This window comes from Nuphar pumila, chromosome 14, assembly GCF_984573655.1.
Source record: "Nuphar pumila chromosome 14, dmNupPumi1.hap1.1, whole genome shotgun sequence".
NCBI classification, from domain to species: Eukaryota; Viridiplantae; Streptophyta; class Magnoliopsida; order Nymphaeales; family Nymphaeaceae; genus Nuphar; species Nuphar pumila.
In genome coordinates, this window is record NC_143262.1 from 30,819,518 (window position 1) to 30,963,696 (window position 144,179).

Here is a 144,179-nt window from a genome sequence, read left to right on the forward strand (position 1 = left end):
AACCTCTCATATGAGGATTCAATGTTGGTTCTATCATATTTGGCATAGAAACGGTTTTCAAAATAAAAAAAACTGCTTCTAAGACACGATTCTTACTCAAATCGATTTCAAGAATAAAATAGAATTTGGGTTGTATACACATATGTCGTATATACATATCAAATATGATATGTATACACACATATACATGTAAAAAAATTATGATTTGTATACAAGGCTAAAACATAAAATAAGATGAAAAGTTTTATAAATTTTAGCAAAATACGGGCAAATCGGGCTTAGTTGATTAGCCCAAAACCAATGCATGAAGGGGTTCAAACGAAAACCCTTTGTGGATCAGATTGGGTAGTAAAGCAAGGAGGATTGATCAGATTCTATAGTGGGGTCGGATCAGTTCCAAAAAAAAATTGACAATAAATAAAATGATGTGGGTGTTGGTGTAATTGAAAAAAAATGGATTTTGAATTTAGTAGGAGGATGCATTATGAGAAAATAGTTTTCTGGATGATGAATCATTTTTTTGGTTTAATAGCTATCAAAAGATAGTTTATTTGTAAGAAAATAGGTACTGTTAGTGTTTAATTTTTTTTAATGATGTATGACATGTTGTTAGTGAAAAACAATTGAAAAACTCAATCCAGTTTGCATATTTTTGCTCATCCTAATGCACTTTGCCTACTATTGTGCACAACTGGCCTGACACTTGTCTGATAAATCGTTTGTATCTCTCTTATATAGAGTTTTTATGAATCGTTTGCTGTATTGGAAAGTTAAGAAAATGTTAAAAAAAATCTAATTAAATACAATTAAACAATTCATGCATAAAGGGTCGCTAGTTCTACAATGGTAAGTGCATGCATATGTAATTGCTCATGTTTATTTAAGTGTTCACATATATTTAACTCCTTATGTTTGAAAAAAAAAATCAAACAAGAGTTAATTGGGGGGGGGGGGGCGCATGAGTCCCTCCTGAACCTTTTTATAATGTTTTCCCTAATTTAAAGTATCAATCTTGTTCTTATTTTTTTGCAACTCTTTTGTTATTATTTTTTTTTGTCAAATCATTTCTCCTTATTTTCTAAATCTTCTAAATTTTACTCACCATATTATATAGTTATATTTTATACCTTATATGATATAATTTGATTAAATATACCATGAAAATTATATATTCAAGAAAACACATCCCCTTTGTGTTTGCTTTCTTATCAATTTCAAAAAAGATCTAACCTAGGTCCTAACACTAACCTTTCAAGCGGGACCTGTAGATTGAGGTCCAAGCCGCGAGGCCTATTTCCTTGATTCAAAGTTTCGAGTTGGCACGTGTGGCCGAGAAAAAACTGTCCCAAATGAGTTTGCGTTGGCCCAAAAACAGTGGAACATCTAGTTAAAGATTCATGTCCAATGAGGTTGACGATTTGTTACGAACCTGCACGTTACTCCAAGTCTAACCGAGCACGACCCACCCAGCTGGAGTCTCTCCCCAGTTGAAACTGCGTAGAAAGTCTTTCTTTTCTCCCAGTACTCCCTTAAAAAACCCACCCAACATGGAGCCCTTTCCAAGTTGGGACTATGGTGAGACGGCCCAGTCTTGGAGAGGTCGTCAAAACCTATGTCAGTTCTTAGAATTGCCAAAGCCTACCTCTGAAGGTGGGTGTCGAATTTGTGGATCGAAGTGGGTTTTACGCATGCTACGACAAAACATCGCTCCCAAACGGCGGAGTTCATCGTGGATTCTGTACAGCAACGCCATGCACTCCGTCGCAGTGCTCCCAAAACAAGGATAAATGGCATCAGAGGCGCCCCTACGCTAACACGCTAGGGGCGCTTCCCACCTACTCCCCCTGCAGTCTACATAGTGAAGCACGCCAGCTCTTTCTCGGCCAGCTTAATTCCACGTGGCAACAATCTGATGGCATAGTGAAAGCTAGCAACCAATGGGAAGCGAGAGAGGGATCGTATCTCCACTCTCCGCTCCTGTCCACAAGTTTCGCCCAGCGCGACACGTTTTCGCCTCCCCTCTTCGATCCTCCCGACACGTGTCGTTACCTCCCTCTACGCTCCCCCACCCTTATTCTCTCTCTCTCTCTAACCCTGCTCTCTTTCTTTCTCCGTGAGAGAGCCGACAAAAGGAGTGAAGTTTGAAGACCTGGAGAGTTCGAATTTCCGAGTTTTTCCTATTTTCTTAAATTCTTCGGCGTTAAAAGTTATCCATATTTATTCGAGTTTACTCGATAAAAATCAGTTTTGGCTTTCCTAATCCTCTATTTTTCTTTGGCTTCTGTATTTTTTTTCTGTGAAACCCCTTCAGCTTTCGCCTTCCATCGTTAGGGTTTCTGTTTCTTACTTCTTCCTTTCAGTCTTTCTTCTCCGTTCTTCTTTCTTCTTCTTCTTCTTGCTGAGGACTGTAAAAGTGTTTTTGATCTTTCTCCCTTTTCTATTTTTGTTACTTTTTTCTTTTTTTGGCGGAAAGGTTTTGCCGCTACGACAGAGGAGTGACACGATGATTCTGGACTACGGCTAGGGTTTTCTGTGAGCTCTCGTGCTGTGAAGGTTATGATTGTTGATTCTGAGTGCTGTTTTCGCGATTGGGATTTTTGATTGGGACTTGTACAAGGGGATCCTCGTTTGTTGCCTGACTTGGGTTCCTTGGTTGGCGAAGTAGGTTTGAGGGTTTTGGAGGCTGAGAGTCGTCTTTGCTTGTGATATCGGGGTGGATCGATGGTTGGCAAAGGTACTTCATCCGAGTTTCGGGTTCTTTCACGGCGAAGATTGTTGTGCGGTTTTGTTTTTCTTCTGAAGGTTTATAGTTGCCGTTTTCTGTTTAATTTTCTTTCTAAACTGTAGGTTTTTGGGATCGGAGATTGGTAGCTGGATGAGGGATTTGTTACTCCAATAATGCTAGGATATGAGTGGAGCACTTACGAGGTAGCTTTGCTTAATTTCTAAAGGTTTTAGCTTTTCGTAGTAATGCTTCCAATCTTTGGATGAGAAGTGGCTCCTTAGGCATTGTATTCCTTCAGCTTGCTATCCTGCATCTCTTTATGGTCTAAAGATGTTTTTCTTTCTTTGTTCTTCCTCTACCATTAATTCTATGTCTTTGGTTACTGATTTGAAAAATCTCTATGTTATAGTCTAACTAAGATGGAAACATACCACATGAAAGCTTAATTGTAGCAGTTGACAGCGAAGGGAAATAGTACATCTTATCAATGATCAATTAGTATATAAACCCAATACGAACCTCACCATGACCCAAATCATGTATTTTATTGATGAAAAATAGGACTACAATGGATGGTTATTATTGACAATCTTAACACATAGCTACCACCTCTCATACTTAGGTAACAAAAGGAGCAAGGTTGCTATCGAGAAGATAGACCTCTTTTTTTAGATTTATAACCGGAAGAAACCGCACCCAGCATGAAGACCTGGGCGCTCTGGCTCAGCCTGCCGGAAGCGTAAAACTCCGGGGTTAGGACCCCTGCCCCCGGGGCCTATGCTATGCATTGGCTTGTGCAGAGGGGCGACACCCATGGGAATCGAACTTTGACTGCCCGTCTAGCAGTCAAGGCCCCACCCCACTGCACCAACCCCCTTGGGGGCCTGCCTTATTATGTTATTTTCCTAAAACAAGTTGGGGAGCAGAATGATGTGCTAGGTAACAACCTTTGGTTAGAGAACTTTACATACCACGTGCGAATGTTGGGTGTTGTATTGGCCTGATACTCATATTTGGCACTAGATCATGCAAGAATTGCAAGATAGTTTTCCAGTTGCCCCCCATGTAAATCTTCAGTTGCATCTGTCTAATCTTTGGTGTAAGAACCACAAATTTTACACTAAAACTTAAGAATTATGTGGATTTGGGCCTAGGATCCGTTATTGGATCCAAAAGAAAATTGCGTATATTAGTGTATTCTAGTAATATTATATAAATAAATATTTAAGAAAATAGATTTTTCAAATCCACGGTTCGGACCCAAGTGGATCCAACCCCTGGGTCCACTAATGTTCATGCGACCTGGACCCAAATCAAATTGGGTCCAGCCTCACGGGTCGGGGGTCGGACCCGGACCCGACCCACTCCCTGTAATAAACTTTTATTACAGGGAGGAATAAAGAGGGGGGGGGGGGGGCGATAGGAGGGCCGCCCGATAAACATAACCTGAGAGGGGGGAGAACCCTTCCCCCGATATATCGGGTGTTAGGGTTCGGCTGAACCCTAACACGCAAAGGGATGGGGAGTTGGGGGAAAACACCCCGCAGCCGCCGGGAGGGTATACCTCCCTTCCTTTTCGGGAGGCCACCCACCTACAAAGGAGGGACCCCGAACCCTTCCTTCTCCCTCTCTCGCTGTCCCATTCTCTCTCTCACTCTTTTCTACCTTTCTAAACCTCGAAGCTCCCTCCAATCCCAAGCTGCAGCTCGAGGCCTTGCAGTGAGGAGCCAACCTCGCCGGTGGAGGTGCTGTCCAGGCCGACCGACCCCTCTCGTGGATGCCGCAACAACCTCGCCGGATAATGGTAGGTTACTGTTTTTTTTCCTGTAGGTAACTCGCGTGTTGGGGGTGTGAATGAGTGGGAAGGGGGGAATCGAAAATCCCCAAATCACGAGGGGTGTTGTGACAGTTGGGGATTTCGGTAAATCCCACGCCAGAAAACCCCCAAACCCTAACCCTAAAGTCTCAAATCCACATCGATTTGGGTGGGTTCAACTCTTGGTTGTATACTGTAATACATTTTATGAGTTTTAGTTATACGAGTTGCCATTATGATGCACAAGTTGTTAAAATGTGAAATGGTTCCTAAATAATAGAAACTCTTTTATAATAGAAATTTACTTATAACAGGTTAGCCGATCCCTTGAGTCTGGTTCATTTAAGATTACATAACAATGGTTATCAAATCCCTGTGATGCATAACTGAATCTGTGTAAATGAGTAAGGTCTAACCTGTTATCAGATTTCCTTTCCGGTCATTTTCTCTATTAATATACTGTTATTAAATGCTATTAAGACTGAATACCTATGTTTTAACTACCTGTAACCATACTTTATTCATTTTTATCAGAATTGAATTCCTCTGATTACATGTGTACAGTGATGACATTTGTGTATCATTAAAGTAGGTATACTTTAGGAATTTCCTGGTAATCATACATATAGTCAGGGTTTGAACTCTTAGGGTGTTCGATAGAAAATGGATTTGGGTTTTTCCTGAATAAATTGTATTAGGAACTGTGATAAAATCACTGTGGGATGATTCATGTTTCATTCTTGTATATGCATGATTCATGATTATATTGATCGGAATTGGTGACATGTTTAAACAGTAAATTGTGAGTTTGCATGATTGACATATTAAAATAGTAAATCAGGAATGTGTGTTTTGTTAAAATAACAAATCTCTAAGTGTATGACAGTATAGAGATGTTATGCTATTTTGATGGTTGTAATACTAGAGCAATACGTTAATTTGGGGTTTTCTATTAAGTCTGTAGTGTGTGTTTTGTTAAAATAACAAATCCCTAAGTGTATGACAGTATAGAGATGTTATGCTATTTTGATGGTTGTAATACTAGAGCAATACGTTAATTTGGGGTTTTCTATTAAGTCTGTAGTTTTCTATTAGTTTGTTAGATGTGATCAGATCTGAGTACTTGAAACCATGTATAAGAGTGTATAATTGTATGCATGAGGTTGGGTGAAATTCTATATGTTACAGTCTCATAAGTTTTTTTCTCATAGTTAAAGTATGCTGGATGTGATTCGTTTAAGTGGAATTCATTGTTTTCTCAGAATAAATTGGATTAAATCATGTGCTTCTTAGTGATGTTCGAGATACTTTATTTGGTATGTCTTGTTCGGTCGATGTTGCAATATGCTGTTAATATTGTCATTTGATATGCTATAACCAATAAAAGATAGTTTCACTTAGTAGGGTATTACATTGGAAAACTTTGCCTAACGGACAAAATGGGTTGAATACCCGATACGGGTATTGGAACTATTAGCTTGTAGGCTATGACAATGAAACTGATGAAAAAACTTATTATAAATGATTGAATGTCTAACTGGTTTAAAGGCACCGGGCATTGTGCTTGGCTGGTTTAAAGGCACCGAAGCACCTAGGGTGGGTTATGAAATCAATATGGCAAATAAATGGGGACTGTCCTATTTCACCTTAGTAAAATGACTAAGGTTAGGAGTTCTACTGCTGTGGTAGTGGGGGGGAAGTTGGGGAAAATACCCCGTACTTCGGAAAATAAATTAAATGAAAAGATTAACCCACTCAGTTCTTGGGCTTACCTTGGAGAGGGTAGGTGGTACAAAACTCTGGGGACACGTGTTTTGGTTTCGAGCGTAAAGCGACTCGTTGGTCCCAGTCCTCAGAGTTGGGGGACCCAGACTACCAACTTTGTCCTAGGTGGTAGTTCTTTGTTCTTCTGCAGAAGTTAGGGATGCATCTTGTTTTGGTTTTGGCCTTTGGGAGTTTCTCTCGGTCACTGGCCGCTCCCTTGGGATTTCAGTCTCAGTTAGAATGTTCGGGTTAATAAAATACCCTTGAATAATATACTCCCGAACGTTTTCTTCTGAGATGGTTGACTTGGCCCGCGTGTACTCGTGGGAAAAGAAAAGATAAATATCAATTAGAACAGTTAGGTAACACTGTGTTCAAGTCATTAAAGAGACATTTGCATACTCTTCCATCATGCTTTATATTTGGTGCTTATGATGAAAACGACATCCTAAACCGTGCATATATATTAGTTAATTGAATTCATATTATGGATGTTATATAGATGTTATTCATGTTAGTGTAAGTTCTGCTTTAATTGCTTAATACCTTGCTTAATTGTTGTAGTTGCATAAAATGCTTTTTGTGATTAACTATAACTGTTACATAATCTACCTTTTTATTTAGATATATGTCTGTTATTGCTGTTGCATCGACTTCCTTATGTGTTTATATATAGACTGAAAATCACACACGACACCCACATCACACACCTGACACATGATCTACTTGCAAGAATAATTACAGTTTTCCTACTTAGACGTGGTAGTCTAATTCCTATAATTTTTATCATTTTCAGGCACAGAGTAGTCCATGAGCGAAGCAGGATGAGGCGCTGACCAGGACTGGATCTATTTGTTCCCTGGCGATCCTACTTTCTTTCAGATTGGAAATTTAATTTGAGATTCATAATGTGAAAACTCTGATGTTGGATTCTATTATTATTGAAATAAAAATAAATGGTGTGGTTTGCTTTTACCTTCCTGTACCGTTCTGAAATGCTTAACCCGGGAATTATTAGTTGTTTCCGTTAAAAAAAAAAAAGAAATCCTTAAAAATTTGGGTTAAATTTCGGGGCGTTACAGTTATGGTATCAGAGCCTGGGAACAATAAATCAAAGTTCACGGTCATGCCACATCCTGAGATCGCTCTGTGAGTATATTTTAGTTATTTTACTTTAGTATTCATGCTAATTATATTGTTTCTCCTATATAAGTATAAATATATACCTGTAATGATTTTTGAAACACTATAATGCAAAGATAGTAAAACTGTGTGTACTGAAATGGTTATTAGATGTACCGTCAATCCCAAGCTAGTTCGAGCACGGCAAACGAATGGCAGGACCAAAGGGGTTTCGTGATGGAAACTCTCGGTAACTTGGCTCAAACCATGGACACTCAAATGCGCCACCAGGCGGAGTTAGCCGCAACCATAAGCGAAAGGAATAATACGAGCACAATCACGTATGAGAAGTTCTTGAAGTTGAACCCGCCTACCTTCTCAGGCAAGGCCGATCCTGAACTAGCCGAGAGTTGGATTGCAGAGACAGAACGAGCTTTTCGGGTTCTGTCTGTTCTCGAGGATAAGCAAACGGACTTCGGCACTTACCGCTTGACGGAAGATGCACAGAAATGGTGGGACACAACCCGAACCATCCACTTTGCCGGAGTGGATACTATTCCTTGGGAAGATTTCAAGCAGACATTTTTAGAGACATTTCCCCCAGTACGCTCGTGATCAGAAGCATCAGGAGTTCTTGGAGCTTACTCAAGGAAATATGAATTTGGTGGAATACACTACCAAATTTCGGACCTTGAAGCGTTATTGCCCAAATTTGTTCGCGAATGATAAAGCCAGAGCAACTAGGTATGTCTGTGGACTCAAGGACGGATTACGACCACGAGTGATGATAAATCTGCCGTCGACTCTCGCACAAGCCATCGAAGTGGCTACTATGTTGAATGAAGAATGAGAGCGATCAAGGAAGAGTCAAAAGGACACACCGGGGAAGCGGGGAGCAGGTCCACATCAGCACCACGGTGGCAAGAAGTACCAGCCACCTTACAAGAAACAGAAGTACAATGGTGGAAATCGTCCTCCGCAGCAACAGGGACAAAATCGGGTGTGCCAGAAGTGCAATCGGTCCCACTACGGACAACCTTGCCCTAGAGACACCGGAGCGTGTCTCTACTGTGGGAAGATGGGTCATTATGCCCGTCAGTGCCACAAGAAGATGGCGGATATGCAGAAACATAATGCCGGAGGAGGGCAGCAGCATCAACCATCTCAGCCGCAGCAAACACCACAACAAAATGCACAGAAGAGGGTGCCGGGACGAGTATATGCCACCACTGCAGAAGAGTTGGAGAAAGGAAATCTGGTACAAGGTACTGTATTTGTCAATGGCTGTGCTGCACTTGTTCTATTTGACTGTGGTGCTACACATTCGTTCATATCAGTAGAGTTTGCAAAATTACTTGGGGCACATACTGAATCTCTGAAACATGAATTATATGTGTATAATCCGATAGGATATAATTCGATATGTGTAAACTACATCCCTAATGTCGTAATTGTACTGGAAGGGCAGAACTTACCGGCTGACCTAATCCTGCTCGATATGACTGAATATGATGTCATATTGGGGATGAATTGGTTATATGAACATTATGCCAATGTTCTCTGCCGCCAAGGAAAAGTGGTTTTGTCCCAACCAGGATTGCCAAAGGTTGAGTTTCGGCTCTCTAGACCTACAGTGAAGGGTCAAATTGTATCTATATTAAAGGTTCAGAAGTATATGCGACAGGGGTGCCGGGCATTCCTAGTAAATGTATTCTCCTGCGAGTCGAAGGTCACACCATTAGAAGAACTTGAAGTGGTTCGTGAATTTCCAGAAGTGTTTCCGGATGAGTTGCCTGGACTACCTCCACAGCGTGAGGTGGATTTTCATATCGAGTTGGTGCCTGGGACAGCACCAATCTCGAAAGCACCTTATCGTATGGCTCCAGTAGAGTTGGAGGAGCTGAAGAAACAACTCCAAGAGTTGATGGAACAAGGTTTCATTAGACCAAGCGTGTCACCATGGGGAGCACCAGTTCTGTTTGTAAAGAAGAAAGATGGTTCTATGAGGTTGTGTATAGACTATCGGATGTTGAATCAAGCAACAGTAAAAAATAAGTATCCCCTACCTCGCATTGAAGACTTGTTCGACCAATTGCAAAAGGCTAAGGTGTTTTCAAAAATCGATCTTAGATCTGGGTATCACCAACTTCGGATCAAGGATGATGATATTCCCAAGACAGCCTTTAGAACAAGGTACGGTCACTACGAGTTCGTAGTTATGCCATTCAGACTGACAAATGCTCCCGCCGCATTCATGGATTTGATGAATCGGGTATTCAGAGCGTACTTGGATACTTTTGTGATTGTTTTTATTGATGATATACTTATATACTCTGAAAGCATAGAGCAACATCGTGAATATTTGAGGATCGTATTGGGGACTCTCAAGGAACACCAATTGTTCGCCAAATTCTCCAAGTGCGAATTCTGGCTCGAGAAGGTCATGTTCTTGGGTCATGTTATATCGCGAGATGGAGTCGCTGTGGACCCGGCTAAGGTTGAAGCTGTATTAAATTGGGGTCAACCGCAGAATATCAGTGATATCAGGAGTTTTCTGGGATTAGCAGGCTATTATAGAAGATTCATTCAGGACTTTTCACGGATTGCTATGCCCATGACCAAGCTCCTGAGGAAAGGAATCAAGTTCGAATGGACGGATAAGTGCGAGGAGAGTTTCCAAATCTTAAAGAAGAAGCTTACCACCGCACCAGTGTTGGCTTTACCTTCAGGTCATGGTGGTTTTGTGGTCTACTCCGACGCATCAGGTACTGGGTTGGGATGTGTTTTAATGCAAAATGGTAAGGTGATAGCATATGCCTCTCGTCAATTAAAGATTCATGAACGAAACTACCCAACTCATGATCTCGAATTGGCAGCCGTAGTGTTCGCTTTGAAAATGTGGCGACATTACCTGTATGAAGAACAATTCGAGGTATTTACTGATCACAAAAGTCTCAAGTACCTGTTTTCCCAGAAAGAGTTGAACATGCGACAACGACGATGGTTGGAGTTTATAAAGGATTACGATTTTACCATTTCCTATCACCCAGGAAAGGCAAATGTGGTAGCTGACGCTCTCAGTCGCAAAGCTGGCTGCAGTTTGTCCAGTCTATTGACAAAAGGGTGGAATTTGGTGGAGGAATTCATTGATTGGAAACCGTTCGCAGATGTCGGGGGAAGTATCAAGTTATCTAATTTATCTGCTCATCCAGAGATCCTTACAAAGATTATTGAAGGTCAGAAAGAGGATCCCCAATATGAGAAATTGAAGTCACTAGCCCAACAAGAGAAGTCACATTTCTCACTCAAGGAAGATGGCAGTATCTGGATGAAAAAGCGACTTTGGGTCCCTAGTGATCCCAAGTTGAAAGAAGAACTATTGGGAGAAGCACATAGGTCCAAATACACCATACACCCAGGGGGCACAAAAATGTTTAAAGATTTACGAGGGTATTGGTGGAATGGAATGAAGCGTGAGGTCGCAAGTTATGTCTCGAAGTGTTTGACTTGTCAGCAAGTCAAGGTGGAACATCAGAAGCCTGGCGGAATGATGCAGCAAATGGAGATTCCACAGTGGAAATGGGAAGAAATTACCATGGATTTCGTGGTGGGTTTGCTCAAAACACGGAAACAACATGACGCTATATGGGTAATAGTGGATCGATTGACCAAATCGGCTCACTTTCTACCCATACGAATAAATCCACCCCTCGAGAGCTTAGCAGACTTATACATCAAAGAGGTTGTTCGACTGCATGGAGTACCAGTTTCTATTATCTCAGATCGAGATCCTCGATTTACTTCTCGGTTTTGGGGTCAGTTGCAACAGGCCTTGGGTACGAAACTGAAGCTGAGTACTGCTTTTCATCCCCAGACTGACGGACAATCAGAGAGGACTATCCAGACACTAGAAGATATGCTGCGAGCATGTATGCTGGATTGAAAAGGTGAGTGGGACAAGCATGTTGTTTTAGCCGAATATGCCTACAATAATAGTTACCATGCGAGTATCGGCATGGCTCATTTCGAAGCTCTGTACGGAAGACCCTGTAGATCGCCTGTGTATTGGGACGAAATTGGAGAACGGTCGGTAGAATCACCAATCGTGTTACAACATTACACCCAACAGATAAAGATGATAAGAGATAGACTGCTCACAGCCCAGAGTCGACAAAAGAGTTATGCAGATCAAAGGCGCAGGGAGCTCACTTTTGATGTGGGGGATCGAGTCTTTGTGAAGGTATCACCCACCAAAAGTGTGTGTTCGTTTTGGTAAGAAAGGAAAATTGAATCCCAGATATGTCAGACCTTTTGAGATTTTGGAACGGGTTGGGGAAACAGCCTATCGTATAGCCCTACCTCCTCAGTATACTCAGATACATAACGTATTCCATGTATCTATGTTGAGAAAATATCTTCAAGATCCGTCACATGTCATCCAATATGAGGACGTAGATATAAGGGAAGACCTAACAATGGAGGAAAAACCAGTGGAGATATTGGAACGAAGTGAGCGAATCTTGAGATCAAAGACCATTCCTCTCGTCAAGGTGAGATGGCAACACCATGGCATCGATGAAAGCACGTGGGAACCGGAGGCTAATATGCGAGAAAAATACCCCGAGCTGTTCGAGTAAACACCGACAGGTAAATTTCGAGGACGATTTTTTTTTTTAGGAGGAAAGGATGTAAGAACCACAAATTTTACACTAAAACTTAAGAATTATGTGGATTTGGGCCTAGGATCCGTTATTGGATCCAAAAGAAAATTGCGTATATTAGTGTATTCTAGTAATATTATATAAATAAATATTTAAGAAAATAGATTTTTCAAATCCACGGTTCGGACCCAAGTGGATCCAACCCCTGGGTCCACTAATGTTCATGCGACCTGGACCCAAATCAAATTGGGTCCAGCCTCACGGGTCGGGGGTCGGACCCGGACCCGACCCACTCCCTGTAATAAACTTTTATTACAGGGAGGAATAAAGAGGGGGGGGGGGGCGATAGGAGGGCCGCCCGATAAACATAACCTGAGAGGGGGGAGAACCCCTCCCCCGATATATCGGGTGTTAGGGTTCGGCTGAACCCTAACACGCAAAGGGATGGGGAGTTGGGGGAAAACACCCCGCAGCCGCCGGGAGGGTATACCTCCCTTCCTTTTCGGGAGGCCACCCACCTACAAAGGAGGGACCCCGAACCCTTCCTTCTCCCTCTCTCGCTGTCCCATTCTCTCTCTCACTCTTTTCTACCTTTCTAAACCTCGAAGCTCCCTCCAATCCCAAGCCGCAGCTCGAGGCCTCGCAGTGAGGAGCCAACCTCGCTGGTGGAGGTGCTGTCCAGGCCGACCGACCCCTCTCGTGGATGCCGCAACAACCTCGCCGGATAATGGTAGGTTACTGTTTTTTTTCCTGTAGGTAACTCGCGTGTTGGGGGTGTGAATGAGTGGGAAGGGGGGAATCGAAAATCCCCAAATCACGAGGGGTGTTGTGACAGTTGGGGATTTCGGTAAATCCCACGCCAGAAAACCCCCAAACCCTAACCCTAAAGTCTCAAATCCACATCGATTTGGGTGGGTTCAACTCTTGGTTGTATACTGTAATACATTTTATGAGTTTTAGTTATACGAGTTGCCATTATGATGCACAAGTTGTTAAAATGTGAAATGGTTCCTAAATAATAGAAACTCTTTTATAATAGAAATTTACTTATAACAGGTTAGCCGATCCCTTGAGTCTGGTTCATTTAAGATTACATAACAATGGTTATCAAATCCCTGTGATGCATAACTGAATCTGTGTAAATGAGTAAGGTCTAACCTGTTATCAGATTTCCTTTCCGGTCATTTTCTCTATTAATATGCTGTTATTAAATGCTATTAAGACTGAATACCTATGTTTTAACTACCTGTAACCATACTTTATTCATTTTTATCAGAATTGAATTCCTCTGATTACATGTGTACAATGATGACATTTGTGTATCATTAAAGTAGGTATACTTTAGGAATTTCCTGGTAATCATACATATAGTCAGGGTTTGAACTCTTAGGGTGTTCGATAGAAAATGGATTTGGGTTTTTCCTGAATAAATTTTATTAGGAACTGTGATAAAATCACTGTGGGATGATTCATGTTTCATTCTTGTATATGCATGATTCATGATTATATTGATCGGAATTGGTGACATGTTTAAACAGTAAATTGTGAGTTTGCATGATTGACATATTAAAATAGTAAATCAGGAATGTGTGTTTTGTTAAAATAACAAATCTCTAAGTGTATGACAGTATAGAGATGTTATGCTATTTTGATGGTTGTAATACTAGAGCAATACGTTAATTTGGGGTTTTCTATTAAGTCTGTAGTGTGTGTTTTGTTAAAATAACAAATCCCTAAGTGTATGACAGTATAAAGATGTTATGCTATTTTGATGGTTGTAATACTAGAGCAATACGTTAATTTGGGGTTTTCTATTAAGTCTGTAGTTTTCTATTAGTTTGTTAGATGTGATCAGATCTGAGTACTTGAAACCATGTATAAGAGTGTATAATTGTATGCATGAGGTTGGGTGAAATTCTATATGTTACAGTCTCATAAGTTTTTTTCTCATAGTTAAAGTATGCTGGATGTGATTCGTTTAAGTGGAATTCATTGTTTTCTCAGAATAAATTGGATTAAATCATGTGCTTCTTAGTGATGTTCGAGATACTTTATTTGGTATGTCTTGTTCGGTCGATGTTGCAATATGCTGTTAATATTGTCATTTGATATGCTATAACCAATAAAAGATAGTTTCACTTAGTAGGGTATTACATTGGAAAACTTTGCCTAACGGACAAAATGGGTTGAATACCCGATACGGGTATTGGAACTATTAGCTTGTAGGCTATGACAATGAAACTGATGAAAAAACTTATTATAAATGATTGAATGTCTAACTGGTTTAAAGGCACCGGGCATTGTGCTTGGCTGGTTTAAAGGCACCGAAGCACCTAGGGTGGGTTATGAAATCAATATGGCAAATAAATGGGGACTGTCCTATTTCACCTTAGTAAAATGACTAAGGTTAGGAGTTCTACTGCTGTGGTAGTGGGGGGGAAGTTGGGGAAAATACCCCGTACTTCGGAAAATAAATTAAATGAAAAGATTAACCCACTCAGTTCTTGGGCTTACCTTGGAGAGGGTAGGTGGTACAAAACTCTGGGGACACGTGTTTTGGTTTCGAGCGTAAAGCGACTCGTTGGTCCCAGTCCTCAGAGTTGGGGGACCCAGACTACCAACTTTGTCCTAGGTGGTAGTTCTTTGTTCTTCTGCAGAAGTTAGGGATGCATCTTGTTTTGGTTTTGGCCTTTGGGAGTTTCTCTCGGTCACTGGCCGCTCCCTTGGGATTTCAGTCTCAGTTAGAATGTTCGGGTTAATAAAATACCCTTGAATAATATACTCCCGAACGTTTTCTTCTGAGATGGTTGACTTGGCCCGCGTGTACTCGTGGGAAAAGAAAAGATAAATATCAATTAGAACAGTTAGGTAACACTGTGTTCAAGTCATTAAAGAGACATTTGCATACTCTTCCATCATGCTTTATATTTGGTGCTTATGATGAAAACGACATCCTAAACCGTGCATATATATTAGTTAATTGAATTCATATTATGGATGTTATATAGATGTTATTCATGTTAGTGTAAGTTCTGCTTTAATTGCTTAATACCTTGCTTAATTGTTGTAGTTGCATAAAATGCTTTTTGTGATTAACTATAACTGTTACATAATCTACCTTTTTATTTAGATATATGTCTGTTATTGCTGTTGCATCGACTTCCTTATGTGTTTATATATAGACTGAAAATCACACACGACACCCACATCACACACCTGACACATGATCTACTTGCAAGAATAATTACAGTTTTCCTACTTAGACGTGGTAGTCTAATTCCTATAATTTTTATCATTTTCAGGCACAGAGTAGTCCATGAGCGAAGCAGGATGAGGCGCTGATCAGGACTGGATCTATTTGTTCCCTGGCGATCCTACTTTCTTTCAGATTGAAAATTTAATTTGAGATTCATAATGTGAAAACTCTGATGTTGGATTCTATTATTATTGAAATAAAAATAAATGGTGTGGTTTGCTTTTACCTTCCTGTACCGTTCTGAAATGCTTAACCCAGGAATTATTAGTTGTTTCCGTTTAAAAAAAAAAAAAAATCCTTAAAAATTTGGGTTAAATTTCGGGGCGTTACATTTGGTATCAACCTATTCTATTAAAAAATGCAAAAGAAGAGAGTAGAGAAAGATGGAAGTGAAAGAGAAGAAGAAGAAGAAGATGAAGAAGAAGAAGTGATAAGAAAACAAAAAGAGAGATTAGGTACTAAAGCCTCTTTACACCCAAGAGACTAGTTTACCCCCAATATAAAATTGTGTACAAAAGTCCAAAGGTCAACCAGCCACCATCTATATGGGATGCCTATTACCTTGTCTATGACTCTGAGGAGTAACTACTCAAAGTTGACTTAAGAGATGTGCTTAGTTCGTATAATGCTCGATCCTCATGTTCACATCCAAAGATCCTGCCTATTTCGGGCCTTGAAAGACATAATAAGAGAGAGAAAAGGTTACTATGCAATTAAGATTTTTGGTAATGGTGCTTACATTATCAAACATTTACGAGGATTTAGGAGTATGTAGAACAGATTTTAGTGGAAAACACAGAGCAAGTAAAGTTTCTTTTCCAAGAATTGAAAATAGTGATCCATCTGCAATAGCTAAGTTCCTATTAGGCTCAGGAGGACTAAAAGGGATCTCATACCAGCCATATGATCAACAACATATGAATCAATTATCCAAGTGCTGCAACTGTGGCTTGAGCACACCTGGCTAGCAGGAGGTGTTTGAAGACGCTCAGGACGAAGGATACTGGTTCATATCCCATTGCTTCAAGGATGTACCTGTTAAATTGTATCTCTCTTTTGTATATATTTACATATATATATAAAGAGAGATACATATACATATATACATGATGTATATGTATCTATCTTTATATATATATATATATGTAAATATATATGTTTCTCTCTCTTCTTGTAAAACCCGTAAGGGTATTATAGTCATTTCCCTTCTTTTGCGCATATTCATAATTATGAATATGCTGTAATGTTTTTGTACTTTTACTTTTTCTTTTTTTCTTTCTTCTTTTCATTTTATTCTTTCTTTTTTGTTGACTCAAGTCAACTTGGAGGGGGCTCAACACTAGCTGTTGGGCCTCTCCAACGGTTAGAATTCTAACCGTTGGAGGGGCTCCAACAGCTAGTGGAGCCCCTCCAAGGCTTCTTGCTTGCTTATAAATAGGGGAGTTCCCCCTTTGTAAAAACTACTTCTTGGAGGTTTTGTTCTCCATTCCTCTCAATAAAATTCTTTATATTTTGTATGCCTTTGTGCATTTGAGTTTCTTTATTGTACCTTTGTGTACATTTATTCTAAGTGTTCGTGTGCATTTGTGCACATTGGTGGTGTTGTGCTTATCGCACACTTTATCTCCTTTTTGAAATATTTTCACATGGTATCAGAGCTAGGCTCAAAGGAAAAGAAGATCGTGCATTTTTCTCTCTTCGTTGGAGTACCTCGTAAAGCGTGCCATTAAGTTGTGGTGGTTGGAGTGAAGACTCGGTCCTTCATTCTATATTTTAGAAGCTTTCTACATCAAGAAGGAACTCATTTCGCATTGTGGTACGCATTTATTTCTCTTTGTATCCTCTCTAATGGGCGAAAAGGATTCACACTTCTCTCTTGACTTCAAATTAAATGAAACGAATTATCATGTATGAGCCGGGAATATGGAGGCCCATATAAAAGGAAAGGGTCTTTGGGGATATGTTCAAGGAACTATTCCCGAACCCGAACCTAAATTTACTATCTTTGAGAGAGGGGAGATCAAGGTTCTTGAGGGAAAAGAAAGAGAAAAGGCTTTTGAAGATTACAATAAGAAGCATGAAGAGTGGGAAATGAAAAATTACAAAATACTCTAATGGTTCTTCTCTTCGGTTGAGACCAAAATTAATGCCAACATTCTAAAGTTCAAAAAGGCATATCAAGTATGAGAATATCTTGAAAGAATGTATACTTCAAGAGATTTGTCCCATAAATACTATCTCCAAAAGAAGGCTTTAACCCTTCAACATGGAGAAATGTCCGTTAGAGAGTATTTTGCCGAGTTATCCACTATTTGGGATGAGCTTGCTCTCCAAGAACCTAAATGGAGTGGTGAGGCTATTGAATTGAGGGCCAAACAATTAGAAGATGATCATTTCTTTAACTTTTTAAATGGGCTTAGACCCGAGTTTGAACAAACTAGATCCTCCCTCTTGTCTTCTTTCTCTTCTCCTCCATTGGAAGATGTGCTTACCAAATTAAGTGGAGAAGAAACTAGATTGTGAATGAATAAAACCAATCTAAGTGTGTTGGCCATTCCCTCTAAAGATGAGGATGAGGGTGCTTATGCCGTCTCAAGATCGGGGAATAATGTTAAAACCTATAAACCCCCTCATTTTAACAAACATCAAGGAGGAAGAGAAAATGGTGGGCATTATGGAAGAAGAGATTATAGTAAGACCATATGCCACTTTTGCAAAGAACCGGGTCACATTAAATTGGTATGCCCTAAATGGAAGAAGATGGTGACCATGCTACTTTGTCTCTCAATCAAATCATGGAAGCTCTTCAACCACTCCTCAAGGGATCCGTTTCCGGAGCCGCCATGACCACCTTCTCTCCTCTCAGTAAGATTCTTTGGCTCTTAGACTCGGGTGCCTCCTTTGATATGACTCCAAATGTTTTTGCACTTTCTAAATATTCAAAAAATTTGTCACCCTCTTTTGTCTCTACCGCGGATGGGGCTTCTCTTGAAATAAAAGGAATTGGTGATTTTGAAAGACAAGGTTTTTCTGTAAAACCCACGTTTTTCACAAAAAAAAAAATATAAAAAAAAAATAATTTAATCGGAGCCGAGCCGGGTCGGGTTGGGCCCGTTAACGGTAGGGTTTTAAAACCCGACACAGAGGGAAGGGTTGTTTAAAAACAAACCCTCCCCTGTGCGCCGCAACCCCTCACCTGCGCATTCGACTCGATAAGGGAAACCCATCGGGGTTTCCCCTTTTATCGCCCCTCTCCGAGCTCTTTAAGAGCGTTACGGGAGGGGAGGATAGATGGCCCGCCCCCCTTCTCGTTCCTTGCAGGCGACAACCTCGCCGGCAACCCCGACCGACGCCTCCTCCTTCCCTGCGCGCGCCGCCGACCGCCAACCACCTCGCCTCCTCTCCTTCCAGGTACACCACTCTACCTTCTCCTCCTCCCCCTCCCATCTCCCTCTCTGTCACCTCGCCAGGACGCCGGCAGCCGGCGCACAACACCTGTCGTGCCCTCCCTCTTCGCCTCCCTTTTTTTTTCCCTTCTTAGGGGTTCGCAGGGAGGCCGGCAGGCTGCACACGACCCCTGCAGCACCCTGCGTATCCATCTGAGGCCGACAGGGGGCCTACGGGGCCTCTGTCTACTCCTGTGAGAGATCGGGCGACCGACAGGAGGTCGGTCGTCCCCCTGTCTCCCGGCCCCTCTTCTTTTAAAACCCAGCAGGGGCCGATGGCCCCTGCCATTTCTTTTCAAGCCCGACAGGGCTTTGGCCCCTGTCACCCTCCCCTCTGCCATGATCTGCGAAGGGGTCGGCAGGAGGCTGATGGCTCCTGCCGCCCCGATTCCTCTCTCGTCGGCAGGGGCTAGCCCCTGCCCCTTCGGTGCTGACGGCAGGGGCTGCCTCCCCTGCTGTTTTGCTGCCATCGGCAGGGGCTCAACCCCTGCCGAATCGCTGCCGTCGGCAGGGGCTTGAACCCTGCCATTTCGCTACCGATCCGCCGCCGTCGGCAGGGGCTCGACCCCTGCCGAATCGCTGTTGTCGGCAGGGGCTCGACCCCTGTCGATTCGCTGCCGATGGCAGGGGTTATTTTCCCCCTGTCGCTTCGCTGCTGTTGGCAGGGGCTTGCCCCCTGCCGCTTTAGTGCCGTCAGCAGGGGCTCGTCCCCTGCCGCCTCGCTGTCATCAACAATCAGGGTTTTACTCCCTGTCAGTTGTTGTCGGGTAGGGGCCGAGGCCCCTGCCATTTGTTGTTCTGTCGGTAGGAGCCAAGGGCCCCCCTGCCGCCTCGCTATGTTTGGCAATGGCTCTTTCTCTGCCATCTTGCTGTTTTCAGGAGTGGCTCGTCCCTGTCGCCTAAACCTACCCATGTCCTCGTCGCACCATTAATTATATTAGCAAAATTGAATATTTAACACTCTTGCCTATTTACGCAACAGGTCCCGATCGTGCTCCACTGCTCAACCCTCGTATTATCCTCACGCGTAGGCGTACGCAGCTGCACGACATCCCAAGGTAGGGTAAAGTCGCACAAAAGGGCAATTGATGAACGTATTTAAGTTGAAACAATTAAGATGCCCATGCTAGATATGCTTAGATTTATATTGCTTCTGCGTTGCATATTTTCTTGACTACATATTTATGAGTCGATGTATGATTTTACTCTTTGAGTATTAATTTGCATATTTGCTTATGTGGTTGAAGGTGGTTTCGTACTTTTTGCAATACTTATGCCCTTAATTGCTTGCAATATATGCTTGCCTGTTCGTTCCTATGGATCGATGTACAATTTCATTCTTCGATCATTATTTTGCTTGAGGTGTGGTTTCGTACTTCGTGCAATACCTATGCTCTCGTTTGCTTCCCTATATTTTTGCCTGCACGTTTCCTTTGAAAGAGGTACGACTTCGTGTCTCATGTATTACCTATGACCTTATGTGTTTGCCTATCTAAGTGGTCAATGTATGGTTTTGGTATCTCGTGTATTACGTATGTGCTTTTCCCTCGATGTGCGGCATCGCAAGTCAAGAGTTGTTTGTTGACATGTTATAACCTGCATATGCTCACACTCATGGTAAATATGTACTTACATAAATATAGTCTTGTGCCTATCCTGTTATCACTTGTTTTCAAAACACTAGAAGTTGTACTTGTGCGATATAGTTCTTATAAAGAGGATTTCCTTCTGCAAACCCAGGGCTCTTCAAAGTGCACAACTTTTACAAAGTTATGTTTTAAGTCCGGTCGGATTTCGAAGTCACATATAGGCCCTCCCAGGTCCACACACTTGGGAGAAATATTTTATAACCCCGATTCGAGTTGCGACCAAATTCGAATAACCCCGATTAGGGGCATGAGCATATGAATGAGTGGGGTTCTGTTGAAGGACCCATTCTTTATGTATCAATCTAGTGTCACATGTCGATACTAAGATAAATTTTGAATGTAAGATTGATAGTGTTGTGTCTTGTGTGAATGACTTAATGTGGCATTATGGCTTTTAAGGATTAATCGTGCTAAATGAGCACTCCTATATTCTTTGAATGGTTATGAAGTTGGGTGTTGGGTATTCCGTTTGAGAAGCCCACAGACCTCCATTGTTCAATATAGCGTACTTTTAGACATGCACAACATGTTAAGTACTTTGTTGATCGGACGAGAGATCCGAGATGACCTTGCATCATGAAATATGAAAAATGTTGTTGAAGTGAATTCAAAACTTATCTTGTCAGGCTGTGTTGTATTAATTCTTTTGCAGATAATATTTGTTGGGGTTTCTTTTGTGGAACCATATCCCTTTCATCGTAGTCGTACTTATGACATGTACGACCGTACTTTTTGACAAGTACGTCTTCTTACGTTGCGATGATTGGATGAGTAGGTTGTGGCAACCTCGATGAGTGCAAATAACAAAATGTTATGATCACCTAAATAAGTGAGGTTTTCGCCTTCACTGGCAAGATACTCGAGTGGGTCGAAAGACTAGAGTATATAGAATGGGTCTTCAGTTAACTACCCCTGATGTACTCATTCGAATCGCTGACTCCTGTCAGGAGAGAGGACAGGAAGGTACAAAACTTCGATGGACAGGCCATTAATGGCAGTTACGAGCAAAAGACTCAGTTTCCCCAGTCATCGGAGTTAGGGGAATGGGACTACCATAATTATCCTAGGTGGTAGCTCTCCATGTTTGGGATGCATCCATTGTTTATGCTGCTTCGGGGATTTCTCTCTTGGTCACCGACCGTCCCCTTAGGTGCGGACTCAGTCAGCTATCCGGGTTATCATAAAATACATAGCATAATAAACCCCCGGATCAGTCTAGGCTGTTTCTAGAGTCGTGCCTTGTGCGTACCCGCTTGGCCAGTTAATATCGAAACATAATTTAAATCCGATTACACAATGTGTTCAGTTATGCACGTATGAAAGTTATAGGGTACAACAGGTTCAATACTTATGGAATTGTGTGTGCGGTTGATGAAGCATTGTATTTTGCTAGTTAACTTTCTTGTGCAGTGCTTTGCTTGTAATAGTTAGCCTACTTGTGCCAGTGAAATGCTTGTAATAGTTTTAGCATTATGCTCATGATAGTTTGCTCTATGACTCTGCTGCAAGCAAATTGCTATCTAATTGCCTGTCTACTTGACATATTAAATTATTCTGCTTAATTATGTTCAATATTGTCTTGTCTGTGCACCTACCAGTTTTTAGTGAAACTGACCCATTTTATGGGCAGGTTTTGTATAGGTGATGTCTGCGATGGCACGATGGCGTGATGAGTTCAAGATAGAGCTCTTTCCCTGACGTTTCGCTCCTGAGGACATGTTGGTAAATTTGGTATAAAGTGTGTTTCAAAATTTCTCTTTTATTAAACCGTGAGTTAATAAAACTGTTTTAGTAAGCTTCTTCTTGGTTTCAACAAATGAATTCTCAATTATTGAAACTCTGTTTCTAAACCATTTGATTTCAACGGTTGTGCGGGATTTGACAAAAGGAAAGTTTACGCTGTAATGTGCTCAAGATCCATTGACTTGTGGTTTTAAAAATATCATTTTCCGTTGAAGTATTATTTAAACTCTGATTATTGTATGATTTCAAAGCTTTCTAAACTTTTCTAAAAAGTTACAAGTCCTGGATTTTTGGGGCGTTACAACTTGGTATCAGAGCGACAAGGAAAATAGTGATTCTTGACCATCCGACATCTGCATCGCACAGTAAGTACTATTGATTTTGTTGTTTTGTACTTAATTTGATTAAAATATCTTGCTTCGATTTAGATGTCGTATAATGAGATGAGCGAGGCAATAAATGTTTTGACTGGAGCCGTTATGCATCTCCAATCTATGGTTCAGAACCTGAGTCATAGTGTGGCTTGCGAGAACACCTTTTATGGTCCATGCAATAAACAGATGGATAACCATCAGGTTCTCCCGAATCTATTGTACTCCCGAAATTCTATTGTTTGCTCTTTCTGTGGTAAGGTGGACCATTCAGGGAAAGAATGCTGCCATAAGCGAAAGTACGACGGGTGGCAGCTGGCCACACAAGGCTTGGAGCAACGGAAGCAAGTTAAAGATATTCAGAACAATAAGTCAGTTGGTAGTAAGGCAGTTAGCAAATGCCGACTTGCCGAGGATAGAATGCAAGGATCCACATCTAAGAAACAAAAGCAAGGCAAAGGAATCAAGCTACATCGATCGTCTAGTCGTAAATGCTCGAAGTGTAATTATGGTCATCCGGGACAACAATGCCCTCGAGACACGGGAGGTTGTTTCTATTGCTGAAAGATGGGGCATTTCGCCAGAGTTCGTCGCAAGAAGGAAGCAAATCTGAAGAAGCGAACCGCGAAGGAAAGCCAGCAACAACCCAAGCTGTTATTTTCATCATGACAGGTTAGGTAGAGAATTGACGAATAGACACTTTAATAAGTTCGAGTAAGACTTTTTATTTTCCAGTACGGATCTTGTCAAGTAAAAGTTTATTAATGAAATTACGTATGAATTTTGTTCAACCTAGACCCTTATGATTACGATGCTTATGCAGGTAAATGACATGTCACGCCTACAACTGATTAGTTTTTGGGTAGTTAACTTGTTACGCCTACAAATGATTAACTTTTAAGTGGTTGACTTATACGCCTACAAATCATTAGTTAGACTATTTAGAGGAATGACACCTCATGACTACAAACACTTAGTTTTTATGATACATCACGCCTACGTAGCGGTGTTGCAGGGAGTTGCATTATGATTGTTTGTGAGAATATATCATACCTGTATAGCATAATTGATGGATATCATATTGGACTAAAATGTCTTGTAGATCTGTGCGTGTGTTTCACACTGATATGGTCGAATGCGATGTGCTGTGAGGTAAAAATATGTATGCATATGATGGTACCATGATTTGAATGTCTTAGATGCTTACATGATTTGAATCTTGTGTGCATAACTCGACTGCGTAGAGGTTACGTATCTTGAGGTTTAGTGGATTCTTGATATATACATGATCACATTGTATAGAACTCATGCTTTGAGGTTAGATTTGGATAATGCAATACTCCTGGTGGTAATGATATTATGCATAGAATAATATGCTTTTGTATGATATGATTGAAATGCATCTGACCTCAAATTTTGAAAGTATGCGATATATGTTTGAGTGAGCTATGGTTCATGGAACCTTATTGGTGAAATGGGTGATTTCATGAATTGAATACCATATGAGATGAAGTGATGATGCATATTGATGATATATATATACTTTTGCCCATTATTGGTGGCTATCGACCCTGAGAGTCGTCGTTTGTTTTGATGCATGTATAATTGATTTTGGTACCTGTTGAGGACCTTGTTCGCAAAGGATTCTCTGTGAAGGGTATGTATGATCAAGATCAGGTAATCCGACTAGAGTGGTGAATCTCTGTGAGGAAGTACACTGTCCAAGATCGGGTAGCCGCAAAGATGGCAAATTCCTGTGAGGAAGTATATTGTCCAAGACCAGGTAAACCTTCTAGGGCGGTAATTCCTTGTGAGGTCGTACATTTCCCAGACCAGGTGATCCAGCGTGGAACTTGTAGATTTTGATTTCGTAGAGAATTATGGTGTGTTTTGATGCTCTTCTGAGAGCATTTGATATAACCAGTTATGAATATTTAAATTTGGCTTTCTGTTGTAGCATGATTATATATTGGTTTTAGATTAGAAAGTTGGATCCTTGCTGATTCTAGATCTTGATACAAGGATATGTTTTTGTCTTATACTAAAGTTAGGGCCATTCTACGAATGATAACTTAAGCGAAGATAGGATAACTGGCCATGTAAGGCCTTGAAGTATAAGCATTAATTAAGGCTTTTCTGGACATAGAGTCTGTTAGAATTAGTAAGGGTAACGAACGACAACCTGATTATGATATAGGACAGAAACCTCCGTTTAAGGAACGTAAACAACTAGAGCAATGTCTTGTTGTGTCTCTTCATTCGTATCAAATCTAGTAGAAGGTGAAGAATAAACATTCTTACAGTCTTCTGCCAAGCCCTTTTTGTGACTCCGTATAAACTCTTGCGAAGACATAAATTATTAACAATTTAACCACATTTTGTTCGATCGAGTTGTCTCAGGAATTTATTATGTGCTATCCTGATTACTTTAATAGCATACGTGTTTCAGATCACTCACACATATAGTGTATCCTCGTTAACAACGATTATCTAAGAACCAGATTGTCGTAGATAATCTTTTAATAAATATTTCGCGGACGAAATTCTTTTAAGAGGGGTAGGATGTAAAACCCACGTTTTTCACAAAAAAAAAATAAAAAAAAATTATTTAATCGGACCCGAGCCGGGTCGGGTCGGGCCCGTTAACAGTAGGGTTTTAAAACCCGACACAGAGGGAAGGGTTGTTTAAAAACAAACCCTCCCCTGTGCGCCGCAACACCTCACCCGCGCATTCGACTCGATAAGGGAAACCCATCGGGGTTTCCCCTTTTATCGCCCCTCCCCGAGCTCTTTTCTTTCTTTCCATGTTTGATCACCATTGCATTTATTAAAAAATGGAACATTTACCAAATGGATGTTAAAAATGCCTTTCTAAATGGGGACCTTAATGAAGAGGTCTACATGGATGCTCATCCTGGTATGGACGAATGATCAGACAGTCGCAACATTGACTCCCTCATTGAGGCTTTCTTCAAGCCATCGAAAGCATCTTGGCACGCTCCTATCGAGAGCCATACCCGATTCTTCTTTACGAAATCGGTGAGGGGAGCAGCAATGAGAGAATAACCTTCGATGAAACGCCGATAATAGTGTGCCAAACCAAGAAATGCCCGCAATTCTGGCACTTTGCAAGGCGAAACCCATTCCTGGATGACTCTTATCTTTTGCCCATCCATGCGTAACACACCATACTCATAACGTGGCCAAGGAAGCTGATCTTTTCCTGCTCGAAGAGACACTTCTCTCGCTTAACATAGAGGCCATTCTCCTTCAGCACCTGAAACATTGTTCGCAAGTGCCTGACATGTTCCTCCATGTTGCTGCTCTAGATCACGATGTCATCCAAGTAGACTACCATAAACTTGTCTTAGTACGATTAGAAAATCTAATTCATTAGGGTCGTGAACGTAGCTAGAGCATTCATCAACCCGAATGGCATTACTAAGAACTCGTAAGCACCATAGTGAGTAACACAAGTTGTCTTCGGCTCATCGCCATCTGCAATCATCATTTGTCAATAACCCGATCTCAAGTCTAGCTTTGAAAATACTTGAGTACTGCTCAACTAATCGAACAAGTTTGCTATTAAGGGCAATGAGTACTTGTTCAAAGCACAGTAATCTACACATAACTGTTTGGAGTCATCATGTTTTATCTGAAAAAGGACTGAGGTGCCAAATGGGGCTTTCGATGGACGAATAATGCCTGCGTCCAACATCTCGTCTAGCTGCCTGGGCAACTCCTTTAGCTCAGCTGACCCCATACGGTATAGAACCATTGCGGGAGGCTTCGCTCCCGGGGTCAACTCAATCTTGTGGTCGACCTCACATCTTGGCGGAAGACGCTTCGACAATTCTGGAGGCATCACTCCTCAAAACTCTTCCAATAGTGGGGTTAGGGTCGGCGGCACTGCTGCTTCTACCTTCATTTCTTCTGCGCGCACTGCAACTAAGAATGTTTGCTCCCCATGCTTGACACCCTTCTTCAACTGCATTGCCGATATCACTGAAAACTTGCCTTTCTGCGTAAGGCATTGCACTATGTGGGCCAGGTTTGACCCCATGATCATCAACGTGTTAAACTTTGGCAGCATCAGAACATTTTGGCTTTGTAGAAACTCCATACTCAAAATCACCTTGAAATCGTCCAGGGGCACGAAAGAGAAGTTGACTTTACTGACCCAACTCCCCACTTGAATAAACACATCTCTTACTTCACCAAGGATGAGTTTGATCTCAGAGTTTACCGTTTTGATGGTCCTTTGCTTTGGCTCAGACTTCAAGCCCAACTGCTCTGCCTCTTCCTGCGAGACAAAGTTGTTTGTGGCCCTGGAGTCTATCATTGCTGAAGTAGACTTTCTATTACTTTCAAGTACATAAGTTCTTTACTGACCTGCATGTTCTTAGCCGCACAACTTCTAGCTGCGTTAATCGATCGCATGACCCCATCCTTGGTTGCATCGTTTCAGTGTCATTGCATTCAGTATCGCTGCATTCTTCCTGTGCAACATTGACTTGTCCGTCACCTTCACGAGGCGCTTTGGGCACTGCCTGACGATATGTCTATCGCTATAAAACCAACATGTCACAACCGCACCCTTGTTGCTGTTGTTATGCTTTGCGAAGTTCTGTTTCTTTTCAGATTGATGGCGTGTCGACGTCTCACCTTTATCATCGCGCCGCTCATCCTTCTTGCCTCCGTAGTCAGGTTTCTTATCGACTTTGGTTGATGGAGTAACAGACTTGCACTGAGTGTCAACTAAGCGCTCGGCCGCCACATATGCATCTTCGAAAATACGAGGGTTGCTCCTTTCCACTTCAGACTGTGCCCATGGTTGAAGTCCCACAATGAACCAGTTGAGTTTGTCGTCTTCTGACATGTTAGTGTGAAAATATCTCAAAAAAGAGATAAAGTGTGCGATAAGCACAACACCACCGATGTGCACAAATGCACAAGAACACTTAGAACAAATGTACACAAAGGTACAATAAAGAAACTCAAATGCACAAAGGCATACAAAATATAAAGAATTTTATTGAGAAGAATGGAGAACAAAAGCTCCAAGAAGTAAAGATTACAAAGGGGGAACTCCCCTATTTATAAGAGGAAAAAGGAGCCTTGGAGGGGCTCCACTAGCTGTTGGAGCCCCTCCAACGGTTAGAATTCTAACAGTTGGAGAGGCTCAACAGCTAGTGTTGAGCCCTCCAAGGTTGACTTTGAGTCAACAAAAAGAATAAAGACAAAAAAGGGAAAAAAAAAAGAAAAGAAGAAAAGTAAAAAAGCAAAAAGAATTACAACATATTCATAGTTATGAATATGCGCAAAAGGAAGAGAAATGACTAAAATACCCTTACGGGTTTTACAAAAAAAGAAACATATATATTTACATATATATATATATATATATATAGATAGATACATATACATATATACGTGATGTATATATGTATATGTATCTCTCTTTATATATATATATATATATGTAAATATTTACATAAAGAGAGATACATTTTAACACCCTCCCTCAAACTTAGGGCACAATGACCGAAAGTTTGCTAAGGAGAAAGTTGAATCTTGGAGAGCAAAGCGCCTTGGTGAAGAAATCTGCCAACTGATATTCTGACGTTACATAAGGAAGATCGATGACTTTTGTAGATATGCCTCTCGGACATAATGACAGTCCATCTCAATATGCTTTGTCCGCTCATGAAACGTGTGATTCTTAGCAATATAGATTGCACTCTTATTATCACAACATAACTTTGTGGGTTCTTGAATTGTAATCCCCATGTCTTGCAGCAACTGATGAATCCAGACAATCTCCATAGTTGTAGACGCCATGACTCGATATTCTGCTTCGGTGGATGATAGAGACACCTTCTGTTGTTTCTTACATCTCCATGAGATCAGGGATTCACCTAAAAAAATGCAAAAGCCTGTAGTGGAGTGACGACTATTTGGGTCACCTCCCCAATCAGAGTCAGTATATGCAATTAAATTTAACTCAGAAGATGAGGAAAGGAAAACTCCCTTGTTTAAAGTTCCCTTTATGTATCTGACAACTCGGAGAACGACACTCATATGAACGGATGTAGGAGCATGCTGAAATTGGCTTGCAATATGCACGACATGAGAGATGTCCGGCCTTGTGATGCTAAGATACATTAGAGATCCCACAAGTTGCCGGTAGGGGGTAGGATCCTCCAAAGGTTTCCTATCATCGATCTTCATTTTTGATCCCACAATTTTTGGGGTCTCACAGATTTTATCATCAGTAATACCTGATCTGTCAAGAATCTCACAGGCAAGTTTAGTTTGAGACAAAAAATAGCCTCTATGAGAGTAGGCTACCTCGATACCAAGAAAGTAAGTCAGATACCCCAGGTCTGACATTTCAAACTTTTCTTTTAAAGTGGCTTTAATGTTTCTGATGCCCTTTATGTCACTACTTGTTATCAACATATCATCAACATACAATAGTAAAATCACAATTCCTACATCAGACTTTTTGACGAACAGAGCAGTGTCAGTGTAGCATGAGGAAAAACCATTTTGAACCATTACATCATTAAATCGATCATACCAAGCCTTAGGGGCTTGTTTTAAACCATAAAGCGTTTTTTGCAAACGAAGGACTTTCCCCTTTGGTACGTTCATACCAAGAGGAGCATCCATGTAGACTTCTTCATTAAGGTCCCCATTTAGAAATGCATTTTTAACATCCATTTGATAAATATTCCATTTTTTAATAGATGCAATGGTGATCAAACACCTTACAGTAACCATTCGTGCAACAGGAGCAAAGGTTTCTTCGTAATCGCTGCCGTATTCTTGACTATATCCTTTTGCGACAAGACGGGCTTTATATCTTTCGAGAGTGCCATCACTCTTGGTTTTGATTTTAAAAACCCATTTACATCCTATTGTTTTCTTTCCTTCTGAGAGACATTGAAAAACCCACGTTTTGGCTTTGTTGAGGGCTTTAAGTTCGTTGTCCATGGCATCCCTCCACTCTATCATTTCCTTAGCTTCTTTAAAATTTCTAGGTTCTTGATATGAGTGAATGGCACTAAGACATGCCCTATGCTTTGGAGAAAAAGACTCATAGGATATAAATCTAGAAGGATTTTTCCTAGATCTTTCAGTTCTTCGAGAGTTGTTGGAAGATTCATTAAGGTCACTATATTTCTCTATTGCACTTCTAAAAGTGCTTTTATCTCTATGTGTATAGGTAATTGGTTTATTTATCATTTCTTCTTCATCATGAATGGTTTGAGGAATACTTTCACTTATATCCTCATTCTCATTTAATTCATCATCGCTAAAAAAATCTTCATTTCTAGATAATAGTTCAAACAAAAAAGAATAATCGGCATTATCTTCATGAGTTTTGTGTTCTTCAAAACCACTTATGTTTTCTAAAAAGGTTACATTTCTTGAAACATATAGTTTATCATTCTTAATATCATAACACCTAAAACCTTTTTGGGTTTCCGAATATCCTAAAAACGCACAAGGAATAGCTTTGGGAGATAATTTATCATTCTTATCAGTGAGAACAAAACATTTACAACAAAAAATTCTTAACCTATTGTAATCGGGTTTTTTTTATACAAGATTTCATATGGAGATATTTGATTCAAGTTTTTGGATGGAAGTCGGTTGATGAGATAAACCGATGCAAGAGCCGCTTCGGCCCAAAATCTTTTTGGAATTTTTTGAGAAATTAGCAAAGTTCTTGTAGTTTCAATTATCTGTCTATGTTTTCGTTCGGCCAACCCATTTTGTTGAGGAGTTTTGGGGCAAGACCTTTGATGAACAATCCCATTATCTTCAATATAACTTTTGAAATCATTTGAGAGATATTCTCCCCCGGAATCGGTTCTAAGAATTTGTAATTTACTATTGAATTGATTTTGTATTAACATGTGAAAAACCTTAAAAGTAGAGAAAACCTCATGTTTATGTTTGAGGAAGTATATCCAACTATACCTAGAGAAATCATCCACATAAATAACATAATACGAAAAACCTCCCTTAGACACAACGGGTGCCGGTCCCCAAACATCCGAATGTACAATTTCAAAAGGCTTAGTTGAAAACATAGTTCTTTGTCCAAAAGGTAAGCTTCTCATTTTACCAAGAATACAATCATTACAATTGAAATTGTCTTTACATAAAGTTTTAGTAAAATGTAAATAAGAAAGCTTGACAATATTTGGATGCCCATGGCGTTTATGCCAAACATTTATATCTTTATGTTGAGCAACATTACAAAAAGAGGTTTTTGGAATTTGAAGAAATTCCATGAGATAAAGATCTCCCTTCCTAGAGCCTTCCCCAATCAACTTCCCGGACCGGCGATCCTGTATCCAACATTTATTTGATGAGAATTTGATATCACACCCATGATCCGATAGTTGAGAGACGGAAAGCAAATTTAAATTTAGTTTTGGTATAAATCTAACTTTAGGGATAGAAAAACCTTGTCTTTCAAAATCACCAATTCCTTTTATTTCAAGAGAAGCCCCATCCGCGGTAGAGACAAAAGAGGGTGACAAATTTTTTGAATATTTAGAAAGTGCAAAAACATTTGGAGTCATATCAAAGGAGGCACCCGAGTCTAAGAGCCAAAGAATCTTACTGAGAGGAGAGAAGGTGGTCATGGCGGCTCCGGAAACGGATCCCTTGAGGAGAGGTTGAAGAGCTTCCATGATTTGATTGAGAGACAAAGTAGCATGGTTGGAAGTTGATGGACCTTCCTCCTTGGTTGATTGAAAAGTAGTAGACATAGCCACCATCTTCTTCCATTTAGGGCATACCGGTTTAATGTGACCCGGTTCTTTGCAAAAATGGCATATGATCTTACTATAATCTCTTCTTCCATAATGCCCACCATTTTCTCTTCCTCCTTGATTTTTGTTAAAATGAGGGGGTTTATGGGTTTTAACATTATTCCCCGGTCTTGAGACGGCATAAGCACCCTTATCCTCATCTTTAGAGGGAACGGCCAACACACTTAGATTGGTTTTATTCATTCCCAATCTAGTTTCTTCTCCACTTAATTTGGTAAGCACATCTTCCAATGGAGTTGAAGAGAAAGAAGACAAGAGAGAGGATCTAGTTTGTTCAAACTCGGGTCTAAGCCCATTTAAAAAGTTAAAGAAATGATCCTCTTCTAATTGTTTGGCCCTCAATTCAATAGCCTCACCACTCCATTTAGGTTCTTGGAGGGCAAGCTCATCCCAAATAGTGGATAACTCGGCGAAATACTTTCTAACGGACATTTCTCCTTGTTGAAAGGTTAAAGCCTTCTTTTGGAGATAGTATTTATGGGATAAATCTCTTGACGTATACATTCTTTCAAGATATTCCCATACTTGATATGCCTTTTTGAATTTTAGAATGTTGGCATTAATTTTGGTCTCAACCGAAGAGAAGAACCATGAGAGTATTTTGTAATTTTTCATTTCTCACTCTTCATGCTTCTTATTGTAATCTTCAAAAGCCTTTTCTCTTTCTTCTTCCTCAAGAACCTTGATCTCCCCTCTCTCAAGGGTAGTAATTTTTGGTTCGGGTTCGGGAATAGTTCCTTGAACATATCCCCAAAGACCCTTACTTTTTATATGGGCCTCCATATTCCCGGCCCATACATGATAATTCGTTCCATTCAATTTGAAGCCAAGAGAGAAGTGAGAATCCTTTTCGCCCATTAGAGAGGATACAAAGAGAAATAAATGCGTACCACAATGCGAAACGAGTCCCTTCTTGATGTAGGAAGCTTCTAAAATATAGAATGAAGAGCCGAGTCTTCACTCCAACCACCACAACTTAATGACACGCTTTTCGAGGTACTCCAACGAAGAGAGAAAAGAGCACGATCTTCTTTTCCTTTAAGCCTAGCTCTAATACCATGTGAAAATATCTCAAAAAAGAGATAAAGTGTGCGATAAGCACAACACCACCAATGTGCACAAATGCACACGAACACTTAGAATAAATGTACACAAAGGTACAATAAAGAAACTCAAATGCACAAAGGCATACAAAATATAAAGAATTTTATTGAGAAGAATGGAGAACAAAAGCTCCAAGAAGTAAAGATTACAAAGGGGGAACTCCCCTATTTATAAGAGGAAAAGGAGCCTTGGAGGGGCTCCACTAGCTGTTGGAGCCCCTCCAACGGTTAGAATTCTAACAGTTGGAGAGGCTCAACAGCTAGTGTTGAGCCCTCCAAGGTTGACTTTGAGTCAACAAAAAGAATAAAGACAAAAAAGGGAAAAGAAAAAAGAAAAAAGAAAAAAGAAAAGAAGAAAAGTAAAAAAGCAAAAAGAATTACAACATATTCATAATTATGAATATGCACAAAAGGAAGAGAAATGAGTAAAATACCCTTGCGGGTTTTACAAAAAAAGAAACATATATATTTACATATATATATATATATAGATAGATACATATACATATATACGTGATGTATATATGTATATGTATCTCTCTTTATATATATATATGTAATATTTACATAAAGAGAGATACATTTTAACAGTTAGGTATTTTCAACATAAGCTTCTGAAACGTTTTGACATAGTCTTGCAACGAACCAGAGTGTTTGAGCTCATGAACCATCCAGTACTCCTGATTCTTGATATGAAATAGTTGTGCAACTCCATTTTGAAGTCGTCAAAGGTATCTATCACACGTTGACCCCTCTTCATGTCACTGCGCTTTCGCCTCCACCAAGCGATAGCATCTCCATCAAGTGCCTTAATCCTCAGATCCTCAATGATCACATTCTGGATATCCAAGTAGTCTTCTACTTGAAACAAGAAGTTGTTAATGAGAACCATTGAATTTCACGGGTCTTGGCACGTCAATCTTTGATGGCCTCTCACCATTTAGGGTCACCGTCCGCTGCAACGCACGGTTCTTCAACTGAAGCTCTCCTATTTCAGTCTGCAAGTCGGTAACTATAGTCGTCAATGAAGTGACCTGCCTCATTAGTAAGTTTACCTGTTCTTGTAGGCTTGCCACCACATCATTCAGTCCACTAAATGATTCACATGCACGTGAAATCGCTTTCTCATGCGAAGTCACATCTTCCACTAACTTGTTAACAGTTGAAGCCAACTCTTCTTGCCCCCGAGGTGAACCCATCTCCTCAGCTTCGGCAACTGCCTTGCCTTTGGTGTTGCGTAAGTTTTGATAAGGCGCCATGATGTCTTGCTCACAAATCGCAGTCTGTCGGCGTTTCTGTCGACACTGACTCCAGAGTCCCTTTCCTAGCACGAGAACGGGCTCTGGTACCACTTGTCACGGGCCTATTTCCTTCAATGGACTACCGCGGCGCGATGGTCTCTCATCACCGCCGCAAGCCTACTTGTAGCTCGCTTGCCGATCGCGAAAGCTTGTAATCAGAGTGCAAGAGAGCAAGAGAGAATAGAGGGAGAGAAATTGCAATCACAACGAGGGTGAACAAAAGAAAGCTCAACACATTTACTTCATTCACAATTTTGCCCGTAGACGATTACAGTTCAAGTATATGGGCTGCCCCTTCGGGTTATTGATTTAGCCGAGGCCAGAGAGAGAGAGTGCTTACCGGTAAGGGGCGAGCTCCGTCGATCGGATAAGAGTGTAGAGAGAGGGAGTCAGATTCGGGGACAGAAGAGCGTAGAGAGGAGAGAGTGAGATTGTTGGGAGTCGGGGTTTTGCTATTACCCCCCCACTTGAATAAACACATCTCTTACTTCACCAAGTATGAGCTTGGTCTCAGAGTTTACCGTTTTGATGGTCCTTTGCTTTGGCCCAGACTTCAAGTCCAACTGCTCTGCCTCTTCCTGCGAGACAAAGTTGTTTGTGGCCCCAGAGTCTATCATTGCTGAAGTAGACTTTCTATTCATAATGACTTCCAAGTACATAAGTTTCTTACTGACCTGCATGTTCTTAGCCGCGCAACTTCTAGCTGCGTTAATCGATCGCATGACCCCATCCTTGGTTGCATCGTTTCAGTGTCATTGCATTCAGTATCACTGCATTCTTCCTGTGCAGCATTAGCTTGTCCGTCATCCTTCACGAGGCGCTTTGGGCACTGCCTGGCGATATGTCTATCGCTATAAAACCAGCATGTCACAACCGCACCCTTATTGCTGTTGTTATGCTTTGCGAAGTTCTGTTTCTTTTCGGATTGATGGCGTGTCGACGTCTCACCTTTATCATCGCGCCGCTCGTCCTTCTTGCCTCCGTAGTCAGGTTTCTTCTCGACTTTGGTTGATGAAGTAAAAGGCTTGCACTGAATGTCAACTAAGCGCTCGGCCGCCATATATGCGTCTTCGAAAATACGAGGGTTGCTCCTTTCCACTTCAGACTGTGCCCATGGCTGAAGTCCCACAATGAACCAGTTGAGCTTGTCGTCTTCTGACATGTTAGGTATTTTCAACATAAGCTTCTGGAACATTTTGACATAGTCTTGCAACGAACCAGAGTGTTTGAGCTCATGAACCATCCAGTACTCCTGCCTCTGCACGTTTCTTGGCATGAAATAGTTGTGCAACTCCATTTTGAAGTCGTCAAAGGTGTCTATCACGCATTGACCCCTCTCCATGTCGCTGCGCTTCCGCCTCCACCAAGCGATAGCATCTCCATCAAGTAAGGCTGCTGTGGCCTTAATCCTCAGATCCTCAATGATCACATTCTGGATATCCAAGTAGTCTTCTACTTGGAACAAGAAGTTCTTAATGAGAACCATTGAATTTCACGGGTCTTGGCACATCAATCCTTGATGGTCTCTCACCATTTAGGGTCACCGTCCGCTGTAACGTACGGTTCTTCAACTGAAGCTCTCCTACTTCAGTCTGCAAGTCGGTCACTATAGTCGTTAATGAAGTGACCTGCCTCATTAGTAAGTTTACCTGTTCTTGTAGGCTTGCCACCACATCATTCAGTCCACTGAATGATTCACATGCACGTAAAATCACTTTCTCATGCGAAGTCACATCTTTCACTAACTTGTTAACAGTTGAAGCCAACTCTTCTTGCCCCCGAGGTGGACCCATCTCCTCAGCTTCGACAACTGCCTTGCCTTTGGTGTTGCGTAAGTTTTGATAAGGCGCCATGATGTCTTGCTCACAAATCGCAGCCTATCGGCGTTTCTGTCGGCACCGACTCCGGAGTCCCTTTCTCAGCACGAGAACGAGCTCTGGTACCACTTGTCACGGGCCTATTTCCTTCAATGGACTAACGTGGCGCGATGGTCCCTCATCATCGCCGCAAGCCTACTTGTCAGCTCGGTTGCCGATCGCGAAAGCTTGTAATCAGAGTGCAAGAGAGCAAGAGAGAATAGAGGGAGAGAAATTGCAATCACAAGAAGCAATCACAACGAAGGTGAACAAAAGAAAGCTCAACGCATTTACTTCATTCACAATTTTGCCCGTAGATGTGATGCAGGGCAGGACCCGATTGGGCCCATCGTGCCACTCGATCCACCACACAAGGCAGATGAAGGACCCCGTGAATATGACTCACTTGCAGGGACGGAGCCACGACGCAGGGAGGTACCCCTGCGCACCTACGTCAGGCGTGGTGGAGCTCGCACGCCCCAGAACCAGCTGCAAAAAGATACGGACCCGGGTCGTGGGTCGGATCCAAATCTGGACCCACGACCCGGTCCAACAAACAATCTTTAAGAAGACCTGTCTAGGGTTGCGTGAAGGCAGAGAAATATTAAAACTTCATCCGTCTTCTACCTTCTGCAGTTTTCCTGTTTTTTTTCTTTCTGCCTATTGTTTCTTTTCATTCTTTAATTGTTATTGAATTTCCTTCTGTTATCGACATCCTTGTTGAGATTAATAAAGAGTTCAGCCACTGTCTTCACGGTGGCCATTGTTTCACGCCTCCTCCAAGACAGCTGCATCAAAGTGGTATCAGAGCCGCACCCTTTCTTCACCAGCGAGATGGCTCTTGAAGCAGGGACCGATCCGGTACGCAGCGAGGAACGTGAGGAGGCTCGCAGCGAAGATCCGATGCTGCGTGTGATGGAGGTACTTACCAAAATCCAAGAAAATATGTTGCGGATGAGCAGGGATGTTGCCGGTCTATCAAAGAGAATGGATGGTTTCGATGAACGACTGGTGGCCCTTGAAGCATCCGGTCCGCAACCCCTAGTCGCAGGCGCAGATCGGGTGGATGGTTTAGCGACAGGCGTGAACCCTATTCAGTCTTCAATCTGCCCGTCGACCCAACTCCAGCACAGTACTGCTCCTTCGCTCCTAACGGCACCAAGGCAGACTTCCAATCCGGGTACTGGCCAGCAACACCAGGGAGCCCCGATGAGCAGCAACCCCCTGGTAACAGCCCCACCGTCCAAACAGCGCCTCCCTGCGTCGGGTTCGCAGGTAGGGCCGACCCTGCAGGACCCCAGCCGTGTGCAGGAGACACCTGCTGGGCCCGGCGAATGGTCGCGCGTGCCTGGGGTTATGCTGCAGGTCGACCCAAACCTGTAGGGTCCCAACTTTGCGCTGGGCCCACCTACAGGTCCAGACTCGTGGCAGGGCACCACGCACGATGCGCAACACTTGAACTGGGGTCGACAGGGCCCCAGCGTCACGCTGGGCCCAGTTATAGACCCAGGTTCATCTATCCGAATCAGGAGAGAGCCATCGCTCCTTCCCGATCCCGCCCGGAGAGGCTCCGAAATGGTACCTCTACGAGCGGGAGCGGGCCAGACCCATTTGGAGGGACCTGATATCAGAGGGTCCAACTCGGTTTTTGTTCCAGCAGGGCACAGACCCGTGTCGTTGGGACCAACCCTTGTGTCCCAGGGAGCGGGTTTGGGGCTAGGCCATCCGTACCCGACCTACCTAGTTGGTTCAGGTGCGCGGGCAACCCCGCACCAAAACCAACCCAATAATTTTGACCTACAAAGTAGATCTAATGCCGACCCTAGCCCATATCAGACCCGGACGGAGCTCCAGTTTGGATTTGAGCCGGGTCAAAACCAGACCCATAATCTATTGGATCGGGGATCGAGTTCAGACCAAGACTATTATCCCCAAAACTCGAACCTCGATCCTTCCCATCCATATCTGGGTCCGACGAGTAGTGTAGGAGTGGGCCCGAACCACATCCCATCGGGCGAGTCAACCCATCCATATACCCATCAAGCCCCATACTCAAACCCAAACCAACCTGGTTACCCAAACTTGACCCAAAACCCAATCCAGTATCCGTCCCAACTCCATACTCCTAATCCACAACCATATCATACCAATTCTACCCGTCTGGAACCAGAACCTCAACCGAACCCTCCCTCGAACCTTGGACTTCCCGTCATTCCAGTACCACAATACCGGCCGCAGATGGTGCCCACTCACGGGCAAACCCGACCGAGGCAATGTCAGCAGGAACCGGCGCGCCCCGACCGTCGACCCCCCATCGGGAGAGGTCGACAGCACCAGCATCCCGGCGAACAATACCGCCATACGAGCAATGAAGCAACATGGGACGACGACCTTTTTTGGAACGAGCATCCCGCAGGAATAGTGGAGCCGCGACAACAGAGACCACCAGACCATTCCTCCACCTATGGCGTGAAATTGGATCTTCCGGAGTTTGCGGGACGATTCGACGCGGAGCAATGTTTCGACTGGTCTTATGCAGTACAGTTCTTCTTCGATTATCACACAATTGCTGAACATCGCCGTGTCTCGTTAGCTTCTACACGATTGAGAGGCCTAGCACAGACATGGTGGGTGGAGCTACAACGATCAAGGGAGCGGCAGGGATTAAAGCGCGTACAGTCGTGGGAGGAAATGCAAAGACTGATGCAGTCAAAGTTCGTGCCTTCGGATCACGCCGAGCGAGCCTACAAGGAATACCTGACCCTGCGCCAAGGTTCCCGAACTGTAGCCGAGTACACCGCGGAGTTCCATCGTCTTTCCCTGCGTGTGCAGATCGAGGAAACGGCTCGTCAGCAGGTCACGAGGTACATTTCGGGTCTCCGCCCTGCTATCTCTGATGATTTTAGTTGTGTCACAGTCGAAACATTAGATCAAGCCAGCAGTTATGCCATGAACATTGAGGACAAGTTGAAGCGGAGGCAGGAATATCGGACAACCCGTAATGAGGCCTCCAGCCGACCCAAGCCCAGTTTCCCAACCCAGGGAGCAAGCTCCCCTAGTGATTCAAAACCTAGGACAGACCTTAGCAAACCTGACCAGTCAGGTCCAGCTTTCCACACCCGGTCTAAAGCCAAACCTACGGAGTCGACCCTTCGTTGTTTTAGGTGTCAAGAGTTAGGACATGTCGCGTCCAAGTGTCCGACCATGAGCAAGAACACCCATCTAGTTGAAGGGATTGTTGAGTCTGCAAGTGAGAGTGATAGTGATGACAATTCATTAGTTGAGGGTGAGGATGAGAGGGGAGTTATAGAGTTCGACGGCAACGTCGAAAGTTTGTTGTCCATCCGTCATGTGTTGACCACACCCCGAGAATTGACCCCATCGAAATGGCTAAGGAATAACATTTTTAGGACCCGATGCAACTGTGAAGGTCACGCTTGTGATGTCATCATTGACACCGGAGCATGTGAGAACATGGTATCTGAGAGTGTGGTGTCTACCTTGAAACTCAACACCGAAAAGTTGTCCCAACCCTATAAGATGGCCTGGTTCAAGAAAGGAAATGAGGTTCCCATCACTCAGCGTTGCCTAGTCCGATTTTCCATGGGGGAACACTACCACGATGAGGTGTGGTGTGATGTGGCCCCTATGCATGCGTGTCACATTCTTTTGGGACGTCCCTGGCAGTTTGATCGCCAGACCACTCACGATGGCCGCAAGAACACTTACTCTTTTATCTTTAATGGCCATAAGATCGTCCTCCTACCTATCCGGGAGACAGGTTTCCCCACAGTTGACAAACCCGAGCGAGTCCTCCGACTCGCAGGCCTCTCGTACCGGCTTTTCCTGGACCACTGCCAGGAAGATGGCTATTGTTATGCCCTGGTGGCTAAGCCAGTGATGAGTTCGCATGTGTCCATTCCCGCGGATGTTGCCCCTCTTCTCGAGGAATTCCGCGACGTTATGCCGGATGACCTTCTTGATGGATTACCTTCGACAAGGGTGGTTCAACATGCTATTGATTTTGTGCCCGGATCGAGTCTACCCAATCTTCCCGCTTATCGCATGAACCCCTCCGAGCACACTGAGTTGTTAAGACAGGTTCAGGAACTACTGCAAAAGGGTTTCATTCGTGAGAGTGTTAGTCCTTGTGCCGTGCCTGCCTTACTCACTTCTAAGAAAGATGGGTCCATGCGCATGTGTGTCGATAGTCGTGCGATCAATCGCATCACAGTTAAATACCGTTTTCCCATTCCTCGTTTAGATGATATGTTTGATATGTTATCCGGTGCCTCCATTTTCTCTAAAATTGATTTAAAAAGCGGATATCATCAGATTCGTATACGCGAAGGAGACGAGTGAAAAACGGCATTTAAGACACGTGATGGATTGTACGAGTGGTTAGTCATGCCGTTTGGGTTGTCTAATGCCCCCAGTACCTTCATGAACATGATGACCCAAGTCTTGCGTCCGTGTCTTGGGAAGTTTGTTGTCGTCTACTTTGACGACATCTTGGTCTATAGTTCTTCATTGTCTGATCATTTGAGTCACCTGCGTCAAGTCTTAGATATTTTGAGAAAGGAAAAATTGTATGCCAATGCCAAGAAGTGTGAGTTTATGACATCCAGTGTCGTGTTCTTAGGGTTTATTGTGTCTTCTGATGGCGTCAAGGCCGACCCTGCTAAAGTCCGAGCGATTGTCGATTGGCCTACCCCAAAGACTATAGGAGAGATCCGTAGTTTCCACGGGTTAGCCACCTTTTACCGACGTTTCGTGAGGAATTTTAGTACCCTTATGGCCCCCATCACGGAGTGCCTAAAAGGTACTAGCTTTCATTGGACGCCAGCGGCTAGCAAAGCCTTTACGATCATCAAGGACAAAATGACCTGTGCTCCTGTCTTAGCCCTCCCAGATTTTAGTGCAGTCTTTGAGGTTGAATGTGATGCCTCTAAAGTGGGAATTGGCGCCGTCTTGAGTCAGAATCGTAGGCCTGTCGCCTTCTTTAGCTTGAAACTCACTCAAGCCAGGTGCCAATACTCTACTTACGATGTCGAGTTCTATGCCGTTGTACAAGCCCTTCGTTATTGGAGGCATTATCTCATTTATAAGGAATTTGTCTTGTACACGGACCATGAGGCATTGAAGTACCTGAACAGTCAGAAAAAGTTGAGTGCTCGTCATGCCAAGTGGGTCAGCTTCTTGCAGGAGTACACCTTTTCGCTTCGGCATCAATCGGGTACCTTGAACAAGGTGGCTGACGCTCTTAGTAGGAAGAACAACCTTCTGATGACTATGTCGGTGCAGGTCATTGGTTTTGAGCAATGCAAAGAGTTGTACCCTACGGACCCTGATTTTCACAAAGTCTGGGAAGGGTGCACCTCTTCAGATCGCAACCTCGACCCCCGTTTTTGTATTCATAATTGTTACCTCTTCCGTGGTAACCAATTATGTGTACCCAATTTCTCCCTTAGACTTCAGTTGATTTCTGAATTACATGAAGGAGGGTTAGCAGGGCATTTCGGGCATGATAAGACGTTCGCTCTATTAGATGAATGATACTTTTGGCCCAAAATGCGCAAAGATGTTGTCAAGTTTATTCAAGGCTGTCATGTGTGTCAAGTGTCCAAGGGTCATCGTCAGAATAGTGGTCTGTACGCCCCATTACCCATTCCGGAACGACCGTGGGAGCATGTATCCATGGATTTTATCGTGGGCCTTCCCCGCACACCACGTCGTTTTGATTCCATTTTAGTAGTTGTTGACCGGTTCTCCAAAATGGCTATCTTTGTTCCGTGCAAGCGCACCACCGATGCCTCTTTAGTCGCCTCATACTACTTCAAGGATGTTGCCCGTTTCCACGGTCTACCTCATACAATCACTTCCGATCGCGACACGCGTTTTATGAGCCACTTTTGGAAATCGTTATGGGCCCTGTTGAAAACTAAGCTTCAGTTCAGTAGTGCATATCATCCCCAGACTGATGGCCAAACCGAAGTGAACCGCACGTTAGGAAATTTGTTACGGAGTCTAGTGGGCGAAAATGTCAAAACTTGGGATCTCGTATTGCCCCAAGCTGAGTTCGCCTATAACAACTCTGTTAACCGTTCTACTGGTAAATCTCCGTTCCAAGTAGTGTATGGTCGGTCTCCCACCCATGTCGTTGACCTAGCCCCTGTATCAGATCTCTCAGCTCCAGCTCCGGATGCCTTTGATGCCGTTGAGTATATGCGTGACATTCACAGACAAGTTCGGGCCAAACTTGTTGAAAGTTATGAGACCTACAAAGCTTTCGTAGATCAGAGTCGTCGTGATGTCCAGTTCGAGGTCAGTCAACTCGTCTGGGTGTATCTGCGTCCAGAGCGTTTTCCTGTAGGCACCTATAGCAAATTAAGTCCTAAGAAGTATGGCCCTTTTAGGATCCTTCAACGATTGGGTTCGAATGCTTACCTCCTTGAGCTGCCCGATGATTGGCATATTTCTCCTATTTTCAACGTGGCTGATCTATATGCTTACTGTGGCAACAACAAGTCGACAGAGCCGACTTCTTCCCAACCAGGGGAGAATGATGCAGGGCAGGACCCGATTGGGCCCATCGTGCCACTCGATCCACCACACAGGGTAGATGAAGGACCCCGTGAATATGACTCACTTGCAGGGACGGAGCCACGACGCAGGGAGGTACCCCTGCGCACCTACGTCAGGCGTGGTGGAGCTCGCACGCCCCAGAACCAGCTGCAAAAAGATACGGACCCGGGTCGTGGGTCGGATCCAAATCTGGACCCACGACCCGGTTCAGCAAACAGTCTTTAAGAAGACCTGTCTAGGGTTGCGTGAAGGCAGAGAAATATTAAAACTTCAGCCGTCTTCTACCTTCTGCAGTTTTCCTGTTTTTTTTCTTTCTGCCTATTGTTTCTTTTCATTCTTTAATTGTTATTGAATTTCCTTCTATTATCGACATCCTTGTTGAGATTAATAAAGAGTTCAGCCACTGTCTTCACGGTGGCCATTGTTTCACGCCTCCTCCAAGACAGCTGCATCAAGATGATTACAGTTCAAGTATATGGGCTGCCCCTTCCAGGTATTGATTTAGCCGAGGCCAGAGAGAGTGCTTACCGGCAAGGGGCGAGCTCCGTCGATCGGACAAGAGTGTAGAGAGAGGGAGTCAGATTCGGGGAGAGAAGAGTGTAGAGAGGAGAGAGTGAGATGGTTGGGAGTCGGGGATTTGCTATTACCCCCCCCCCCCCTATGTGGGGTTTAAATAGAGTAATGGGGGGTGGGGGGATGTCGACTCGTAGGTCGACATCCAACCCGGATCCGGTCGACATCCGACTTGGATCCAATTTTCTTTTTGAAGAACCCGTGTAAAATTAATGGATTTTACAGTAGCGAAGGCACTTCTCGGACTAGTGCTCAGCGTAGGCCCCGTAGCGAAGGCGCTTCCCATGCTAGCGCCGAGCGTAGGCCCTCCCGTAGCAGAGACACTATATGTGCCCCTTGGAGGCTAGCTATGTGTTTTGTGTGCTAATAGTGTTAAAAATACATGTATGAGGTCATGGACCATTGGATCTAGATCCATTTTGATTCACATGAGTCCCTTATGGGACGTGTTGTACATATGACCCATTGAGGGTAGTTGTGTAATTGTTCATGTGTTTAACATAAATATTTAGACTTTGGTCCTAAGAGAGTTGCTGGGCGTCTTTGGCCCTAATCTTCTTTCTTCCTTTTCCTTAACTCTTCCTCTTCTTTCTCAGAAGATTCATTCTTGCAGGGCACATACTTCGAGATGTCAGATTTTAACATAGTATTAGAGTATCTTAAGAGGTAAGTTCCATTAGATTAAGGCTACATTCTCCTCTATTTTAAATCCCTTGCAATCTCTTATTTCTCTCTTTATCTAAATTTCTTGTCTAAAGTTTTCTCTATTTTATTTTTATTTAAATATAGTGCCATCTACCTTCTTATTTTCTTTATTCCTTTAGTTTGTTCTCTGTTTGTCTTCCTTAAATCCATATTTTCTAGTTGTTTCTGATATTACCTGGCTGTAGTTGAAGTTTTCCTCTCTATTTTCTTATTTGATGTCTAAAAAAAAAGACATCATATTAGTGTTGTTAAGGTGCCATTAAAAAAAAGGACACTTATACTGACGTTTCAACAAATTTTTTTTTATTATTTGATGTTTCTGAAAAACAAACATTATTCATTATTTGACAGCATTTTTTGATTGGTGTCACCTCTTCTTCCTCTCTTTATTTTCCTTCGATAACTTTGGGAGCAAGAAACTGCTATTTATACAAGAAGGAAGCATAATGTATAAGTATGCATCTTCTGTGAAGTTCTTGTTGCTTTGTAAGTGAGGCAATTTTCTTGATGTCTCACTGCTTAGATAGCATTAATTTGGTTGTTGACCTGTTGCAATTGCTTACCTATAATGTGATATTCCATGAACCTTTGCTTTTGTTGATGTCCAGAAATTGTGGAAGGTAAAGGAGGTGCCATTGTGCAATTGAAAGACTGCCTCCCATTTTATGGTTATGTATAATGTTTTACAATGAAATTGTTGGCGAAATGTTTACGGTACAACCCTAGCTTAGTTTTAAGTAGCACAATATCTGTCCGGATTCCTTCGTTTTGTGAATCATTGTGAAATGTTCATGCATTGTGTTTTAGTTACTAAATTTCTGTTCATTTTTTTTAGTATGGGAAACTTATGTTATTGGAGGATGTCATGTTTTCACTTGGCTGGGTTTGATAAAACTATTATTGATTCTTGTGTGTGTGCGATTGCTGGAGGAATGGACATTCACATGGCATGCCATGATTGTTCTCTATATCCGTTTTTTTCCATTATGTCTATTGGTTGTACTCATGCATAAGTGTTAGATAAGCACTTTTGTGTATAATCGTTAAAATTGTGTTCAAGGTATTGGTAGAGCTAATTTTTTTTTTCTATTTTACTATTGCAGTTTGAAGATACTGTCTGGGATGAATTTGGTGAGGGTGATGACCATATAGTGCCTCACCCTGGCTCTGGGCAAGAGAATGCATCTGCTGTTCATGTGGATTGTACTAAGAAACCTTGTCCTGAGCCTGCAAGCTCCACTGAAAAAGGTGCAGATGACACTATATCTGAAAATGCCAACACTTTTTCTGCAGAAAATGGAGGCACACTGCATTTGGTCACCAAGAAAGAACCACCTTCTCCAGCAGCTGAGAGTGCTCATTGGCCTGAAAATATATGTACCCGTCCATACAGCACAGAGTGTGCTGACAAGGTGGAAGTATTAGTTGAAGGAGAAAATAAGATGTCTGACAATGAGACAGTAGATGATACTTTGATTTCTGAGTTCTCTGATGGTGATCCTATTCTGAGTAGGAATTCTGTGAACTATGGTGACCTGTGTCGCTTCTCACTTAGTGATATCTCTCCAACAGAGACTGATCTTGAATTATTTGGAAGTGATCTTGAGGACAAAGAGACTGCTAATTTCCTAGGTTATGGATGGCCGAATATTGGAAATTTCGATGATGTGGATAAAATGTTCAGGTAAACTCATTTGAAAATTTTTCGTGGGTTGTGTTTTAGTTGAGTGTCAAGTTTTATTTATGAATGACTAGTTGACTACCCTCCTGGTATGTTGAATTTTTAGATAGGAAGTGCAGGCCTCTTTCATTTAGTGCAATTTCCTGGGTGGTACCATTTCTTGTGACTCGTATCATTTTGCAGAAATTGTGATGCAACATTTGGTCAACAGACTGCTGATAATGCAGATGACCAGGCCTGGGCTTCATCTTCTTCTCTTGGAACTGATGGCATTGATGCTAAATCAGTCTTCAGGTCATCAGATTTGGACAGATTTCCATTCAAGAGTGAAAAAAAGCTGGAAGATGCTGGTGAGGAAACAATTCTTTGTGATTGCGCTCTTGTTATCAACTGAAATGAGAAATACTGTAGTGCAAAATATCAGTTGTCTTTCTCACTTGCCTTTGATTTGTGTTGCAGATGATCTAGCTCAACAAAATTATGCTTTGTGTGGAGAAAAGTTGGATGGAAATTCAGAAAAGGTGGATAAGTCTACACACAGAGAAAAGGTTGAAAAGATTTTAGCTGAAACATGTCCATTTGTATTGTCTTTCTTCCATAGGAATGTAGACTTGGATGTATGAACCTTTTCTTATTCCCTACAAAATTTTCTTAAGCTTGTTATACATGTCTGCGTCCTTTTCAAGTATAGTAGTATAACCATTGATACATTCTACATCCTTTTCAGATTACCTTAGAGGCACGTCACCAAATGTAGGCCATTTTGGCTTGTGATTGTATACTGTTTGAGTTGATTGGACTTGGAGGTTCCCTTGTCTATTTGCGATTCTCGTAGGCTTGATAAGGCTGATAAGTTCTTTGGATTTGTTTTCTTGCGTTTAATAATACATAGCCTCATTGTCACGGACATAGATTTTTTTGCAAACACGCGACACTGCCCGGTCTAGCCAGCCTAACGGCCAAAGGCCGCACACCAACACTTTTCCATATGCTGAATCATTTTATTGGCCCTGCTCACCACATTGTGCATAACTGCCTAACAGAAGCTGATCAAGCGATCTCTAAATGCGTATTCTATTTGGTTCATGTAACTTCGTGCATAGCCGTCCCATACCAACTATCACTTTAAAAGAAGGACACAAACGTGCAATAGAGCGTATTGCGACTCCATATGCACACTACAACAAAACCTCCCTACTGAAGGAACAAGACCTTGCGGCCCCTAGTCCGAAGACCAGTTGATGATTGAACACCATAGCAAATAGCACCACCCAAACTCATTTACCGCTGCCTAGGCATTCACTCGCCTAGCTCCGAGTCACCATACTCAGTTGTAATTACCTAAGATGATTCTAGGAAGAATTAGCACTAACCTACACGTACCCTCGTGCGTCCAAACACTACGCTTGAAAAACTCCTTTAAGCCGAGAGGTCTTTAACCAAATTTCCAAAGACAACATCCTCTGATCCGTTGACATTACTTAACCAAACAATGCTCCACGTCTGTGCCTCCACACAACGATGTACTAACGACGATACCGTTGCCTATCACGTGTTGTGATATCACCGCACGTTATCGATCAAACCAACACATACTGCACGTTCCTATACTCGACGCATTTTCTACTCAGTAGAGCTCCGCATTGCACATGCCCCATTTTGAAGGCTCGGTCTGGGATATTCTCCCCCACCTAAACCATTGTCATCCTCGACAATGTTGTTACATGTAAGAACAAGGTCTTAACTGATATGTCAGTTTTTCTTTATACTTATCTTTGACCTATTTGTTTTCTTCACCCTCCTCAACTTGTTCTGGTTTCCATCTGCCATCGCCATAACCTTTAACACGCCAAGTCTCATTCCTTAACGAGCCTCCAATCACTTAGACAATAGTTTTCCGCTCCATCAACATCGAGCATTCTTTGCTCGTAGGACCACAATACAATCCCATATACAAGCGGGTTATCCTCACTCGCACTACAAACTTGCCATCTTCATTCATGCTTACGACTGAGGTGCCTTCTGACCCTAGAAAGGGCAATTCCAAGCCCTTTGTAGTCCTCACAGAGAAGGATGACTACCAACGCATGCCGCAGGGATATCAATTTCCTTAAGGCACTAACTTGCGGTTTTTCAACGGTCTAAACTAGTCCTCAAGTGGGTGACACCTACTTGTGTATCACCCCAAAGCGGTCCTTCAAAGCGTCTTCCTGGACACTCGTCTACACAAGGGGCAACACGACCCAAAACTGCAACTCTCATCCGGAGCTAGCACGCTGCAACTCTCATCTGAAGCCAACAAAACGTTCTTGCAGGAACGAAACCGATGAGCCACAAACAACAACTTTTTCCTCACACACAATCTACATAGGAACTGCCAACTCAAGGGACCAAAACAACGAGCATTCTGCTCAAGATGAGTACTCTGTTAACCCACAATCTTAAGAGAGAATATAGAAGTTAATTGAATCTTCTATACCCAAAGGTGCAAATCCGTTTAGCTAAATCCAACGTGCTTTTTATGTATGTACAAGGCAAACACTACGGTCCACCTGCGAGCCTAACACTCAACTGTTTGAAATCTTTGGCTTATCCACGTTTCCTTAGCCAATTGAACAACAACGTTGCACTTTAGCTTACCATCGACAAGATGACCCATACCACCCTGTCAATATCTTGTTTCTGTGGTCGGTCAACAACACTTCAGCTGCACAAATCAGCGTAACCAAGATAAAGCATCATTGTTCCTTTCAGTGTCACACTCAATGAACAACAAGGTCTTTGTGAATCTTTCTGCTTTGATGCCAATTTATCAACAACAACAACAACAACAACTACGCCTTCATCCCAAAACAATTAGGGTCGGCGATATGAACCAAAAAAGAAAATCATTCTTGGTCTTTCACATAAATCCTTCTCCTCCAATCATTTCTATCTAATGTCATGTCCTTGGTGAGGTTCAAAGCATTCATATCTTTTCCTATCATCTCCATCCAAGTCTTCCTAGGCCTACCCCGACCTCTTTTAACTAATATATTTTCCCATTTCTCCATCCTTCTAACTGGAGCATCATTAGGCCTTCGACGAATATGTCCAAACCACCGTAAACAATTCTCTCTCATCTTATTTTCAATGGGTGCAACACCTACCTTTTTACGTATCTCCTCGTTTCGAATCTTATCTTTTATAGTATTTCCACACATCCATCTAAGCATATGCATCTCAACTACACACATTTTTTGAATATGATGTCTCTTGGCAGCCCAACATTGCGTACCATATAGTAAAGCAAGCCTAATAGTCGTCCTATAAAACTTTCCCTTCAACCGCAATGGCATTCTACGATCGCACAACACTCCAGTTGCACTTTTTCATTTCATCCACCCAACCTTTATCCTATGATTTACATCTCTATCAATTTCTCCGTACTTTTGAATGATAGATCCCAAATATTTGAAACAATCATCCACCGGTATTTCTTGCTCACCAAGCTTCACTACACTCCCATCACTACTTCGTTGCTTACTAAACCGACATTCCATATATTTTTGTTTTACTCTTACTCAACTTAAAACCTCTTGCTTCTAATGCCTGCCTCCATAATTCTAACTTAGCATTAACCCCAACTCTAGACTCATCAATCAAAACAATATCATCAGCAAACAACATACACCACGACACATTTTCTTGAATTGATCTCGTAAGTTCATCCATCACTATAGCAAATAGGAAAGGTCTTAAAGCAGATCCTTGATGTAACCCAACCGTTATAGGAAAATTGGTTGTCACCCCTCCACAAGTGCGGACATTGGTTACGACTCCTTCATACATATCTTTAATTATACTAATGTACTTGAGAGAAACACCTTTCTTCATCATTGTCCACTAGAGAACGTCCCTAGGTACTCTATCATATGCCTTCTCCAAATCAATAAAAACCATATGCAAATCTTTGTTCCTCTCTCTATATCTGTCAATAAGTTGTCTAAGAAGATGTATAATTTCCATAGTTGATCTTCCAGGCATAAAACCAAATTGATTCTCCAATATCATGACAATCTTTCTCAACCTAGACTCAATCACCCTCTCCCAAAGTTTCATAGTATGACTCATGAGTTTTATACCACGATAGCAGAGTCGGACCTGTCAAGAGGCCAATGAGACTTGGGCCTCAGGGCCCCTGGGCAAAAAAAAATTTTAGGGGCCCTTTTTTAATAGGGATTTCATTTTTAATGGGGACAAAAAACAACAAAAAAAAATTTAGGAGCCCCAAAAAAATTGGAGGCGTTACCCTCGAACTCCTACTATTAATAGGGGGCTCAAAAAATTCTGAGGTGCTGCCCCCAAACTCCTACTATTAATAGGAGGCCTAGTTTTAGGGAGCCCATTTTTAATAGGGGCTCAAAAAATTTCGAGGCCCTGCCCCAGAACTCCTGCTATTAATAGGGGGCCCATTTTTTCCCTCCGCCTCAGGCCCCATAAAACATAGGTACGACCCTGCACGATAGTTTATGCAATCTTGTATATCACCCTTATTCTTATATAGAGGCACCAAAGTACTCTTCCTCCACTCATTAGGCATCTTATTTGTCGCCAAATCTTGTTAAAAAGATTTTTCAACCATTCTAGACCTTTTTCTCCCAAGCATTTCCAAGCCTCGATAGGTATACCATCTGGGCCAACTGCCCTTCTTGATTTCATTTTCTTTAAAGCCTCTGCAATTTCTTTCTTTTGAATCTTGCGCATGAAGTCACAATTCATCTCATGAAAAGAAATGGAGAAGTCTCCAAGATCCTGATCATGACTTTCATTAAATAGCTTATCAAAATAATCTTTCCATCTCTCCTTAATCTCCTCATCTTTGACTAAAACCCTTTGCGTTTTATCTTTGATACATCTAACCATACCTAGATCTCTCTATTTCCTATCTCTCATCTTTGTAAGCCTATAAATATCTTTCTCGCCCTCGTTGGTATCCAACTTATCATAAACCTCCTTATATACCTTATCTCTCGCATTTCGAACTACTTTCTTAGCTTCCTTCTCTGCTATCATATACTTCTCTAAATTCTCATTATCACGATTTTTACTTAGATTTCTATAACACTCTCTTTTAACCTTAATAGCTAATTTAACATCTTCGTTCCACCATGATGTATCCTTACCTAGCGGTGCACCGCCTTTAGACTCACCCAATACCTCCTTAGCCACCTTTCTCATGCCACCCGCTATCTTATTTCACATTGATTCTGAATCCTCCTCGAGACCCCAATCAGCTTCCTTAACTACCTGCTCTACAAACATTCCTTGTTTAGCTCCTTTCAGCGCCCACCACTTAATTCTAGGATCTATCCTATGTCTATCCCTTTTGCTGCATTGTCTAATTCCAAGCTCTAAAATTAAGACTCTATGTTGTGTAGCTACACTTTCTCCCGGTATAACCTTACAATCGATGCTACAACCCCTATCTCTTTTTCTAAGTAGGAAAAAATCTATCTGACTCGTATTAACCCTACTTTTAAATGTTACTAGGTGAGACTCCCTCTTCTTAAACCAAGTGTTTGCTAAGATCATATCATAGGACAAACCAAAATCTAAAATCCTTTCTCCACTTTTGTTTCTTTCTCCTATACCATAGCCTCCATGGATACTCTCAAAGCCATCCCTACTAATGCCTACATGTCCATTAAGGTCACCGCCGATGAAAAACTTTTCTCCATAAGATATTCCTTGTACTACTCCATCTAAATCTTCCTAAAATTGACGCTTAATGGAATAATCTAAACCTACTTGAGGTGCATAAGCACTAATAATATTCGTACCTAATACTAATTTAATAAGTAAAATCCTATCACCCTTCCTACGGACCTCAACTACATTATCTATAAACTCACGACTCATAACAATCCCTACTCCATTCCTATTCTTATTTATTCATGTATACCAAATTTTATATCCCCAAGGTTCTATCACTTTTGCTTTCTCACCTACCCATTTGGTCTCTTGTAGACATAAAAGATCAATCTTTCTCCTACACATAACATCTACTAACTCTACCAACTTACCAGTTAAAGACCCTATCTTCCAAGTGGCTAACCTAATTTTATGGTCTTGGACTAACTTCTTTACCCCCACCCGTCCAACAAAGTGAGGGAACCCTTGCCTATTTGACACCACACCCGGGCGCCAGTGTGATGCGTCGCTTCTGGGCGACGACCTAGCAACCCTTACCCATTTATCACTGCCTCCAGGCCTATAGAGTACAACACGTCGCTCTGATGCCAATTTATCACGGGCATAAAACTTTTCGCAAACCCACGACGCACCAGACTATATAGTCTGGACAACCCAAATGCCAAAGGCCGCATAACAACACTTTTTCATGTGCTGAATCGTTTCATTGGCCTTGCGCACCACCTCGTGCACAACTGCCTAGCGGAAGCTGATAAAGACCATCTCCAAATGCATATTGTATTTGGTCCATGCCAGTTTGTGCATAGCCATCCCATACCGGCTATAATTTTCAAAGAGGGCACAAACTTGCTTTAGCCTTTCCTGCAATGGAGAGTATTGCGACTCCATGCGCACGCTACAACAAAACCTTTCTATTGAAGGAACAAGACCTTGCGGCTCCTACTCCGAAGACCAGTTGATGATTGAACATCATAACAAAGAGCACCACCCAAACTCATTTACCGGCGCCTAGGCATTCACTCACCTAGCCCCGAGTGACTATACTCGGTTGAAATCACCTAAGGTGATCCCAGGGAGAATTAGCCCTAACCCATATGCACCCCCATGCATCTAAATGCTATGCATGAGAAACTCCTACAAGTCGAGAAATCCTTAACCAAATCTCCAACGGCAACATCTTTTGATCCGTTGACACTGCTTAACCAAACAACGCCCTACGTCTGTGCCACCACACAACGATGCACTAACGGCGATACTGTTGCCTATCGCATGCCGTGCTATCACCTCACATCACTGATCAAACCAACGCGCACATTCCTATACTCGATGCATTTTCCACTCAGTAGCGCTTCGCACTGCACATACCCCATTCCGAAGGCTCGGTCCAGGACACTCATATTGCATTATGGTAATCATGGATGAGAAATGACAAATTCTTCCATCTGTAAATTGGCCATGGGTAAGGTTAGCTGATGCTTTTTGGTGGCAGATTTATACTGAGCAGACGATTTCTATGATACTCTCTCGTAATCTCTTTCTTTCTCTCTCAATTAGTTCAAGTATATCAGATATCGTTACTTATTATTGTTGTGGCAGGTTGATGCAAAAAGAATATTGTCAAAGTGTCAAAACCAATTGGAAGGGAAGAGAAAAGACATATCTTTGAAACATGCTGGAGCAGATTCTTCGTTTGTTACACCTTCAAGTTCTGCACCCTTGATGTCTCAAGTATATGCTTCTCCCGTCAAAGCACAAGAAATGCAACCGTGGAGATCTGATTCCTTTAGGTATATGGACACAGATTTACGATACATGCACCTAGGCTATGGTTATAGCTCACATCAAGCTCCAGTCGTGCCAGGCTTGCCATATATTAAACCTGAAGGCCACAGTCACGTGTCACTTTCTTACGTTTCTAATGATGCTTCACATCATAGAAAAATACGTGGATCTGGAGATCCTTTACCAAAGACTTCTGGCATGACACCAGAAGAAAAAATTGAAAAATTGAGGAGGCGCCAGAAGATGCGTGCAGCTTTATCTGTGATTCAACAACAGCAGGGGTTTGCTTGTCAAACTGCAATTACTTATCAAACTCTTGTTCGAAGAAAGCCACAGGAAGTTCAAGATCATACTAAAGTAGAAACTCATAGCCTGGAAAATTCTGCAGTTGAAATTGATTCAGCTATGCAGGAAAGCTCCTGTATGAGCTCAATGCTATCAGATGAAACCTCACTTGAAGTGTCTTGCTTGTCTCAGCTTCAGGATGTAATCACACAGGTTAAACCATCAAAATCTGTCTCTTCATGAATCATGATTTTTTCTAATTATCATTTTTTTTTACTTGGGAAGACTGTCTTTGATATGCAGCTTGTCCATGTATTTCAAGTGTAACTGTCTAAGCAATTTTTTTTTCTGAATTTCAGTTGAATAATAAAACAAAGCTGTCCATCCGAGATAGTTTGTATCGTTTAGCCAGGAGTACAATGCAAAGGCATAATGTTGGTGATTCAAGCAGTTATAGCATAAGTGGTCGAGACAAAAATGAGAGCCTCAGCATGGATGGACCTGCTTTTCAAGAAAAGTTGCACTCTGACAGGTTTAACTCTGAAACAGTTTGCACCTTTGTTTGTCATGTGATGGTGCTAATAAGAAAGATTTCCAAGTTCCTAAATTCACGCATTGGTACGAAAAAAGTTTACATTATATATAATGCACAAATGACTTAGCAAACTTCATTCTTTTATTCTTTTCTTTGTTTTTTTGTTGAGCTACCCCTTGGATGTGATCTTCATCCTCTTTTTAATAGGAACCGGCTTTTGAATCACCGGAATCTGGCCCATGTACAGTTTTTTCTGGTGATGCAAAAAATCAACGGCTATAAAAGCATTGATTTTTCCTGATTCAACAACAACAACAACAACAACTACGCCTTCATCCCAAAACAATTGGGGTCGGCGATATGAACCAAAAAAGAAATTCATTTTGAGTCTTCCACATGAATCCTTCTCCTCCAATCATTTCTATCCAATGCCATGTCCTCGGTGAGGTTCAAAGCATTCATATCCTTTCCTATCATCTCCATCCAAGTCTTCCTAGGCCTACCCCGACCTCTTTTAACTAATATATTTTCCCATTTCTCCATCCTTCTAACTGGAGCATCATTAGGCCTTCGCCGAATATGTCCAAACCACCGTAAACGATTCTCTCTCATCTTATTTTCAATGGGTGCAACGCCTACCTTCTTACGTATCTCCTCGTTCCGAATCTTATCTTTTATTGTATTTCCACACATCCATCTAAGCATCCGCATCTCAGCTACACTCATTTTTTGAATATGATGTCTCTTGGCAACCCAACATTGCGTACCATATAGTAAAGCGGGCCTAATAGTCGTCCTATAAAACTTTCCCTTCAACCGCAATGGCATTCTACGATCGCACAACACTCCAGTTGCACTTTTCCATTTCATCCACCCAACCTTTATCCTATGATTTGCATCTCCATCAATTTCTCCATACTTTTGAATGATGGATCCCAAATATTTGAAATAATCATCCACCGGTATTTCTTGCTCACCAAGCTTCACTACACTCCCATCACTACTTTGTTGCTTACTAAACCGACATTCCATATATTCAGTCTTACTCTTACTCAACTTAAAACCTCTAGCTTTCAATGTCTGTCTCTATGATTCTAACTTAGCATTAACCCCAGCTCTAGACTCATCAATCAAAACAATATCACCAGCAAACAACATACACCAGGGTACATTTTCTTGAATTGATCTCGTAAGCTCATCTATCACTATAGCAAATAGGAAATGGCTTAAAGCAGATCCTTGTTGTAACCCAACTGTTATCGGAAAATTGGTTGTCACCCCTTCACAAGTGCGGACATTGGTTACTACTTCTTCATACAATTCTTTAATTATACTAATGTACTTGAGAGAAACACCTTTCTTCATCATTGTCCACCAGAGAACGTCCCTAGGTACTCTATCGTATGCCTTCTCCAAATCAATAAAAACCATGTGCAAATCTTTGTTCCTATCTCTATTTCTCTCAATAACTTGTCTAAGAAGATATATAGCTTCCATAGTTGATCTTTCAGGCATAAAACCAAATTGATTCTCTGATATCATGACAACCTTCCTCAACCTAGACTCAATCACCCTCTCCCAAAGTTTCATAGTATGACTCATGAGTTTTATACCACTATAGTTTGTGCAATCTTGTATATCACCCTTATTTTTATATAGAGGCACCAAAGTACTCTTCCTCCACTCATTAAGCATCTTATTTGTTCGCCAAATCTTGTTAAAAAGATTTGTCAACCATTCTAAACCTTTCTCTATCACTTTTGCTTTCTCACCTACCCATTTGGTCTCTTGCAGACATAAAATTATCAATCTTTCTCCTACACATAACATCTACTAACTCTACCAACTTACCAGTTAAAGACCCTATGTTTCAAGTGGCTAACCTAATTTTATGGTCTTGGACTAACTTCTTTACCCCCACCCGTCCAACAAAGTCAGGGAACCCTTGCCTATTTGACACCACACCCGGGCGCCAGTGTGACGCGTTGCTTCTGGGCAACGACCTAGCAACCCTTGCCCATTTATCACTGCCTCCGGGCCTATAGAGTACAGCGCGTCGCTCAGTAGGGAACGCCCCAACGAAATTCTCATATTGGTTCATATTCATAGGGTATGACTAAGTTTTTATGCTGACCCTCCTCCTTTATCCGGGCTTGGGACTGGCAGTGTATAACTAAACAGTTATACACAGGCAGAGTTTGATTTTTCTTGATTAAAAAAAAAAAAATCTTCGTTGGAAAAAACATGATCCAAGGGCTGATTCCCACTAAATTGACCATGCTGATCATATCTATGGGGGTGAGATAGAGTCAAAACAACTTGGATAATATGATTCCAACTAGATTTTAGGTATATATATATATATATATATATATATGAGAACTGAATATATTAGGCCCACTTTTCTCGTTATGTCCCGTTCTTCCCTATAGTTTAAAGTGTTTTATGATAGATTTGAACCTATGTCACATGGGTGCGGGTGCAGGTGCGACACGAGTGGAGCACAATTTTAAAAATTTTGGACACGGGGACTCGGCTATATATATATTATTTAAAAAAAAAGTGCGTGACTGTACATACAACACAACTATGACTGTGCACAACACAACACAACCGTGACAGTGCACAGTGCACAGCACAGCCATTGTGACTGTGCATTGTGCACAACAGTCTCTTTATATATATATATATTTAAAAGAATATATAAAAAATTTCATTTTTTTTTTAGTTTTTTCACCCTAAAATAGACGAATATAGACTCGGTCAACATTGAACGAGTCCAAAGTGAGGACGGACTCGGCCTCGATTCGTTGACCGAGTCCGACTCGTCGTTGACCGAGTCCGACTTGTCGTTGACCGAGTCCGGGCAGTGTCGTAAGCCGCACCCGTGTCCGCACCCATGTCGGGGCGTGGCGACTCGGGTGCGGCACCTCCCTACCCGAGTCCGTGTGACATAGATTTGAACTGTTTGATGTGTTTAGCATGCTTGATTTAGTGGGAATCGACTCTTGGATCACATTTTTTCGACGAAAAATGTATTTTTATGAGCTGGGAAAAATTGATGCCTTCATAGTCATTGATTTTGAATCACTGGAAAAACCTGTATACACGTCAGATTCCTGTGATCCAAAAGTCGGCTCCCACTAAACAAAACCTATAGATCACATCTATGGTGTTAGATGTGAGAAAAAATACAAAAAAACTATGATTCTGATGGGGCAGAACGGTGCAGAACGAGAAAGTGGGTAGAACCAGTGCATTACTCTCTCTCTCTATATATATATAGTCACTAGAATATGAGAATTGGAAATATTATAACTAATGTGTGAACTGCTATTTTCATGGATTTTTTGTTCTTTTCTCTTCAATCTAATCATACGGATGTGATCTACATGCTTGATTGTATAAAAACCCGTTCTTGAATAATCCGATTTTGATGCATTAACGAGATTTTTTTAAGGCTTTAAAATCAATGGCTCATAATCTTCATAAATATTCAAGCATTCAAAAATCACATTTTTTCATAGATAATACACGAGCCAATGATTGATTTATAACAAATTCACCACGCCAAGCACATCCACATGGTTGGATTTGCAAAAAAAGTATTGGAAATGCCAATATTTCTAGTTCTCATATTCTAGTGACTCTCTCTCTCTCTCTCTCTCTATATATATATATATATATATATATATATATATATATATATATATATATATATGAGTGTATGCATTTATGTATGTTTGTTTGTAGTTGGTTTATCTTTGGTTCTCAAGCTAAGTCACATGGGTGCGGGGATGCGGCAGGGCAAAAATGTACATATATATATATAATTTTTTTTTTACAGTTTTAACAGTTAACAACAGTAACACTATATATATATATATATATATATATATATATATATATATATATATATAAAGGGAACCTTGACAGTTTCAAGGTTGGCATAGTCAGATAGACCATTTTCTTAGTCAACTGTATGTCTTGGACTGGTCAAAACAGGGGTACATTAACCAGGTTATATGAACATATACATGCTTGAGTGATTCAATGTGACTTCATATTTCTAACATTAAACCTTCCGCAGCATGTGTCATTAAATGAGTTATGAAACGAACTGCAGCAGAATTATGACCACGCAACAGAAACTAAAATCGAGTACAAACACATATAAGCATACACCTGTACTAAGAGCAACCAGCAAAAGAACTTGAATGAAGAGAATACCTTGTGTTTCTTGAAACAGGAAAGTGAGCTACTGCACCTTAAAATATTGACAAATCAATAACTTCTGTAACTTGGTAGATCTTATAATCCTATGAACTGAACTTAGATAATGAATCAATCCCAAAACAAATAAATTAAACCCATTACATGCCCATAACATAGCAACACATTTTAAGCAATGGTTGATAGAACAACTTTTCAAAAAAGATGAAAGTAACATTTGACCTTAAGTCATCAAGCATAAGCAACTAATAAAATAGATTGTAAACGAAATAAAAAATCAAGAAGCTCCACAAAACCCATTTTAGCATAGAATCAAAAGCCCCAAAATCAAATAGTCAAAGATCCCCAAAAAATAAATACAAATTTCATTAACTATATACCTCTATATAGCATCATCAATTCATCGAAATTTTTTGGAATGCCCAAACCCCCCAAATGACATTATTGAAAAAATTTCAGAATGCCCAAAACCCCCAAATAATATTATTGAAATTTTTTTGAAATGTCCAAAAAGCCTATTAATAAAAAAGTTAAAAACCCTAGATGCTAATGACCCACGTATAATACAATCAGAGAGAAGAGAGACAGTGAGAGTGACGAAGAGCGAGTGAGAGTGAGAGTGAGAGACAACGAGAGTGACAGAGAGAAGAGAGACTATGAGAGAGAAGAGAGACCGTGAGAGTGACAGAGAGCGAGTGAGAGTGAGAGAGAGCAAGTCAGAAGGAGACATACCTGAGAACTGAGGAGGAGCGGCCGGAAGGAGTCGGAGATCGTCGACATCGGCATCGACTTCAGGAGGATTTTCCCCTAATCCTCCTTCTCTCACTCGCTTTTCTTCGGGCGAAAAAAAAATTAGTCTAAAAATTGGAACTAAATGACCCTGGGTGCGTTGACCACACCCAGGGTCGTGTTGACCGCACCCGGTGCCGCACGCGCACCCGCATCGCGTTGATGCGGGTGCGGCATCTGCTTTGCCGAGTCCCTATGACTTAGTTCTCAAGGGGGATGTAGTCTTTAGTTGCTCTTTTGTTCTTCTAATGTTTTGTGGATCTAGCAGTATAGATGTGATCTCCATAGTCTTTTCTTGGAGACAATGTACTAATTGAGGGGAGTTTGTCAAGGGAACCTGCTTTCCCTTGAAAGAGACACTCAAGAGGGAAAGTGCTTCCCGATGGGGAGTGGTATGAATCCCTTTTGATGGGAAACATGTTTCAATTTATTATGTGGGCTCCAACAAATATTTCTCATGGAGATGTTTGTTTCATCCTATGGTCCGCTTTCCTACGAAAGAGAGCCTTTTTCATAGGAAAGGCCAAGTCACAAATGCCCCCTAGAGATTTTGATGAATGTTCGTAATGCACCATACTTCAAAAAAAAGCAAATCTCAATTTTTTCATGCAAACATTTAGATCCAAATCATGTTTTAACTAAATGAACAATGAACAACATATCTACAAGGTCTGATTGACAAAATAATTGTTAAAATAATATGTGATTCTTGATATACGTATATTTATAAATATACATATATCAGGGGCTTTTTGGGCATTTCATATATTGTACTTTAGCACAATCCATTAGGGACTGAAAAGTCTTTTCAAATCAGGAGAAATTTTAAAAAGTTTTTCAATTGAAGATTTGTTTTCCAAGACTTGAGAAGGCATTCTATTTATTAAGTATACTACGGTAAGTGCAGCTTCGGCGAAAAATTGTTTTGGAATATTTTTTGAGATAAGAAGGGTTCTAGTAATCTCAATAATGTGACAATGCTTTTTTTTTTGAAATACTATTTTGTTGAGGAGTCCTTGGATAAGATCGTTAGTGTCAAATTTCATGAGTTTTTAGATGTGATTAAAATTCATTTGAGAGAAACTCTCCCCTTGAGTTGGAACGAAAGACTTTAATATTTGTTTTAAACTGGTTTATAACAAGGTTATGAAAATTTTTTAAATACGAAAAAACTTCTGATTTAAGCGTGAGGAAGAAAATCCAAGTATGGTTACTGATATCATCAATGAATGTAACATAATATGAATATCCTTCCGTTGACATAACAGGAGCGGGAGCCCATACATCCGAGTGCACCAATTCAAAGATTTCACTGGATGAGGAAATTCTTGATCCAAAATGTATCATTTGCATTTTTTCAAGTATACAATCTTTATATACAAAATCTTTATCTTTACAATTTTTTTTCAAAAAATGAAAAATGAGATAATTTGGATAAACTTATGTCCTAATCTTTTATGCTAAATCCATGTCTTTGACATTATTACAAAAAGAGTTTTTGGGTAGACATAAAAAGTCCATATAATAGAGATCTCCTCTTCTATGGCCTTACCCAATCAACTTTCCTGACTGAAGATCCTGCACTCGACAAGCCTTAGATGAGAAGAAGACTTTACACCCATTATCAAAAATTTAAGAAGCTGAAAAAATGTTTAAATCTAATTTTGGAATAACCCTTACGTTTGGAACAATTTTTTTTTTTGAAGTGTCTTTAAGATTTCCTATACTTTTGACTCTTAAAGAGCTGGCGGTTGACACACATGAAAAATATGAATTGGTGCAATTGGATAGTAGAAATTCATTATATGTCATATGAAAAGATGCTCTCAAATCCAAAATCCAAGTGGACTTACCTGGAGGAGAGGAGGAAGAAATGGCGACACCAGATGTAGGAGTAGTAGCCTTAAGGATGTGTGAAACGACCTCCGCTATTTGAGCAATTGTCAAATCATTGAAATTGCCTTATTTCTTGATATCTTGAGTTTCTTCACATAGAGCGGCTACCTTCTTGAATTTGAGGCAATTCAGTCTTATGTGTCTCGGTTCCTTACAATGATGACAATTGATTTTGCCCTTATATTTTCCATGTTGTCCTTTCCATTGTTTTTCTTTTCAAAATGAAAGGGTTTATATGTTTTTACAAAGTTTTCGGGTTCTTGCCATAGCAAGAACCTCATCATTTGATTTGTGCATGCCAAGTCTTGTTTCCTCTTGGCAAATTTGCATAAGTGCTTCACTTATAAAAGGAATTGAGGTCCTATAAAGTAAAGAGAACCTAACTTGTTTAAATTTCGGTCGGAGGCCATAAAGGAAAGAGAAGAGTTTTTCTCTTTCTATTTGAGCTTTTCTCATTTCAATAGCCGAACCTTCCCATTTAGGTTTTAACATGGCTAATTCGTCCCAAATAAGAGACAAAACCCCATAGAAATGTCTCACACTTTTGTCTCCTTATTTAGCATTAGGTACTTTTTCTTGGAGGTAATATAGTCTAGCCATATCATTTTGCATGAAGGAATTCTTTAAGAAGATCTATGATTGCATGCCTTCTTGAACTTGATGATGTTGGTGGCAATCCTAAATTTCATGGTATTTATAAATCATGAGAGAATTTGAGCGTTGCTTGCTTCCCAATCTTCCAACTTATCTTGGTATTCTTGTAAAGCCTTATTGTTTTCTTCTTCGGACAATACTTTGACTTGATCTCCTTCTCTTCTAGTCAATTTGAGTTGGGGTTCATTAGTGGAGCCACTAACAAAGCCCAATAACTATTACAATGCCAATGAAAGGCTACATAAGTGCATAAATATAAAAATATAAAAATGGTCACTAATGGACCAATAACAATCTCACGAAGGAAATACTGAATATCACTTTCACAAAATAGCAGAAGGCTCAAATCCAAAAAGAGAATCTCATATATTCACATAAAATGCTTTCACAGACATAGCTTACAATAAAAAGTGAGGCGCTATTTATAGAGCCTCACTTGCTCTCATAAAAGGGTGGCAGTCCAACATGCGTTGGACTGTCAGATCCCCAACAGCTACACAAAGTACAAAAAACAAAAAGTAGAAAAAAACAAAAAATAATAAAATAAAAGTTTTTTCAGTCCCTAATCGACTTTGCTAAAGTACAATATATGAAATGACAAAAAACCCCCTAATATACATATATTTATAAATATACATATATCAAGATTCAAGAATTACATATTATTTTAACAATAATACCTACAATTGTGACATTCAAATCAGAAGTATGGTTTGTTTATTAAGAAACATGCTTTGGATCTAATTGCTTTGAAGTTTTTTTTTAAATGTAATATGTTTCTACCTTTTGGGTTTTGGATTTTTAAATTCCTTTGAAAATCTTGCACCTCAGTAAAAAGACTGATAATCACATTTTGTAATGACCCCAACTTGTCATCGTAAAAAATGATTTTTTTTAAAACAATTGTGGAAACCAAACCCAAGGATCCAGGGTCTCACATATTCAATAACTACCAAACCACATGATATAGTGCATTGAATCAATGAAGGAAAATAACCAACTTTATTAACCAATTTAATGAATGTCATAAAAACAAAAATAAATAAAGTCTGTAACATAGAGCCACTCTGTCAAGAACATCAGAATCGTGTCACGATAACTCGCAAGCTCTATATTACAGTCATCTCATCACTGAGCTTCTAGTCGTGAAAAACATTTTTGAAATATAGGGTAAGAATAAGAGTTTTTTGTACGAATTCCTCTAAAAATCCAAACAGAAAGGAAAAAACATAAACCAAATTCATGCATAAATTCAGAGGAATATAATGTATTATCACGTATTTTTATACTTAGTTAAATTAGAGATTTCTAAAAATTTGCTTAAGTGTTGAAGAAAAATTGATAAATGCTCATTATTATGAATATGATATTTGAGTCTGGGCTTGGCCCAGTTCTCGTTAACAAGACCTAAACGAGCCAACTGAAATGTGATAAAAAGTTTTATTTTCAACCTTTAAAATCAAACGAAATTTGTGCGAAATTCGGGTTAAATTCATGCAAATTTTGGAGGCATTTGAATTATATATCGTTAGATGTGCCTCAAAATTTTGAGCTTAATGGTATTTTACTTTTCTGAATTCGGGCTACGGTTGCATCGAAAATCATAATTTTTTAAAAAAGGCCTGTCTCGATGGCATCGGGTTCGGATTTGCATTGGATCTGATCCATATGATCCAAATTAATATGGATTGGAACTCAGTCCAAGACCCATATTAATTAAGAACTAATCCAGTTTAGGATCCAAATGATTTTTGGATCTTGGACTCGGATCCAGATCCAAATCTAGATCCAACAAAAATAAAGCTTTAAATTTAAAATACAGGTTGAAATTAAGTAAATATAAGATTTAAAAGACTCTCAGAGAGATAACATACCCTCTGAATTTTTTTGGGAATTTAATAAATAATTATTAATTAATTATTTTATTATTAAAATAGGTAAATTTAGAAATTTATTGGCGGGGGGTAGTTAGCTGATTAGGGTTTCTAGAAGAATCCCTTGTTACTATAAGATAAAAAAAAATAAAAAGAAAGTTGTTTGAAAAGTCAACTAGAAATTTTAAGAAATAAGGAAAGTGTGTTTGAGATGGACTCCTACATGGGAAGTCCAATCTCCAGCTCTTATTAGAAGGCCCTAGAAGGGGGGTCACCTTCTAGGGCATTCAATATATAAAATAAAAAGAAAGAAAGAAAGAAAAGAAATAGAGGAAGAGAGAGAGAGAGAGAGGGGGGGAGGGGAGAAGAAGAAGAAGAAAAGAAGGTGGATTCATCCTCTTCTCCGGTCTCCTTTTCGAACTTTAAAACAAGGTACGAGTTTTCTCTCTTGTTTTGAATAGGTAGGAATAACATAGGTTGGGTTTGTGCAAGGTTTTTATTGGAAAATAAAAGGGGAAATTGATTTATTCATGGTTGTTTATGTATATTGGAGATTTAGAATAAGATTTCGTAATGTAACCATGCTTTATTTTAGATTTATGCATATATGCTTGCATACATATACCTGGACAGATTTGTCCCATAAGATGTAGGGTCAGATATGGACAGATCTGACCATTTCAAAGATCTGTCCCATCACATATGCTGCTAGATCTGTATAGAGCTGTCCACTGCAAAGGTGGGCAAATCTGGACAGATTTGACGAGATAGTCGATACTTGAATCTTGAATATATATATATATATATATATATATATATATATATATATATATATATATATATATGGGTAATGCTGTAAATCTGTGTTTTAGTTAGTTTTAGACTCTTTGAAAATTCTGTTTCGAATCTGTGGCTCTATCTTTTGTTCACGCATATTCTGTAGTTGGTTCTCATTAAAAGAGTATGGACCGATGGAAGTCTACTAAGCCCCAACCGACCTAATCGGCTGGGTAGTATTAACTGTTTCTCAGCCCTAGTCGACTGTGTCGGCATGGCTGAGTTCGGAAATATGATGTGATTGAGGTCAGATAATAGATCTAAATATGTTGTACCTGAGAACTGTCTGCCGATTTATCTAAAAGTTATTTTGGTTGATTGTTAATGAATCATATTATGTGGTTTTGATACCTGTTTTCATATTTGATGACATGTTATTTTTTGAACTGTCATTAAATCTGATTCTGCTATTAGTTTGTGAGTTGTTAATATAATTGATCACACGCTGTTTTGATGCCGATCAAATTTAACTGCATATGTTAATCTTGATGGCTGTTATCAGATTAACTATGCAGTTATTTTTTATAATGGCTATAGGGTGACTATATTAATTGATAAACTGTCATCAAACCTGAATTTCTGCTGTTATGCTGTCTACCATCAAATTTCAATTTATGTTGTCATGTAAACTGTCATCAAATATGAACTTATGCTGTTATGGGGACTGCTATCAGATTTGTATGTACATGTCTTGTTGACTGATTTCAAATTTGATTCTTTGTTTTAGTCGTGGACTGTTAGCGAATCTGATTTTTCGGTCGTTCTATTGGCTGTTATTAGATTTGAGTTCATGTATCAAATCTGAATTGATGCCGACTGTCATCTGATCTAACTATAGGTTGATTTGATGATTGTTATCAAATATGAGTATTTGTTATATTTGATAACTATCATCAGATTTTACCATACGGTGTTTTGATGACAGCTATCATATTTGATTACTTATTCTAATTAGTAACTGTATCAGCTTTAACATACATTGTATTATGTTGACTGATATCATACATAAAGATGCGTATTTTCGATGACTGTCATCAGATTTGACCGAGTATACTTGGATGACTATTAATTGAATTGAATTGCCAACATTATGAATTTCGGTGTTGTGATAAGATTGGCTGTGTTGTTGCAGGGGCAATCTGACCAGCTTTGCACCAAGTTACTTGTGTGCAATCTTGATCAGATTTGCCACTTGTTGCTTATGTGCAATTTGATTAGATTTGTTATGGTGTTTGCGTGTGAAATCTGATCAGATTGACCACAGTTAGAGCATGTGTAATTTGACCATACTATCGATTATGTTAGATGTTTGTAATTTGATCAGATTGACAATGTGTTTAATGTTTTTTTTTTCTAAACAGTTTGGCTATGTTCAGACTTGCATTTCATATGGACTGCAGGGTGATATATCTGATGTGATTTGATTGTGCATGTTTATGTATTCAAATACTATGTTGCAAATGTGCATATTATATACATAAAAATTTTGAAGTTATTATGATGTTTGCATAATTATGATCATGTGCATGTTGAGTGTTTATGTATGAGATGGATCATCATAATGTGTTGCAAGCATATGTTGGCATGTGTATGCAATTGACTTTATGTGCATTCATGTGGTGTGTATGAATGTACATTATGAACATATTTTGAAATAAAGTGTGAAACCCAATAATAAAATACAAATTGTGTGTTAAGCTATAACTGATAACCTAACTTGAACTTAAAAAATTTATGCCCGTCTTTAGTATTCGCGGGTTTAAGAAAAAGTGAAAACTAAATTTGTGTGCATTTAATAGGGACATGCATACAAAAGCTACTCTGATAAATAACTTAATAAGTTATTCATGCATGAGCATTAAATCATATATCTTTACTGTTCTGCATTAGTTCATGCATTGATGCTTATTCTGTTTTGCATGATACTTGTCTAAATGCTTGCGTGATATGTTGGTTATGGTAAATTGTTGTTGTGACATTCCTCTGAAATTCTGCATGAATTTAGTTTAGGATATTCCTTTGTTGTTTGAATTTTTAGAGGAATTCATACAATGGGCTTTGGTTTTTACCCGTTTTCAAAATTGTTTTACAGGTTCGAGTACTCGGTGATGGTTTGACTTGCTAGCTGGAGATTGCGAGCATTGTGTGACTAGTTCTGGGTTCTTGATAAAGTGGTTCCTTATGATAGACGATTTTACTATTTTAGCTTATTTGATATTTATTCAATTGATTAATAAAGTTGATTATTCTCATTTGCTTCAATGCATTGAATGTTGTGGTTTGGTATATTAAATCTATGAAACCTTGGATCCTTGGGTTTTGTTTTCGCAATTATTAAAAAAAAAATCACTGTTTTTACGAGAATTAGTTGGGGTCGTTACAAAGTTGGTATCAGAGCCATACTCCAAAACTATTTTTGGGATACCAAATTATCTTTGTATACGACAACATTGGTATTCGAGTCCTGTTAGATCTGTCAGAACCATTATTAGAAAGTCACTACTCGAACTCCAAAAGCAGTCTACATCACTGGTAAGAGCTATTTTATATATTTATCTGAACCCCGACGCAGTGACGTTCGAGAAGTTCTTGAGGTTGGATCTGCCAACCTTCTCAGGAAATGCCGACCCAGAGGCAACTGAGAGCTAGGTCGAGGAGATAGAGAGGGCTTTTCACGTCCTGCTTATACCCGAGGACAAGCAAACTGATTTTGGCACGTACCAGTTGAAGGGCGATGCCAATAGGTGGTGAGACACCCTACGATGACTGAAGTACACAGGTGTGGAAGAGAACCCCTAAGAGACGTTAAGAGAGGAGTTTCTAGATGCCTATTTTCCTTCGTATGCTTGAGAGTGCTTGTAGCAGCAATTTCTCGAGTTGGTTCAGGGGAACATGAGTTTGGTGGACTACACCAAATTCTAGAGTTTGGAGCGCTACTGCCCGAACATGTTTGATGACGATAAGGCAAGGGCAGCGAAGTATGTTCATGATCTGAAGGACGGTTTCCGGGTTCGCATGATGATGAGTCATCCTACGACGTTCAGTGATGCAATAGAGTCAACATCCATCCTGAACGAGGAATGAGAGCGGTTCAAGGGTGAATCACAGAAGAAGGAAACGAGAGCGGCATCATCGACGGTGTGAGGAAGAACCCACCTGCGGGCGACAAGACGCATGGGGATAAGGCGAAGAGGCAGCTGACTCAACAGGGTCTACCTAGGCAGCAGCAGGGGAAGACTCGGTTTGTTTGCATGCAACAAAAGCCATCCCATTGGGGTGCACCAGTTCTTTTTGTCAAGAAGAATGATGGGTCCATGCGACTCTGCATAGACTACCGTATGCTGAATCAAGTAACCATGAAGAACAAATACTCTTTGCCTAAGATTGATGATTTGTTCGACTAGTTGCGTACGATAAAGGTGCTCTCCAAGATCGATTTTCGTTTTGGGTACCATTAATTGCAGATCAGGGCAGAGAATGTTCTGAAGGCTTCGTTCAAGTCCAGATATGAGCACTATGTCGTTTAGACTCACCAATGCCTCTGCAGCGTTTACGGACCTAATGAATCGAGTTTTCAATTTGTGGCTGAATTTGTTTGTCATTGTGTTTATTAATGACATTCTAATCTATTCTGATAGTGGAGGAGCACCGAGAGCATCTGCGGATCGTGTTACTGATACTAAGAGAATATAAGTTTTATGCTAAGTTGTCAAAGTGTGAGTTTTCGCTTGACAGAGTGATGTTTCTCGGCCACGTGACCTTAAAAAAGGGTGTTGAGTTTGATCCAGCAAAAGTGGAGCCAATGTTGTCTTGGGAGCAGCCGAAGATGATTTCATATATTAGAAGTTTCTTAGGATTGGCGGGCTACTACCGTCGATTCATATAGGACTTCTCTCGTATAGTTGTTCCTATGACTCAGCTGTTGCAGAAGGGGGTGAAGTTTGTTTAGTTACCTCAGTGCGAGGAGAGCTTCTAGGAGCTGAAGAGGAGGTTGACCTCAGCCTCGGTGTTGCCTTTGCCTTCTAGGACAGACGGGTTCGTAGTGTACAACGATGCTTCGGGTACTAGACTGGGTTGTGTCTTGATGCTGCACGGGAAGGTCATCGCGTACGCTTCTTGGCAAGTGAAGATGCACGAGAAGAACTACCCCACGCATGACTTGGAGTTAGCGGATGTTGTCTTCGCACTGAAGATCTGACGTCACTACTTGTATGGGGAACAATTCGAGGTCCTTTCTGATCACAAGAGCCTAAAATACATTTTCACGCAGCATGATCCGAATTTGAGACAGTGCAGGTGGTTAAAGTTTCTCGAGGACTATGAGTTCACCATCGCCTACCAATCTGGTAAGGCGAATGTAGTGGCAAATGCGTTGATTCTGTCTTAGACAATTCATAACCATTGACTTTTTAATTACTAAATTCGCCAGATAGAAATTTAAATTTCATTAATACAATTGAAATTTGAAAATTAACTAAACAATCAATAAAAACTATCTCTCTTAACAAATATCTATTAAGTTCACCACATAATGCATTTTTAAAAAGAACCAATATGAGCAAAACAAAACCATAAAAAATCTCAAATCTGAACAAGAAACTATGAAAGCCCTATCTTAATCAGACCAAAGCTGACAAATTGTGAAGTGAGAGACAAAGAGTATGAGAGACAGAGAGCGTGAAAGCGAGAGATGTATTGAGACACGAGCTTCTGGGTTTGGATCCAGATCCAGATTGATTGACATGTTTTGAATCACGTTTTTGCTTGATGTTTCTTTTGTTGTCCCTATTATGTATCTTTTCTATGTATTATAACTAGGGACATTATTGGAATGTAACCTAATGGTTAATATAAAGAAACCCACGACCCATGAGGAAGGTTGCAGAGAATCAGTTGCTGCAGCCTTTTCTTCTCCCTCTCTATCTTCTTTCCTACAAACTATGTTTCTGGTGCCGATCTGCAGATCTTATATGGTATTACAACTCCATCGCAGTTCTGAATGATATTGGTGTTTCCCTTCTTTTCTCAAATTTGAAACCCTAGACCACAATTTTGGTTTTGGGTTCTCTCCTTTTGCTCAAGTCTTTTCTGATTTGAATCCGGACCAAATCCCCTTTCTTAAGGACGTGAATCTGTCTTTCACGTTAGTTTCAATACCCTAGATCACAATTTTGGTTTTGGGTTCTCCTCCTTTTCTCAAGTCTTTTCCTGATCTGAATTTGGACAAAGATTCATATCAGATCTGAGAATCTGTCGTGTTTTATTTTTGATCTGAATCTGATCCAGATCTGAACATGTTTCTACCTTGAAAAGTGAATCTAGATTTAGGTTTCCAAATCTGAACCTATTTTCTCTTCAGATCTTGCACTCATGAACCCATACTTATTCTTTTCTAAAAAAAGGAAATATATATTATTCCTGCTTAGGAATTAATATATCGTTTTTCTACTATTGATCAGATATTTTATTTTTTGTGGCCGAGTCTACACTGGAAAAAAATGTAGATAGAGTTTGTTATTGCACTGTTTCCTCTTTTGATCCCTTTCATCCTCCTTTTACCTACCATGGATTCTTCTACTTCCTCTTCGGTCCTTTCAGTAAGCTTCCTCAATCAGTTAGTTTTTGAAAAATTAAATATCTCAAATTTTTTTACATGGAAAAGACAAATCTTTCCTTTTATTCGAAGCTAAGATCTTTCTTGTCATTTGGAAGGATCGATTCAAACTTCACCATAATTCATACCAAGGGAAGAAAATGCTGAAAAAGTTGATGCAGCCTTTTCTTCTCCTTTTCTCTCATCTTCCCTACAAACTGTGTTTCTGGTGCATATCTGCAGATCTTATAAGATGGAGAGACAAAGTTTGAGAGACATAGAGATGGAGAGAGAGGGACCGCGGGAGACAGAGTTCGAGATATAGAGAGATGGAGAGAGAGTGAGTGAGAGATGAAAAGAGTGTGTGTGTGAGAGAGAGAGATGAAACAAGTACGTTCCTGAAGATACCCATCGCCAACGGTTGGAGGTTGCCAGAAGTTGGTGGATGATGCTTGTAAAACCCAGGTTCTCGGACCCGGGTCGGGTCCGGACCCGACCCAGATCCGAACAGAGTAACCCCCCCTCAATCTTTTTTTTAAAAGAGGGCACGAGTTAGGGTTCTCAAACGGAAGAACCCTAACCCTCCATCGCAGTCGCTCGTCCTTCTTTAGCGCCTCTCCTCTCCTTCCCTTCGCTCTCTGCGTGCGATGGTACCAGCGACGCCGACCCTCTTTCCAGGTGCACCTCCCCTCCCCTCTCTCTTTCTGTGTTTGCCGAGAGGCCGACAACCACCTGCCACGTCTCCCCTCTCCTCTCTCTTTCTGTGTTTGCCGGGAGGTCCGCATGAGGTCGGCGGCCACCTGTCGCGCCTCCCCTCTCCTCTCTCTTTTTGTGTTTGTCGGGAGGTCGGCAGGAGGCCGACGGCCACCTGTCGTGCCTCCCCTCTCCTCTGTCTTTTTCGCTCTCTCCCTCTGTGTTATTGGAGGGACTACAGGAGGACGATAGCCCCTGCCGTGCCCTCCCTCACGCTTTGCCTGCCTGAGGGTCGGCGGCCCCTGCCGCCCTTGCCCCCTCTAGAACTTGTCAGGGGGTCGGCAGGTGGCCGGTGGCCCCTGCCGCCCTTTTTCCCTCTTTGTTTCGGCCAACAGGCAGGGGGCGATGCCCCTGCCTGTTCCCCCTTTTTGGTGAGACCAACGGGGGCTCAGCTTGTCTGGCAGGATCAATTAATGAACGCCACCTTGTGTTGGGACGTTGCAAGTTCAATTCCCAATGGTACTACAGGGTCTGCTTAACCCCAACTTGCCTTTCAAAAAAAATATATATATATATATATATATATATATATATATATATATATATATATATATATATATATATATATATATATATATATATATATATATAATTGGACTATCACGAGACTGCATGAAGATACTGAATGAACCTCTTATAATTTTTATTCGAAATTGGAGAAAGATAAACAACTGAAGTATCCCACATGCATGCTTTTGGTTTGTAAATTCTAATTCAAGTGGGATTATTTTTGGTCACAGTTTTAAGCATCAATGTGGTTATGTTTCTTATCAAATTGGAAAAGGGAAGAAGGAAGATATGTTTGAAAAAAAAATTCGGTTGTTTGTGAAAGTGTGTTGCTTGTAGTGTATGCAACATTTTCACAACTGTATGCACTACGAAGCTGATCTAGAGAACATGATTATGCTAGTTCTTGATTTTGATTAGCTGATATTAATTTATTTGAATGACCAAAACATCTCTGCCCTCCTCTCTTTTAACCTTTTTCCCTTCGGTGACTTTCTCCTTCCTATGTTCGGCAGACACCCCGACGACCCCTCCTTGAGCCGGTCCCCGCCCATCAGTTTAAAGGTACAAGTCTTCTTTTGATCTAGGTGAGAAATCGAGTATGAGGGGGGTTTCCATGCTTGATTTAGATGAAAATCTGGTAAGAACGAGGATGTCCTATGCACTGATGCAGTACTAAACAAAATAACTGATTATGTATAGTTTTGACTAAGTTTAATGTTCCCTAATTATATAGAGAAGTTGAGAAACATCAGAAATCAGAAAAAGAAATTAATGAATTAACTATAATCTTAGATTGGAAACTTTTGCTTATAATAAGCTGTGCATATTAATTTCCAAAATGTGTTGGGTGCATGTATTTTGGTTTTCAAGACATGTCAAGATTTGGAATTATTAATATGCTTTGACTTGATGTGACGTGCTTAAGCATCATACTATATGAAGTTTGGTTTCAAGTGCATGTGCATACATGAAATCGATGTGTGTTTAGCATGTATAATCCTGCATAAATGTTTTCATGTACTTAGGAATCATGAATGAATGCATGTGTGTTAAGTGATTACATGAAAGCAATTTCACATGGTGAATACATGCATATGATTGTGGTAGCTTATGCACATTGTTAAATTGGCATGAATGAATGTGCATTTGAAATTATGTTGGTATCCTTGCATAAAGTGTATATTGTTATGATTTTTGCATACGATGCATCAATGTTCGAAATGAATCATCATGGGCCTGGTGTGCCTCGAGCTTTGGTTTGCTCTTTCTTTATGTATTTTAAATGCATCGCAAAAATCGCATTTTTTTATTGCACTATATTGCACTCACTGTTCTATGTGTTTCCATGGGCGGGAGTCCCGTGATGGTTCTCGCACGGGTAGATGCGAGCTTTTGCCTTTGTTTTTGCATGCTGAATCACAAAACTTAATAATTCGCTTTTAATAAAAAAAATAATGAATAAGAACAATGTAATATACATTCTGCGATCTCCCATCGGAAGAATGAGAATCCTAAAGATTCGGTTTTGGGGGACCACGAGGATACAAACACTCCGTGTGTTTTAATTTTCTCCTGAACCCGATATTGAGGTTCTTTCTCTTTGCCACGGTTTTAGGGAGAGTTCGTCACTTGACCTGGGGGTGCTGTGTTAGACATAACTGTTGTTTTGGTATACCAAGAAAGTGGCACCTGTGAGCGTGAGGTGTCCCTGGTGTCTTCGACATTAGATGTGGAGGTCTAATATTCCGAAGATGATTCGGTCGAGGGCTAAGTTTGTAATCCAGTAAATAAAAATACAACTTGTGTGCTAAGTTATCCTGGGAACCTAACTTAACCTCGGGGCTTGTACTCGTTTGGTGTATCTGCAGGCACCTGTAATGAATTAAAAAGAGGAACTTAAATTGTATGCATTTAATAGGGCATGCATCTGGAAAGGTAAAACTTTAATGAAAGATAATAAAGTATTAATGCATTGCACATAAATCATGCATAATCCTGCTATGCATTAGAACATGTATATTTTTCCTGTTCCTTTAATCGTTACATGATTGTGAATGCATGAGGTTTAATTTTTAATCCATGTTAAATGTCATGCTTACTTAAATTGTGATCCATGCTATTTCTTGATGATTCTTCATGCTTAGAAACAATTCAATGTTGAATGAATGTTTAATTGAAATTATATTGTCATAATTGCTTTCCTCTAAATGATTGCATGAAACCTTATTTGTATTCGTTATGTTCACTTGTTTCATTAGAAGTACCTGTGTTCAGGATTTCGATTCTGACACCTTACTTCTATGTTTTTTCACAGCCGCAGGTGATCAGTGAAGCGACTGACTTTTGAGAGAGTTACGAGTGTCACCTTCTTGCTGGACGGTTCACAGATGGACAACGTGGCTCAATTTTACGTTATTTACTTTTATGTCATTTAAATAACTGTGATGTCTCCTACAATCATTGCTTAAACATTCTTTCTTTCAAATAAATGAATAGTGGTTTGGTTTGGTATGGATAATAAGTGTAAGCTCTATTGTAGTCTGTTTGGCTATCCAATTGGGAGTGGAACTGTAAAAGCCCGGGTCTTTAGGAAGATTTCTGCAATGGTGTAAAAAAATCGCATTTTTAAGGGGTATGAGTTGGGGTTATTACATGTTTGGTATCAGAGCCACCACAAAATCTTACACTTTTATCATCTTTTAGCATTAAGTTTTTTATTTTGGTAAGTGCGCCCTGTCCTGAAGTGTCAGCAAGTCATGCCTCATACTCCAGAGCAGTATCCTTCGCTGGTAAGGATATTTAATACTTTTGATTAAGTATTAAATCTCTTATGGTTGTTTGTATTCATGATAAATTCTCATATAGTGTATATTAAGGATTTTAATGTAATTCTCTGAAGGAATATGTTCAGGATCAACCCCAAGTGGGTAAGGGTCTAATTTTTGCGAAAAATTGTGCGTTGTAGATGTTTTATTCATGCAGAGGTGCTTCGTTTTCCACTGGTGCTCCCGCGAACTGGCAGGAGCAGCGGGATTCCATGATGGATGCCATCCACACCCTGACCGAGACCATGACGGTACATGCGACGCAGACGACACAGGCTGCGCAGGCGGTGCAGGCTGCGCAGGCAACTGCCCGTGACCCTCCTTGCGACGTTCCGAATATAGGCGGTGTTTCCTTCAAGAGGTTTTTGAAGTTGGATCCACCGACTTTTGCAGGCAAGGCCGACCCAAAAGCAACAAAGAGCTGGGTCGAGGAGATTGGGAGGCCGTTTGACGTCCTATATATCCCCGAGGACAGGAAGACACCTTTTGGCACGTACCGTCTGAAGGGCGATGCCAAAAAGTGGTGGGATCCCTTGCGAAGGGTGAAATATGCTGACTTGGACGTGGTTTCTTGGGAGGTGTTTAGGGAGGATTTCCTGGATACCTACTTCCTTTCCTTCGCTCAGGAGCAGATGCAAAAACAATTCTTTGAGCTTGCCCAAGGACACATGAGTTTGGTGGATTATGCCACTAAGTTCAGGAGTTTGGAGCGCTATTGTCCAAACTTGTTCGCCAGTGAGAAAGCAAGGGCAACCAAGTTTGTGTGCAGGCTGAAGGATGGATTGCAGACTCGTGTGCTCGTGAGTCGGCCTACTACTCTAGCTGATGCGATTGAGTCATCTACAGTTCTGACAAAGGACTGGGAGAGATCCAGAGGCAGATTTCAGAAGGGAGGTGGCAACGAAGTTGGTTCTTCAGGCGGAACAAGAAAGAACCCACCTGCAGGAGGAAAGGTGCAAGGTGGAAAGAAGCAGCGAAACCGAAATGGACGACAGCAAGGAGCACAGCAGGGTCGACCCCAGCAGTAGAGGCAGCAGGGAAAGGCCCCACCAGTATGTCGCAAGTGCGGCAAGAGCCATTCACTGGGCTTTTGCGCGATGTTTAAGGGGGTCTGCTACCAGTGTCAGCAACCGGGGCACATTGCTCCATATTGTCCGAACAAGCCAGCGGCTCAGGGAGGACAACAACAGCAACAACCACCGTAGCAACATCAAGGACAACGCAAGACCAATGGACAAGTCTAAGCAGCTACAACAGCTACTCAGGGTGATCAGACTGACCTGATCGAAGGTATCTTCTTAGTCGCCGATCACTTTGCATGTGTGATATTTGATTCGGGCGTGACCCATAGTTTTATTTCTGCTTCGTTTGGAAAGTTGTTCAAATTGGTTCCTTCTAGCGTTGAAAAGGCTCTCGATGTGATGTCACCTATGGGTACATCTTCCTGCGAAAAATATCTCCCAGCAGTTTGCTTTGTGATCGAGGGGCATGAGTTGTCTGGCGACTTGGTCGTACTAGATATGACGTTTTATGATGTCATTCTGGGTATGGACTGGTTGTCTAGACATAATGCTACCCTCCAGTGTCAGGGCAAGAAAGTTATCTTGGAGCGTCCCGATTTGTTTGCATTGTTGTATCATTCAACGAGATCGATGAGTGGGGTAAAGATCGTCTCAGCTTTGAAGATATCCAAGTACCACAAGCAGGGTTGCATGGTGTTCTTGGCCAGTGTGTTCGCTCAGGATAGTCAGGCGACACCTTTGGAGTAGTTAGACGTTGTTCGTGAGTTCTCGGAAGTTTTTTCCAAGGATTTGTCTGGTTTGCCACCGCATCAAGAGATTGAGTTATCGATTGAGCTAGTGCCTGGTATGACACCAGTCTCTTGAGCTCCGTATCGCATGGCACCTGTTGAGCTCGTGGAGCTGAAGAAGCAGTTGCAGGAGCTTCTTGACAAAGGTTTTATTAGGCCGGTGTATCCCCCTAGGGTGCACCGGTCTTCTTTGTTAAGAATGATGGATCAATGCCGTTGTGTATTGACTACCGCATGTTAAATTAAGTGACTGTAAAGAATAAGTACCCTCTGCCTAGTATCGACGATTTGTTCGATCAACTAAGAAAGACAAAGGTGTTCTTGAAGATCGACCTTCGTTCTAGTTACCATCAATTGAGAATCAAGACAGAGGATATTCCGAAGACAACATTCAGGTCCAGATATGGGCATTATGAGTTCTTGGTGATGTTTTTTGGACTCATCAATGCCCTCGCAGTTTTTATGGACCCGATGAATCAGGTCTTTAGCTTATGGTTGAATTCATTTGTTATCGTCTTCATCGATGATATTCTTATTTACTCGGAGAGTGTGGAAGAGCACCGAGAGCATCTACGGATTGTACTACAGACACTGAGGGAACATCAACTTTATGCTAAGTTCTCAAGGTTCGAGTTTTGGATTGATCGGGTGATGTTTTTCGGCCATGTGATATCCGAGAGGGACGTAGAGGTGGATCCAGCCAAGGTGGAGGCCGTGTTGGCATGAGAACAACTGAAGACGGTTACTGACATCAGGAGTTTCTTGGGATTGGTGGGCTACTACTGTTGATTCATTCAAGATTTTTCACGTATAGCTGCCCCAATGACTCAGTTACTGCACAAATGAGTAACGTTTGAGTGGTCACCTCGATGTAAGGATAACTTTCAGGAGCTCAAGAAAAGCTTGACCACGACACCGGTTTTGACATTGCCTTCTGGGACGAGTGGTTTTGTTGTGTACAACGATGCTTTGGGGACCGGACTGGGTTGTGTCCTCATGCAGCACGGTAAGGTCATAGCATATGTTTCTCGACGGCTGAAGGTACATGAGAAGAATTACCCCACACATGACTTGGAGTTGGAGGCAGTGGTCTTCGTGTTGAAAATTTGACGCCACTACCTTTATGGGGAACAATTTGAAGTCATGTCCGATCACAAGAGCCTCAAATACATTTTCACTCAGTGAGACTTGAATTTGAGGCAGCGTAGGTGGTTGAAATTTTTGAAAGACTATGATTTCTCCATCACTTACCATCCTGGTAAGGCGAATATGGTGGCAGATGCGCTTAGTAGAAAGGCGTCGGTCACAGCGGCTAGCCTGATTGGTCGCAATTGGGATCTGGTCGAGGAGTTCGTCAGATGACAGCCTTTTGCTGATGACTCCGGACACATCCTTTGTGCTGGAATGCAGGCACGACCGGAGATCATAGATCGGATCGAGGAACTTCAGTTAGCCGATCTGGGTTTTGAGAAGTTATGCGAGAGTGCTCAAAATCCAGAAGCGCAGTTTCGTCGAGAGGACAGAACCATCATGTTTGGAGATAGATTGTGGGTTCCGAAAGCGTTGCGGGAGGAGCTGATGAGTGAAGCTCACAGGTCTAGATATTTCGTTCACCCTGGTTCTACCAAGATGTTTAAACATCTTCAGAGGACCTATTGGTGGAATGGGATGAAGCGGGACATCGCGGAGTTCATGTCCTGGTGTCTCACTTGTCAACAAGTGAAGATTGAACACCAGAGACTTGGTAGACTTCTGTAGTCCCTCTAGATTCAAGAGTGGAAGTGAAACGATATCTCGATGGATTTCATCATAGGGTTGCCCAAGATTCGGCGACAATAAGATGCCATTTGGGTGATAGTGGATTGTTTAACGAAGAGTGCCCATTTTCTTCCAATCAAGATCAATCAGAGTTTGGAGAGTTTGGTCGATCTCTACGTGGATGAGATCGTTAGACTTCATAGGATGCCACGTTCGATAGTGTCAGATCGAGATCCGCGTTTCATGTCTCGATTCTGGCGCCAGTTGCAGAAGGCCTTGGGCACTACGTTGAAGTTCAACATTGCTTTCTATCCACAGACGAGCGGACAGTCGGAGCGTATGATCCAAACACTCGAGGATATGTTGAGAGCGTGTGCTTTGGATTGGGCAGGTGATTGGGACAAGCATGCGAAGCTTGCAGAGTTTTCATATAACATCAACTTTTATGCCAGTATTGGTATGGCCCCGTATGAAGCATTGTATGGCCGACCATGTAGATCCCCGGTGTACTGGGATGAGGTTGGAGTGAGAGCAATGGAGTTTTCAGATATCATCCAGCATTATGCGAACCAGGTGCGTTTGATCAGACTGAGGTTGATTACAACGCAAAGTAGGCAGAAGAGTTATGCCGATCAGCAGCATAGAGAGCTCAGTTTTGAGGTTGGCGACCACGTGTTTGTTCGGATTTCGCCTACGAAGAGTGTCTTCCGGTTTGAAAAGAAGGGGAAGCTAAGTCCTCGGTATCTCGGACCCTTTGAGATTCTTGGAAGAGTCGGGAAAACCGCTTATCGAGTGACACTTCCTCCTCAGTTTTCGCAGATCCACAATGTGTTTCATGTCTCGATGTTGAGAAAGTACGTACCTGACCCCTCATGTATGATTCACTATGAGGCAATCGAGGTACAACCTGACTTGACGACGGAGGAGAAGCCTGTGGAGATTGTGGATAATCAGGAGAGGACGCTGCGGAGTAGGACAATTTCGTTCGTGAAGGTGCGCTGGCAGCATCACGGGTTGGATGAGTGGACTTGAGAACCTGAGGCGGATATGCGTCAACACTACCCACACTTATTTGGTACGTTCTAATTTTGCAGACGAAATTCTTTTAAGGAGGGTAGGATGTAAAACCCAGGTTCTCGGTCCCGGGTCAGGTCGGGTCCGAACCTGACTCAGATCCGAACCGGGTAACCCTCCCCCCCGCCCCATCTTTGTTTTTTAAAAAAGAGGGCACGTGTTAGGGTTCTCAAACGGAAGAACCCTAACCCTCCGCCGCAGTCGCTTGTCCCTCTTTGCCGCCTCTCCTCTCCTTCTCTTTGCTCCCTGCGTGCGGCGGTACCAGCGATGCCGACCCTCTTTCCAGGTGCGCCTCCCTCTCCTCTCTCTTTTTGTGTTTGCCAGGAGATCGGCAGGAGGCTGACAGCCACCTGCCACGCCTCCCCTCTCCTCTCTCTTTCTGTGTTTCTCGGGAGGTCGACAACCACTTGTTGCGCCTCCCCTCTCCTCTCTCTTTCTGTGTTTGCCGGGAGGTCGACAGGAGGTCGGCAACCACCTGCCATGCCTCCCCTCTCCTCTCTCTTCCTGTGTTTGCCGGGAGGTCGGCAGGAGGCCGACGGCCACCTGTCGTGCTTCCCCTCTCCTTTGTCCTTTTCGCCCTCTCCCTATGTGTTATTGGAGGGCCGACAGGAGGCCGATAGCCCCTGTCGTGCCCTCCCTCACGCTTTGCCTGCCTGAGGGTTGGCAGGTGGCCAGCGGCCCCTGCCGCCCTTTCCCCCTCCTCTAGGATTTGTCAGGGGGTTGGCAGGTGGCCGGTGGCCCCTGCCGCCCTTTTTCTCTCTGTTTCGGCCAACAGGCACGGGCGATGCCCCTGCCTGATCCCCCTTTTCGGTGAGACCAACGGGGCTTGTCTGGCAGGATCAGTTAATGCACGTCACCTTGTGTTGGGACGTTGCAAGTTCAATTCCCAATGGTATAGGGGTCTGCCTAACCCCAACTTGCCTTAAAAAAAAATATAACTGGACTATCACGCGACTGCATGATGATACTGAATGATCCTCTTATAATTTTTTTTCGAAATTGGAGAAAGATAAACAACTGAAGTATCCCACGTGCATGATTTTGGTTTGTAAATTCTAATTCAAGTGGGATTATTGCTGGTCACAGTTTTGAGCATCAACGTGGTTATGTTTCTTATCAAATTTGAAAAGGGAAGAAGGAAGATATGTGTGAAAAAAATTCGGTTGTTTGTGATAATGTGTTGCTTGTAGTGTATGCAACATTTTCACAACGGTATGCACTACGAAGTTGATCTAGAGAATATGATTATGCTAGTTCTTTATTTTGGTTAGTTGATATTAATTTATTTGAATGACCAAAACATCTCTGCTCTCCTCTCTTCCTCTCTTTTAACCTTTTTTCCTTCGGTGACTTTCACCTCTCTATGTTCGGCAGACACCCCGACGACCCCCGCTTGAGCCGGTCCCCACCGTCGGCATCCCTGGGCTTCCCTTCAAAGCATCGGTTTAAAGGTACGGGTCTTCTTTTGATCTAGGTGAGAAATCGAGTATGAGTGGGTTTCCATACTTGATTTAGATGGAAATCCGGTAAGAACGAGGATGTCCTATGCATTGATGCAATGCTAAACAAAATAACTGATTATGTATAGTTTTGACTAAGTTTAATGTTCCCTAGTTATATAGAGAAGTAGAGAAACATCAAAAATCAGAAAAAGAAATTAATGAATTAACTATAATCTTAGATTGGAAACTTTTGCTCATAATAAGCTGTGCATATTAATTTCCAAAATGTGTTGGGTGCATGTATTTTGGTTTTCAAGACATGTCAAGATTTGGAGATGTGACGTGCTTAAGCATCATACTATATGAAGTTTGGTTTCAAGTGCATGTGCATACATGAAATCGATGTATGTTTAGTATGTATAATCCTGCATAAATGTTTTCATGTACTTAGGAATCATGAATGAATGCATGTATTAAGTGATTACATGAAAGCAATTTCACATGGTGAACACATGCATATGACTGTGGTAGCTCATGTACATTGTTAAATTGACATGAATGAATGTGCATTTGGAATTATGTTGGTATCATTGCATAAATTGTATATTGTTATGATTTTTGCATACGATGCATCAATGTTCGAAATGAATCATCATGGGCCTGGTGGGCCTCGAGCTTTGGTTTGCTCTTTCTTTATGTATTTTAAATGCATCGCAAAAATCACATTTATTTTTATTGCACTATATTGTACTGTTCTATGTGTTTCCACGGGCGGGAGTCCCGTGATGGTTCTTGCACGGGTAGATGCGAGCTTTTGCCTTTGTTTTTGCATGCTGAATGACAAAACTTAATAATTGGCTTTTAATAAAAATGATAATGAATAAGAACAATATAATATACATTCTGGGATCTCCCATCGGAAGAATGAGAATCCTAAAGATTCGGTTTTGGGGGACCACGAGGATACAAACACTCTGTGTGTTTTAATTTTCTCCTGAACCCGATATTGAAGTTCTTTCTCCTTGCCACGGTTTTAGGGAGAGTTCGCCACTTGACCTGAGGGTGCTGTGTTAGACATAATTGTTGTTTTGGTATACCAAGAAAGTGACACCTGTGGGTGTGAGATGTCCCTAGTGTCTCCGACATTAGATGTGGAGGTCTAATATTTCGAAAATGATTCGGTCGAGGGCTAAATTTGTAATCCAGTAAATAAAAATACAATACAACTTGTGTGTTAAGTTACCCTGGGAACCTAACTTAACCTCGGGGCTTGTACCCGTTTGGTGTATCTGCGGGCAACTGTAATGAATTAAAAAGAGGAACTTAAATTGTATGCATTTAATAGGGCATGCATCTGGAAAGGTAAAACTTTAATGAAAGATAATAAAGTATTAATGCATTGCACATAAATCATGCATAATCCTGCTATGCATTAGAACATGTATATTTTTCATGTTCCCTTAATCGTTACATGATTGTGAATGCATGAGGTTTAATTTTTAATGCATGTTAAATGTCCTGCTTACTTAAATTGTGATCCATGCTATTGCTTGATGATTCTTCATGCTTAGAAACAATTTCATGTTGAATGAATGTTTAATTGAGTATCACCTTCTTACTGGACGATTTACATAGGGACAACGTGGCTCAGTTTTACGTTATTTAATTTTATGTCATTTAAATAACTCTGATGTCTCGTACCATCATTGCTTAAATATTCTTTCTTTCAAATAAATGAATAATGGTCTAGTTTGGTATGGATGATAAATGTAAGCTCTATTGTGGTGTGTTTAGTTATCCAATTGGGAGTGGAACTGTAAAGGCCCGAGTCTTTGGGAAGATTTTCGCAATGGTTTAAAAATTTTTTTCTTGCATTTTCAACGGGTATGAGTTGGGGTCGTTACAATGCTGGAGGTCGGTAGAGCATTGGCGATCATCGAGAACTTGAGAGAGGGAGAGAGTTGCGAAAATATGAAACAAAAACCCTATCAATTTCGTTTTTTGTTTCTTTACGAAATTTTTGAAAATAGCCATTTTGCCCTCGTTCACAAAATGTTTTATTTTTTTTAAAAACAATTTTAGAAAAAGGGTAAAACTATACACCGAATTTAAAACTGTTTTTAACACTAATTCGCTCCCTTAATAAGGAGACTCACTTCCCTTTTTCCCATTAACTATGTCACAGGGATTCGGCTAGCAGGGTGCCGCACCCGTGTCGACGCGACTTGACGCGGGTGCGGTCAACCCGACCCTGGGTGCGTTGACAACACCCAAGGTCATTTTTGTCCATTTTTTTGGATTTTTTTTAAATTTTTTTTTGCCCTATGAAATGGGCTGCAGAATTTAAAAAAAAGTTCTTTTTTTTTTTTGGGGGGGGGGGCTGCCCCCCTGGACCCCCGCCGCTGACCGCGCAACGGGACCCGCGCCGGGGGGAGCCCCCAGACCCCCCTTCCTGCAAGGGCAAAAACAATGAATCAGGCTCCACAACTCATCACTTTCATCTTTGGGGACAACCATATAAGATAAAAAAAATGGTAAAAAATAAGTTGGGCATAAATGTCATGGACCTTAACAGCTACCATACATTCATGCATATATATATATATATATTACATTTTTTGCCCTGCCGCACCCCTGCACCCGTTTTTTTTGGAAGTGCCGAATCCCCGCACCCGCACCCGCACCCGCACCCATGTGACATAGCCCATTAACGAGGAAGCGTGCTTCCCAATCAAAATAGGCACTTTCCTGCGCATTTCGTAAGTGCCACATTCCGCGCTTCCGAAGCGTGCTTCCCCACTCCTATAGGCGCTTCCGGTAACCTTGGTTTGAAGACTGTAGAAGGAAGAAGCAGCCACCTGTGGAGAGAGAGAGAGAGAGAGAGAGAGAGAGAGAGAGAGAGAGAGAGAGAGAGAGAGAGACGGCTGCACAGAAAACTTAACTCACTTAATTAGACTAGGGCTTCTCTTTATATTAAATAGAGAGAGCCAAAAAGGAAAAATTACATATAAGTCCTTATGAGAACAAAAATTCAGAAAGCCTCTAATATAAGAGAACTTAACCTAAAACCACCTGTTCTCAACACTCCCCCTCAAGCTGGAGCATAGATATCAATCATGCTCAGCTTGTCACAACATTTTGAGAAGTTTGGCCTAGCAAGAGGCTTTGTAAACATATCTGCAACTTGGTCTTCCGACTTTAGGTATTTGGTAGTGATATGACCAGCTTGAATCATATCTCTTACTTAGTGACAATCAACCTCAATGTGCTTTGTTCTCTCATGAAAGACAGGATTGTTTGCTATATATGTTGCCGCTTTGTTATCGCACATCATTGTCATTGGAGAGGGAACCTTCACCTGGAGATCATGAAGAACAGTGCGAACCCATATCAATTCAGCAGCTGTTTGGGTCATAGCCCGATATTCTGATTCTGCACTCGACCTGGAAACCACATTTTGTTTCTTACTTCTCCATGAAATCAAGTTGTCTCCCAAAAACACACAGAATCCTGTGGTAGACTTTCTATCTACTAGAGATCCAGCATAGTCAGCATCAGAATAGGCTACTATCTTCAGAGTTCCACCTTTCCTGAACAATAACCCCTTTCCAGGAGAGGATTTTAGATATCTGAGAATCATTATGGCTGCATTCCAGTGTACCTCAGTTGGTTTGTCCATAAACTGGCTAACTTTGCTTACTGCTAAAGCAATATCCGGCCTGGTCACAGTTACATATAATAACTTCCCTACTAGGGAGCGATAGCTTTTGCTATCAACTGGTTTTGACCCTTCTTCAAACAACTGAACTTTATGGTCCATGAGAATATTTGCTGGTTTAGCTCCCAACATGCCCGTTTCCTTTAATAAGTCAAGAACATAAACCATCCCTTCACGGCCTCTAGCAACTTCTATACCCAAAAAATACCTGAGTGAACCAAGGTCTTTTGTAACAAAGTGTTTTTGAAGATAAGCCTTTGTGGCTTCAATAGCTTTCACATCATCTCCTGTAAGAATGATGTCATCCACATATACCACCATAACAACTATGCCAGAGCTAGTTTTCTTTATAAAAAGTGTATGATCTGCTGCTGATCTATTAAAGCCAAAGCTTGACATCACTTCAAACAACTTTTGAAACCATGTACGAGGACTTTGTTTCAAGCCATAAATCGCCTTTCTCAATCTACACACCTTCTGACACTCCCCCTCAACCTCGAATCCTGGAGGTTGTTGCATGTAAACGGTCTCAGATAGATCCCCATATAGAAATGCATTTTTCACATCTAATTGGCACAAGCTCCAACCATGCTGAACAACTACTGAGAGAACAAGACGGATGGTACCCATCCGTGCAACAGGAGAAAAAGTTTCAAAGAAGTCAATTCCATATGTCTGAGTATACCCTTTCGCGACTAATCTGGCCTTGTACCTTTCAATAGAACCATCACATTTATACTTTATTGTATATACCCATTTACATCCAACAATGTCAGCATCAACTGGGGAATCAACCAGATCCCAGGTATGCTGAGATATTAAGGCTGTTATTTCTTCTTGCATAGCCATCTTCCAGCGAGTATCAAGTTCTGCCTGTTGATAGTTCAGAGGAATAGTTTCAGCAGATAAGGCTGAAATAAAAGACTTCATCTGATGTCCAATTCTGGCATGGGAGACAAAATGAGATATGGGATATAAGGTACATTGTCTTGTCCCCTTTCGTAGAGCAATAGGCCTGTTATCATCATCCTGGAGATCACTATTGTCAGTAGAACTTACCTCAGGAGAAGAAGATGAAGGCTCTTGCGGAAGTGGAGCTCTACGCACATATACCAATGGAGGATTATTAAATCTGGAAGTGGATGAAGTTTGGTTCGGTAATGGGGGCACATATTCCAAAGGAAAAGGAGGTATAGGTAATCTGAGGAATGATGTGGTGGAAGGAATCTGAGGAAAGACCGACCGAAGCTTTGACAATGAAGGATGACTAAGACGACGATGGCACTGGACAGGATTGAATGAATGTTCCACTGCAGCATGAACAATACCCATTGGATGATGTAGGTAGTAAATTCCATTTTCTTCATAGCCTCCACCAATCTTCTTCTCTGTCAGCAAATCCTGAAAATGACAACCCATTGGATCAAATATTACTCTACAGTTTTGTTCTTTTATAAGGCAACTAACAGAGAGTAAACTTTGAGGAAAATTTGGAGCATGAAGAGCATTTTTCAACTGTAATGAGGAGGATATAGAAATATTTCCCTGACCAACAACCGGGGAGGATCTCCCATCGGCTAAGGAGACTCCAATCTGAGCCTTAATATCCTTTAGATCTGAAAAAACACGAGAATTGCCACACAAATGTCTGGATGCACCAGAGTCAATAACCCACTTACTATCAGTCGGATGAAGATGATTTCCGGTTGAATATGCAACACCAGCTACAGGAGGAGTGGAACTCAAAGGTCGAAGAGCTATCAGCTCATCATATTCCGCACGACTAAGGGTGATACTACTCTCATTTTCAGCGATATTCTTTTGTACATTTGTAGCCTCAATAGTAGTCACATTTGCTTTAGGATTATATGACTTTGATGAAGAAGAGGTTGGCCGACCATGCTTATCCCAGCAACGATCTTCTAAATGTCCAGATTTTCCACAGAATGTACATTGAAGCTTTCCTCTGCCACCCATACCACGTCCTCGTCCTCTGATATTCTGAATATTTCCACGCCCATAACTAGATGGAACAACAAGAGCAGATGACTGAGTTATTTGCTGAGATTGTGGCAGAGAGATAGCAAGTCTACTCAGACGATTGTAAGCATCAGCAATAGTGGGAACATCTGATCCAGTCAACATTTGAACTTTTGCAACAGAGAAATCTGAAGAAAGACCTGTAAGAAAACGAGCAACCATGGTTTGTTCTTGATGATCATTTTGCTTCGAGCAACAAAGAGGCCTGTGAGCATTAAGTCTTTCAAACGCAGCTTTGACAGAGGCATAGTACTGGGCCAAGGTCTGATCTCCCTATTGCAAATTATATATTTCCTGTTCGACTTGCAGGATACAACTCGCATTCGTTTCTTGTGAGTATGTATCACGAAAATTGTCCCACATCAGTTTGGCTGTATTATAGTAGATCAATCCATCTGCAATATGGGGTTCGACACTATTCATGATCCATGACATAACTATGTCATTATCTTCATCCCAAGTAACATATTTTTCTAATTTCTCACTGGGTTCGCCTTCCAACAAAATGTGTTTTCGACGATGTCCAGATACCGACATCATAAAAGTTCTGGACCACCTGGCATAGTTGGTTTCATTCAACCTTACAGAAGAGCCATACGAGAAGGGGTTGGCAAAAGCCTTATACTCCCCAATCTGTTCCATTTTAGAATCACATTTCGAATTTTCAGCCATACTGCTCACTAGAACAACAAGAATTCAAGTAGAATTTTCAACACTGTAAGGAATCAGCCCAGCTGTTTCCAAACAAGAAAACAATCCACAACCAGCAGGTAATCACTCCTGCTGCTGTTACGACAAAGGGATAGCTGAAACTAACCTCTACACAGCAGGGAGTCACGACCATTGCAGTAAGTCTTCAGAAGACAATTAACTAGAGCAATCATATCTCTATCACATGCAGCAAACACAGAAAAAATTCCACAATCACGACATGCATGCAATCAGCACAGAAAGCATGACAATCTCGGCTGGCACGCAACATCACAGGAACTTGCTGCGTGACCCAAACAGCATGAACAACCAACAGCTCACGGCTGGCACGCAGCAACACAGAAGCCTGCTGTGTGACCCAAACAACAGTTGTCGTCAATCACGGAACACGTCAGCAGGAACAACAGGAACAACACGCACCAGCAGGAACTCGTCAATCTCCAGAGAATCACGACAGGAGATGACAAAACAAACCCCACGACAAAAAAAATTCAAAGGAAATGGTTACGGCTCCAGGAAATCACGACAGGAGCTCCATCCTTAGATCTGACGACAGAGAGCGTGACAACCATGACATTCACGACAGCATGCTGTAAATCACGACTGCTAACATAGGAAGTTCATTTCTTCAAAGGACAAACGACCATACGAAGGTAATCAAATCACGACAGGGGCACGATATTTCTTCAAAGGACAAACAGCCATACGAAGGTAATCAAATCACGACAGGGGCACGATAGCCATACGAAAGTAAACAATGTTATCAGCTGCTAAATCCAAAAAAAAAATTTAGCAGATCTCGATCAAGAGAAGGGGGTCACGGCTGCCAGACCTGAAGATCACTCCCAAGTTGGTCATTAGATCTGATAACAGGCCAGATCTGTCATCAGATCTAAAAAGTAAATCCACACCTGGTTCGAGATCGTTGCAGCAGATCACGTTCCTGATGTGGGTCACGCTCCTGGTGTAGATCACGCTCCTATGATCGTAGGCTCTGATACCACGTAGAAGGAGGAAGCAGCCACCTGTGTAGAGAGAGAGAGAGAGAGAGAGAGAGAGAGAGAGAGAGAGAGAGAGAGAGAGAGACGACTGCACAGAAAACTTAACTCACTTAATTAGACTAGGGCTTCTCTCTATATTAAATAGAGAGAGCCAAAAATGAAAAATTACATATAAGTCCTTATGAGAACAAAAATTCAGAAAGCCTCTAATATAAGAGAACTTAACCTAAAACCACCTGTTCTCAACAAAGACCATTTGCAGTACTCCAGCAGAGACGATCTTGTGTACAATTCCGACCAAATGGGCTTGAGAAAACCTGGAAATTTGGATGCTTCAGAATGATATGAGCAGCCTTCTCCTTGAGTCATAGAGGAGGTAGTGGGAATCTGTTCCTTGTTAAAATCGTAGCCTCATAGACTCCTAAAGGAAAAAGTATTATAGTCTAATTTCTTAACTATCATAAAGATATCTTTTCCTAGTCACACGAGGATTTGCCTTTTTTTATGTATGAACATTTTAGGGTATGCCTAGCCTTGACACAGGCTTAGTCAAATGTAGTTGATCTTGAATGAAGTTATGATGTGTTAATAAAGCTTGAACAAAAATAAAAAATGAAAGTGAAAGAACTTGAGGTGTTAAAAGCTCAATTCATTCAATCAATCAACTACTATGAATTTCTATCCAATATAGTCGGTCCTTAAATCCAATAACATGATCCCATAAGCTTTTGCAACACTAATGTTGCCACCTTTTGGATGAAATTCCATTACAAACATTGGCATGCTTGTTAACAATGAAATGCTTTCCTTCCAGTGATTATTCAGGCTAAATCAAGTTACACGTGCTTCTGCTTTTTAGTTTTACCCTCTAGGTTGGAGCATGTTGAGGGAACTTTAGTTACCATAAGCTTATAAAAGATTTTGAGATTCAATTCTTAGGAAGCTCACATCAGAATGTCAAACCACACTTCTTTCATGCTTTCAAGCATTATGCAGAACTGGTTCTAAGGAATGGAAAGTTTGGTTCTTTTAAGATATGATTGAACTTCCTTGATGTTGAAATGCACTTTTTTATGTTACAAGAATTGTATTTTGAAATAAAGTTTTCATTATAAAATCTACATACATGTTGCATAACTTTATTCTAAATATGAAATGTACAAGTATTTCCACTGCTTTACCATCTGGCCAATTCTGTTCCACTTAATCTCTGTTTTACTGCCACTTTTCTTGGAAATCTTTGTCTTGGTTCATGAATTAAGTGTTTCATATTATTGGGACCATCTTTTTCTCAACAATGTCTTCGTCGTTTGATCTAATAGTGTGTTGTTATTAGATTGGAACATTTTGATAATAATTGTAACATTTTTGGATAAAGTATTAGAACAAAAAGATCCATTATTAGTATTAGTCCTAAGCAGAGTTACCGGAAGCTTCTTAGGTAGGTGGGAACCACGCTTCCTAGAAACTCTCTTCAGAAGCGCGATATTTCTCACTTCCGAAATTTCATGAGAATCTTGACTCCCCCACGCTTCTATGCTTCCCACATGCATTGTCCATGCTTTCTATATGCTTTTCTCACTTTCTTTTCATGTTTTCCATGTGCTTCTCTCACGCTTCCACTCACTTCCCATGTGCTTCCTTGTTTATTCATGTTTCACTTTCAAATTGATACTTTGCTTCTCGTTTCCTATAAATTTTAAAATGCCTCATTTCTCTCTTTTGCTTTCCGTATCGTTTCCCGCTTCCGCTTCCTAGTATGGCAACCTTGTGAAAAAGGTACAGGATTCGACCCGATCCAAGTAACCGATCCATGTAAAGACGACCCGATCCATGTAACTGATCCATGTAAAGACCATATAACTTTCTTTTTTGTTATCGGGTCTGGATACACCAGACCCGGACCCATAGTGTAATGTAAACTTAAATACACATTTAGGTCACGATTTCTTTTACTGAAATCGTGATAGCCGCAATCGATATCTCTCTCTCTCTCTCCATCTCTCCCTCTCTTCCCTTTCTCAATACAGGGACAAAGGAAAACTTACATGGTATCAGAGCCTAGATCCAGCTAAGGGTTGAAGAGGATTCCAAAGGTGCGACAGATCAAAGGTTTGAGGTTTCGTCCTTTCTTTCTTTCTTTCAGATTTCTTCTTTCTCTACCTCCATTCCCAATCTCCATCTCGTTTCCCCCTTTCTGTTTTCCCAGCCTTTTCTCTTATTCTTTTAGTGGATTCATGTCTCACGTGAATCCCTAAACTATTCACGAAGAATTCACATGAATCTTGGTTCACGAAAACGCTGTTCATAAAAAAAAAGGAAGGGAAAAAACTTGTTTCACGTGAATCTCCTGTTCCACGTGAAACACTAAGATCAAATTATAAAGATCGTGCATTCCACGTGAATCTCCTGTTTCTTTATTCAAACTGTTTCTTTATCCAAATCTATTTTTTTTTTTGCGTATCCCTTCTTCATTTTGGGCAGACGTGCGACATAAAATCTTGGATTCTAAAATCTGACATAAAACCTTTTTGCTGTCCAGCCTGCTGTGCGACATAAAATCTGGGATTCATTTTGATTCGACTTTCATTTCTTTTGTTCTCATTTGTCCTTTCTCGTATCATATTTGTTCTGACTGTTACGAGTGGGATCCACATTGAAAACTCAGTCCTTCTTCTGACAGCTTCTGGTCGTCAATCTTTGAGTTACTCAACGCAAAAGAAAAAGAAAAAGGAGGAAGACGATCGATCAGCAAACCTCTCTGGCTGCAGACTGAGCACTCTGTGAATACTTCAAAAAAAAAACAAACAAACAAACAAAGGGGTTCCTTTTCTTGTTAAAACTCTTTTTTCATAGATCTTCATTCTTCTTCATCCAATCTTTCTTTAAGTTTTCTCACTCAACTTGTTTATGAAAAGTTAACTACCTCAAACTTCTTGATTTGGAAGAGACAAATCATTCCTTTTATAAGGAGTCAAGGTCTCTTAGGTCACCTTGATGGAACCACTCCCGCTCCACTCGAATTTGTTACGAGAGAAGAAAAAGACGACAAAGGAGTAAGTTCAATTGTGTATGTCAAGAATGTAGAGTACCTCAACTGGGAAAGGAAAGATCAGTCAGTGGTTGCATACATCACTTCCACCTTGTCTCAAGAGGTCCTTGTTGCAATTCCCGACAATTGTACTGCTTTGCAACTTTGAGAAAAATTGGTTCAAACATACTCACAAGTTTCGCAGGCGAGAATGGTTTTTCTCAAGAGGGAATTTCAGATGTTGAGAAAAGATTCCATGACCATCATGGAATATCTGAACAAAATGAAGACTATCACAGACCAACTTGCAGTTATAGGATGCGCGGTGAGTGACAACGATATGGTACAACAAACTCTGAGTGGATTGGGATCCGACTACAATATGATCGTCACTTCACTATTGTGTCTCCCTGCCCTTCCTACCTTTGATGAGTTGCGAGCAAAATTGATTCAGTATGAGATGACTCTGAAAGGGTTCTCTGAGGAATCTCACATTCACACAAACTCTTAGGAAGTTTTTGCCATAGGGGTGACTTATGGTAGAGGATGAGGACGAGGAGGACAAGGGCGAAGTGGACACGGAGGGCGTGGTCTGCTTCCCACTCCAAATATGTTAGCTCATGCGCAGGGGTCAAGATCCATTCCTACCTGCTTCCTTTGTAACAAAAAGGGGCATATCAAGGCGAATTGTTGGCATAATCCAGAGAATAAAGGAAAGAGTCCACAGACAGAAAACAAAAAGAAGTTCTCAAGTAGTGGAGAGATTAAAGATCTGCTGATATTTGCTTTGTCAGAGTTGAAATTGAAGCAGAGTGATGAAGGCACTTGGTTTGTCGACTCAGGGGCAACGACTCATGTGACAGGTGATGCAGGTAAGATTTCTGATCCCATTCCTTATTTTGGAAAAAGTAAGATTGTCACTGGAGATGGATCCCACCATCCTGTTCCTCATGTTCGAAAAACTGTCATTCCCATATCATATTCCACTCTTACTCTTTCTGACGTTCTTCATGCTCCTGACATTAAGAAAAATATTGTCTCTGTTTCCAAACTTATTGATGATAATAATGCTTCAGTTGAATTCACTCCCTTTTTTGTGCAGGTCAAGGACTTACGCACGAGGGAAACATTCACTGAAGGAAAGAGACGAAACAATATGTATGTCTTTGAAGAAGCTCCTTGTCATGCTGTTCGCCCTGTCCACCTGAATTTAAAGCCTTCATTAGAGTCGTGTTCATCCTCTTCTGCTAATGCTTTTAGTATTTCTGAATGTAATAAGCCATTCTTATGGCATAGTCGATTAGGACATTGTGGGAGTCATTTTATTGAGAAACTTGTATCTAATAATTTCATTCCAAAGAAAGTCTAAATAGGGATGAGAACAATCATAAATGTTCCAGTTGTCTTTCCTGCAAGAGTCATGTATTGTCTTTTCATTCCATTAATAAGAGAGCTTCAAAACCTTTTGAGATAATCTGTTCTGATGTATGGGGACCCGCCCCAGTTGCCTCTGGATCTGGGAGCAAATACTATCTAATATTTGTTGATAGCTATACTCGATACACTTGGATATATTTCATAAAAAATAAGTCGGAAGTCTTCTCTTTGTTTCAAAATTTTCTTTCCCTTGTCAAAAATCAATTTTCTGAGTCCATTCAATTTTTCCAATGTGATGGAGGTGGGGAATTCTCATCCCGTGATTTTATTTCTTTTCTTCAAAATAACATAATAGGAAGAAGGGTGTCCTGTCCTCACACCCCTTAACAAAATGAAATTGCTGAACGAAAACACAAGCATATCGTTGAAAGTGCCATGATTATGCTTCATGACAACAATCTTCTCATCAACCTATGGACAAAAGCTTTCCATTCTGTCGTGCATGTGATAAATAGACTGCCTATGGTTATTCTGGAAAATAAGTCTCCTTATCACTGTCTTTTTGGAACTCATCCTAGTTATTATGATCTGCGTGCTTTTGGATGTGTCTGCTATGTGCATATCGATCAGTCCCTGAGAAACAAGTTTCAAGATAAGGCCCAAAAGTGCAGATTTGTGGGATATGCAGATGCCTAAAAAGGATATAGGTGTTATGATTCCACCAACAAACGCATCAGAACCTCAAGAAATGTTGTCTTCGATGAACAAAATTTTGATCACGGAGCTGACACAACGAATATATCAATTGAAATTTACTATCCTTGGCTGAGCTCAGAACTTTTTGCTGGCTCCAATGAAACATGTTCCTCAGATTGCGTGCAACAAGAAGAGGTATTTGAGAACACTGGGACATCGGGGTCACAGAATACAGAGGAAGTACCGGGCAGATATAAAGGTATTGTCTATTCCAGACAGAGACCGACAACATCAAGCCATCCAGATCATGTCTTAGTCGCCAATCCTACTCCTTCTCATACCCTTGCAGTCAGAAAATCAAACCGCATACGACATCCTATTGACAGGTGAGTTAGTTATAACAACTTCTCCTTGGATCTGCAACTGTTTTTAACTGCCATCAATAAGGACGAAGAGTCCATCATGTATTATCAGGCAACAACTTCTATGAAATGAGTAGAAGCCATGAATGATGAAATGCAAGCCTTGCATGAATGTGGAACATGGGAAGTTGTTCCCAGATCACCTGATAAAAATGTTGTCGGATGCAAATGGGTCTACAAAATCAAGTACAAGCCAGATGAAACCATTGAACGATATAAGGCAAGACTTGTAGCAAAAGGATTCACTCAAGAAGCAGGGCAAGACTATGATGAGACTTTTAGTCCGGTTGTAAGAATGGGAACGATTCGAATTATCATTTCCCTGGCTGTTGAACATGGATTGAAGTTGAGTCAGCTTGATGTAAAAAATGCATTCTTACATGGGGATATGAGGGAGGAAGTATACATGGAACAACCCCCGGGATATCAAGAACAAAATTGTAAAACTCATGTATGCAGGCTAAAAAGAGCCATCTACGGCCTGAAGCAAGCATCCCGCTCTTGGTTTGATAGCTTTTCATCAGAGATTCAGAAACATGGATTTTCACGTTCCATGTTGGACCACTCATTATTTATCTTTAAAAGCCAGTCTGTGACCACTCTATTATTACTTTATGTCGATGATATTATCATTACAGGAAACTCTGCTGACCACATCCAAGAAATAAAAGACTTATTAGGTCAAAGGTTCAAAATGAAAGATCTTGGAGTTCTACGCTATTTCCTTGGTGTAGAAGTTGATAACCAAGCTCATGGATTGACACTCACTCAACACAAGTACACTGTAGATGTTCTCAGCAAGGCAGGCATGGAAGACTGCAAAGCTCTAGGAACTCCGAGTGTACTTCATCAAAAACTTAGCGCTCATGATGGAGATCTGTGTGATGACCCCACCAGGTATCGCAGCATAATAGGAATGTTACAATACCTCACATTCACTAGACCTGATATTGTTTATTCAGTCAATCAAGTGTCTCAATTTATGCATACGCCACGTACTGGAAATATGGAAGCGGTCAAGAGGATCCTTAGATATCTGAAAGGGACTATTGGGGATGGATTGATATATTTACAACAGTCATATGGCCAAAACGAGCACGAAATTACTGTATATTGTGATGCAGACTGGGCAGGAGATCCTGACGAAAGAAGATCTACATCAGGATATTGTGCCTTCATTGGAAGAAATTTAGTCTCTTGGAGCAGCAAAAAACAAAAAGCTATCGCTAGATCAAGCACTGAGGCTGAATATAGATCCATGGCTGCTGCCACTGCCGAAGTCACATGGATCAGGCATTTTCTAACTGAAGTAGGAGAAAAGATCTCCCACACTATCTTGCTCTGTAACAATCAAAGTGCTATCAATATGTCATTCAATCCAGTACATCACAGTCGTGCCAAGCACATTGAGATCGACCAACACTTTGTGAGACAAAAGGTTGAAGAAAAAGAGATTGAGCCTGAGTTTGTCAGTACTGAAAGACAGGTTGCCGACATATCTACCAAAGGGTTAACCAAGGATCGCTTTTGGATGCTTAAAAGCAAGTTGTTCATGGTCCAAAACCATGATCAACTTGAGGGGTGGGTGGGTGAAAAAGGTGCAGGATCCGACCCGATCCATGTAACTGATCCATGTAAAGACGACCCGATCCATGTAACTGATCCATGTAACCGATCCATGTAAAGACCATATAACTTTCTTTTTTGTTATCGGGTCTGGATACACCAGACCCGGACCCATAGTGTAATGTAAACTTAAATACACATTTAGGTCACGATTTCTTTTACTGAAATCGTGACAGCCGCAATCGATATCTCTCTCTCTCTCTCTCCCTCTCTTTTCTTTCTCAATACAGGGACAAAGGAAAACTTACACCTTGGTCCTAAGCCATATCTCGCTATGAATCAACAATTTGAAGCACTTTATATATAGTGTAGGAATTTTTTGAAAATTAATGTGTTTTTGACATCTCATCTACAAAAAGAAAAGAAAAAATTCTCGACATGAAAAAGAAAAGATTGATCCACATCCTTAAAAAGATAATGCTTTATCATAAGCATGAGTGATGAAACAGGGTAATGTGGCCTAAATAAGAATATATTACCAACGTAATCTGTTTCAGTTGATTATGGAATAGGCTAAAGTGATAAACATTAAATCTTTTTGAGAAAGGGACAAGATAGCTCCCAATAGTATAATTAAAAAGCTTAAAAGATATATTAGTTAAAATCATAGGGTTCTTTTACTGTTTCTATGTCACTTCCATAGGCACAAATATTGCCAACATTTTGAAAATATTGCAATGAAATAACAAGAAAATAGTTTCAGCCGATATTAATGGCAAAATATTTCTTTATATTTCATAAAAGATACTGCTACAACCTATTATTTTTTATCCTTTTCAAATTTTCTTTACATTATTTTTTTTTAAACATTTGAGATTTTCCAAGTTTTTCTTAAGAATAACATCTTGAAAAAAATGCCAGGAAAACGTTGCTGAGAAATTGCCAAGAAATAGATTTGTGCTATGGTCACTTCCTACTCGGTTCCATTGTGGCTTCTAGTTAGCTTCCCTATTTTCTAAACATTTCATGCTTCACCTATTAAGCCATTCCGTAGACAGTGGCTTCTCATTTGGCATTTTGTGCATCACTTCTCTCGCATATGCCCCAACTTCTTGAAGTCTTGTTATTCCAAACTCTTGACATCTAGCCTTGGTACCATGTCACTTTTTTAATAGTCGGGTAGCTTGCTGCTAATTAGTAATAATTCTTTTATGAATAAATAAGGTTTATTTACTTTGCGTGATCAGAATCAATGTCTGAGGAGAGACACTTCCAATCAATGTGTAGTGAGTATTAAACTACTAATAATGTGGAAGACATCTTTATATTGAACAAAATATTTGTGGCTATACAGGTCCATGTTGAATGCTCCGAGGATATTGTCTACTTCAGAAGAAAAATTTTCTGGTCATTTGCTTTCACTTATTAGTTATTAGTCCGCTTGATACATTGTTGGCAAATTTGTTGGGTATGTTCATGCCAAATACTTCATTTCATTTTCATATAGCGGATTTTTTTTCCTTTTGCAGGTGTGAGGGGTTGATCAACATGGAGACTGTTACGAATGCTATAGATCGAGCAGTGGCACACTTGCTTTTCCACAAGCCATCTGACATTTCAACACAGCCTCCTAATGGTGGGTTAACTTTGGAGTCTCATATCATGGCAAACATTCAGAAGTCTTGGATGCCGCATGCCTATGGATGCTGTTCATGTCAAACTAATAATTCAGCACCCACTGTTCACAAGGAGCTCGATGATCCAGTGCATCACCTGACCAGCCAATCTGTTGTACATAAAGAACATACACATCCTATTTCCTGATGCCAGACAACTGGCTTGCACCTAGAGCTTCCTGCTTCAGCTCGGGGAATATTACTACTCTTTGATCGCTTGTTCTTCAGCCTAGCTTAAAACTCTTCTTTACTACTTTGTAAGTGGGTCGCTACCTAATTTTATATTATTAACTACTACTATGTTTGTTTATTTTATTTTGACCGAGGATTTTGGGTGTGGAAAAATTGATCTTTTGCCTATTTCTAAATGTTCGTTCATATTTATAAGTGAACTGCCTTGGCTGCTTTGTGCAACTGATCATTTTATATTTGCTTGTTTGGGTTTGGTGCTTTTTTTTGTACTTTTTTGGTGAAATTCTTTGCTATACTGTTGGAGGAGCCAACCAGGCATCCAATAAATTGTGCCCTTGGAACGTCTGCACTGGCAAACCATGGTGCATCCTGAGCTGGTATTCTGAGCCTTTTCCATCTCTGTTAGTGTATAAGAAACTTCTCAAATCATACTGTCTGCTAACGCATTGTTTCGTGAATTCAGTAAGCCCATGGTCCCATTCAGTTGCTTTAACTTCAAGTACGTCTGCAAACAAGCTCTTTTGTACTTTGCACCTAATATATCTCTCATTATGTGGTTAATTCGCCGAAAATTATAACTGGTGTGCAATATCATGTCCTAGTCTGACCACAAATATGAAAGATTCTAACCTTTCTAACTTGCCAGGCAGTGTGATCAAGAATGTCTTTGCAAATTGTTTATTGTGGCTGAATTTTACGTAGGCTCATTTATGTACTCTGTACAGGACGATACGGATGCACCAAGAGTTTGATTTCTTCCTCTCGAATTCCCATGTTTTTCTAGAAAAAAATTTGAGGCACATATGTAAATAAAAATATATTCTTTTAATCTTTTATATGAAAATATGAAGTGACATTTTAGTAATGTATCAAAATTTATTCAATTTAAAACGGTTGCAATTGAAATGGCTAACAGCAAAAGAATCCATCATATCTACGATGTAATAAATGTTTACGCCTGATTGTTAGTTTGCCCTTGTACAAATATTTGTATTACACTTTTTTTATACCAATATAGGTTTCATTTTATAAAGATATTTTTGCAACTAAAGGCCCCGGAAAGTTTTTGGAAAAATGTTTTCTACAAATTTAGTTTTTTAAGTCATTTGGAAGTAAATGTTTAAAACCATGTTTATGTAATTTGAGGTGTTGGGTTGTCAAACCTATTTTTAAGTGATTTTTAGGAAGATAATGTCACCGAAGTGGTGACCGGCCGTTAAAATATGCCATCCGGTCAAATTTCAACTGTTGTAAACACCCCATAAGATGCAGGTTGATCCATCATCATCATCATCAGAGGATTTGGCATTTCATGCAGCCTCCGTAAGTTCCTATTGAGTTTTAATTCAGATGATGCAACCCTCAGTCCTCGCCAATCACTTTTTTTGAAGTTTTTCAACAATCTTTTCTCAAAATTGACGAGGATGGGGCAAAATATTTGTGTGTGTGTGTGTGTGTGTGTGAGAGAGAGAGAGAGAGAGAGAGAGAGAGAGAGAGAGAGAGAGAGAGAGATCATTTTCTGGCCATAAGACGGCCAGGAAAATGTCAAATACTTGATGACGGAAGGGGATTTCATTATTAGTTTTGCAACAAATTTTCTGGCAATATGTTGGCCGGAACATAGTGCAGATGGTATAACGGCATCTCTCTCATTTTCCGGCCAAATGAGTGCTGGAAAGTGGAAGGGGAGTGTAGTCATCGTCTTCCAGTGAAAACAAAAACGAGGGGTGCTTATTTTTTTGGGAAGGCAAGATGGGGTTGGGCAGACCCCCCACCAGTTATTATTCAACGTGCCCCCGTTCAAAACGAGGTGTGCTTATTGAAAAGATCTAACCACTGAAGAAATGATGCTATTTATGATAAAACGGCTCTCTTTTGGTAGGAGGTGTTAGTGCATGTCACCTTGTGTTGGGACGTTGCAAGTTCAAAACCCAATGATATGATGTATAACGGGTAGGGGTCTGCCTAACCAACCCCAGCTTGCCTATAAAAAAAACCCTTCATTTTAATGTTTTTTTTTTGTCATTTTAATGGTTCTCTTTTGTAAATGAAAATTTTCAAATACCTACCATTTTTTTTAGGGTTTTCAACTTCAACTTCCTACGGAAGTTTTTGCTTTGGTTAAGCAAATAATGTCTAGGTTAGTTAGCATCAAAATTTCTGTTAATTATCTATTAAATAGACAAATTTATCCATGCCCCTTTAAGATAAACCTTTTCCAATTGAAGTCATTGCTCTCTCTCTCTCAATGGGACGTTTTCCTTCTATAAGAAGGGATCGGCTCAAGGGTAAACGAAATGAATTCCACACTGTACTTCAGGTGCCATTGCCCACTTCCTCTCAAAGTTGATTCCCAGTGCGTATCAATGAAAGAGAGGAAAGGACATATACGTTACAAGAGCATTTGAAATACCATCTTGGTTTTCATTGTCCCTCAAAAACTCAGCAGTCCCCGAGGGAACCATCTTTCTTCTCTTTATTTTCTAATATACTGGAAAATCTCATTCTGTTCACCACGCACATTCCTCTGCTCACTGTTATACCATTTTTAGGTAAAGAAATATGTGAATTTGACCCCATCAAAGACAAACTGAATTTCCAACCCTTCGATTTACTGAATGTGAAGACTTTTCACAAGGATAAAAATCATAAGGATTTCACATTTCATGCGCAAAAAAAGATTTTGTTCAAGCATGCATCATTTTTGCATTTTTATAAGGATAAAATAGTAATTTGAATTATGAGTTGATGCTAACCAATGGTTTAACTGACGGTGGTTTATGAATTGGTGTGGCAAAAATTTTGGTGCGAAATTGAAAACCGCCAAAAAGTTTGTCATGCATATGAATTAGATCCAAACTTCCGGTGTGTTTGAAAATTCTCCTTTTTTAAAAGATCATTTGATAGCAACATCAGCCAAACATGCGGAAAATAAGTTTTGGAAAAAAAATACTTTTTTATGACGATGATACGAGGAAAACCACGGGTGGGGCCCAGGATCACCCTGCCTTATGTGGCCCACCTCAAAAAGCTATGGACACACCCGTTCGCCAGCAGGGTTTGATCTGGTGCCTTCATCTCAGCACCCTCATAACCGCCCTGCTGGCTACGCGGGAAAAACTACTTTTCAAAACCTCATTTTTATCATCAACCAAGCGGCCGTAAAGCTTTTCCTTGCACAACGCTAAAGATGACATGATGAAATGATTCTTTGAATTACTACATGATGATGAGATCAATGTTGTCAACATCGAATTTAAATGTCCAAAATCGGCCATTTCTTGTTCTGATGCAGGACCAATTCAGCCCCAGTTTGGTTGTATCCGTGCACATCATCTAGTAATTAGAACTAGCATCAAGAGAAGCTTTGCACTCTAAATATCCAGTCTGCTTTGGAACTTAGAAATAAGGATGGTGTGCAGACACAAAAATTAGGAAGAAGATGAATTTAACATCAACCCTTGCACGCACAAAGTTGCTTATATCAATACAATTCATGCAATCTCAAAACCCATGATTTTAGGATTGGATTGGAATCTATGTTGACTAGCTTCCCCCCCCCCCCCCCCCCAAGTTTTCTATTTAATGAACTGTCGATAGACTTGCAATAATGATTCCAAAGATTATAGGCATGATTTTAGGTAGTGTATATTTTAACAATGGCAAGTTTGGACCACCTAACATGTGGCAATTTGGGGATACATGGGCACACCCAAGTATTTTATAAAAGAGCTCCAATTTTTCAAGGTGACATGTTGAACCTACACACGAGGAGTTTGTGAGACATTGAAGGGGGATAAATAGAGATTTCTCTTATGAACTAACCCCTAATCCTATCACACGATGCCAACTTGTCATGAATAAAAAACGTGGCCTCATCCATCCCAAAACATGTGGTACCCAGATTCCACGTTGTGTCCACAAAGATAGCAGCAACTGCTTGCCAAGTGAATACCTCTTTTTTGCAGATTACACTGGGTCAATGCTTTGTCATGTAGGAGTACCCAGGCAAAGAATATGGATTTGGGTCAGTTGAGGAGAAATATGCAGACGCTGTTGAGAATACACCATTCTTGGTGCAGTTCAAAAGCACGCCATCCCGTTTGGTTGCATCAATGGAGATACAGTCAGGGAATATCGTTTCCAAGCATTTTGTCCAGTCCGTACATTAAGTTGACTTGATTTTTTTATCTGTCTTGCATGAGGCTCCATGAAGTTGATGTGAATCATGTTTCAGATTTAGGCTCTTCAGTCTATGATGTGATAATATCTCTGTTCATTTGGTAGCTAATGTGCTTGCTCAACATCTGAATTTTTGTTAATTTGAGTTTCTTTCTTGATTGCCTTCAAAATGGATTTTGAAATTTGAATTATAACATGCAGAATCCTTCAGAAATGTTTATTATCTCATTAAAAAAAACTTATCGTGTTGAATGCTTGAAAAGTAAATTAGACTTGTGCATCGGCAGTTGTTCATTTGTGTTTTATTTCATTTACAAGAGATTCAATTGTCCTATTGCTTCTGCAGGTATCCATATGTCACTGGTACATCTGTTGTTGCTGTTAAATACAAGGATGGAATTCTTATGGCTGCTGATACGGGAGGTTAGATAATGAACTCATTGTTAGGATTCAAATGAACTGAAATGGACTTGAATATTGGTTATCTTCTTATCCAAAGAAAGACAAAACAAGATGCTCAGTAATTTTTAGTATTCTGATGATACGATACGAGCTTTATGAATGATGAAGAAACCGAACTCCTGAACATGGCAGACAAGCCCTCAGCAGCATTGTAGAATAGCAACAATGAGAGTAGGCATCCTTAATGTAGGCCCCCGTGTTAGAAAGTTGCACATAGATAGAAAAAGAGAGATTTGAGAGGCAAACAAGCACACACACACAGAGAGAGAGAGAGAGAGAGAGAGAGAGAGAGAGAGAGAGAGAGAGAGAGAGAGAGAGAGAGACGAACTATAACCATCAACATTACGAAACAGGTTCAACCAACATTGAACCTACCAGATAACCCACCAGGCCCAAGACATGCCAATGGGCCCCAAAACGAAGGAAAAAAGAAGAAAGAGAAATGAAAAATGAAAAAAAGATAACAGAAAAACACGAAACAACTCCAGATTGTCGGCGTGCATCACCCTGGATCATGAATGGTCCTTGTGGGCAGATTGTGTTGAAGATCAGGGATGTTGATGCGAAGAATGGCATACACGTCCGCCAAAATAAGGTTCACCATTTTGTTGAACACTGCCGGAATATGTCTAAAGATAGCATTGTTGCGAGTCATCCATACAACCCACCATGACGAGAGAAGCCAGGTACGCCAAATAATCCGCCAATAGTTGCAATGACGAACTTGCTTAGGACCTCACAGCAAATCGCTGACGAACGATTCCTGGCGCACGCTGACCCCGACTTATTCCAAGTCACCTTGAAAATGTTTTGAAAGACAGAGCACTCCCAAAAAAGGTGAAACGCAGATTCTTCGGCCGCCTCGCACAACACACATTTACTCGGCTGATGGAATCCGATGGATTTGAGGAAATTGTCAGTCTGCACCCGATCGTGTAAGATTAGCCAAGCCAAGAAACATGATCTCGGAGTCGGAACCTTGCCCCAGAGCAGGCTCGTCGGAAACCGGTCCACCCCAGACGGAAGGAGAGCGTGGTAGCCTTCTTTTGAGCGGAAAGATCCGTTCGGAGCAAAGATGCGACCAACGAACTGAGACAGCGATTCAACATTACCATTATGTAACATAACCGCAGACCAAGCTTTGATCCATGATCGACGAAGCTTTGACATTGTTCGCTAACGCACGCTAGTGGCCCCCACCAAGGATTCCACACCTCTGTATTTAGCTAGAAGCATGCTTGCACACAGGCACCCAGGTTGGTGGGCAAGCCAGCTCTACTTCACGATGAGAATCATACTCCTTAGCCTTGAATCCTTAATTCCCAACCCCCCCTATATAGGGGAAGTCGAAGTGTGTCCCACCCTATGAGGTGGCGTTTGTTGTTGGTACCTCGCCCCGACCACAGAAAATTCGCCACTACCTGAGTAAGCTTCTTACTAACCCCCATAGGCATCAGAAACATAGACATAAAAAATTCTGGCATAGCAGAAAGAACGTGCTTGATGAGAGTCAGTCTACCCGCGATAGAAAGGTAGGAAGCTTGCCAACCCGATATTTTGTTCTGAACCCTTTGAATAGTAGCGCTCCAGGCTGCCGTTGTTACACGACTGATTTGAAGCGGCAGACCCAGGTAAGAAAAGGAGTTTTCCGATACCGAGCACCCGAATATCCGCTTGCCCATGTCCAGCATTGACGGAGGGGCATTGACCATGGATAAACAACACTTATCGTAGTTGATGGATAACCCTGACATCGATAGGAAAAAAAGGACAAGCTTGAATCTTAACATTTGTTGGATGGACACCCTTCCGAAGATAATTATGTCATTCGCGAAGGTCAAGATCTGACTACGACACTCCTGTATACCGAGAGACTCAATTAGACCATCCTCCACTGCCCTCTTAACCAAAACCACAGTGCCTTTAGAGACGATGTTAAAGAATAACGGAGACAGAGGACATCCTTGCCGAAGACCATGACCAAGTTTGAACTGATTTCCCTTGACCCCATTGATCTGAATTTGTGATTGGGCATTGGTAACCAGCTCTTGCACCCAGCTAGAGAAACGTCTACCGAAGCCCAGGTTCGCCAACATGTTGAAGAGGAACGGCCAATGAACCGAGTCGTAGGCTTTATGAAAGTCAAGCTTAAGGGTGAAGAAGGCCCCCCCCGCTGATCTTCAGAGAGTGCAACACTTCAGTGGCCAAAATGAAGGAATGTTGAATCCTTCTGTTAGGAATGAAGGCAAACTGAGCCTCCGAAAAAATCCTAGGAGCGACTGACCACATCCTATTAGACAAGACCTTGGCAATAATGCGATATAAGCTCCCTAACACTGATATAGGGCGAAACCGCGAGATATCCGATGCGGCTTCCTCCTTAGGAATAAGTGACACAATTGCTAGGTGAGCATGAACCGAAAATCTGCCATTGCGATGAAACTCAGCGAAGACACTAAGAATGTCACTCTTAACACATTGCCAGAATATGCGAAAGAAATCCACTGGATACCCATCAAAACCTGGAGCTTTCCACCCAGACGAGTCCTGCACCACCGAGGCGATTTCTTCTTCGGTGAATAACCCTTGAATCGAGTTGGATAGCGCTCGATCCAAGGACAAAAATAAAGTTCTACTCATATTGCCACCTGCAGCTTGGTTGCAGGAATACAGGTTAGAGAAATAGTTGGTGACAGCATTGATTACCTGATCGCCCGAAAAGGAGATACCGTTGATATACATAGAATGAATCACATGTCTTCGATGCCTGTGCGACGCTAAAGAATGAAAGAACCTTGTATTCCCGTCACCCGCTTTAAGCCAAGTCACCCTTGACCGCTGCTTCCAATGAATCTCATCATTTAGACGCCAAGATTGCACTAGAAGAGTCAGCTCGGCCGATCTAGCATTAAGGCTGTCAATATCTGATGCATTCATATTGGTCGTATCCAAGAGAGACTGATTTATAGAAGACAGCTCACACTCCCAATCCTCCATATTTTGGAATTTGCTTATTTTATTGGAGATAAGCCAAGATTTGATATCGCGGGATAGTCGAAAAAGCTTAACCATGCATCTAGTAGCCGTCCGGACCGCATAGCAAGGTCTACTCCAAGATTGTTGGACTAATGACTCGAAACCTGCCTCCTTAAGTCACCATTGCTCAAATCTAAAGGATTTGTTGCCAGTGAAGCCTTGTCCCCATCGGATAACAATCTGACTATGGTCCGAGACAGATGGTGGAAGTAGGTAACATGAAATGTCATTAATAGAACTCAGCAGATCTGACGAAACAAACACCCTGTCTAGCAGACGAAAGCATGGTCTAGATCGTCGATTGTTCCACGAGAAAGCTTCGCCTACATGGGGAACGTGGTACAACCGGTTCATCTGAATAAAGTTTTGGAAAATCCTCATTGAAGCCGAGTAGGTCACCGGAATACTTGAGTCGATAGGAGACAGAAGGCAGTTGAAATCTCCCATGATAATATGATGGTCCCCAAATGAAGCAATGACCCTATTCAAGTCCAACCAAAACTCCTCCCGCCGGCTTTGACGGTGGGGACCATACACCATAGTGACCATAGTTGGTTTGGCGTTTGAAGGAAGTGGAAGAGTAATGGATATGGAAAACGTACCTTCATCCACCTATTGTAAGGCAAGAGAATGCTTCCCGAGGATGAGGATGCCTCCCGCATATTGAATCGCAGGCTTGAAGAAGAAATCTACACCACGCCAGATTTCGGAGACAACGGAGCTCGGAATATCTGCCATCTTCGTTTCACAAAGTGCAATCAGATCAGGCTTTTCTTGACAGATCCAACTCGCCAGGAAAAGACGTTTGGAGGGGCAATTCAGTCCCCGAATATTCCAACACAAGATCTTCATAACTGAAAGTCCGGAAATCCCCGAGGAGTGCGGATCCTCATTGACCGCCTAGGAGAGACCCCAAACTCGCCGGGTGGAGAAAGCGAGGGCCGACGACGTCTCCTTATTGGGAGACCACCCCGCTCAGGTTGAGATAACCCCCGACCGAAGGAGATAGAGCGCTGACGTTCGTGAAACACCCCTCATCCACGACCAAGGACGATAAACGATCCGCGAGAGAGAGAGAGAGAAAGACTATTTATGTGAAAGGCCTACATCTACGGGCGGCTAAGGAGCAAAGATTTTTACTAAAAAAGAGGGATTACAAAAGCAGATGATGGCTCTTTTCACAGAAAAACCCGAGAGGGTGGTGTATGTTGGGTCTGAATGAGCACCACGTATACAAGCACATGGGGCTCATATTCCCGTGTATGTTGACATCACTTAGCATTGGAGTCTGGTGTGGTTGCAAAGACTTAAGTACCCTTTCTTTCTATTCTTCTCATAAAACGATGGTTTGAGAAAATGACAAAAATGCCCTTCATTCAAAAAAGAAAAAACAAACGGTTCAAAAAAAGAATAAACATGTCCTCCATCCAGAAAGCCGAGGTTGATGTTGACTCTTCAAACTCTACACCGCGAAACAAACCTTAATCGTTTCATTGATGGTGATCCGGCAAAACGATGGTGAGCTGACGATCCGATGGTGAGCCGGCGATCTGATGGTCATCCGGCATAATGAACCTGAGCCATCAAAAATGTCTGTTTAAACTTTTCATCGGCATCTTCTTCTTCTTCCTTTTCCGTAAAACACTGTAAAACCCTCTCTCTCTCTCTCTCTCTCTCTAGAGAAGAAATCAAGGGAGGCAAAGAGTTCCCCCTGGAGAAGGCCACGAACATCAACCCTCTCACTCTCTATCCCTTCTCTTTCTACTTCTGTGCACATCCAACAGACGATCCTACATTGCTCCATCAAACAACGACTGACCTGCACACTGACTGTAGCATCGTTTAACTTGATGAGTTATAGAGCCTGATTCATAGTTTTTGCTCTTACAGGAGAGGGTTTGGGGGCTCTTCCCAGCGTGGGTAGCATCATTCAACTTGATGAGTTGTGGAGCCTGATTTAGAGTTTTTGCCCTTACAGGAGGGGGGTCCGGGGGCTCTCCCCCGGTGCGGGTTTCACTATAGTGATTTGCGGAAGACACTACAAATCGCTGTTGGAAGACCGAAAACACTATAAATCGCTGGTAGAAGACCGAAAACACTATAAATCGTTGTGGGCTTGTTGGAGACCCGAAAACACTACAAAACACTGTATGAAGGCTCAACAATACTACAAATCACTATTGGAAGACCGGACAACACTATAAATTGTTGTGGGGCTCGTTGGAGACCCGAAAACACTAAAAATCGTTGTAAGAGAGTCATTAAAAAAATCGTGGGAAAGAAACAGAAAAAAAATAGAAAAATAGTGGAAAGGGGTGTTACGAAAACCTCGAGCAAGAAACAACCGATAGAAACATTAGCCCCACGATTAAACAAAATGCTTTATTGCTCTTTTTCAATAGTTAAAAGAGAAAAAGAAAATAAAAAAATTATACAAGGCCCTAAAAAAATTTGGTCCGGGGGGCGCTGCCCCTCGAGCCCCCCCCCCCTGACCCCTGCCCGTTGACTGCGTAGCGGAACCCACGCCGGGGGAGAGCCCTCGAACCCCCCTCCTGTAAGGGCAAAAACTCTAAATCAGGCTCCATAACTCATCAAGTTGAATGATGCTACCCACGCTGGGAAGAGCCTCTAAACCCCCTCCTGTAAGAGCAAAAACTATGAATCAGGCTCCACAACTCATCAAGTTGAACGATGCTACCCACGTTGGGAGGAGCCCCCAAACCCTCCTCCTGTAAGGGTAAAAACTCTGCATTAGGCTCCACAACAATCAATGTGCAGGTCAGTCAGTGCTTGATAATCCTGCAGTGCAGAGACTATGTCTTAAATAATCATCTTCGGGGCACTTAAGTCTTTACAACCACTCATTTTATAGAATTGTCATTTTTTTTGGGCACCAATGGAGGAGAGAGTACTTAAGTCTTTGCAATCACATCAAACTCCAATTCTAATTAATGCAGACAAACATGGGGATACGAGACACACATGCTTAAATAAGTGGTGTTCATTGGGACCCCCCAAACACAAGATGTAGCTAACTGCCCTCTTTGGAGGAGAACATATAACCTACTATGGAAAAACCCTAAAGCCATACAAAACACTTAAACTTACAAAAAAAAGGTTACATCAACAACAAAAAACCCTGAAATAGTATTTATATGACCCTTTTACAAATGCATCAGATCCACATCGAGTCCTGCACCCCCCACGAAGTGGGTGGTGGGCTATGGTCCTGGGCCTCCGTCCGCTACCACCACAGACTTTCAAAAATTTCTTCATTATGATTTTTTTCAAGTGCCATATGTCAAGGTTGTAACATGGAATTCAAGGCACATCTCAACACCCTGCCATGACAGTAGAGATAAGACCCTTAATCCAGCAAAGCCACCTTCAGCTGAACCCAATTTTGCACATACAGTCCCACAAATAGGGCAGGAGATGGAATCAAAAGCTTTAATGAAGTTCACCTTGAGAACGAAGTATGGTTGTTGCTCCTAGACAGTGTGTAGGAGTTCATTGGCAAGGGCAACATAGTCATATACGCGCATGCCAGGTATGAATGCATGTTGTGAGTCAGAATTGTGAATGATCGATTTAAGATGAAGTGCCAGGGTCTTGCCAAGAATCTTGTAGATAACACCCAATAAACAAAGGGGTCTGAAGTCTGTGATATTTTCAGCACCACCAAGCTTGGGCCAGAGAATGATCAAGGTTCTTTTTAATGAACGCAGAAGCTAGCTGTTACGGTGAAACTCCTTGAAGAACTGTAGTAGATCAGCGTTGGTGGCTGACCAGAGCTACTTTAAGAAGTCCACTGGGAAGCCGTCCTCCCCAGGGGCCCTCAGACATGAGAGATCTAAGATGGCTTCCCTAATTTCTGCAAGAGTGAATGGCACTAGAAGGTTTCTGCAATCATCCGAGACTTTTTGGAAAAGGTTAGCAAAGATTTCCCCGCCATCTAATGACGCTTTTCTGAATCAGGCCTTAAAAGTGCTATGTGATAGAGGGAATCATTTGGTCTTGTTCATGAAACTGCCCATCGATTCGCATGCATTCGGTTAATTAGCGTGCGCTCGGACGCAGACTGGTGGAAGAATGAGGTGTTATTATCGCCAAGCTTTAGCCAAGAGATCCGCGAACGTAGTCTCCAGAATCTACACTCTTTGAGGAGTGATGAAAAATACTCAATCTGTAAAGAGATTTCGATATCTGAGGTAGAGCCATTGATGGAAGAGTCTGTTGGAAATAAAACAACAAACTAGAGAAGAAGATTGTTCTCTAGAATGAAAAACACACAGAAATGGTGCAAGAGAAGGAGAAGGCTACAAAAGGCTTCAATACATTCCAATGACTTGTCAAAATGAGGATACATGGCTGCTATATATATAGCATTCAAGCTCAACCAGAATTTAATTACATAATAAATTCCTACCATAGAAAAACTAAAAGTGTAATATCCGAAAATTTCTAAGTTCTTTTCTATAGCATTGTGAAATGTCCTGAATTTCGTGCCAATATAAAACCCTAATTTCTTTAAAAATTAATGTTTGAGTATATTCGTAAGGATTAAGGGGTTTAACTATATTGAATTGTAGTAAATATAAACCCTACATGGTTTGGATATCTGAGAAAATTCTAAGTGATGTCTAATTGAAAATGTCTTACTTAAAAAGAAAATGTTGATTTTTTTAAGTAAAATTATTTGAATAAAGTAAATTAACAAAAATAGATTTTAAAAATATACATATTAACATGCTTAATAAGATGGAATTAACTTATATTCAATTCCTTTACATTTTCACATGAGTTGTGGGTATATAAAACTAAAACGGTTTTTAATTGGAATTTTATGATTTATCAATAATAGTTTAATATAATAGTTTTCTTTTGTATACATTAAAATCCATTTTTTATTAGTTTAGTAGGAGCCCATAGGTGGGCCGTCCCATCCTATGTGGCATCTTACTTCAAATTCAAATTGAAAATAAAGGTATAGTGATTTTCAAGGTTATTTAAAGTTTGAAAAGTCAAAGTGGAGATCAAGGGCTCCAAATAAATTTCATTAATGAGATCAAGGGCTGAAATTAATTCCAGCACATAACCTAATTTAAGAAGGGTTATAAAACCCTCCCAAAGCCCTTGCCCTCCTCATTTGTGCTGGAAAAAAAAAAGGAGAGCTTCTCTCTCCCCAAAAAACCCTCTTCTCTCTCTCCTCTCTTTCCCTTCCCTATTCTCTTCTTTTAGGGTTTCTTTTGGTTCTTGAGTGCAAGATCCAGACCTCAAGGGGTGTGGTGAGGAGATCTAAGGTCCTCATCTTGCTGTAAGAAAGGGCTGATTGGTGGATCGATAAAAAAGGGCTGTTCATCCATCAAGAAATACATTTTTTTCAACAAAAGGTAGGGTTTCTATGCTTTTCTTGCAAGAACGGAGTTCTTGGCATGAATTTTGATGCTTTTTCATGAGTTTAGATCATGATCAAACCCTTCTAACCATGGGTTTGACTCAGATCTAATAATCCATGGCAAAAACACGTTTTCCCCTAAAGAAAACCATTTTTGAAATCGGGTTTATCATAAAAATCGGTTTCTTAGAAATAGATTCGTAAAATATATTTGTATTTGATTTATTCCATGATTTTTATGCAAATATTAGTTTGGATTGATAGATTATGAAGTGTTACATCTACTGTGAATATTTTAGAATTTTTGAAATTTTATTTTATGCGTATTCCCTATTTCTTTTAATTTTTCTGGGGATTCGGGTGACTCGGTTTGATTCACCCAAATGCAAATCTCGGAATTCCAGGTTTTCCACTTGACCTCCGTTCAGTAAAATGGTCGTTTCTCCCTTGTCCGGAAGAGTTTTGATAAACGGATTGTTGCGTTGGAAAGCTAACTCCATTGTGCATCTACTGTAGAAATGTGGGCTCTGTTCATGGAACGAGCACGTCTCTGTGATAGTAGAAACAAAAACTGATAGGTCTGTAGTAAAACATGCATAACTCCCTCATACAGAAGAGTTTTTACAAACGGTTTGCGGCTACGGATAGCTGACAACAATTCCTATATACTTTAAAAATTTCAGATCTGTTCATGGAGCCAAAAAATTTCTGTGAGCTCTGTACCAGTCGGACAGAGTTATGAAATTGGAAAAATTAGGGCAAATTCATAAATCAAGGCTCAAAGGGTGCATAGTATATATGTTTTTATTTAATTTCTTTATAGAATTAGTATGCATTATGTGAATGATTATGCTGGTCTGATTTTATGCAATCTTATATGATTATGGCATGAATTGTAAATGGAAGGTTACACATGAAAGATTTAGGATCAAAAGGTCCAATGAATACAAGTTTATGTTTTAAATTCTAAAAATGTGTTGACTACATGTATGTCCATGATATCGTGATGATATGATTGTTTCATTGATATGGATGTTTATGTATATTCTCTTTGTTGCATTGGCCATGTACATGCATATGCATTATGATGTGTGAAAATGAATAAGATGTTTATGCTACGCATGTGCTCAATTATCTGTTACAAGTTTAATTATATGTCTTTGTCCAATGCTTTATAAGAATGCATCCATGACCATAAAGTGGTTTAAGTTTGATGTTGCATAAAAAATATGACTGAAATCAAGTAATCATGTGACATTAAACTCAAGATACTTGCTTGGAGAGTAGCAGGTGATACAAAACTTCGTGGGACAAGTTCTGTTACGGGCACGGAAGGTTGCTCCTCCCCTCCCACGATTTTAGGGGGAAAACCTCTGCATTAGACTGCAGCGTAGAGGTTATTGTACTCATGAGGAAAAACTGATGCATCGGGTTGAAAGGTGTTGGGAATCTCTCTCGTATTAACGTCCCTCACCCCGTCTTAGTGAATGGACCTGGCCAGGCTAAAGTCACCCCTGTATGTAAAACACGTCCTGTGTCATGGTCCTGATCTGAGAATGTCTGCCTGTGTCGTATCAGCAGGGCTAAGAAGTGATAACTTAAATGTTGTGTGCATTAATTTGGCATCACATGCATCATCTAATTAAGAAAATATAACTAAAGATAAGAAAATATGCATGCATTGAAAGAGCTTCTGCATATGGTAAGTCATGCATTTTAATGGTTCATGCATTTTTTATCTTGAATGTATGAATTTATGTCTTTCTGTTAAATATGAAATTTCTAAACATGCATGATTGTTGTATGATTGTTTAAGTTAAATTAAATGTTAAACCATGAAATTTCTATTGAAATCCTTGTCTTGTTATTCTGTCTTACAAGTTTAGCATAATTACTCTACTTAGACATGTTGTCTGACCCTATATGGTTTAAAAAAATTTCAGGTAATGAGTAGGTACTTACGTGCGAAGGCGGAAGGTTGCGACGGAGACTGAGCCTACCTTTCCTCTGCTTCATGAATTCTGAACTCTGATTTTACTTTAATTCAATTCAATGACAAATGTGATAAATTTTGGATATTATGGAACTTGATTTTATTTCATGCATGGTTAATTAGTTGTTAAAGTTTAAATTCCATAAGTATATGTTTGCAAGCATTCATCTGAAGTAGCACGCCAAGTTTTATGCCCAATGTGTTTTTCCGCTGTTAACTGCTAAAAGATTTAAATGTATTTCAAAAAAAAAAAAAAAATTCCACCAATTTCGGGTTATAAAAAAAAATTGGGGTGTTACAAAAAGACTATTACATTTTCAAGGAAAAGACTATTCCTACCATAGAAAAACTAAAAGACTATTACATTTTCAAGGAAAAGAAATAAATGGGAGAGAAACCCAAAGATTTTCATAGAAAACTGCAAATAGCCTTAATGTAAAACGAGTTCCCAAAATGAGGGAGGAATACGAAGAGTCTAGCGTATAATTCCAACAAGCTTTAAAGTAAAATGAGTTTCCCCAAAATGAGGGAGGAATACGTAGAGTCTAGCTTATAATTCCAACAACCCCTCTTAAGCTAGACTATAACGACACCTAATTTCTCTCTCAATTCATTGAAAGTTTCATTCTTCAATGCTTTTGTAAAGATATCAGCCACTTGGTCTTGGGTCTTGCAAAACTTGACATTGACATCTCCATCTTTGACCAAGTTTCTAATGAAATGATACTTGATTCGAATATGCTTGCTTTTGCCATGAAAAACTGGATTTTTGGTGAGTGCTATGACTGAACTATTGTCACAAAACAAAGGAGTGCTTTCATATTGAGGATGCTTCAGCTCATGAAGAATCCACCTTAGCCAAAGAGCTTGACAACTAGAAAGAGCCAATGAAATATACTCAGCTTAGATTGTGGAGAGAGCAACAACATCTTGCTTCTTCGATGCCCACGAGATTGCACCTGAGCCAATGTGAAAAACGAAACCTGAAGTGCTTTTACTATCATCTCTATTTCCACCCCAATCACTATCACAAAAACCCACCAATTTTGAATCTTCGACACATTTATAATGAATTCCATAATTGATAGTGCCACGCACATATCTCAAAATTCTTTTGCCTATGTCCCAATGAGTATTAGACGAAGATTCCATGAATCTGCTAATCATGCTGACAGCAAACATAAGATCAGGTCTTGTAGCAGTCAAGTACATAAGACTACCAACAAGGCTTCTATAGAGAGTTGCATCGATCTTTCTCTCACCATCATTTTTGCTAAGTTTCAGTCCAAATTCCATAGGAGTATTAAGAGGTGTAGCACCCTCCATTCTGAACTTCTTTAATATATTTTCAGCATACCTTTTTTGAGATATGAATATTTCATCTTCGGCTTGCTTTACTTCAATGCCCAGAAAAAAATGGAGAAGCCCCATGTCAGTCATTTTGAATTCGTGCATCATATCCTTCTTGAAATTTTCACACATGCTTGCACTAGTGCCGGTAATTATTAAATCATCAACATATAAGCATATGACTAAGAACTCCCCTTGATTGCCTTCATTGATGAACAGAGTATGCTCAAAAGGACACCGTTTGAAACCATTCCTCAAAAAGTATCCATCAATGCGACTATACCAAGCCCTTGGCGCTTGTTTCAGCCCATATAAAGCCTTCTTCAATCGGCACACTTTGTTTTCTTCACCCTTCTTTACATAACTCGAAGGTTAATCAATATACACTTCTTCTTCAAGGAGACCATTCAAGAATGCCGATTTTACATCCATTTGAAAGACCTTCCATTTTCTTTGAGCAGCCAAAGCTAACACCATGCGAATTGTTTCAAGGCGAGCCACAGGAGCAAAAACTTCATTAAAATCAACGCCATACCTTTGCTTGTAACCTTTTACCACCAGCCGAGCTTTGCATTTTTCAACTTCTCCATTTGAGTTGAATTTTGTTTTATATACCCATTTGACGCCAATAGATTTGTGTCCATTTGGGAGCTCAGTCAACTCCCAAGTATGATTTCTTTCAATGGAGTCCATTTCTTGATTCATAGCAATTCTCCACTTCTCTTTTTGAGATGCTTCTTCATAAGTAATTGGATCGGCATCCGCAAATAAAGCAAAATTCACCAAGTCTTCCTCAAGATTTCTTCTTGCTGTTTCATAAATTTCTTGAAGACTTCTTGTCTTCATAGGGGGAGATTCAGAACTCCTTGAAGATGAGGAAGATGATGATAAATGCGTAGATGGAGAGGAGAGTGAAGTATCTCCATCACCACTTGGTTCATGACTCTCCTCCTTATTAATGAAATGTGAATTTTTATTTTCATTCTCTCCATCCCAATTCCAAGATTCTTCTTCATTGAATTTTACATCTCTGCTTATGATAATTTTCTTGGTGATTGGATTGTAAAGCTTATAAGCCTTTGAGCATTCACTGTACCCAACGAGGATACATTTTTCAGATTTATCTTCAAGCTTGCTCCTTCGTTCATCAGGAATATGAGAATAACATATGCTGCCAAATACTTTCAAGTGAGCAACACATGGTTTTTGCCCACTCCAAGCTTCTTGAGGAGTTAGGTCTTGAACACTTTTAGTGGGGGCACGATTAAGAAGATAGATAGCACATGCCACTGATTCAGCCCAGAATATGTTAGGCATACCTTTAGATTTCAACATACTTCTTGCCATCTCCATAATCATGCGATTCTTCCTTTCCGCAACGTCGTTTTGTTGAGGTGTGTACCGAGTAGTCAACTGATGACGGATGCCCTTCTTTTTCAAGAATTCCTCAAACTCATTGGACATATATTCATCCCCACGATCAGTACGCAAGGTTTTAATAGAAAGATCACTTTGCTTTTCAACAAATGTCATAAATTGCTTAAAATATTTGAACACCTCAGATTTTTCTTTTAGAAAATAAACCCATGTCTTTCGACTGAAGTCATCAATGAATGTTAAAAAATAGCGATTACCTCCAATAGATGTGGTGCGCATAGGGCCGCATAGATCAGAATGAACCAACTCAAGTGGTTTTGATGCTCGCCAAGATTTGCCACCAGGGAAAGAGTCTCTGTGATGTTTTCCAAGAACACAACCTTCACAAATTTTGTCTTGCTGATGAATGTTAGGCATTCCTCTGACCATATGTTTTTTGCACATAAGAGATAAAGAACTGAAGTTCAAATGTCCATATCGAAGATGCCACAACCATGATGGATCTTTAATAATAGTATTGAAACAAGGAAGAGCAGCATTTTGAAATATAAATGGAAACATTTTGTTTTGAGTCATTTTCACCTCGGCTATGAGAGCATTCTTCTTGTCCTTAATTTCACATATTTCTCCTTTGAAATGAAGATCATATCCTTTTAGAATAAGTTGCCCAACACTCAAAAGATTGTGTTTGAGGCCTGGAACATAGAAAACATCGGTGACGTGCTTGCTGCCATGGTTAGTTTTAACAAGAATATCACCACGTCCCTTGACAGCAAGCCTATTATCATCACCTGTTCTAACTTCAGTTTGAACCATTTCATTTAAGTCCACAAATAATTTTTTGTTTCCAGTCATGTGGTTACTACAACCACTATCAATATACCATACTTCATCATGTGTTTCTTCTTTGGTATCACAAGCAAGAAAGAGAATATCATCATCAAGAATTTCATTTTTCTCATGCATGAAAGTTACCTCCTTTTGGTTTTCTTCTGCCAATCTCTTTCTACAGAACTTTATGGTGTGACCATACTTCTGACAATGAAAGCATTAAACTTGTGAGAGAGAGCGACCACGACCTCGACCTCTACCTTGACCTCTTCCTCGCATAGAATAAGATGAATCACAAGCATCTTCTTTAGTTTCTTGATTTCTACCACCTCCATATCCTCTTCCTCTTCGTCCTCAAGCACCACCACGAATAGAGAGTTGTGTCTGAAAAGCTTGTTCGATTGGAGGAGAATCAAATTGCTTTATACGAAGTTCATGAGATTGAAGTGATCCCATTAAACTATCAATGGACAAGGTGGATAAGTCTTTGGATTCTTCTATAGCAACAACAATATGTTCAAACTTGCGAGTTAAGCTCCTCAATATTTTTTCAACAACTCTTTGATCTTCAAGTTTTTCACCATTTACTCGCATTTGATTAACAATGAAGAAGACTCGATTGAAAAAAGCTTCAATCGTTTCAGATTCTTTCATTCTTAAAGAATCAAATTCACTTCTTAGAGTTTGGAGTCTCACCATTTTTACCTTGTCTTCTCCTTTGTATGTTGTATAAAGAGTATCCCATGCTACCTTTGCTGACTACGTCGAGGATATCCTTTCAAAAATAGCTTCATCAACAGCTTGATAAATATAGAACAAAGCCTTATTGTTCTTCTTCCGGTTTTCCTTCAACTCAGTTTGTTGTCGTTGAGTGATGCCCTCCACATTGTTTATCTCATCGAAGCCACTTTCAACGATGTCCCATAGATCTTGAGAGCCAAAGAACGCCTTCATTTGAATACTCCACTTGTTGTAATTTTTCCCAGCAAAGCAAGGAACTTGTGGTTGCACCATATTATTGGAAGCCATCCTAACTCTGATACCACTATGTTGGAAATAAAACAACAAACTAGAGAAGAAGATTGTTCTCTAGAATGAAAAACACACAGAAATGGTGCAAGAGAAGGAGAAGGCTACAAAAGGCTTCAATACATTCCAATGACTTGTCAAAATGAGGATACATGGCTGCTATATATATAGCATTCAAGCCCAACCTGAATTTAATTACATAATAAATTCCTATCATAGAAAAACTAAAAGACTATTACATTTTCAAGGAAAAGACTATTCCTACCATAGAAAAACTAAAAGACTATTACATTTTCAAGGAAAAGAAATAAATGGGAGAGAAACCCAAAGAGTTGCATAGAAAACTGCAAATAGCCTTAATGTAAAACGAGTTCCCAAAATGAGGGAGGAATACGAAGAGTCTAGCTTATAATTCCAACAAGCTTTAAAGTAAAATGAGTTTCCCAAAAATGAGGGAGGAATACGAAGAGTCTAGCTTATAATTCCAATAGAGTCTACCTACATATCCTGGAAAGAGAGGAGATGTCATTTTCCCATTGCTCAATGTGATTGAATTTGGACAGGCGTGCATCACGAACCCAAATCTTGATAGAGCAACGTAGGGTTTTCAACTTTTGGAGAATTTTGAAGGACCATAATTCTCAGATTTTGTTGAAGAGCACTAGCTCACGTATCCACCATTGCTCAAACTTGAATTGATGCATAGTGGACCACAAAGATTTCCATATGACAAGAATGCCGCCTGATCTACCAATAGCAGGTAGTGTTTGAAAATGACTTGCCTCCAGATTTGGTTACAGAGTGTTTGATCTGCTTCGGAAATCTTCGATTTAATTAAACCAACAACATCAAAATCATGCTGACGAATCCAACTGTTGATGAAGCATTGTTTGTCAAGGCAATTAGAACCTCGAATGTTCCAGGCAGCTAGTTCCATGGCAAGAAGCGGGAGATGGACCTTGATCTTCTAGTAGACCTGCGAAGCACATATTGGGTTTCAGAGGTCGAGGAGGGTGGCCTTCGATTCCTTGAAATCCTCCTGATTTTTCCTTAAACACGACGTTCCTTCAATCGCCAAGGAGATATGGGGGGCCAGATCTGCACAAAGACTATCAAACTGCAGAGGGGTGAGGTCGAACCCCACCATTCTGGATGCATCTTGTGCAGATATACCAAATAGGTCGAGTGTAGGGGTTTGGTAGCTAGTAGGGGATTAGGAAGGTTCAGGGATGTGAGAAGTTGAAGTTTGCATTGTGCGATTGCAGGGTGCAGGGAGTCGAGCTGACCTCAGGGAAGGGGTGAGAGAGGTGACAGATTAGTGAGGCAAGATAGGCTAGCCAAGGGGTAAGGAGCGGTTGAAGCGAGCGCAAGGTGGTGGTGGTGGTGGTGGCAAGAATGCCCTAAAATTTTACCCAAATTTTCAGTATTTTTTTTAAACAGTAAGCACAACGAAAATAATTTAAATGAAGTGGTGAACAACGAAAATAAATAATTTAAATGAAGTGGCGAACAACGAAAATAATCTAAATGAAGTGGTGAACATCTTAGACGAGTTCCATGCGTTAGCATTTAAACATGACTTTGAATAAATTAAATGACACTAAGATGGTTATCACATCCAAATTATATAGATTTGAATGAAATGGTAAAATGTTCAAATAATGATTGCATCTACAACATCCCAAAATAACTTCTGTATATGTAGATTTTTAGCAAAAATGTCAGTCAGACGTCACTAGTCTCAGTCGAAAAACTGTCTCAAAGCAAACAACGTACCAAACATATGTTGAATATTCATTAATGACATGTCTCAAAGCATATTCAAAAGGTAACCATACTACATGGCTCAAGAACAAGCATCACAAAAGATTAAATGTATGAACATTTGTAGACACAACATAATTCAAACATATCACAAAACTAACCATAATGCATTTACATAATTCTAAATCAATTGCATGCAACTACATACTATGTCAAGACAAATGAGACCATTCCGAAGTTTATTATGCTTGAGTCTTGTAATACTCTGAATGACTATTTAAAACAGATTCTTAAATGGGCAGTGTAATAACCGAGAGAACGCTCCTAAAAGTTAAAATTTTAAGATACATTCAACTTTTGTAGAAGTTGTAGGACCTACCCACCTAAAACAAAAGTGGTAGAATTCTCTAACTTTTTTGGGCGAGGAACCATCAAGCTATTGCTGCTCATAACAAGTTGGACATACACCACCAACACACCAGAGTTTATGTCTTCTACCCTCTCCAAGGTAACACCGGGATCAGATGGGCATCAACCTTATTAATTTAATATTTATGACCTTATTGTACCTGCTTCATTGAGAAACGAAGGCTACGAGAACCCATGTACCGCACCAAGGTACACAAAAATGCATACCTTCATGGCAAGAACACCAACTACACCAGTGTGGTAGTCAAATAAATTATTTTATGGTACATTATCATGATTACCCATCCAGTGTAATCGTGATGTCGGAACACCGACGAGGTCCAAAATCAAGCCCCAGTATGAAACTGACTGATTTTTAATTTATGTTTATGTTCATGCAGTTATTCATTATTACTATCCTGGGCGCACTTAGAGTACCTCGTTGGTCTAATTTGACCACATACCTAGTTCGTAGGTGATCACTTAGGTGCACTTAGGATACCATTGCAATATAGTCTTGGCATAACATATAAACACAATCTCAAATGTTTGTGTGTCACTATCGAGTTTCTACTGAATCTGCTATGAGCTTTCACAATATTCATATATGAAACATACATAATCTCATGTGAAACAATAAATGCATATAACTTATCATGCATTTTTGCAAAGTTCAAGGAAGGTACATAAATCTTTTAATGTACAAGAGATATAATTTTAACTTATGCAATATCACATTTTTTGTGCACTAAATCACATGAAATAATGATAAAGGCCATAAAGAATCTTATTATATATATATATATATATATATATATATATATATATATATATATATATATATATATATATATAGATATAGATATAGATATTTCACATTCACAAGAGAATAATTATTTTATAACAGTGTATAACTTAATGCAGTAAATAATGCATATATAAATGCACACATTATATACATATTTTTTTTTAATATATGTATACATATAGTTCATGTCGAGAAACTGCAACCCAAACCTCAACACACAGGCTGGTCAACAAAACCTAACCCGGTGTGCCTCAGTAGGTACAATAGTGTTGCCTTACTGTTCAACACAGTAGAACAAATATACTGGGTTTAGCAGAGTAGACAACCTTAAGGAAGCATACAACTGGGGTTTGGTAGACACAACCGACTCCGACTCTTTATATATATATATATATATATATATATATATATATGCATAGAAAAAGCAGTGCAGGGAATGCACTGGCCCTACACAACCAGGCCCTTGTTCATGTGCTAACCCAGGGTTATGCTAGTCGGACCAGACCAAACCTGGTTGGTCCAACCAAGCACCTGGGTATACTTGGCTTGGACCTAGGCGCAGTAGGGCATGCACCATAATGCTGGGTACTACTACTGAGCAGCATGGCAGGTTAGGGTCTGTCCGACCCCCAGCCTGCTGTTGTTTTTTTTATTTGCTACGACAGACAGAAGTCTGCTGCAACCAAGCAATATATATATATATATATATATATATATATATATATATATATATATATATATATATATATATATATATATATATATATATATATATATAAACAACAACAGGCTGGGGGGTCGGACAGACCCTAACCTGCCATGCTGCTCAGTAGTAGTGCCCAGCAGGATGGTGCATGCCCTACTGCGCCCAGGTCCAAGCCAAGTATACCCAGGTGCTTGGTTGGACCAACCAGGTTTGGTCTGGTCCAACTAGCATAACCCTGGGTTAGCACATGAACAAGGGCCTGGTTGTGTAGGGCCAGTGCATTCCCTGCACTACTTTTTCTATGCATATATATATATATATATATATATATATATATATATATATATATATATATATATATATATATATATATATATATATATATATATATTATTGAAAAACATGTGATCAAACATTTCAAATCCGATACTCACAAAGAATAAATCAGATAAAACATATGCAATGATCGCCTTGAATGAAAATCTTTGGATTTTAAATCGCTTTAGATTAAAAACCGAACCCATCCAATAATAGTCAAACTGGAACATAAACCAGATTTTTTTGAAAGGTATTAATTAAAATTGAATGCACGCAAGAACAATTCTATATTGACAAGATACTCAGGTTATCAATCACATCTGAATTGAAATCGATACCCATCAAAACATATATTAATTAACATATATTTAGATCTTGAATCAGGCTGATTGAAACCTCAATACCTATAGTGATCAGTCAGACCAAACAATATATCAGATTCACTAAAAATTAGAATCAGATGCAAATAATGACGGTTATGCCTTTCACAGAATATTTAGATTGCTCGCATGACCTAACCAGTCAGGTATGAACAACATATACAGATTCAAACACATCTATTATCCATTCATGTATCGATTAACACCTTCAAATCTGGAATCATAATCAAAGGTATCTAAATATACTGAAACCAACATATCTCAAATATATATATATATATATATATATATATATATATATATATATATATATATATATATATATATGTGAACAAACTATTAAATTTAAAAACTCTCACCATCAAGTCTTTCATTTGGATCAAACACACGCAAATGTAGCATGGGTTTTGATCTTCAATTAATGCCATCAACCATCACCTATAGGAGTGAGCCAACACACATGTAGAGATGCATCTAGCATGGTCTTACATGGTGGTCAGTCATATACATGTTAAGGTTCAAGAACACTACCTTGTTGCATATGGTTGGGATAAAATACAGAGATGAACGAGGATTAGTCAATGGTTCGCTATGCACCTACGAGCATCGAGCAACGCCTCCATGAAAATGGTGTTTCTCCACACACCAAAATGCATGGAAGAAAATGAAAGGGAGGGAGATGTGCGTTGAGAGAGAAGAGAAAAAAGATTGATTGAGGGAAAAGACATAATGAGAGAGAGTGATATAGAAAGAAAGAAGAAGAGAAAAAAGAAAGGGAGAGAGAAATAAAGAAAGACAGTGAGAGGGCTGGGCACGAGTCCTCCCTTTCCTTGGAATAAATTAAGTTTTAATTGATTAATTAAGATCCACATTTAAGTTTCCTAATTGATCTAGATTGAAATTTGGATCTCAATGCTATTAGGATCAATTAAAAAAAATCCAAATCTAACATAGAATGAATTTTGGATTTCTCCAAGATCCAATATTCAAACACTAGAACCAATATAATTGGATCAGATTCAAATCCACTTCGATCTATTTGAGATCCATATCTAAATACTAGATCCAAATATTTAAATTATAGAGTTAAATTTAAGGTTGAATTCTTCAAACCTTTAATTTCATTTGAGTAAAAATATTCATAATTTTACTTTCTTCGACTGCTATTTATCAAAATCTAATCTTCAAAAATTGAGAAAAAAACTTCTTTATTGATTTAATAATTCATTGAAAATTTACAAGTTTTACATCCTCCCTCTCTTACAGAAATTTCATCAACGAAATTTGTTACAAGTCTAATCGAACAAATGAGAGTACTTTTCTTTTATACTAGCTTTGGGTTCCCACATGCACTCCTTGATGACATGGTGTTGTCATCGTACCTTGACCAAAGAAATGATCTTAGTCCATAATACATGTTCCTTCCTATCTAAAATCTCTACTGGTCTTTCCTCCATAGTAAGATCTTCTCGTATATCCAGACACTGTATGACATGAGATGGGTCATGTATGTATCTTTATAACATGAATACGTGAAATACATAATATATCTGCGAATATTGGAGATGTTGTGTTACTCTACATGTTATCTCACCAATACATTCTAGTATCTTGAATGGTCCAACATATCTGGGACTGAGCTTCCCATTCTTACCAAACTGAAAAACACTCTTGGTAGAAGATATATTGATGAAGACAAAATCTCCCACTGCAAAAGTGAGTTATCTATGCTTCTAATCTGCGTAGCGCTTTTGCCAACTTTGTGTTGTATGCAACCAGTCTCTAATCATTTACACTTGTTGTGAACGGATCAACATATCTGAGAATGAACTTCTCAAACTGGAAAAACTCTTGGTAGAAGATATCTTGATGAAGACAAAATCTCCCATTACAAAAGTGAGTTCCCTACGCCTTTGATCCATGTAGCTCCTTTGTCGATGTTGTGTTGTACGCAGCCTGTTTCTAATCATTTATACTTGATGCGTTTAATGTTATAGTACCATTGGAGATTCTTTCACGAACCTCATTCCAGTAAATCAGAGATCGACACGGTCATCCATATAGAGCTTCATAGGGTGCCATTCCAATACTCGCATGGTAGCTATTGTTGTATGCGAATTCAACCAGTGATACATGTGTATCTCAATCACCCTTCTAGTCCAGAATACAAGCTCACAACATGTCATCGATGGTCTGTATCATTCTTTCTAACTATCCGTCCATCTATAGATGAAAAGTGGTACTGAACTTTAGTTTTGTACCCAAAGCTTTTTATAATTGTCCCCAAAATTATGATGTGAAGCGAGAATCTCAATCTGATATAATTGAGACTGGTGTCCAGTGTAATCGCACAACTTCTTGAATATATAATTTGATAATGATTTCCAGTGGTTGATTGACCCGAATAGGTAAAAAATATGTCGATTTGGTCAGTTGATCGACGATCACCCATATCATATCATGTCGCCGGGTACTTGGTAATCCTGTCATGAAATCCATCTTGATATCTTCTCATTTCCACTATGGAATGTTTATTTGTTGCATCATATCACCTAGTCTTTGATGCTCTATCTTGACTTGCTGTCAGGTTAGACATTTTGAGACATACTTAATGATATCAAGATAATAAGTAATGTTATAAAATTCTAAGAAATACCATAAAAATATTCAAAAATCCAGTCAAGACTGTTTACCTTGCGATCTCTCATTTTATTTCATTCCACCAATACCTTTATTGTAGGTCTTTGTACATCTTTGTAATACCCAGACACATGGTGTATCTGTATCTATGAGCCTCATTCAACAATTTTCTCTTATTTTAGGGTCATTTGGTACCTAGATCTAGTATTTCATCCATAAGCTTCCATCATCATTCAACCTAAGAGAGGCATTTTTCACTAGTGCAAGCACCTTCAACTTCTCATATCGAGGGTCTATCTTCCATGCCTCGATAATCTTGGCAGTGAACTGAGGCAGAATATCTGAATCACTCCTGAATCATCTGAAAATGGTTTCCAGTTCACAAATTCTTCTAACATCTTCCAGTCTTGTACCACCAGTCTGAACAAGTTGCCTCTTGGTTTTTGGCTGAGAGCATCGACCACCATGTTGGCTTTTCTAGGATGGTATGAGATAGTGAACTCGTAATCTTTTATAAATTCTAACCAACATCATTATTGCATGTTCAATTCCTTTTGAGAAAATAAGTATTTCAGACTTTATGGTTTGTGAATACTCTGAACTACTCTCCATACAAGTGATGTCACCATAATTTGAGTGCAAATACGATGGCGACCAACCCGTGATCATGATTGGGGTAATTCCTCTCATGAGTCTTCAATTGTCGTGATGCATATGCTATGACATTTTTATGTTGCATCAAAACAAATCCCAATTCGGCCCCCGAGGCATCTATAAAGACTACAAATCTACCATGTCTCAACGATAATGTCAGCACTGAGGCTATGGTAAGTTTATGCTTTAGGGTCTGGAAATTCTCCTAACATTTATTGTTCCATTCAAACTTGATACCTTTTAGTAAAATCTTAGTCATGGGCAAGGCTATTTATGAAAAATTCTAGATGAACCGTCTATAATAGCCTGCCAATCCCAAAAAAGTTCAGGTATCACTGACATTTTTCGGTTGTTCCCAATTCAAAACTATCTCCACCTATTGTATTATTTGAGGCTTAATCGTAAGAGTTCAAAAATGTAAAGTTGTTATGATACATAATTTTAAAAGAGTTTATTCAGTAATATGTTACCTTTGCAGGGTCCACCGAAACACCGTTCTTTGAGATCACATGACCCAAGAAGATGACTTGTTCGAGCCAAAATTTATACTTGAAAATTTTCGCATACAACTGATGTTCCCGAAGTGTTTTCAATATGGTCCACAGATGGTCTTGATGTTGCTCTTTGTCTTCTAAGTATATCAAGATATCATTAATGAATACAATTACAAATAAATTGAGATATGGGTGAAATACCCTATTAATCAAATCCATAAATGCATTTAGAGCATTCGTGAGTCAGAACAACATGACTATGAACTTATAGTGTCCATATCTGGTTCAAAAAGCCATTTTTGGACATCATCTTGATGATAACCTGATCTGTGGTCGATCTTTGAGAAGACCTTTGCATTTCATAATTGGTCGAACAGATCTCAATACGTGGCAGTGGGTACTTGTTCTTAACTATGGCTTGGTTCAACATTAGATAGTCGATACATAGCCTTATTAACCTATCCTTCTTCTTTACGATCAAAATAGGTGCACCCCAAGGCGATACACTAGGTCGTATGAAAACTGTATCCATAAACTTTTGTAGTTGTTTCTTCAACTCCTCAAGCTTCGCTGGCACCATCCGATAGAGTGCTTTGGTTATAGGCGCAGTTCTCGGTACTAATTCGATACCAAACTCTACTTCTCATGTTTGAGGAAGTCCATGTAGATCTTCTGAAAATACCTTTGGAAATTCTTGAATGATCTCCACCACTTCTATCGGTACATGTTTTGGATTCACCATTGTCACTCTAACTAAGAATGCACTACATCCTTTCCTAATATATCTCTGGGCCTTTAATGTGGAGATGACCCGACTCTTCACAACAAGTCTTGAGATCCTGAACTCAATTTTTTGACATTCAAGTCAAGACAACACAACTTTTCTCTCATGACATATCACATATGCATAGTGCTCATAGAACCAGTCCATACCCAAGATTACATCATACTTAGTCATGTCAAGCATGATTAGATTAGCAGGTAGACTATGACCCTCTAAGTACCCTAAGTTGTTTTATAAACTCAAATGATATAAAAGAATATGTTGCTCTGTAATCAAATAAGGCAAGTGTCGCATGTCCAATAACAAAGATTGTACCTTGCACCAAGTCACCCTTCTTCAATTGTTCGTTGATAGTGACATACACTCGCCTCTGAATCTTCTTCTGGGTGAATTGTGGATGTTGTTGTTGCTACTATAGTGGCAGCTACCTTCCGCTTGCAGTCTGTCCCTAAGCATCCACCATCCTTTTTCTGTAATCCTGAGCATAATGGCCAACATTTCTACAATAATGGCAGGTGCATGTGTTACAAGGACACAATTGTCTTAGATGAGCCTGGTGGCACTTTGGATACATTTGGTTCTTTTTTTGTGGTTGGAGGTTCCCTCCTTATTGTTTTTGCTTCTTGTTGGGAGGTTGCACTTTTCCTTCATTGAATGGTGGCCTGCAGACTCCACCCTTGCCACTAGACCTGTTGTTATCCTTCTTTGTCCTTTCTCACTCTTCACTTAAAGTGGTAGCTGATTTGATGACATTATTGAATATAGAAGGTCCTCGGGTCAGCACCCGATATCTCAATCCATCCTTGAGTACTCAGATGAATTTATTGGCCCTAGCTTGATCATCAAGGAAAAGATTAGGGTAGTGATGTTTCAAGCTCCATAATTTAGTGATATATTCTAATAGACTCATGTTTTCATGGGTGAGTTTTAAAAGTCTTGTTGTTTCCATTGTCGTGCATGTGGAGGGAAGTATATCTCCAAAAAAGCTGTCCTGAAGTCACCCCAAACAATCTGTTCAACCCCAACAAATTAAACCCCTCTAATAATGTCCCACCACTTTCAAGCATCTCCCTTCATCCGATACATGCAGAAGTTGGTCTTTCAATCATCTGGCACTAGTAGAACACAGAAGGCTCGCTTGATCTCTTCGATCCAACTCTCAGCCATCTCAGGATTAGCTTTTCTTGAATATGTAAGAGGGTCCAATTTGAGAAACTTCTCATAAGTTACCTCACCGTTATGTGGGTTTGCTTGCACTGGTATTGCCTGAACTGGTACTGCATATTCGAGTTGATTTTTCATGTGTAAGCTCAATATTTGTGAGAGGTTGTTGAGAGCTTTTATAATGAAGCCTCTCTGTTGCTGCCACTCATTGGCATTACTGGCGTTCGTGTTCGTATTCACGTTCGTGTTCGTGTTCGCATTCCTATTAGCATTTGCATGGTGACTCATCTGTCATTTTAATCAGCTTTCATCATGAGTATTAACCATTCCATAACTATTGACCAATGCTCTAAATGAATATTTTATTTTTATTTATGAAGACTATACGATATTAAATAAAATTCAGCCTTACAAAAAGACTATTATAAAAGATTTTATTTATTTTGAGTCCATTATTGACTCGTTTCAACTATTGATAAAGAAAAATTACTTGTCCTTCATGGGGGTCATGAGTATGTCCTAAGGTACTCTCTCGCATTACCCGTGCGTCTTTGCTTTGGCGGGTGTTCTCCTGCCTCCTTTGCCACTGTGGTAGACAGGGAAAGTGCCACCGAGTGACTTGAACCATCATCGGCGAGGGTTGCCACTGTAGTGTGCTTTCTATCTGCAACGACAATCCCAGATAGTGTGATTCGTCTAACCACAGTGGATACAACACTCACCGATATGAGGGTAGACCTTCCCTTCCACGCAGTGACAACACCACCAGCAAATCGAGTCCCGATTGGGTACTTGACTCAGCCATAACTCTAGGGTTGGTACTTCCCAAGAGTATCAACTACAAGTCTCGAATAGTTGTGACCTATTGTTGCATTGTCTTAATGAGATCATAAATTGCTTTAATCAACACATCCATTTGGATTTCTCTTACCATCTATCAATCACAAAACAAGTTTTTCATAAAATAAAATGTTAAGACATCCATAAATATCATAAATACAACCACTTATATGAGACCATACACCATCAAAAAATTAAATGTTGAATATTCATTAATGACAAGTCTCAAGGCATATTCCAAAGCTAATCATAGTACACTCACAAAGTTTAGGAATAAGCATCATAAGAGATTAAATGTGTGAACATTTGTAGACACAATATAATTCAAGCATATCACAAAACAAACCATAATGCATTCACATAATTCTAAATCAATTGCATTCAGAAATGCAAAGTTGTACACTTATTATTTATGTTCCATAATTAACCCCCTCTGGGTATGCTCTGTTCACTTATCGTGAGATAGGTGAGACCATCTGAGGGTTTATTATGCTTGAGCCTTTTAATACCTTAAATGACTATTTAAAATAGATTCTTAAAGAGGTGGTATAATGACCGAGAGAGCCTGACCCCTTCTTTCTTTCTTTTTTATTCAAAGAAAAAAAGCAGTACAAAGAGATTGGACTCTCGGAAAAGACTAAGTAGCTAAAGGCTAAAATTTTAGGCTGCATCCGAGTTCTGTAGAAGTTGTAGTACCTACCCACCTAGGACAAAAGTGGTAGACCAAGTTCTTTAACTCTCTAGGGTGAGGAACCATCGAGTTATTGTCACTCATAGCAAATTGGGCATACATCACCAGCATATCAGAGTCTGTACCATCTACCCTCTCCAAGGTAGCATCAGGACCAGATGGGCATCAACCTTATTAATTTAATAGTTATAACATTATTGTACCTACCTCATTGGGCAACTAGGGCTTCGAGAGCCCACATACAACACCAAGGTATACAAAAATGCCTGGCTTCATGGCAAGAACACGACTACACTAGTGTGGTAGTCAAATAGATTATTTTATGGTACATTATGATTACCCATCTAGTATACTCATGGTGTCAAAACATCGACGAGGTTCGGATTCAAGTCTCAGTATGAAACCAGCCATGCTTTAATTTGTGTTTATGTTCATGTTCATGCACTTATTCATTATTACTATCTTGGGCATATGTAGGGTATCCCGTTGGTCCAATTCGACCATATACCCAGCTCATGGGCGATTACACAGGTGCACATAGGAAACCATCACAAAATTGTATTGGCATGACACACAAACATAATTCCAAATGCTCTTGTGGCACTATTGAGGTTCTACTGAAGCCGTTTTAAGCTTTCACACAATCATGAATCAATACATCCATACAATTTATCAAACACATGCATTTAATAGCATGCAGTCTATATTTGAAACTATGGTCATGACATTCATATGCAAAACATACATAATCTCATGAAAAATAATAAATGCATATAACTTATAATGCATTTTCACAAAGTTGCAGGAAGGTACATAAATCTTTTCATGCACAAGAGATAAAATTTTAACTTATGCAATATCACATTTTGTACACTAAATCACATAAGGACTGGTGTATACTTTGTCAATGTATTTTTAAAAGATGTTTTTGTGAAAAGAGTTTATGAAAGTTGGTCACTAAATTTAAAAAAATCCAACTCTCACCAGGATCGAACACGAGGAACTGGTTGATACAACTTCGTATTCCACAAATGCTAATTATTTATTGCCTTAAAAAAAATTTAAACTAATTAAGAGTACTTACAAAATAAGAATTAAAGGATTATTACAAACCCCAAATGATGTTGAAATTGAAATTAATTACAAAATTTAAATATGGCCAAAAGGCCCTAATTAACTAGGAATTGAAAATGCTAAAAAACTAAAATGGAGTTTTTTTTCCTCTGCTTCTTCACTTCAACTTCAAATCCACTTCATTTCAATTATGTGGAATCAACAAATGACTCCACTGCCTATAAAAACAATACAAAAACACACAAAATACAAAATATACACTAATTTAAACTTCTACTTGAAATTATAATTCTACCACTAGGTATTACAGAAATTCTTGTCAGAACAATTTTCTATAATTTGACAAAATCAGATAGCAATTGGATTCTAATCCATCTCAATTTTTCTAAATATGTTCTTAAAATATTAATGGAGAAAATCTAATTTATAAAATTAAAAAATTCAAAGTAGAACTTGATTTATTAACAAATGAACAACTTCCAAACTCTAGAAATAAATTGTTGTCAAAAGTTCAGACAACTTTCGGAATTTAACAAATTTAGTTTAGCAAAATGCATTGAAAATATATAAAAATTTTATAGCAGAAATTAGATTCATTCATGAATCTAATCCATTTTACAAATTTGGATTTGGATTTTGGAAGCTCCATATATACTAAAAACAAAAGCTAGAAAAGAGCAACTAGACTCAAGCATGAATCAGATCCAATTTAGGGATCATAATTTGGATTCTGAAATCTCCATTTATGACAAAAACAAAAAGCTATAAAAAATCAGAAAAACGAAATTCCAGAATTTCACACTTTGATCTATTGCATTAGATCAAAGAATGAACACTTTTAAGTTTATGGAATCAGATTTAATTACTCAACTAATCTAATGCTAAAAGATCAACAAAGCTACAAGAATTGAAATGCAGGAATTGAAATCTAAACTAGGGATGGCAATGGACCGGGGCAGGGGACAAGGTCTCCACCCTGCCCCATCTCAAAATTTGAACCTCCATCCCCGCACGGGGATGAATTTTAACCTCCACCCCTACCTCCATCCCCGTTTCATGTCCTCCATCCTCGGTTCAAACAGAGATGAGGTGGGGTGGGGCATCGTTTCCCCTCGGTCTATTGCCATTCTTTAGAAGGATTGGGGATGGGGTGGGGCAGGGCAAGGCGGGGATCATGGCGGGAATGGGGCAGGGCGGGGGAAAACATAATTCCATCCCCGCCTCCATCCCTACACAGGGATGGATTTTAACCTTCATCTTCCAATCTTCATTCCCGTTTCATGCCCTTCATCATCAGTCCAAACGGGGTGAGGCAGGGCTTTGCTTTCCCTCAGTCCACTACCATCCCTAATCTAGACTATGAGATGGGTTGATTTAATACTCTAATTGAATTGAGATCAATCAAGCATAGATCCCCATCTTATTTTTGAATTTTCTTAAGAACAAAAAGGAACTTGATCTAAAAGAGAAATTACAGCAAACAAAGCAATTGTAGAGATACAAAAATGCAGAATGATCAAATTAGAACAAAGAAAGAACAACCAAAATTATAATTAATTCACAAAGAAAGGGATAAAAAGAACTCACCAAATCATAGATCTAATGAATTCAATTGATCTTCAACCAAAGAGATGTGCAACTTTACTCCAGATTGGGCTCCAAGCATGCCTCTATTGCTGAATTAGAAAGAAGATAGAGAAAAGAAGAAGAAGAAGAAAAGAGGAGAGAGAAAGAAGAGCAACAAAGGGGATTTACTTGAAATTCAAAGGGGAGATAAAGAAGAAGTGAGGTTGGCTTGAAATGGGCTGAAGACCCTTTCATTCCAGCTCTAAGTATATTTATACTAAATTTTAGGTTAAAAACTATTTGCAATTATCTTCTTAAAAGTTTTCTTATTTATAAATTAGTACCTAACTAGTTAGATTTTGCAAAAAGAGGGTTTGACACCAATTCAAGAAGAGTTTCTAAAAATTATGAAATGGGTTTGGGTTTAAGTGTTTGTTGAACACATCAGCATTGGATCCAAGATCCAATTAATATGTTTTGGACTGGATCATGGTCCAAATTGCCTTGGGATTCGCTCCAAAACTATAAAACGACCATGACTTTTTCATTTTAACTTTGAATCACATGAAATTCGAACCATGACTTATTTAACACTGAAACATTATAAGAATGGAATGTAAACCACTAAAAGATGCATAAATGCATAATTTTATGTATTAAGAATGAATGCATTATAAAAAACTGTAAAGAATCTTATTATATATACATATGTATGTATTTATTTTTTGTTTGCTTTCCCAAGAGAACAATTATTTCATAACATTGTACAACTTAATGTTGTAAATAATGCATATATTAATGAACACATTGATTTTATATGTAAACACACACACATATGTCTCACACACACATATATATATATATATATTATGCATTTTAATGTATATATATATATATATATATATATATATATATACATATAGTTCATGTCGATAAATTGCAACCCGAACCTCAAGACACAGACTGGTCGACAGAACCTAACCCACTCTGCCTAAGTAGGTACAATAGTGCTGCCTTACCTTGTTCAACATAGTAGAACAAAACTACTGGATTCATCTGAGTACGAAGCCAACAATGTAGCCTTAAGGAAGCAATCAACTAAGGTTTGGTAGAGCCAACCGACACTTTATATATTATTATTTTTGCTTGGTTGCAGCAAACTTGTTGTTTGTCACAATAAATAAAAAAAACAAAAGCAGGATGGGGTCGGACAGACCCCACCCTACCATGATTGGCATGCTGCCTTGAGCAACAACAACGCCCGGTGGAATGTTGTGCGCCCTGCGAACATAACCAGTGTTTTGTTCCATCTTTTTTGTTCATTTTGTTCAATCCTGGACAAACCATCAAACATGCTCTAAGTGACCCCTTTGCTTTGTATCTCATTATAGCCTTTAAGGCTCTCTCTTGAGTTTCTATTATATGTTTGTTTTTTGAATTCTAGTAATCAAAATCCTATTATATTTAGAATTTCTAAAAAATATAGTGTTTTATGGTTATAATTGTCTAAACAAGAAAATTTCATAAAAGCTAATTTTGAAGTATATTCCTTGTGTTTTTTTCTTAAATTATTGTTGTACTTTACTTGAATTATTACTAATGTTTCTAAAATATTAAAATTATTGCTTAAGGTGCATATCTGATTTATTTTTTTTGTTTAACTTTATAGTATCTTTATGTTTTGTGGAGAAACTTAACCATTCTTGCTTTATATATGTACGCATTAATCAATGATATTCTAGTTCAAAATATATATTTGTTTTGAAACTAAATACATGTATTATATATATATTTTTTAACTGTTGGATTAATTCATTTCTGTTTAATAACTATTTAGGCAGAATATCTTCCTTTGTGTAGTTGATTTTTTTTTTGTTCTCTCTGTAGGTTCTTAAAGATGCTATGGGATGAAAAAATATATCTTTGATGCATCATAAAGATAGAGATAGTCAATGCATACATGTAGTGAAGATTATCATTGAAGACATTTGAAGACTTGCATTTAATTAAGACTTATATTTAATTAAAGACCTTCGATGAATTATATTTTCAAACTTTTGGTTATCACACCGTAAGTTTGAGGGGGAGTGTTAAGATATATAACTATATATATGTATATATATTTTATATTCTTTATATAAACTGAAATACCCGTCAAGGGTATTTCAATCTTTTCACATTGTAATAGGTGTCAGCCTAGTAGGAGTTGACTTTGTATTTTTTCTTTTTGTTTATTTATAAGATGTTTGTTGAAACAGCCCAATTAGTCGTTGAGCTGCCCCCATTCATTCTTCTTCTTCTTTTATATATTATAAATAAGGGCTAGTTCCCCTTTGTATTCTTAATGCTCTTCTAAGCATTCCAACTCCTTTGTGAGTTTATTATGAATACAATGTTATGATTTTTATTATTGTTCTTGCTCTTGTGCTTTAGTGCATTGTATTGCCCATAGTTGATGTTTGTATTGCCTATATTGGCTCTTTGTATTGTCCCTTAGTAGATTTGTGCATATGCACTTTGTGTTTATGTTCTTGTAAGCCCTTAGAGGCTATTATTTTGTATTTTCACTTACTTCATTATAATATATATAGAAAAATGAAAACCTACCCAATAAAACACATGCCAAACCTACCCAATGGAAAATCTTTGTTATTTTTTTCAAAATTTTGATTGTACAAATGTGTTCAACATGATTGATTTACAATAAACTGACACTTGGATCATGAATTTTGAATAAAAAAATGGTATTTGGAGTCTCAAAATTTTATGAAAATTATGTGATGTTGATTTTTTAAACTTATAAAAACCTATCCATGCTTCAAAATCAAATGCTTCAAGAACTGATTCCTATAAAAAACAAGCATATAGATCATATTTGTACTATCAGAAATTTGAAAAAAACACCAAAAATCTAATAAAATCTATGGTGGATAGGTTTGACATGTTTTTCAGTGGGTAGGTTTTCATTCCCCTCTCTCTATATATATATGAATAGAAAAAACATATAAGAGCATCATATTTTAACTTTCTCAGTGTCATCATCAAGCATTGCTTTTATCACCAATTCAATAGCATATTTATGCTTAGCCAAATAGATTCCTTATCTTGAGTAGGCTACCTCAAGTCCTAGAAAATACTTCAAAGTTCCCAAAATTTTCATTTTAAATACTTCAGCTAGATTTCTTTTTGTATATACAATCTTTTAGACATCATTGCCCATAACAATTATATCATCTACATATAAAAGGAGTATACATCTTCCTTGACTTGACGATGATACGAACAAGGCTAGATCATGGTGATACTCTTCATAATTCAATGATTTGACTGTAAAGCTGAACTTCTCGAGCCATGCTCTTTGATCTTGTTTGAGTTCATACAATGTTTTCTTTAATCTACACACTCTTCTTTTAGGATCAAGAATATCCTTAGGGATGTGCCATGTAGACTTCTTCATCTAGATCTCTATTCAATAATGCCTTCTTCCCATCTAGCTACCAAAAATGCTAGGATATAAGAGCAACCACAACAAACAAAGTTCTAATCGAAGTCATATGAGCGATATGAGCAAATGTTCTAATGGATCTATGTCATATTGTTGATTATAGCCCTTGGCAACCAATCTAGCTTTGTATATTTCAGTCAACTCATCTGCCTTGCTTTTAATTTTGTGTCCCCACTTGCACCCCACTTCATTATTCCCAAGTAGAAATTTTACAAGCTCTTAAGTTTGTATTCTTTTCAACGCACTTAACTCTTCAGCCATTGCACAATTCCATTCTTCTTTTAAAGTTGCTTCTACATAGGAATTAGGCTCAATTTGCAAATGGATTAGAGCTAATAATGCGTGACGATTTGGAGAGAATTGACTTATACAAAACAAAACGAGTGAGAGAAACAAAAATACGAGAAATATGACATGCCTGGGTTGAAGAAGATGAGCTGACTTGAATTGATTCGACATAACCAGTCATAAGGGAATCAAAATTGGCCTTTAAGGGTTCAATCTCTTCTTATTCTACTCTTTCCAAAAAGGTTATTGCCACAACTCCTTCATGTCTCCTTCCATAGAGTTGTTCAAATATTTCAAATGGCACTTGATCACTATTTTGAGCATTAACAATTTCATTCTCTCTTTTTCAGGGTATGACATAAAAAATGATGTATCTTTCTAATAATTTCCTTTTCCATTATTTTGATCAAAATATAAAACATGTTTCAAAAACTCTATATGCCTGAAAAATCCAAATTCTCTTAAGAACATGTCATAACACATCTTTTTTGTTTATCAAAGAAACCCAAGAAACAACATTTCACAACACGAGGAGAAAGTTTATCTCTATATCTCTCGAGTAACATAACAAAATATGTAGAACAAAAAAATTTCAACATATTATAATTGGTTGTTATACCATACAACTTTTGATAAGGAGATATACCTTTTAGCATGCTCGAAGGCATATAATTGATTTGATAAACTTCCATACATGTAGCATCAACCCAATGAACCTTGGGTACATGTGACTTACAAATAAGAGGGCCCAAGTAGTTTCTCTTCAAACAATAAGAACCATGAAGAGGACATAAGAAGAACACAAGGGAAGGGAACAACTCAAAGTTCTCATTAGGTTTTAGTAAAAGAAAGGAGTCCCTTATTAGAGTCGACAACCTCTCTATGCATTTCAAGACAAAATAAAAGGAAAACTATGCATGACAAAACTATCCCTGATAATGCTATAATGTACAAAAGAATACTTAAGATGAGGGAACAACACATGACTAGTAATGCATTGTTTTACATAATTTGCAACACTCTCCTTCAAGCTTGGTATGATGTAACAAAATCATTTCGAGTTTGAAAATGAATGAATTAAAATGGGGAGCAAGACTCTTAGTAAATACATTGAAAATCTGATTCTTTCGGTCCACATGTTCCAAAGCAATAACTCCATCTTCATAAGCCTTCCTTGTATAGTGACAATATATTTCAATGTATTTGGTTTGCTAATGAAACTCTGAATTCTTTGCAATATGAATAACACTCATATTGTTACAATATAAATGAATCTTGTCCACAATGAAGACTCTAACCTCATTCAATAACCATTACATCCAAATAATCTCAATAGCAACTTGAGTCATAGCTCTATATTAAGTTTTCATGTGGATAAGACAACTCTCTATTGTTTCTTGCTTTTTCATGAGATCATGGAGCTTCCAAGAAAAAATACAGAAACCCATAGTAGAGAGACAATCCCGAATAGAGCCTCTGAAATCAACATCACAAAAGGATCTCAACACTGTGATAGATAATGATGAAAAGAACATACCATAGTTCGTAGTGTCTCACATATATTTGATAATCCTTAGTATTGTGGCTAAATGAATTGTTCTGAGAGTTGACCGACTACATGGACTGCATATGTAATATTTGTCATGTATATGGTCAAGTATAGGAAACTCTCAACTAGTTGTCTATATACTACAAGATTCTCTAACTCTACACCATATGTGGTTCTCATCTTCAAATTTACTTTCATAGGATAATTGACTCTTCTTGAATCATTAGTCAACCTAGCCTTTACCACCAACTTTGTCCCAATACTTATGTTGGGACAAATACAATCCTCTTAGAGCGTATGCTATCCCCATACCAAGAAAATATTCCAGACGCCCCATCTCTTTCATCTCAAACATGCTAACCAACTCCTTAGTCTCCTCAACTCTCTCCAAGTCATCTCATGTGAGTATCATATCATCTACATAGAGAAGTAATATGCATTTCTTGAGCATAAGAAACAAATAAAGCATGGTCATGATGACTTTGTTCAAATCTAAGAGATTTTACTTCTGAACTAAACTCTCAAACCAAGCTCTTGGTGCTTGTTTTAGTTCATATAATTCTTTACAAAGTATGCAAACCGTCCTCTTCCAAGTCTTCATTCAAGATGGCATTCTTGACATCCAACAACAACAACCACAACAAGCGAGGAGATGAGAGATCCATTATTTATATAAAAGTTAAATCTTTGGCAAGGTATTTTTTTAGCTTCTCCTTGCACTACAAGAAAAGTGCGTAATGGCGAGGGATGCTATCCATCGCGAATCCGTCGCTATACATGTTTACGACGGATTTTGCGATGGACTAGCGATGGATATCATCCGTCGCATAACCCTAGTCGCTAAATTGCGACAGAATTTATCTGTCGTAAATCCGTTGCTATGTTGCGACAATTTAGCGATGGATCATGTATGTCACAAATTCATCGTTAAACGATGACCGATTTGGTTAAACGACGGAATTTAATTTGACGCTATTTCTGTCGCTACCATTCATCGACGAATGAATATCCGTCGCTAATTAGTGACAAACATTAGCGATGGCTTAAATTCTATCATAAACCGACGACTACCTCAAATTGGCGATGGGGTAGCAACGAATATTATCCGTCGCTACTCCCCCGCTAATTTGTAATAAAAATTTTAAATTTTTTTTTTGAAATATTTTGAAAATCGAGAAAAAATTCTCGTACAATTCATATATCTTGCTTATAAAAAAATAGTACAAATAAAAAATGCATACAAATTAAACAGAAATGCTGACTTAAACAAACTTTAACTACCAAGTACAGTCCTTGCGAAGTTATAATTAGTTACAAGTTTGTCAAACAAATTAAACAAAAAAATCTAATCCTCGCCAAGATTTTGGGCATCATCCTCTTCATTTTCTCAATCTGCCCATTCCTCCATGCCTCCATCAGTTCCTCTACACTGATCATCTCCATCATCTTACAAAAGAGAACCAAAATGTTAGTATTTATAAACAAAACATAATGAAATAAATTATATGCAATCCATCTAATCTAATGCAACAAAGTAAATGGATTAATGACAAATAGACTAGTAATAAACTAGAGAACATTAACAAAATTATAAGAAAAAAATTATAGCAATTCAATCATGCATACCTGACGGGTACCTGAGCTCATGTTGAATGCAAATGAAGTTCTATTGTCCTGAAAAAAGTTGCACAACTCATTACAGACAAGGTTGTGAATGACTTTATTTAAAAAGTGTTGCATTTTATCCTCAAGACGCTGATAAACACCATCCCAAGACACAACAGGGTCAATAGGACATTGGGAGTTGATGCTGGCGGGAGAACTCTATGAGCCCGGGCTGCAGGAGGCAACGACTGGTGTGGTGTTCATGTTACTCCCAAAGCCAAACACACGACCCTTTTTGGGTTCACCTGTAGCAGTCACTCATGCTGCAGGATCAAAAGACAGATGCTGAGTGGAGTCGTCGCCATATCATTGTATCATTTGTTGTTCGTATGACTCATACAAAGTAATAATTATAATATGAATTAATAATTATAATATTTATGATAACATAATTCAAAGTAACTTGTATATTATAGTGTTTATTAATACAATAAATACATACCGTTGTCGCTCTCACCTTCTCTGATACAAAATCCCTCGTGCTCTTACGTTTATGTGTTTCAACAAACACATCCTTGTAAGGCACAATGCTTCCTTTTTCTGCTTCTTGCAATGTGACATGATATAAAAAATTGATTAATAAGTATGCAGAAATACTCACAAATTTGACTATATATATATATATATATATATATATATATATATATATATATATATAAACATCGTGCAAGCATGAATACAAAAACATCAAACATTGTAATGCTTCCTTTTCCATTTGATGACTTACCATTTTCTTCTGGTGGCTCCCAAAAGTCCTAGATCCACTTGTGTGTAGATGCGTGATCATGCATATAATTAAGGGTTTATTAACATTTAAATATGCATGATTTTATGAAATAATGTTTCAAAAACCCAATTTTATGTTAGTTTTTGAGTAAATGTGCTAAAATGATTTAAAAATAGAAAATGCATGAAAAATAGTTTTATTTTTACATTTTTATACATATTTTAGTTTTTGTTATAAGTAGTTTAGTTTTAGTTTGCAATTAAAAATGAAATAAAAAAAATAATATAGAAAAATATTTTTTCATTTTAAGTGTTTGTTTTGTTTAGAAAAGAAAAATTAGTAGAATAGTTTTTTTTTAGTTTCTTTATAAATAAGTTTTGATTTTTGAAAACTTTATAATAAACTAGTTTATAAAGTTTTTTTTTTTTTTAATTGAAAAAAAAATATAAAATAACCAACCCGTTTACACAGTTTGGGTTTTCTTGGAAAAAAATTGAGATAATAATAAACCGGCTGAACCGGTTTGAATTTTAAAAAAATAAATAAACAAACCGGCTTGAACCGGTTTGCATCTGTTACAAACCGGTTCAAACCGGTATGTTGTTTTTAAAAACCCCCAAAGCAGAAAAAATCGGGCGCCTCCTTCACCCGGCTGAAGCTTTCCCTTTTCCCCTCTTTCCCTCTATTCTCTTTCTTCACTCCTTCTTCCACCATTGCCGGTGGCTACACTCCTTCCCTTTCTTCCTCTTTCTCAGTCAATGTCCGGCAGCCGACGGTGGTGCAGATTTCTGTCCGGTGACAGCACGGTGGAGGTCGCCGCCAACATCTCTTCCCTCAGGTTCACGGTGAGTGCTGAGTTCTCCTTCTTCTCCTACTTCTTCTTCTTCTTCTTCTTCTTCTGATTCTACCGATTTCTTCTTCTTCTCCTTCAGATTCTTCTTCTTCTTCTTCTTCTTCCTCCGATTTTTCTTCATCCTCTGTATCTTCTTCTTTCTCTTCTTCCTCTGATTCTTCTTCTTCTTCTTCTTCTTCTTCTTCTTCTTCTTGTTTCAACTTGTCCGATTTTATTGTTTTCGTCTGAAAAAGAAAAAAAATAGAAATAAAACAAAAAAAATTAAACCGATCATTGATGTTTCTGAAAATTTTTTTCATCTGTTAATCAATTTCATGCTGTCGTTGATTTTCTATTTATTATTTTTTTTTCTCATTTCTAAAAATTCTGTTCATAGTGTGATTTAGTTCCAGAATTTTTTTCATTAATTTCTGTGTTGATTTCACTTGATCGGATAGCTGGATTCCTCTTATTGCTGTGTTTTTTTTTATCATCGTATATCTGTATTGAGTTCCATCCGATGGCATGAGTTTTACTGCAAATCCGGAGATGGATTTTTGTTTAATGGTTTCTCCAGCAAGGGATTGAAGTACCACTGAAAATTCTGGTTGATTATGTGATTCCTGTAGAAGGCTTGTTTAATGAAAGAGAAATGTGTTCAACCATTTTGTTGATTTTGAATTACTGGATCAAAAGTGACGATCATTGCTGTTCTCTGAATTAATTTGATCCCTGAATCAGTTTGAATGATCAATGTAATTTCAATTTTTTGAAGATCTATCTTATTTTCATTGATCTGAAGTATATTTTACTGAGTTTTCTTTACAGTGTTGTTTTTAACTCATTTTCCAGTGGTGGCTGTTTAGAATTTAAATCAGTATTTTGGAAGGAGTGATCAGATGGCTGGATTGCATTGTTAGTTCATTGAATTGTTAGCTATTAGTTGTTAGCATATTTGATTGATACAAGTAATTTGTATTTTTAATTACTTAGTTAATTGTCATTAGGTTTATCTAGTTATTGTCATTTAGATTTCGTTTATTTTACGTTCCATTGTTTTAGTATTTTCCTTTTTAGCTATTGTCTACTTCTTTCTCTTGTACTGCTCGTGTCCTTTTGACTTGTGCAGGATAGCACCAGACTGGAGCGGAAGCGATTACGTGACACGAAGTGCAAGAATAGAAGAATTTTTACTTTTCAGTTTAGAATTAGGAATTTGATTTTGGGTTTGTAAATATTGCACTTTACGCCCTCTGCGAAGGGTATTCATTTGTTGTAATAGTTAGTTGTTTTTACATTTTCTGAACATTTTTACATTTCAATAATTCGGCAATAAAGAATAGTTAGATTTGTGTACTTGAATACGAAATATTCCCGTTCCCTGAGTTCGACCCGGTCTCATCCACTAGTGAGAACCGGTTTTTATTATTTGATGTCTGGTTTTCACATGTTTTACATTTAAAAATCTTTTCAAAATTACAACGATTTAAAAGAAGACATCAAATTTTTGGCGCCGTTGCCAGGGAACGACGTAATATTAGTATTCACTTTATTGCCTAGTGTTTGTGTTGCATTTAGGTTTAGAACCACGTATGTGCATATCTTAGAGACGAGCTTACTTTTCTGCACAGCCCACCTATTAGGACCCCTTAGAGGTGACTGTGTACGATTGGTACCGTACACATAGATTTTATATTTCTCATGCATAATCTCTGTTATGTGTAATTGCGTGGTGTTTGTTTAGTTTTTGTTGTTTTTAGTTAACTCGCTTTGTGGTTTGCGTGGTTTGGCCGCTTAGTGCGTTAGTTAGGTAGAAAAACCAAAGTTAGGACGTGTGCTACACCGGTCTACTCCAAGGTGTATGCAATGGCTGACGATCATCATTTGATCCGTCCTTTGAGGGAGTACTTCATGCCAAATACGTATACTCCCACCTCCTGCATCACGAGACCTGATGTAGGAGCGAGCCATTTTGAAATTAAGGCCAGTGTGATTCAAATGTTACCCTCGTTTTATGGCCTTAGCAATGAAGACCCATATCGTCATCTCGACGAATTCCTTGAGATTTGCTCGACTGTGCGAATCAATAACTTTGGAGATGATGCTATGCGGTTGACTTTGTTTCCGTTCTCTCTCAAAGATAAAGCCAAACACTGGTTAAAATCTCTTGAGACGGTTCATATTACTACTTGGGAAGGAATGCAAAAAGAATTTTTAAAAAAATATTTTCCAATTAGTAAAACGAATCAGTTTCGTAAAGCTATAACCAGTTTTTCTCAAATTGAGAGAGAACAGTTTCACGAGTCTTGTGAGAGATTGAAAGATCTTCTCCGCAAGTGTCCCCATCACCAGGTGCCTCGTTGGCAGTTGGTGCAGTATTTTTATGACGGGCTTACTGAGAAGCATCGTCAAATGGTTGATTCGTCTTGTGGGGGCACTTTTATGCTCAAGAGTGAAGATGAGGCGTGGTCTCTATTTGAGACCTTGAGTGAAAACACGATGCATTATAATTTGTCTTCACGGCTAGATAGGACTACATCTCTGCCTAGTGGTCCTAGGAAGGTTGGGATTTCTGAAGTTGGGTCCGAATTAGAATTGCGTACCAAGGTTGACCAATTGACTAGGAAGTTAGATCAATTCCTAGCCAATTCTTCGAGAAATCCAATAGAAAGAGTGTGCGAGATATGTGCTAGCCCTGCACACTGTGTTGCGGATTGTCCGGCAGCGTCATTATATCCTGAATTCGTTCAGGAACAGGTGAATGTTGCCCAAGGTTTAGCTAAACCCATGCCCGATTCATTTACATCTTCATATAACATAGGTTGGCGAAACCAGTTCAGTTCCCCATCCAATCAGCCCTCCCAGACACAGTATAGACCCAGTAACCCTTCACAAGGTTACTCGCATCCTATATTTTCACAGGTTCATCCCCAGTATTGTCTACCTTCTCCTCAGAAGCCCATTCCAAGTTCATCATTTCAAGAGAAGATGTTAGAAGCTTTTTCTGATATCAAGGCCACTCTGTGTTCCCATACGCAGTCAATAGCCAAGCTAGAGATTCAAATGGGACAGTTAGCTCAAACATTGAGTAGACAAAGTCAGGGGAACCTTCATAGTCAGTCTATTGTCTCAAAGGGAGAGGATTCCATGTCATTTGATTTGCAACCCACCAATTCACATCATGAGCAAGTCAAATCTGTTACATCCCTTCAGTATGGGAAGGCATGTCACTCCACTCAGGAATCGACTCATGAACCTCATATCATTTCTACTGACGAGTCGATCTCCATGATACCTCAACAGAAGGGGCCTTACTCACAGCATACATTTTCATCATATAGAGCCCCATTTTCTCAGCCTTTAGGATCACCGATTGTTTTTAGTAAGCAAGAGGTGCAGATGCAGAAGGTGCTTGACCAAGTCAAGCCTGATCATATTCACCACTTGTCTGAAGTAGCATTCATTGATACTCAGTCGGTCCTAGACTCTCGATTCTTGACCAGTCTCTCAGATGAGACTAATCTCCATTCTTCATGTCAAGAGAGTCATGATACTATATTTGGAGGTAGAAGGGATGGAAACACAGTGCGTAGTGTCACAGATGACACTCTTTTCTTCATAGAGCCCGGTTGAGTCTGACTTCATGTCCATTGATCTCATGGACGATGAAGGTTTTTCCAGGGATCCGTCTGGCTGGGGACGTGAAACTTAGCGCTTTATGGGAGGCAACCCATATCTTGTATATTATTAGATTTGCTGAGAATTTATAGATTTTATTTTGTTTGTACTTTTTCATGAGTTTTTCATGTTCTTTTTGTTTCATTCATGAGTTTTGTGTTTTGTCATGTATACATTGCATTTATTACATTCATAGAACGTGTATTTTTAATTCATCTCAGGTCATTCTACTCTTTTTCCTCAATTATTTCCTCTCATGTGCATTCACTTAGTTTCATATAAGCATGGGGGAGTGCCACTGGGACAGTGTCATTCAAGCATGGGGGAGGGTGTAGAGTGCACACCTTGATATTTCTGTTTACGTTCTTGCACATGTTTACACATCTCTCATAAAAAGTAGATTTTTAAAGAAAGAGTTTGAACTTATATGAATGTTATTTCAAATCAGATGTTTTTAGAGGATTTTTAAAGCCCCACGAAAATTTTTTCTGACATAAATCTAAAAATTATGGTTGTTTATGCGGATTTCGAGGAAATAATGATAGATACATGTTAAAGTTTATTTTGAATCATAAATATGAATATGCACAGTTTTACTTTTGAAAAACTAAGCAAATGAACAAAAGCGTAAAAAAATGAGCTCAAAAGAAAAAAATATAGCACGTGTTAGGTTGTTTGGATAATTCCACAATCCTTAGTAGATGGAACTTAGATGTAAGTTGAAACTTTTAATTCCATTTTCGAAAAGGAGAGTGGAAAACTTCATGATCCTAAGTAACTGAGAACAGATACAAGTTGAAATATTTGACTCTCAAGTTATAAAGGTGAATGAAGGAAGTCACTTTTATGTCTTAGTTGATATCTTTTGGTATGTATTGAAAAAGTATAGAAGATATTGACATTGCACAAGGCATAAAAGCAGACCACACGCAAGCTATATGAGAAAAATAAGTGCGCAAAAAGAAAAAGCGTGAAAAGAAAAAAAGAGATAAAAGAGCTTAAAAAGAAAGAAAAGTTCAATGCTTAGAAGTGTGATTGAGAAAACCTGTGCAGAAAACATATGAGTGAGGATAAGTAAATAATAATATGTTTTTATTGGATTTTCTAAGAATAAAACATAAATAATTGTGATATTTTAGAAAAGTGAAAGAAATTCTTTTTCTGTGGTGGTATATAAAAGACTCTAATTATGTTTTGATTTTGAAACAACAGGAAATATTTGTGAAAACAAAGTCTTTAATTATCTACTGCTTATGAGGATGTGTAATATTATGCATACATGACAGAGATGTTTGTGGGTAGCATCACTGCAAACCCTCACGAGACCTTACTCGTCCACTGGGGTAACCCAGGGGTTGAAAGGGCTTGTTGCATGAGCTAAATGCAACCGTGATTCCTACGAAAGTGAGTTAGGTGATAGTTTGATTTCTTGCATTTTTCTAGTTTGCTCGAGGACTAGCAAAACATAAGCATGGGGGTATTAGATCATGCATATAATTAAGGGTTTATTAACATTTAAATATGCATGATTTTATGAAATAATGTTTCAAAAACCCAATTTTATGTTAGTTTTTGAGTAAATGTGCTAAAATGATTTAAAAATAGAAAATGCATGAAAAATAGTTTTATTTTTACATTTTTATACATATTTTAGTTTTTGTTATAAGTAGTTTAGTTTTAGTTTGCAATTAAAAATGAAATAAAAAAAATAATATAGAAAAATATTTTTTCATTTTAAGTGTTTGTTTTGTTTAGAAAAGAAAAATTAGTAGAATAGTTTTTTTTTAGTTTCTTTATAAATAAGTTTTGATTTTTGAAAACTTTATAATAAACTAGTTTATATAGTTTTTTTTTTTTTTTAATTGAAAAAAAAATATAAAATAACCAACCCGTTTACACGGTTTGGGTTTTCTTGGAAAAAAATTGAGATAATAATAAACCGGCTGAACCGGTTTGAATTTTAAAAAAATAAATAAACAAACCGGCTTGAACCGGTTTGC

General features: G+C 39.6%; 1 protein-coding gene across 3 annotated transcripts; it reads left to right on the forward strand.

Moving 5' to 3' along the window:
- Positions 1-2,095: 2,095 nt before the first annotated feature.
- LOC149816718 (protein LNK1-like) lies at positions 2,096-96,220 on the forward strand. Of its 3 annotated transcripts, none has more exons than XM_089987848.1 (9): positions 2,096-2,553; positions 2,666-2,734; positions 2,848-2,928; positions 44,635-45,215; positions 45,396-45,562; positions 45,672-45,760; positions 52,503-53,186; positions 53,333-53,505; positions 95,648-96,220. In XM_089987848.1, exons 3-9 carry the CDS (start codon positions 2,899-2,901, stop codon positions 95,940-95,942), a joined length of 2,019 nt encoding a protein of 672 aa, XP_089843974.1. In that variant the 5' UTR covers positions 2,096-2,553; positions 2,666-2,734; positions 2,848-2,898; the 3' UTR covers positions 95,943-96,220. The 3 variants fall into 3 exon arrangements, with proteins under 3 accessions (XP_089843974.1, XP_089843975.1, XP_089843973.1); XM_089987849.1 differs by lacking the exon at positions 95,648-96,220 and adding an exon at positions 65,884-65,923 and having other exon boundaries at positions 2,097-2,553; XM_089987847.1 differs by having other exon boundaries at positions 2,097-2,734.
- The last annotated feature ends 47,959 nt before the right edge of the window (positions 96,221-144,179 follow it).

Coding starts and splice junctions, on each gene's coding strand:
- LOC149816718 (XM_089987848.1), top strand. CDS start 2,899: ATGCTAGGATATGAGTGGAGCACTTACGAG. Junction 45,761..52,502: donor AGTCTACACACAGAGAAAAG/GTTGAAAAGATT, acceptor TTGTTGTGGCAG/GTTGATGCAAAAAGAATATT. Junction 53,506..95,647: donor GAAAAGTTGCACTCTGACAG/GTTTAACTCTGA, acceptor TTCCTTTTGCAG/GTGTGAGGGGTTGATCAACA.